Genomic DNA, 105,834 nt, shown 5'->3' on the forward strand with positions numbered 1-105,834 from the left:
GACTTTTTTGTTTTAGTCCTTTGGGCACACTTCAATATCTTTCTAATAACCGTACCATGCAATTACTTTCATAAATCTACTTCCAGCTCATGACATTTGCACAGCTTTCCAAAAAGGAGTTTATGAAAAATACCTACATATCTAGATGATTACCTGATTAACTCCACATAATCTCATCCTATGGATAGATGTAGCAATACAACATTGCCTTTTTAAAAAAAACAACAACAAAAAAACATTTCCCCTGCTTTGCATATGAAAACTCCTGTGTACTGCTGCAGAAATAACAGAGGTAACACTGCCTAAAGCAATTTGGAGTAGCTTGGAGTAGCAAATATAAAGTGGCAGTAACAGTCAAACATAATTCCACACAACTTTTGCAGGAGTCTAAATTTAATTTGCTTTACAGGACAGTTGGCCAAACAATGACATTTATCATAAAAATATCCTCTCCATTAAGTAAATCTCATTTTTCTTTCCAAAAGAAAATTCAGTATATACTCTGAGCATCCAGTAGCTCATTTTCAAGATCAGCCCACACAGATTTTTCTTAACAAAACAAAACAATCCAGCTTAAAAAAATGCAGACCAATGTAATGACACAGTCATATTGCTTTTGGCTATGTTAACTTTAAAAAACATGCCAATTTAGCTATCTTTCTTTAGGTTTTATTAGAAAAAAGCAGCAGATCAACATTACAATTCAGAGTCTAATCTAAATATGCACTTGACAATGAAGCACATCTGAATGTGGAGTGAAAAAGGATTCCAGAAAACCTTCAGTTTTGCCAATCTCCTGCTACCCAAATCATCTATCTTTTCTTCTGGCTTTCTGATGACTGAAATCAAATGAGGAACAAAAGATTTATTGCTATGAAAACAAAACCATAGTACAGTAGTATGAGTTCTGGGTGCTAAGCATATTCTGTCAAGTTAACTTAAGAATTTCAAAATGTACTTGAATCTTTTGTTTGGCCATGAAAGTCCATAAGCTGACTGACCCAAGTATAAACTGAAATGTCAGGTCTGGACAAAAAGAGTTAGACAGCATGTTAACCTCCAGTTTTCAGACAGTAATAAAAAGATACAATTCCAACAGCCAAGAAAATAAAATAAAAAAAAACGTTGATCTGACATTCAAGAGCTAAGTTTATTCTTACGCTCATTTTATTTGCACCCAAAATAATTTTAGACCCACCAGGAAAAAAAAATAGTATTTATGGACTATCACACAATTGAAAAAGAGAAACAATTGTGTTTTGACTTGGTTATTTTTCCCCCACTGAGGTATAAAATCTACATATAAATTTGATACTTCACTATAACAAATTGTACTTTTCGTAGTTCTGATTTAGTTTCCATTAAACCCTGTTTACTTTTTTCTTTTTAAACCACATAATTCTTATTTCATGTTATTGAATCCGTTTTCCAGCTCTCTGTTTATTTGTGGATCTACATTTAGTAGTCTGGTTACCACTACTAACCAGGAAAAAAAAAGTCTTGGAACTTTCTTCATCTCAACAGCACTTTCAGCAGAGCTTACTGATGTGCAAGCAAACTACAATGATATGCAGCTCTTCAGAAAGAATATTTCATTGATTATGTTTCCACTGTCCAAATGTTCTCTAAATTATTTGCTGGAAGAAACTCGTTCAATCCTGTAAACATCAGTGGGCGCAGTTTCACTAGTATGTGTGGTAGTTTCACATCCTTATACAGGAAGGCTGGTTCACAGCTACTGAAAAGCTGCAGGAGTTCTAACAGCTGATGAACTGTGGATTCTGCAGAGAAGTTTCCTTCTGTTGCTACTTAACAGTGTAGCCAAAATATTAGCCGAGGTAGCCCAGTCAATCCTTTCTTTTCTTCAGAACCTCTCAGAATATTTCTGGAAGGGTGACATTGCGAAGTAGCCACTGCTGAGAGCGGCTGCCATTGCAGTCTCTGATGCTGGGTACCTGGCTGTCCTCTTCGGTGGCTTTGTCCAGGCACTGGTTACTGTTCACATGCAACAGGGTTAATTTCTGGAAGGTAAAATAAAAAGAATTGAGTTCTACCTGGCAGAAGATAACCTTTTTATTAATAGCTGTTATAATTCTGTAAGCAAACAGGAACTAGACAAGACCCCCATGGTTACCAAGCCCAGATCCCCATTCTAAAGATTACGTAAATATGTTGTTCTGTACTGTGGATACTAAAACACTAAGTTTCACAAAAAACCAGAATGGTCTGAACCTTTTAAATGACATTGTTTCTTAAGCAATATCCACTATTCCATAAATAGTACCGTACTGCTGGGGATTTTCAAGGAGTTCGCAATTAAAGTCTGGTAAGATGTACAACTTTGATTACTAGTTATAACAGTAGTTTTCATGACATCAGAATGAATTCAATTCACATTGAACCCTTTTTTCTCAGTCAGGGACAAAACTGACCTCAAATTATGTTCTTTTAGAACTATGTTCCTTTTAAAAACACGTATACGTACAAGTGCACATGTACGTACAAAATGCATACAAAGATGCATACATATCTTTTCCAATATCTACTAATCTTACTCATGCAATCTTCCATACACCACTCCATCTACCTCAGCGCTGTTCTCATGGAAAAGAGGAGGTCTTCGGGAGTTGCATTTCCTGCTACTGTACTCTGAATACTTAGTGCATCAGTTTGTGTGTGGCACTGACTGGCATTAGTATCGGTGGTACTACTCTCTCTCAGCAGCACAGCCAGGACACTGAACTGACTGGAGAGTGATAAAAACATGCCCTATGTGCACAAGCAGCAAGATGTTTAAAAAAAGAGCAGTTCAGTGTGCTGCACTCATGCAGCAGCTGAAGAATGAAGGGACCTGGAACACATTTAAGCAGACATATGACTAACACACAACTTGCTTTTTTTTTTTGTCCCCCTTTAGTATAAACACCTCCTGAACAGAGGCAGAAGGAAAAAATATAGACAAATCACCCAACTATATGGGCATGTGTTCTTGCTAAGTATTCTCTAACTTATTTTTGTGCTTCATTAGCTAGCTTTCAGTAAAGTTCTGAAGAATATTTTATCAGTGGAAAATCTAGGTACAAAGAGAGAAAACACATACAGTCACATTTATGGCTAGGGTTAGGCACAGGAGAAGTTTCTTTTATGGGCTGCAGCAATCTTTGCAAGAGAGACTACTTGGTTCTTTCAGCTGAAGGATACATAGTTCTGTATTCTCTGCAGAATCTGACAAGCCTTGCTAGTTTAGTTTGGATCAAAATCTAACCTATAATCTAATAGATAAGTGTTAAAAAGCATTCCCCTCTTGAGACACAGAGTGGGAAAACAAACAAACCAAACAAACAAAAAACCCCACACCCTGACCTGGAACTCCTAGGAAATGCTAGTGATTTTTTATCTAGATACTATCTTCTCCTTCAAAAAACAAACAAACAAACAAAAAAGCACTTACTCTTGGGTGAATCACTGCATATAGTAAGTAATTTTACTCATCATATTTACTTAAGTCAGGTAAACTGACCACATCAAAAAAAAAAAGGAATGAATGGTTTCCAAGACTCAAATTTAAGCATTTCCATTAACATTTCTACCCAATCACAATACTGTAAAGAGCTTGCAGATCAAACCATTGATCAATGGCCAATGATTTCTAGATCTGGAGTTCAACATAAAAATTTCAAAATAAGTTTGAATGTTATGGAAAAGATTATGAAAATAAAGCTCTTTGAAGCATCTGTATCTTAAACATACCAAGATTAGAAAAGTAAAACTTTTCTTATAATTTCAGGATGCTGACTTTTTGGTTACAACAGTATTTCCTTTTAACCTTTTGAGACACAAGACATCAGATGCTGGAATTGAAGAAATAAAATTATTCCAGGTATCTACAGGACCAATAAGAGATAGTGCTTGCTAAGGATCTTGTGCCAGTCTCACCTTAACAGAATATTGCACTAGCAGACAGTCCTTCATAGGATCTGGAAGTGCACTGAAAATATTCTTCCCCCCCTTTTTTTTTTTTTTAAGGGCTCCCCAGAAAGTTACTAGGTAATTAAATCAATGCAGATGCTCATCAGGTGACCGTGAATTAATGACAGAGGGAACATAATCCTGACTTATTTCCTTGCTTATTCAATGGTCAAATAGTGGTCCCATGAAGGATTTTGTTGCTGTGTAGGCTCACATAAAAACACAAGTTATCTTATTTTAATATCACAAGTTATTAGAAGACTTACCACTGGGTCATATTCCCAAAGCTGATTTCCTTTTAGATGATGGCACTTGAGCATTGTTACTGGGCCATTAAGTTTGGAGACATCTAAACACAAATCATCTGTTCGAATTTCTTTGTTGGCAGTATATGAGAAAACCTAGACAGACAAAGAATGAGAGAAATTGAGAAAAAAAAAAGCATTCAACCAAAGAATTCCTGGGGACGGGACAGTGTAGGGGGTAGAAGTGTCTGGAGGCAGGGGGAAAGAAGTGAGGAGTGAGAGTTAAGGGGAATATTTGCACGCATTACTTCATTAATAACCACTGAACTTTTTCTTTTTTTCTTCAGCGTGTACAGAAATACTTTTTTTTTTTTTTTAGGGGTACAAACACTATAAGTTCTTCAAACAAAAGTGATGTTTTCAAACTGCAGACCGTTTCTTGCACAGGAACAGTATGATCCTCAACACAAGCAATCTGTGTATACTGGAAGAGTTAATCAAGAATTAACAAAATGAAAAAACAAATGTTAAAAAAAGTTGAGAGTCGGCACACAGCCATGCACATTAAAAACAACATTTCAGGAGGAGGCATGTTGTTTTGCTTTTGTTTAACTAACAATGCGAACCAGCAGGTCTAAACAGGAGATGGTTCCAGAGAATCTACAGGAGGTAAAGTATGGCTCACGGCAGTCTCCTCTCCTCATTTCATTTTTGACTTTGTAGTTTATCTAAAACATGTTGCAATCAGTCCTCGAAAACCTACAAATGAGAAATCAACAGATCTTCTCATGCAATCCCTCTTACAGGTATTTTCTTCAATAAGGTTTTCCTAAACTTTACTGCTTAAGTAAAATGTAATGATCACTACTGAAAGAACTGAAAAGATGTCTTGATGAGTAGCATTCCAAGTAATTCAATTCATTAATATCATTACAAAAAGTCACCTGATTTCCACCCATCCCATGGCAGTTAAAGATTCCAACTTTCTCATTTTCTTTTCTTGCCATGTTATCCAGACATTGGTTTGTCTCCACGTTTCTTATCTTGGATTGAAAAAGAGCACATCACAAAAAGCTGTTATTTTTAGAAAAGAACTAGGCCCATATCAAACCACACTGGCACCAACTCTCTCCTTTATACACACAGGGGTTATTTGAATGAATTGTAAAATATATGAATGGTACTACAATGAAAAAACACTATCTGAGGCTCACATTCCCAGGTAACTGTTCAAGCTACTAGGTTAAAGAATCATGTTTCTTTGCTTTCTTTTGGGGATCTTCCCATATTGTGGGCCCTTTTTCCACAAAGACTCAGCTGCAACAGAAGGGACACAATTCTGTCTCCGGACCCAAACTACCAGAAGTTTCAAAACACTCCCCTAGGCACAGTGGGTTTAATTCCCTTTGAAGTCAGGGGAGATTGGGATCAATTTCCTCACTTCTTGAGTTATAACCTTAATCCCTCTATTATTATACAGTAAACAGCATGAATATCGGTCTGCTGATATCCATACAGCAGCCTGAACGCCTGCCCTGTTTTGTTAAAAATGTTTCTCTTTTACAAACAAACACAGTATAAAATCACCCTACAAGAGGTGTGATATTTGGCTCAGCATGACTTGTAGTGGGGAGTAGGGCCTACTTATTTAGGACAGCATCATCTGTGCTACCTCTACAGTCATTGAAAATAAAGACAGACAGAAATGTCCAGCAAAGCTTAGGGATCACTGGAATTTGCTGGTGACTGAAGAAGATTCTGGGGGTAAAGTTCAGAGTAGCGTTTGTTTTGTTTTTTAAACAAAGTCCTTGCTTGATCTGGTCTAGTTTTGTTAAGCAAAACTCTTCTCTATGTAGAGAAATTTATACACAAAGTTATCCGTAACTATGAATTTCTGAAGGACTGTTTCTAAAGGCCTTTTATGTGAAATTTAGCACTGTACTAAAGAAGGGAAAACACTTCAATTACAGTATTGTATAACAAATTTTGTTTTTCTGTCTGAGAAGCCAGATGTATCATTTTACAGATGATGGGAATATATGTGCAAGTTACTTGAACTTTGCTGGAGGTTAACTTGTTTATACTATTCAGTTCAGAATACAAACAACTTGCTGTGCAACATACTTTTTACAAACAGTAGACAAATACATAGGGTAAAATCTTACCTCCCCCAGAGAAAAGTAATGGCGTGGAATTTGGGAATCAGGATAAACGTTCTCGAGGTACCAGGAGAAAGGCTTGCACTGGAGCTTGCGTCTCAGCCCAAGACGTGATGATATGTCCCCATAATCAACTTTAGTAACTCCTAGAGATAAAGAAAAAAACGTTGTATTTAATTATTACCAGTGAATTTGTATGCAATTCCATTTAATACAAAAGCGATTGGTATAATACATTGCTTGCAATCATGCCTATACTTTTTTTTTTTTAATAAGTATAGCATTATGCTTTTTATACTCACAGTGGACAAGTTAATCAGTACCCCTGACATCTTTCTCCTGATAACTATACAAAAGGTTGAATCACTCCATCTGTAGTACACATGACAACTTCTGAGCTATGGTTTGTGGAAGAATATGAATGCAACTGCTTACTAAGTTAGAGGAAAAGGCTGAAACTGTTACAATCACTAACACCATTCTATCCCCAATGCCAACTGGAGTGTATATGCACCGTGCAGCATATACAGCAATCTCCTTCAGTGGAGTAAGCAGAACTACGTTTTAATTTATTTCTGTAAGCCAGATACCACCTGCTGAACCCTTCATCATCCATCTAACTGCATAAAGAAACAGACAAAAAGCAGCCTTCACACAGGGAACTAAGCATTTAATAATTTAGTGTTTGTTCAATATAACTGCAGCAGTTGCAGGAACTGTGTTCACCATTAGGCCAGTTACATTTTTCTTGTGGTATTTTGCCTGCCTTCTTTTTCTCTTTTGTTCCTTATTTATCGAAGTGCTCTATTCTTCCTGTATCTTCCCACCCCTTTATGGTGGTTTTAGTTTCTTCGGAACATTAAGTTGTTCAAATCCCATCTGGAAATGGGATGTGAAAGGTATGCACAATCAGTAGGTATTTTTAATTCATTAGAATTAAGCACTGTTATTAATATTCCAATAACAGTAATTAAGGGTAGGATAATTTCCAGTTTTCAGGCACCACATTTTATTTGTATTTTCCATACTATACTTCAAATCACATAGGCCAAAGTAATACTTTACCACACACACACAAAACCCAAAAACCACTCAATTTAAATTCCCTCCACAGACAGCTCAGCTGGCCACTATAGCTAAAGACCTGCAGTTACATGCATTTTTCAGAAATCCCTGCACTCAGAGGATGATAAGTTACTTCTAAAATTGTTGACCTTTTGAAATTGAGTTTGAGATATTTTGAAGTTGGTATCCTGTGTTATTAAATAGAACTGCCAGTAGATGGTGTATTTCTACTCAATTAAGACAGATGACTGCATTACTTCAGCTGTTTGTAAATATCACTAAAATCATTTGTAATTTCAGTATTCTAGAAACAAACAATTCCGATTAGCATTTTTCTATATTTCTTTAAACTTTAGAGAAGACTTTTCTGACTTTTGAAAAACTATTCTGGGGAACTATACTAGTAAGTGAATAAAAGCAAACGAAAGCTTTTCTGTTTTAATAACATATTCAATAATGTGAATAAAAATAAATATACAAAAACAAAACAACACCAAAACAGTACCCTCTCTCACCAGAGCAAAGATTTACTGTACATCAAAAAGAATACTCTCTCAAGAAATGATAAAGAAAAGGCAGGCTGCCTTGCTGAACCAACCAGAGCTGAAGTACAGAGTCATGAAAGTGAAGCTGATGTATAAAACAGTTATCATGCCATCCTTGCAAGAACCTTATGGCATTCAAAACTCATTCATGAACAGAATTTGCTACACTGATTTTCACAAAAAGAAGAAATAGGTTTTGCCATTTTACTGAATGGCATAAGAATTGAAGTCTCAACCATATAGAATTAAATACCAAGTGACACTTAATGGTGTACAAATGTGTTACTTCTTAAAGTAGTTTTAAATGTCACCATGTAGAAGAAATGTGCCAGCTGATTTTCACTCCATTACACTGAAATAAAAGGTGTACATTATATCCATTTAACCACTTTTAGCATGACAGACCTGAAAAAACAAAACCCCTCTGAAGTCATGTCTGCTCCAAACCATATACTGGCACGCGGATTAGAGTTAGCATCAGCTTTGCAGCTGGACTGGATAGCAGAAAGAGCACAGTTTGCCTTAGTGGTGTTCTTTAAGAAGGCTAAGTTACTCTGTTTTCCAGGTAAGCAAGTCAGTCTCTTCACTGCTTCTGGTACCTTCTCTATAATCAAAAATGGCTAGAGTATCCCTAAAGGTTTGCACTACACTGTGAAGACACAGTTACTAATAGGTAACAGTTTGGGGTAGAAATAGAAGCAAACCAGGAAAACTGCAAAATAGAAATCACACAAACATTTAAAGACATTTCTGAAATATTTTCTGCACACAGTAATAAAAAATGATATATGCACTGAAGTCTTAGATATGTCTTCCAGTGTTTTTATACTTGGTTTTAAAGGTTCAGACAAAAAAAATGCAAACTCATATCAAATAATCCCAAAACCAGTCTTTTGTACAAATTTAAGATTCATCTCAGCACTTGCTGGTAATGTCACTGTTGAAGAAATCTGGTATGCAGTACCAGGCTACTCTGAACAGGAAAGACTATTACATATTACTGAGCAATCAGAACTCTTGGTTATACTTACACTTTTACTCAGAAGTAATCAAATTCTTTGATTTGACAAATGCATATTTCTCGCCCAAGCGGCCATTTTTGCAATTTGGCTACTAAGCATCAGAAGAAATGTTTAGAAGCTACTCACTCAATGCTATCACTATTTTCTGAAAAATTTATTCCTCTATTTTTGAGAGATAATTCTATACACTGGGAAGGAACCATTTCAAAATTAGTAAATTCTCCACTCTTTTCGCTGTAACAGTACAAATAGCCTACTGCTTTTACATGCAAATAATGTCTATCAGTAGAATACTCCTTCAGGAGTTTAATTATTAAATTATTATTTATTAGGCTTCCCAGTGGCCATGTTGCAATAGTTTTACTGTCCTCAAAATTTCAAAAGAGCTGAAGATTTGCTTGCCAAGTTCAATGTGGCAATATATTTATGCTAAACTGCTTTGAAAAACAAGAAGCATCATGTTTTCATCATGAGTATAAGCCACTCAATCATTTTTCAAAAGCACTGCATGAAAGCTGTTTCATCCAAAACCGGTCTTCTGTTAAAAAAATCATAGAACTTGTTTTTATTCAGTATTATGACACTTGATAAGTAATAATCATTAAAACCAATTCAAGCAGTTATGCATTTACATCTCCAGTTAATGCTATAATAGGGAATACTAGCTGAAAACAAGACCATATGGAATCTCTCCGTATGTATTTTGAAGATAGGTTTAGATACGTTGCAAGATCAACTACCATTGACTCAGTGCCTTCTCTGTCCTCCCCACCACCCAGAAACAGAAACGTTATCCTGGACTTACCATGCTTGGCTAGAGACAGGCTGATAAGTGATAAGAAATTAGGCTTACTGATCCAGTTCTCAGGATAACACACCTATGTCTGCCTAGATGGTTCTTGCTTAGATAATTCTACAGTGCTGTCTTTTCAGGCCTTCTACCTCTTCAATTCAGCTCCAGTGCAATCAAAGATAAGTTCTGGGTAAAACTTTTGATCAACAATAAAATTAATTTCCATACACACTAGACGAGGCTCTACCCAAGCTCATTAGAGCTGCTTTTTGGGATGCCTGGAGCGTACCAGCTGGGATAAGAGAGGCTGCTGAATGACAGCCATGCGCACTGGCCCAGGAACAGGAGGCTGCATGTAGGAGCTGCAACTCAGACTCACGTGCAGCACGAGGTTTAAAGCATCTATGCTTCACATTTAGATGGAAGATAGCAGAAAATGCCGCAACGGTCAGTTTACCATTAATTAGTAGTTATAAGGAGGTGCGGGGGAGGTAGCTGTGGTAAGCCAACCTCATGCTCTGCAGCTGCTGCTGCGGAAGGGGGCAGTTTCCCTTGCTCAGCTTCAGATTCCTGCTGCACTTCCTGTGCTGACACAGGTGCTAACTTAACCAGTAGAAAGCCAGCCCAGAGAATAAAACATCCTGAGGAGTTTATGTCAGCTGCTTTAACTTGCTAAATGAACAATCAACAAGTGAGGGGAGGACCCCATCATGACGGGCATGACGGGCAGGGTGCTCTCCTTGCAGCAAACTCTTAGATTGACACCACCTCACCTTGGCAATCCCGTCACAGTATCTTAGACTACAGAAGGAGAGGAAAGAGCTACACTAAAAATCGTAAAGAAGCAGCAAAGTCTGCAGAACAAGCTAACAGGAGCCAGACTATTCACCTGCGTGTGCTGGATTCCAGCAGGAAATGGTCTGGGAAACAGCACCCTGCTGAAACACACAACTGTGAGAAAAACTGTAGACTAATGCAGAAAGACTACAGCTAATGCCATTACCATCGTGGAGAACAGCTGTTGTGTGCAATGAGATAGGTTTGATTTTGGCTGAGCTGAACCTGCTGCAAAATTGTCCTGCCCAGCTTCCTGCTGTACCTATCTACTTCTAAGCAGAAAGACGGCTTCTAAAATGCATGAAAGCTTAAAAGAGACAAATAATTCCTACTAGGTTGTACTTATTAGAGGAAAAAAGGATTACAGGCTCACTTTTCAAGAGTGCAGCTTTCCATTTAACTACATTACATCAATAGTAAAAAGTCTCTTGAGTTCTTATCAGTCAAACAGTAAGCCATTTTTTTCAGACAATTCAGATTATATGAAGTGGGAAAAGCTACCTGAGAATCTTAGGTTTGCTTTCCCGGACCAATCCCTCTGCAGTTCACTATCTTAGGGGAGCAGAAGAGAAAGGATATAAAGGAGGAAACAAATTTCTTGTTAGCTTGGCTCAATGATGCCTGTCAGAGTATTAGTTCCTTCAAAATCCAGTTTTCTCATCCATGTCAACTAACGGGAAAAAACATGGATGCACGGACGATTGCCTGTTTTCCTTTCTCATCTGCACCCAGGCTTGCAAACCAGCATCAGCTTAAAAATTCTCACCTTGCTCTTTGCAAGAAGTTGTGACACTGTCACAGTAATACTGAAAGTACACACTGCACTAGTAAAGAGTTTCACAGGCTGCATACTGTAGTCTGCCAGAGGGTCGCTACACCATCATCCTGCAAGAACTAAACATTTAATTTTTACATTAGAAGGATGCTTGGAAAACCAGAACATGGCTAAGCGAGTCAATGCAGCAGAGATTCACCGAGTTGGCTCAGAAAGACGCACTGAAAATTTACAGTGATATTTGCTGTCAACAGGTAAAAATCAGCAGTTTGCACACCTCGTAAGCCTGGAGATACCAGAATGATAACAGTAAGGGATCTGGGGACTTCCCCAAATAATAATTCATTCTAAATAATACCTGCTGGCTCTAATGGTTCACATGGATTTGGAGGAAAGAATGAGCAGCACCGAGTATAATCTCTAAGTTCATTCTCAAACAATAAATATTAGAGATAAAAGAGAGCTAACTAGAGTACTAACCATTTTTTTTTCACAGCCCCCAGCAACAAGCCAGTTTCAGAATAACCTAACTTATTCAGGTTCTGTATGATCCTACAATTCTTAAAACACTTGGAAATTCTAGCATCAAACTTTAGTGCAGCAGTATGGATATGCGTACACAAATGAGACTGTGCGCCAGTTGGCAGGTGCAGATGCTCTAAGAACAGCTTAGAGCTCTTGGCAAGAAAACATCCATATCCACGAAACGTCCAGGCTATTAGCATACAACAACCTATGCAGACGTACATCTTTCTAAAGGAAAGAGAATGTACAGTGCAATTACAGCTAATTGCTGAAGTTACTTTCCCCTTTTCAACTTTTACTGATTTTCTAAGTGAAATTTTTACACTCCTTTTCTCCAAGAGGAGAATGCATTTATATTCCACAATACTGCAAACCCATGAAAGCAAGCCCTATCAAAACAGTAATTCTACAAAACGAAAACACTAACTTCCTTTTGTAGCTTATGCTTACCACATGAAATGGGAGCACTACAAAGGTTATATATATATATATATATATAAAGTAACACAGCCTTACCACTGCGTTGAGTAATTCAGGTTTGTTTTCAAGGGCTTATTTTTATAGTTAGGTGTTCCTAGCTGCTTAGTACATCCAAAAATCTAGCTTGACATGGATCCATAAAAGCAATCTTAGCCAAAAATAATTGCAGCTACTTATATACAACCTACCTCAATGATATATTTATACATGTGATGTTTGAACTCATAATGCTTCATTAATAAAAACAAAGGGCGGTAACCATAAGCTATTAAGCTTTTGATTTCACCTAAAAGGCTTTGAGTAGTACCAAGATTTTTTTTTTTTTCCTTTTTTAAATCTTACATGTCTTAAGTAATGTGTTCTCTTAAGAAAAAACAGTATAGAGAAGCATGGTCATTTGTTCTCACAAGTATTCTCAAAACCTGTAATCTAAATTTGATGTTGTTCAGACTCATGCTACATTGTATTATAGGTTTTAAATTTCAACACTTATGCAGGTTTAATAAGCAAGTCATAAGGGAATACTAGTTTTTAAAAGTACTTATTTGGAAAAGCAGATTCAGCATATAAAACTACTGCATAGTGTTTGAAGTTGAAAGTCTCTATATATCTCAAGTAGTTATGGGTGTCTGTTGCTCCCCAAAGTTTGTCTCTCGTTCGTTGGCTTTTTAAACAACAAAACAACCTGCAGTGGAAGGTAATAATTCAGTATTTCCCAGGCTTCCTTTCCTTTACTGAAAGTTTCTTTGCACAAAGTTTGAGTTTATGGGAAATTTGCTTTCATATATTACATTTTCATGTTTTGTTAACATCCATTTTTAAGAAACATCATAAATAACATCTCAGTCAAATATATCGGCAACTATCCTACACTCTGGATAGCGAAGTGCAAACACTACCAAGCCAAATGACGTTAAGTTTTGCCACTCCTGCTACAGCAATTCACTTAAATCATTTCTGATCGATTCAGCCTTGAATGCCTACAACACAGAAGCCAGAAGCCAAACACCAGCACATTATGAGATGCATTCGGATAGCTAGCTTTCAGCACTACAATTGAACTCTTTGACGTTCTACTGAGTTTTAATTCCCTTGCACAGGAAGCTCATTCATAAGTCATGTTCATATTTAAAAAAAAAGACTTCAAAGACTTCAGGGCACATCTCTGGTTAGGCTAACAAAATTATTTTTTAATTAAGGTCTTCCTTTTTGTACATCTTACATGAGCTTTGTCTTACAAACTTCAAAGCAATAACATTTTTATCTAAATGCTCATAATACTCATGTTCTTTCCCAGTAGTAATTCTTTTAAATTCTTAATAGATATTTCTCATAACCAAAGGCCTGCTCACCTGGGGAAATGATATAAAAAAAGTTTTTGAATTCATCCATCCAAACTTCTGCAAGCCGTCTGTTATTTTTGTTGATTATTTGCCCCGTACCTCCTGGAAAAGTGTATGGTGTTGCTTTTCTGAACACATGCCCAACATGTGAACAAGTTACAATTTCCAAAGTGCCACCACACTGCCAAATCTGAAAGCGAAAGAACAGTTACTGCATAGCTTCAAATGGATAAAAGATATATATTTAAAATTGTAATTATTTGCTTTTGTTCAAGTTGGAGAAACATTAGATAACATCTAAAACATACACATACTGCATGGAAGAGGAAAAATAAGTCTGTTTCCTGCTCCACAGGTAAGAATGCTTACAAGTGTGAGTAGGATAGCATAAGAAATAGTTTATCAGGCCTCACAGCATGGGATTACTTTAGAGAACTGGGCAAGCTGACAGCAAAGGAAGGAAAAGGCTCGCAAGAATCACAGGGAATAACAGGTAGTAATTTGTCCACACAGTCTACTATAAAATAGATTCTCCATGTAAAAAGAAGATACATTTTGAAAAATTTTACTTGGAAAGTATTTTCAGTTTTATTTTGGACCTCAGATTCAGAAATGGCAGATTCAGAAACTTGAATTTCTACAGAAGTGCCCATCTATATACTCTGAGATGACAAGTGAAACAAAAGGAAACAGTTCTATTTGGTAGCAATGAAAGTGAAACAACAGTGGTTAGGTCCACATCCAACTGAAAACATGAAATCATTAGGGTAGAGCACAACAAGAACAGAGAGTAACAGAGCTGCTCACATTTCACTGATGTGCTAAACATCACTGACAGCATTACTCTTAACTTATGCTCGCCAAGTGGATTTTCTAACTGAATTCCTTCTTAAAAAAGCCCACGTGTTTATTCAGGATGAACGCTCTGATTACATTTCTGTCATAAGCCTTTCAGCTACTCATCATACACTTTTCCTCACTAATAGGTACAGTTTCTGCACATCTCCACTGGAGAAACTTGACAGGAAGTATACTGCTAACTGCAAAAGGAGAGGATGCTGTTGCAGTCATCATATCTGTATTTTGCAGAACTCGAAATGTCCTGACTGTAATAAAACACTGAACAGAGATGAATTTTTACCTACCCTGAAAGAAATTTCTAAGTTTTCTCCACCCCAAATATCCATTCCAGCATCATATGTTCCGATTTCCTGAAAGTAATCTCTGTCTATTGAAAAAAGACCTCCTGCCATTGTTGGTGTCCTGAAAGAAAGACCAAAAAAAATAAGCATCAGTCACTATGAAGACATAATTAAATACATTTCACGCTTACACTGACGAAATGGCTTTTTATTTCTCCAGTTGGTAATTTGTTCCTTCTCAGTAGGTTTCTGTCCAAATGCAGTTACCATTGATGCATTTGCTAGCTCAAAATTTTCCAGAGAAGGAACAGCTACTGACAGTTGTTCTTGTTTTCTCACTTCAAGTTTGACTCTGTATAGAGAAACAGCCCCAGTAAGCTGCTACCGTTCCTGGAAAAGGAGACTTCTGCCTCCAGTGATGGTAACTCTCATAAAAGGGAAAAGTTTCTTACAGGCAATTTATACTTCTGTCAACTACTCTTGAAAAATTACAAAAGGCCGTGAAGTGGCCTGCTTGCTTTCACTATTATTGCTTAACACAAGAAAATTGTACAATCGGAGTTACAACCAGATTTTCTTTACAACTTCCTTATTGGTAGGAAGTAAAGCAAGACTGTGCTAGTTTCTCCTAACTAGCAACACCTAGTTTCTCACAGCAACACCTCCCAAATTCACTTGAAAAAAAAAATTAACAAACTACACATTCATCTGTTGATATAATTTTGTATTTCATGTCTACAAATTGTTTTTCCAACTTGTTTTTTTTTTTTTTTTTTAATGACCAACCGTTCTTCTGCAACACTTTAAGCTCCTCCTGGAAGAAATGTAAAATACAAGCTAGAGTGGTAACAGTCTTTTAACTAAAAACCTGTGTGTTTTTCCCCTAAAAAGGATGCCGGAAAAAAAATGCTCCTTTAAGCACCATCCTGAGAATGTGTTTAACTTCTTAACCCCTCAATTTCATAAATCTTCATAACGGAAAAACAAATAAACAATAATACTGAACACCACATCCTTACCTTTTTGGTTAGTATCTTTCTTTTCAGAAAGATAAGGCCAGAAAATGTAAATTTGCAATTGTTAAAAAGTACATATTACAGACAACTTATCTGTGTTTCTCATTATATTCGTTATAACATCTACATGATATGCTAGAATAAATTTGCCTCCCATCCATGCATTTTGAAGACATTAAGTTTATGTATGCACATAGAAATATATATATATACATGCAAAAAAAACGACATTCAAAATACTGTTTACTTCCTTAGAACAAAAAATAAAAATGAGGCATGCTTCAGTAAAAATCTGTGCATCATATAAAAACTAGCAAAGAGCTAGCAGCTAGCTGGTACCTGGCATAACACGCAGAAATTTTTCCACAGTGACATACTGCTAGCTTCCTTCCCTGCTTCCAGAAGTTACCAATAACTAACCCATGTAAAATAACCTTTATGCTATTTCTTCATACAGACCAAAATGATGCTACAACACAATTCATTAATTACTTATATACAAGATTAACCTAGAAAAGACGTGTGTAAACATCAGGTGAACATTTCACCCAATTTAATCATTACCTAACAGGAAGGGTTCGATCTCCTTTCCGTCGATCCATCTCTCTCTGAGGAACTGGATACCAACGAAAATTCAACTTCCAGTTGAACCCACCATAGGTCATATCAGAACCTGCCATATATTCAAAGGTGTCATCGCTAATTACGTCAATGATGGGACACACTACTGTTCTCCTAGAAAGAGGAAAGAACCAAATCTTATTAATTCAAGTGTCAGGAAAAAAAAGTTGTTTTCCATTTTTAACAGGTACAGTTTAAAATTTCAAATGCTATCTTTTAACTGTACTCAACAAATTGTTACCATGAAAGATAACAAGCTCTATCTTGCTAATTAGAAATAATGTCTTTTTCTGACCCAATTTTGGCACTAGCACTTTTTTTTTTTTAATAGTATTTGCATTATTATCAGTAATAAATAATCATCCTCCTGCAGACGGAGGATTTGATCACAGCATATCTCAATGTCACACAGCAACTGAATATAAAAGAGAAGAGGTTTTGTTTTCTATTTAAGTGCTCGAAGTAACATTTTGAAGTAACATTTTGAAATTAAGACTCTGACAGTAGCCCAGGGGAAGTACTCCAATAAACCATCAGGACTAAGAGATTATAGCCATCATTAACAAAGTATAGCTACTGCAGCAAAGTCAACAGGAAGAGGTTTTCTTGTTCACTGTCTTGACATCATTAAGGCATATACTCAGAGATGATAATTCTAATCATCTTAAAGACACTTAAGTAACTGTCCTCAAGCAGGCTTCCTCTCACAGAAAGCTCAGTAAAGATTCAGGGATTGAAACTAAGTTCAAAGGATTTATTTTGTTGGGTTATTTGCAAAAATTATAACACTTTACAGTGTCTGACAAAAATTTCTATTGATAACAACTTAAAGGCTACTGTTGTGTCTTTGCATGGTTCTGTACAGATTCATTAGCTGCAGCTTTGTCATAATGTAATGTGGTATCTCGTACCATTAAAATGTAAGTGACTTGCACCTCTAGCCACAAGAACAAAACAGATCTGTAACACTGCGCTTAGCAGCTAGCCTATTTAATATACTGCTTATTAACAGACTAGCCTGCAACTACAGCATTACTGCTCAGATATATGAATGTTTTATAAAGCAAATCAATTCTCTCTTTTTTTTTTGTTTTTGCTTTTAACTCTGAATACAGTTTCCATCACGCTAACATGGATGTAAGTGTTGTGAATATAGACTTTAGAAATACAGAGCTATGTTAGTGCAGTGTACTTCAGTGTGACTCCAGTAACTACTCTAACTTTGGAAAATACATCCTTGAAGACTGAGTCATATCATAGAAATCCACTCATTCACAAGTAATCCACAGCACAAATATATTACGAAATAAAGAAATCACACAGAGAAGCTGAAAACGGTAAAATTTGACAGTTCTTGTTTACGTTATTTATTTTTGAGATCAGGGTTCCTTTTCTTCCTTGAGGATATCTTCCCAATTTCATGAAGGAGGAGGCCAGGCAGAAGAGCTCAAATTCCTCTGCTCCTAACTCCAGTCTTACTCAGATCTCCCTGTGTTTAACACATTGTCCCATGCATTCTAAAATAGGTTTAATTTTAAATTATTTACTTTTTAAAAACTGTACTGACTTAACCTTTTATCCTTACACCAATGAGAAGTACAGGACTTACCTATCCCTTCAGAAAGTAGATACTTCCTTGTAGGCTACACTGTAATACTTAGAAACTTCTTAATAACCTTAAATAAGAACATGGACCAACAGATAATTACCTGTCAGCTTTGATCCTTGCCAGCAGAGGTTCAAGCCAGCCTACCGTACATTCACAATGAGCATCTAAGAAGGTGATGACCTGGCCTTTAGAAGCAGCAGCCCCCTTTAATCTGGCTCTGATCAATCCAGAACGCTGTTCCATTCGAATCACGTGAACAGGAACTTTTAATTTTTTCACATAACTCTCCAGTGGTCTTTTCAAGAAGTCTGCAAAGAATGATCAAATGCATGGAAACTGTCAGTTACAAAATACAGCTTTTGTGTTTGGTGAAGAGACTTGAATTAAAAGATAACTCCTCGCTTTTCTACCACTTTCCTCTTTTCTGAGCTAGTTTCCTCTGCTGCTTATTCTTCATTTCATACTATGCCCTTTTAGACCTCTGTGTTTCTCTTGCTAGAGAAGTTCTTCCTTCTCCTCTACCTTTCTTCATTAGGGAAACAAAAATGAAGAGTGTAGGATGCTTACATAGAAACTTGATGAGATAAGACAAGATTTTATTATAGAGTAGATATGACTCTTACTTTCAAAAACCTATGCATAAACATTCTTGGGCATATAATTATCTACCATGAAAGTAATGAGCTGACTAACTGAACAGAATGAATTAACTCCTACAGTAATGTAACTTACAGATAATTTCTTTGCAAGCAGAGTTTAAAACCTGACCAAATCCATTTTTCAATTCTGATTTCTCTACATTTGTCTGGATAAGATCTTTCTTATTAAGTTATCACTATAACACCTAAAACCAAAAATGGACATAATGAGCTACATGTAAAAATAATATCTGTATCACAAACAAACCTGTTTATTTGATGATCAAATTAATCAAAATACAATAGCCATAACTAATGACTACCAAATGCCTATAGACTCAAAATGAGTTGCAGTACAACAGATGACAACAAAATTTCCGATCACTTAGTACAGCCTTTGTCCATCACAAAAAATTAGAAGTAATACCAAATGAAGAACAAACAATTGAGAGTGAATGCAATTGACACAATTGATATTGTGTATATTTATATAAGCTTGTCACATAAGCTTGTGTAATAACATAGTACAGATTTGAAATCTGTAATAATAAAGGCAAAATAAATACTCTTATAAACACAGCTACAGAATGTATTACATGATACGCTCAAAGCACACAAGAGTTGTACAACAGTGCCCAGTCTGTAGTAGGATTTAATTTAAGAGTAAGTCCCTCATACAAGAAAATGTATGACACCAGAGGGAAAAAAGCATGGCATGAACTCTTAGTGGCTGTCTTGTAAATCTCAAGAGGCAGAGCTGACCTGAGGGTGATTACTATTCCTTACTATTGCTCTGGTTGAACGAGCTAATTCCCCCCTTTGCATTCTTGGACTGTCAGTAAAACCCACAGAAATAAGTTGTGACACATCTTGGAAGCTGAACTGTGCTAGAAGAGCCTAAGAGTTTGATAGATCTTAAATGTTTGTTTCCAGAGAAACTCAAAACAAGTTAATTTTTGTTGTGCATATTAGCACAGTCTCAAACAAATGGTTAGTAGTACAAACCAATTTTCTTGCCTGAAAATTTTGCAGGCCTTCTGGGGTTTAGCAGAGTTCATTTGGTTGACTAAGTCTGCAGCAAATATAGTCTCACCTGTTTACTACACAGCTTTCCAAAGTCACCAATTTAAAAGAACTAGCATTATGGTAATGTTTATAGCTTAATGTGTATGGCCTCCATGATTACACAGAATATAAAGGTGAAGCTTTTCTCTCTAAGCTAATCTCATCAAGTCACACGGATCTACATGTTCCTCTGCACATTTCAGGTGTAGTACTGAATATTTTAAAATAGTTTCAGCTTGAAGATGAATGAATATGAGCTGTGACATTGGTCCTTGAACACAGTTACATTAACAGAACAATGGTTACATTCTGCCAGGAGGAAGAGAGAGATTTCAGTAATACAACTGTTGTCAATCAAGAACAAGCATGAAAAAAAAAATGTTTTAATTACACCACTGACAGTCATGCTCAACACAATGCATATAAAAGTCTTCAGTCCTACCTACATTTTTTCTGTAGAGCAGAAGTATTTAATGCTTCTACTAATCCTTTCAAGTACTTTTCAAAAATTTATCTTTCAAAATCAATCAAGAAAATGTGTGAAGTGTACTAACAATGGCGGAGATCAGTTTAAGAACAGTCCTTGTCCCATTTTCACCCATGTCCACAGAAAGATTATGAACTAGCACCTTGTCCAAAGCAGTTCTGTTAATAAGACTACCCAGTTAAACTGGTAAGTTTCTTTTAAGGGAAGACTTCTTGTTTTTTGTTTGTTTTTCTTTTTTCCTTATCAAAAAAGTATTTAAAGTCTTTTAATGCACATAATGCAGTTTGGCCTACTAGAAATGCCAAAATTAAGTTTTAGAGATTATTTTCCATGCAAATCAAGTGGGTATATTTATATTAAATCCTATGTTAAACACTCAAATGAAAAGTTTTATGCATTATAGTGTCAGATGTTTGAAAGTGGCCTTTCAGTGCCAGCTGAGTGTCTAAGTAAGTTTTTAGCATTGCCTCACGCACTTTAGAGAGAGCAAGGCTCTGATAATTCTGATAAGACTTGCAAAAAAAAAAAAAAGGAAAAAAGCCTTCTACTTCCATAATAATAACAATTCATATATTTTCAGAGAAATAGCTTTCATTTAACTCTTTCTGCTGGTTATTCCTTTCATAAACTTTCAAATACATCCAGTAAAAGTCAAGTAAGCATGTAAGTTAAAAAATAAATGGACAATTCTATTACTGGGTCACACTTGCATTATTAGAAATGAAACATTAAGTTTCAAAGCATTTTTATTAAGCTGCAATAAAATACAGATTTACCATATATAACCATGCAAACACACATATAAGAAATGTGAATTGTTTAGGAAGACATTACTTTCAGAAATTTAGTTGTATATATATTGTTTTGACATGCATCTGTATAACTAACTTCTCTGGGTATATTCTGTCCTGAATTAATCTGCCTACCACACTTTGCCATTCGATGCTTGACCTAGTTTGAAGTACTGACTAATTCTGATTTCTTCCTTTAACCTTTTTTGTAAAGTAGTTAACAGATTAACATTTGAAAAGAAAACATGCAATTCTGATCAGTAACTAGAGAAGAAATGTTAGAGCCATGCCTTGTTTCTCCAAAGCTTTTCTTTGCAGTGTAAATAAGTGTGTGATATTATGCAAATTCACTCTTCTAAGAGCATGACACTGGCAGGTACAAAGTGTGCTTCAGGCAGACTGAATGCTTACTTTATTCCAATTAAATCCACTCTGATGCTGGAATTCAAAATACACTACTCAGGCTGAACATTTTATTTTTCTGGAAAAAAAAGTCTGCTGTTTTAATTCAACACAAACAGAATACTTAAGTAGCATATGCTAAAGCCTTCATATTTCCAGGCATCATACCCTTCAGTTCTGTTTAATGTAAAAGCACGTTTACTGGAAACATAAGTTTTTGGAAAACAAAGCATAAAAAAACAACTTTCAAGTAACTGATGAAAATGACTAGAAGTAAAAGATGCCTGAGTGATCACAGACTTCAAAACTAAATATAGGAACACATTCAATAACACCACCAAAAAGAAAGTCTGAAATGTTACGGCTTTCAGTTTAGAATGAAGCTACCTTAATTTTATTACCTACCTGAAACAAACCAGAAACAGAAAATATATCTTAAAAAAAACACACGCATTTTTAAGTGGACCATAATTTTGCTTCATAACGAAGACATAACTAGTCATATGATAAAACCATTTGATTTTATTTTTAAAAAGAAATTGAAGATTCAAAACATTAGAAATATTTCCCTACATTATTTGAATATTAGCTTATTCTATTTCTAGATCACATTGAAAGCCGACCTGTCACAGTTAATCATTAGCGGTGATCTGAATCACCTGCAAAGGACTCAGTAGACAAATGAAATAGAGTGGACTTGCAATAAGCTTTGTTTTTCTAGCAAAAAAAAAATAAGTATGCAAAAACTCATCAACCAAAACTGCTGCCTCTATTTCATTAAGGAGGCCTACACCTTTACAGTAACCTGATGTAGACACTTAGAATCCAAATATCTGCATCTGTTTTAAAAATAGGATTGTTCCCCAGGAACAACCAAGGGAGGTGAGTGAGCAGTTTCACACACATTAGAAGCAAAGAAATCTAGAACTTTTACATAAAGGTTGATTAACCACAAGAAATTGAAGGGTGTGGTTGCAAATTTCCCACAAATGAAAACAGTGGAAATTTGACCTTTCTAAAAGCAAAAGCTAATCACAACTCTCATCTCATCTGGAACACATTCATGGGGTACCTTGCCCTTTGCATGGGCATTCCTCTTCTTCCACCAGATTGCAGTTGCTTTTCAGGCCCCTGCTTCTTTCTCCAGATTGCATTGAAATTGGCTAAAGAGGTTCAAGTTAGTATCGGGTGAGAGACCAAGAGTGAGCGTGAAAGAGAAGAAAGGAACATGTGCTAATACAAGTGCAAACACAACCTGAGTGCATGAGCTCCTTAGGTAAACAGGTTCGACACAGCTCAGTTAACTGGTATGATCTTTCTTTGCTCAGCTCCACAACCAGTTGTACTCTAGAGCTACATGGTCTGGAATAGGTCAGTCAATATGCTAAGGCATCGTACATACATACATACATGCAACCAGAAGAAGCAGCTCATGCTTTCTACTATATCAGGTAAGAAGTGCCAAACTCCAGGCCATAAATTCTTCCTAATCTATTAAATTCTTCAGCTAAACATGCACAAAAACCCCTCATTAACTATTGCAATCCATGCACCATAATGCTACTTCGACCATATGACCTGCAATCCAGTGTCTCTTTTCATACATAGATCGTTTGGACACATGTTCAGACAGTCACCCATCTTCTTCTAAAGTTGGAATTAACATAATAACCAGAACATGGATTTTGCAGTATTGGAATCAGAAACATCAAGCTGAGATGTCAGCATGCTGGGTGCAAAACCCCTGTAAGTTCTCCAACTAAGGCAGGGGAATTATTGCTGATACAGGTAAGAGCCTATAGTTGCTGACTTTTCTAGGGGCCTAACAGCTTTCAACAAGGAAATATATTTGAAAATGATGACTTTAACATACCAATATAGAAATACTTTAGATTAGAAAGACATAATACCCTCTCATTCCCATATATAAACACAAGAAAACAATATCCCTCAAGTTACGCTTTATAATCCACACCGAGAAAAATCAATCAAGAAACAAAACAACTGTAAAACAAGATGAACTGTCAACTAATGTCTAGAATATTCTTTTTATTTCTACTATACTGGAATTTACAAAAATCATTGAAAAGCAAAATCTAAATGAAGCTATACTAAGAAAATCAGCTTCAAGTTTTGTCCATTAGTTTCGTTAACATATGTAAAGTTTTATTCTGTAGCATGCAGTTTTTCATAGTCAGTGCTCCAGATGAAAACTGGAATCTCTTACAGCATAGAAACTGAATTGCAGTTTCTCAGGAACTGAAAAATCAAGACTGATCACTCTGAGCACCAAGTTTGATGGTGGTACTGATAGTAAATCAGGGTACTGATAGTAAATCAGGGTACGTGTGAAGAATACGATTGTCTTTGCTATTATTCATTGGGTGTCTCAAGTTTTCAATGCCCTCCAGCCTTAGGAATGTGTTAAAAGTCCAAACGCAAAACATGAAAGCTGCAATGGGACAAACCCACTAGAAACCACAAACTCTACAATGTCAACAGAAAAGATAACAGATAGATAAATTTGTATTAGTTTTCAGAGCAGAATGACTCACCTATAACTGAGAATGGGCATTGCTTACCATCCCTCCACCCCCTCCCACCTCACTACAGTGTTTTGCTGAGCAGAGGTAAGCTCGTAGAAAGTCAGCTTCAATTTTTGAAGTAAAAGGAACTGCAAGCTACAATATCTGTAAGGTATCAACATTTGTCCTTACCTCTTTCGCTGGCATCATCGACGAGTACAATTTCTTCCAGCATGTGCCGCGGTGACCGGTTTATCACACTATGAACAGTTCGTAGAAGTGTGCTCCAAGCCTCATTGTGAAAAACAATGACAACACTTGTTGTGGGAAGGTTGTCTGCATACACCTTTGTTTTACACCTGTAAGCCAAAAAAAACCCACCATGTATTTTGTAAAGGTCAAGCCTTCAGTTAGAACAGCAAGGTTGAAGTTAACTTCTAAGTAACAACAATAACATTATATCAATTGCATGCAAAGTGTGACAAAGGAAGAAGTGGTACACAAATTAATATTTACACATTAAAAAACCCTTACATTTATGTATATACATTTATGTATTCCATCCTACCACTCAGAAAAGAGAACCTTCATACAATAACCGATACTGGAAATGAAAGGGATATCCATACTACTAACAGGCACAGATGACAGCAGAATATTTATTTCCACTACCTCTGTTTTGTGAAGAGTAGCATGTCCAAATGCTAATTCAGGCCACTAATTTAGGCCTGCATTCCCTCAGAGGTCAAGAGGGAAACTCTAGTACTATTACGGGGATAGAAGTGAAAAGGGAGAGAAATACATGAGATGAGAAATGGCAAACTTATGAAATAAAGAGTATATATTGAACAAAAACCAAGTGATTCATAACTAGAAGAGGTAAAGAACTGTTGACACACTTGATGTTTGGGAAAAGCCAAGAGTACACGCACGCTGCCTATAATACTGGTGACTGAAGTATATAACTTAATTTAATGGGTATATATATATTACACAAAGAGTGCTTTTTTCCCCTCCCTATCTTACACATGTTAAAAATGCTGTAAAGGTTGATCAAATTAAAGAATTATATTCACGTTGTAAAGTTAGTATGGGAGACCACAAGTTTAACTCTCCTAAAAGCATACACAGGACGTGCAAAACATACATACCCAAAACCCCACATGCAGTCAGTATTTTACACACTGCAACACTATTATAAGTGATATTTTCAGTATCTCATAGAAAAAAAAAAAAAAAACAATTTGAACATAAATGCTCTTAACAATTCTGCTCTACAAAATAACCACACCAATTTGTGTGTTCTTTGCACAGATCTCTTCTTCCTGCCTATTCAAAATCAGATGGACTCATAAGATGCAATGTTACTGACTCCTTTAAGATCCAAAGTTAGAGATGCATACAGACCTTGAACTGAAGGAGCAGCCTGTCAATACAGGATCACAGTATCAGCATCTATTCCCACCCTTTGGAAAAACCAGTGACACCATGAATGTCAGCCAAAAGCAAGCTCCCAACATTAATATTTTATTTGCTGGATAACTTCGTTAGCCAGAGAGCTCTAAGCAAGAGCAGCTTTCGTAACACACAGGCATTTCAGCTCTGAGGTACTGACAAAAACCCAATGTGAGCCAAGATCCCAGAAAAGATTAATAAGTCCAGGTGTAATTTTGAAAGTATCTGGAAGATCTTCTGTGGAATTACGTTTCCCTTCTGAGAATTGAAACAGCAATATCTTTGAAACAGCAACTGTCCTCAATATTATACTTGTCTACAATCACAGCCGAATTTAATTATTCATCACACTGAAGTGAGTGTCAAAATCTTTAGAGAAAGTGCTCTCACATCCCTGTGATTCTCAATTTAATTCATGTATTAAGAAAATTTGTGAAGTACTCCGACAGATAAAGTATTATTTCTTCAGTATCACTTGAGAAGTAAAATAGCTTTTGGCAAAGATGCTATGACTTTCAGATGAAAAATTCAATACATAGGACTATTTTATTTATTTTTTTGTCTTTTTCACTTGTTCAGCCAATTTTACTGCTCTAAAACCAAATCCTCAATATTTTATTCCTTCTGCAGCATTGTTCCCGAGACCAGAAAATTAAGTTTCCAAACGTAGACCTTCAGCCTCAGTAGAAATGCAATTCTGCCAGTTATTCCTGTAGTTTTTGACAAAATATTTGTAGCAAAGTTGAGAGAAATCTGTTGGCTGTTCTCTGTGAAAAAGCATAACAATGTCTCATTCAACAGGACTACCCTCCTGGGGTGGGCACAGGATCTACCATTGAAATACTAAATCTCAAATCTCCAGCCTTGCCTAATTTGGTTTTACAGAAGATTTTATTTTACTGAGCTCCAGACCAATGAATTCATATAATAGAAGCTAGCCAAGTGATGAGGCATTACCATGCTAATAAGCCGTTCCATCATTTTCAGAATAAATATATTGAAACATTTACGACCCATCCTTGAAGGGAAACCTTTTAGCACTAACAGGCCTGAAAGGTGTAGAGGAGGTTTACAAGAACACCCTCTCAGGCGTCCCCACTGCCTGAGAAGTGCAGAAGGCGAACATCCTCGCTTCCACAACAAGACGTCCCTATCCTCTGCCACAGAGATCAGCCCTTTCTAGGGTAACACTTTCAGAGTGACCTAGACTACTTTGTCTACCAATAGTTAAAAAGACTAGCACAGGTGGCAACACAAGCATGTTTCATAAAAAGTGGTTTGGAAGTTTTCGTTTGCTGTTCTAATAAACCATGCTTGGTTTAAAGCTATTTTGAGACGATTTATTAATACAAGCAGGATAAAGGAAAGAACAAATAGCGTGGCATCTGATTTTTAATACTTCTTTCTCCCGCCTTCCTATATATACGCTTTTTCTATATATTTGTACATATTTGTATGTATTCACAACAATTAAAACATGCTTTTAATTTTGAAAATATTGTCATACACTCCTTCCCTCTGGGGACATATTGCTGCAGAACATAAAACAGAAATAGAACAGTTGACACCTGTGATTAGAGCATTAGCCTTCCATGCAAAACTCACATCTTCTCCTTACTAACATTTAAATTAAGATTCCCTTTTGTCTCTCATTTGAAAACAAATTACCCCAGAAAGGGATTACTACAGATTTTAAAGTACAGCGTTAGTTTCAACCAACTGTTAAGCAACGTTACTAACCATCAAGGGTGTGACACATAGGGAACGAAATAAGGGAAATCTGAATTTTAATTCACTACTGATACATTACGTTCCTTTTGTCAGACCATTCCTCAAATGATTTTAAAATTGAGTGCATAATGTTAGGAAGGCATGCCATCTCCAGTAATTTAATGAAGAATTCAAACAGCAGCTGAGAATGCCTACTTCACATAAAACGCATCCTCCTTCCCTTAATCTATGGCATGCACCATGCAAGCTCCTGGCTAATGCAACTCCATACATTATTTAGGTTGTGGAAACTCCCTCAAAATACCAGATATTTTAAATGCTAGCAGTGACTTACTGCCCTATTACCCAAAACCACAAAAAGAGTAGGCCAGACTACTACAACATGATCAAGACAAAAATCCTGATTAATCTCATTTGTTGACATACACATTCCAATACTCAAAATAGTATATGTTCTTTATTCTACATCTAGTCTCTTTCTTAGAGGTGGAATCTTCAATTTCAGCTGCACAAGGTCTCATATTCCTCCCCAATGTTTGGTTTGTTGCTCTCATGTAATTAGGAAAAAGGGGAAAATTAATTAGGAAATGAAATGAGAATTATCCAAGGTCTTTAGTGTCCCCATCAAAATCTGATCTGAAAAAAAAAAAAGTTTACAAGCTACACTTTTGAAAGTTGTTTTTTACAAAGAAGCCACAGGACAATAACAGACGTGACTCAGCTCTGACCTCTGTAAGATGCCAATACACAAGCATTGTTCATTGAATTTCACATTTTTGCAATTTTGTGCCATATATTAGAATTCTTTGGTCTGGTCCCTTTTTACTTAGTTGGTTACCCGTAGGTCTTTATCCCCTCAAGAGCACAAAGCAGAGCAACAGGTCCAAACCTTTTATTAACTTGAAGTTTAACAGACTAAAATCAAAGGAAGGAGTACAGACCATAGTGTATGTGTATAACACTGCTAAAGAGCACCAATGACAGAGAAATAAAGGTTGTCCCTAACATCCTGTAGCATGATTTCAAAAATTTTAAACCCATTATGCAAGTTTTTATAGTGGAAGACCAAAAGCAACTATCAGTTGTGTTATTCTTCTCTATTGACACAACTTTTTGTGAAGGTGTTGAATCATACATAGAAGATTTATATTTTAGATAGGGAGAAGTATCTTAAAAAAAATTTAGGAAATTTTTATTCAGTAGATTTGTGTAAAGCGACTTGATAACAACCTGATACTATTCCAAATGCATCTGAAGAGATGCTGAATACACCTCTTTTCTCTTTCAGTTCAAGCTACAAATAGTCTGCAGGAGATATTACAAAAATAGCCTCAAAGTGACATCAATTTTATTTGGACAGAATTGCTTTTCTTTAGTTGTTAAATCTCAGAACTTAAAGGCTGTTTTGGCATAATCTTCCAAGGAAAAAAAAGAAGACAACTCCTATTAATTGAAATAAATTTCCCATTCCACCTGCTAAAAGAACTTTGGTCAAGGAGTAAGTGTCCATCATAACACTTTGAGAAGCTGTATAAACCAGGACTACAACTGAAGCTTCTACTTGATGGTTAAAAATAACAGCCAACAGAAGGACGTTTCTGTTAAAAAGTATTAATTGTACAAAGCTTTGGAAGATTTTTGTTTGTGTGTTTCAACTTTTCGTTCTATACTAACAGATATTTGGTATACAAGATCTACTGTTTGCTAACATCTAATCCATCCATTCAACAAAAACATCCTCTGAACTCTGAAAATTATGTGTGTGCTCCATGCCCACTTCTGTGGAATAAAAGATTAAGAAAAGAACAATGTAATTCTACCTTCAATTAAATGTAAAAAGGACTATTCAGAATAGTTGAAGACTTTATAATATGCAAGTTTTCCACAGTATCCAAGTAGCATTCATGATCCTGTCAAATTACAGACTGAAGCATCTCATTGTTACCAGCTCTGCTGGAGCTAGTACCACAGTACTTAGTGCCACCAGCAGCAGCACTGCAGCCATCTCAGTTTACAGAAGCTTGTTCTTTTATAGACCCTTTAAGTATTCATGGCTCAGGAAATTTGCTGAGCTGTTAAGTACTAAGGTGAACATCTTCATTTTGTGTTATCTACATCACCACAACCATTTACTCCCAACCCTAATTCACACCTAGCAGAACTGGAACTCTCTTCTTGGATGCCACTGAATAAATGAGGAAAACATACTTCACCACTGGGACGGAAGAAATCTACTAGAGGATCTTAAATTATCCTTCATTCACATTCCTCAGAAGATGAAATTCTTCTGATACCTATATCCAAGATGCTCTTTGCTCAATGCCTCTTTCATGTTACTCTTGGGACTTTCACTAATACTTCAAATATTATCTTAGCAATGCAACTCTGCAACCATCTCCTTACGTGATAATGCTTGGCATTTTATCAATACTATAGAATTGGACAATTTATCTAGAAATTATCCCTAAAACTCAAGATGGTGTTCTACATGTGCAATATTGTCATATCTCAAGAGACAAATATTTATGACATTAGCAATGATCTGCTTGCATACCCTTGAAAGTCATGCCAAATCTTTTCAGAAAGTAATACAATAAAAAGGAATTTAATATTCTAATTGAACTTATGTGTTTGTGTTTCATAGACTAAAGAATTGCAGCCAAAAAAAAGCTACAAACATGCTCTTTTAGGGAATCAGTTATGTACTACCATGATGTCTATGGATTAAGAGACAATGAGGAAAGCCTCCTTCAGAGACACAAAACATTATAGTTTTTGGTCATTTTCTAGACAGATGTCATACCTCTATTCTCATTAGAAATGCATGTTAAATACTATACATCAGATCTCTACCTCTTCTGACCTGCCAAGACATTATTCTCCACAGAAGAGCAAAGAGAGGGCAAATAGAATATTTTTTTAAAAAATTCGGAATTGTCAAAAGTTACCTGAAAACCAAGGATGTCACAGACTCAGACGCTACCCAAGCCCCTATTTTCTATATCCAGTATCGATTTTACGCCCAGATTTCACCAGCTTTCCAACAGAAAAAGACATGACCAATAAAATAACTTTCAGTGGGTCAGAAACGTTAACAGCAGTTAAAACACTTGTGCAATCTTTGTTTTCCAAACCCAGCACACACAACCCAGAGCATGCTGACGAAGGACAGAGATGGAACGCAAGCAAAAGTATCTGCTGCGCATTGAACAGACCCACTAGAGCTCAGAGCAGAGCTCTCATGTGCACTGTGCTAAGGCAATGCCAAAGCATTTCTGAAAGCTGCACTAGAAACAAAAGAGGGAATTAGGGGGAAATGTATTTAGTCATATTACAGACTGAGTCCAATCTTTTATCTGCATGCTACAAGTAAGAGTTATGAATAAAAACTGCTGTTTGAAATCAAGTGCATCTCTGAACTTAAATTTGACAAAGGAACAGAATCACACAATCATCTGAGTTGGAAAATACCTTCAAGATCACCAAGTCCAACCATCAACCTGGCCTACTAAGTCCTGTCACTAAACCATATCCCTTACTGACACATTCACGGATCCCTTAAATACCTCCAGGGATGGGGATTCCACCCTGTGCAGACCATTCCAAAGCCTGACCAAATGGTAAGCCTTACGGCAAAGGCCAAAATTTATATCCATCTTGTGCTGAAAATCACGTTAGAGCTAAGTTTTTGAGGAAATGCTACACAATACAGCCCCTAGAATAAATCTGTTTAATATTACTGGTGCAGTACGAAGAGCATAATCTTTAGTATTGAAATAAACTGGAATCTCTGGGAAGTAAACATCAGTATCCTTAGGCTTGAAAATACGCTTATTTTCTATTGAGGTTACCAAAGTTAATGACAGATCACTAGAGAAGAAAATATGAGTTCCTGTCATAAAACCCCAGGATTAAATTAATATCCAGCCCATCTTTGCTGCAGTGCTGTAAAAATATCAACGCTCAGTTGTTTATCTGTCCATTTGCCTTAAGTTATACTCTGCAACAAGTTAAGGTAACAAAGCTGAGGCACAGCTCTGCACAGTGCAAAGACTACCTGCTTAAATCACAGGTGAAAACAGGTTTGAAATAAGATTCAGCCTCACCCTGAGCTGCTGATACTGACCTACATTTCCAGCAGAGGATAACACCCCTGCAAGCAGAGGCAGCAGCAGGAGTGCCAAAACACTATGATCAAGAGTCATGTTTCTGGTAAACAATGACTTAGTCTTTCCTGAATATAAGTAGCAGCATCATGACATCACCAAAAACAAGGGCATTAATAAATCTGCTTCCAACAGAAATTTTACGAATACCCCAAGTCCCCAGACTGAAGACAACTCAGTTGGATAAAGGTCTAATCTTCACACAGAAGCAACACAGCCAGAAGGTTTAAAAGAAATACTTCTGAGAAGGAGGGAATCACTGCCTATCAGAATACACCACACCTCTTTTCAACACAGAGTTTGCATACAACCACAGTTTTAACTTGTGGCTGTACAAAGAGAAAGCACTGCAGACAGGTTTGCAACAAGTCTTCTCACTTCTGAAGAAAGCTGCTTCTTCCAATTAAATCAGAACAATTTTTTTTAAAATGAGATCTTAATTTCTATAATTCATATCACGACTCCAATTAGTCTTTCTTAATAGGTGCCTTGAATGCAGGCAAATCCCTTACTCTTATTTAAGCATTTCCATTCAGCCTGCTTAAGTGTCTGCCTTCAATAGTATTACATAATTTACCTGACATCAAGAGTATGAAATTTTCCTTTCTTCTGATTTCAAAGATTTGGATATAAGAAAGGTCGCATTATCTCATGATTCAAGTAGAAATCTTCTTTAGACCCTGGAAACAAAATCCAAAATGGTCCTTAAAACCATTGTGGTTACAGAATTCAAGCAGAAGTTCACAATAGAATTACCTGCAATTGACTATTTTTCTGATCTTGAAGTGACCACAGGAAAGTACTTTTTGAAATAAGAAAAAAAGAGTTCTGTCCTCAAAGACTGAAATTAAACCTTAAATTCTCTAGCCAAATTATTTTCTGTACTTAACCTATCCACTGGAATAAAGTTCACAATTTTAATCCAAAAATGGAAGACACCTGTATCTATGAATGAGATTGCTAGGCTTGTGTAGATATGCATGCACCTGCGTAAATGTGTGTGCATATGTGTATGCCTATAGATAAAAACAACAGCTTACACAATGCAAGCACATTTTTAGTTTTTTTTTTTTAAAAAAAAAAAAACTTTCTCTAAGAAAAAGATTTATAGGTAATTTATCCAAGTAACTCATTAAATCAATGTGAACATTTCCAAATGTTGATTCTGCACTAGGCCAGTAACAAACTAAAAGCAACACAAGAGCCAGATTAAAATTGTCCCTGCTTTGAAAGACAACTGTTATGTCTTTAATGCCTCACATGCTTTCAGAGTTTCAGCATCACTTTGCTGAAACTTACACAATTTTTCAACAGATCAGCAGACTGCCTTTGCAGATGCCAGGTAGATTAACAGTCCAAATTTCTAGCTTGTAACAAAACATAGGGCACGTTTCTGAAGTTTTCCACCACCTATCTTCACAACATTGCTCTTTTTGATTCCCTTTTATGTCACTATTACTGAGGTAAACAAATACCAAAAATTCACAAAGCGTATAATTTATGAGGCTATTTAAATCCCCATGACTTTATGGTGATTTTAATACACATTTTTAATTTTTTTCCCCTCCATGTTCCACCTAAAAAGGTGGAACTGTGGGCTGCAGCTAAAGCAGTAATCCCCCTTTTCACCATCACAGCTCTGTCCCATCCCCTTCTTTGCAAGGGGTCTGGCAACCGTACAGGGGCTGGGCGTGTTGCTGCAGTTTGCTGACCAACAAACACACATACACACACCCCTCCGCTGGAGTGCAGGCCTCCATTCAGTCAGTGCATTGTTAGGCCACACAATTGCTGGATCAGTATCAAGAGAAGCAGTGAGAAGACTTCGTTTGGCCACAGTCCACGTTTACACCAGATTATATAGAATATAAAGCTCCTCCCTTAGCTCTCCTCCTCAATTAAAAAAATTAAAAAAGAGCACACCTTCACAAGCCTCACATAGTCAATACTCAAGTGCTACCATTAAAAAAAACACATAAAACTTACAATATTTGAGTTCCAAGAGCATACTATTGCATGTATGCCTTTACTAGTTTTACCAGAAATAGGTGTAATCAAATAAACTACTTTCCTCACGCAATGATTGTGTAAGTTTAAGAACTTGTGTCCTACTATGAGTCAACTATCGTAACTTAAAGTATACAGCAAAGCCCTGTAGTCAGACCAATTCATGTTTTGAGAAGTTAAAAAACTGAACACTGGTATATTCTCAAATGTCTGTATCAGACTTCAAATTGACAAATTTTTAAAGCATATGTATGAAAACCAGATTGTAATCTCATAACTAAAAACATTATATTGCATCATATAATTAACAGGATCTGATGCACCCGAAAGCCTAGATCTATACAGTTCTTTCCAAGCAGAGAGATGAAGGACGAGAATTAGTTGTAAGAGTGACTTGCTCACAAATGAGCCCAGCATAATTGCTATGAACTCCACAACATTCATGCAAGTTAGATTTAGAAGAGCAGTTTTTAACTACAGTGGAAAAAAAGAGTCAACTTCCTCCAGTTTGTAAAAGTAAAGCTTGAAAGTAGGAACTGAGCAGGGTAGTTTGAGCAAAAACAGCCTTCAATTGTAACTTAGTGTCCTAGTTAAACATTAAGGTCTTAAGAGATCTGCATCTTATTTTTTTTTAAATAAATTACTGAAGCCAAAGTTTGTATGAATTGAAACTTGTTCACTCTTACCTTGAATTGAAACCTGTTCACACCTACAATCCACATAGGTCCATCTGACTAAAAGCTGATCATACACTAACACCATCTGTACCACTCAAAAACGAACACAACTATTTCCTGAGTACAGACAGTTTGAGAAAAGGACAGGTGAAAAATGAAACACAGGACTTGACTGAGGTGTAGTAAGATGCCTTAAACCTTAATTCCGGGAAAAAAAGCATACCAACTCCGGAGTAAAAGGACAAGTAAGATATTTTATCCCAAGTTTTACAGAACCTGCAGCCTTGGAAAAAGGGCACTAAGGTGCCCAAAGCCATCCACTCTTCCCTCCTTGCTGCTGGTCTGCCTGAGGAAGCCCATCATCTTTCCAAGAAATCTCATGCTACACAGTATGACACCCTCCTAGCACCACAATGTCATCTCCAGGGGGGACGAGAACTTAATGACACTACACGACATCGTTATGTCCTGCTCTGCCTCCATTGCTGCCAGCCTGGGCCACCTGCACCTGGAGAAGAAGGGAGTTTTATGGATGCTCATTTCTAGAGCAAAGAGGTCAGAATTGGGATAAAACTCTCAAGCCAGGGGACCCAAATGTCTCCATAAAAGCTTTATACAGTCCACAAACCTTCAAATAAACGACTACAGGCCTGAAAACCTCAACCTTAGAACACAGTACTCATTTTTCAGTTTACAAAGCAGCTTCAAAACCACCTCAAACAGAACTGAGACCAAAACCAAGTCACAGGACACACACTGCATGCATTTAACCACACCACTTTCCAGCCAGAACACCAAGCTAAAACACGCAGGCACAGCTGAACGCCTGCTTTAGTCATTGACACCTATTTTAGCTGTTGCCTCCCTAATCTTCAGCGAAACCAAGGCTAGGCTCCGGTGTTCCTCATCACCCATCATCTCACTCTTTGCTGTCATGTCAAGCCCACAGCTGCATAGTTTCCTGGCAAGTGTGAACCAACTCCCACTTTGATGACTGATTCAGACCAGAATAAGACATGCTTACAAGAAATATTCTATTAGCAACTTAAAACCAATCTGCCCACCCCAGCTGCTTGTTCCCCCACAACACCCCTCCAGAGGCTGTGGCCCTGCCAGTTATATCAGTTCGTTAAACTAACATGCGCCAGTGCAGAGTCATGGAAATATCCAGGTTAATAAAAAATGACTTTTCATTTACCTCCTGCCCCCTTAACCAAATCATTTAGTTGGGTCAATGAGAAGAATAAGTAGAATAATGTTTCCTCTCGCAGACATAAGACGACTACTGATTCAGGCATATCTCAATTATTTTATAATTTAATGATTTTATCTATGTGCCTCAGTAATTTGGGGCCAAATAGTAAAAGCAAATATCAACCTATTAACATGAGTGGGGCACAGCTCAGCAGAACACAGATTTTAATTTCTGTAGGCATCTGATACCGAAGAGTTCCCTTGAGCTGGCTAAGCGCCCAGAAGTTATTAAGACAGCCCACATTTTCTCTCTTCAAAATGTCTTTGCCAAAACACAAACCAGTTGCCCCCAGTGGGTCCTGCACAGAGATGAAACGATCAACACCCAGACGCAGAAGCGCAAGACAGAACATGGAGCCCATTTGGGTACGAGCTGCCTCAAGGCACCAGGGGACCAGACAGATATAGGTATATAGATACAAAAAACATGCTTGCCTTTGCACACAGTACAGAGGGGTTTGGCAGAACTAGAAATTAACGTAAATGCTAATGTAGATTTCTGCAGAAGGTGCTCTCTGGCTGATAGGTTAAGCTGCGCTCTGGCTGATAGGTTATGCCACTAAATACATGCAGTAAATTGGTCGTGGCACACCTAATTTCCCTAGCTTTTCATTGATTAACTGTTAGGCAATCCTTTACAGACTTCTGTATTTCAGAAGAACTGACATGGCCAGAGAATTATAGGACTTGAAATGGTCGCATCTTCCCCCCCCCACCACATTAAAGGAAGCAAGCCACAAAACCTGTGAAGAAAATTACATGAACAGCTCAATTTGAACATATCCCACTTTTTCAAAGCCTTGATTAAAAGTATTAATAACAGCTGTCCTGTAAGCACACAATGTGGCAAGGCATGGTTAGAAATTACACTCTTTCCTTCTCCCAAAACTCTCTCTCTATTAGTGGGGATAGAGACAGAACAAGTTACAGCAGAAGCAACTCCACCAACACAGCAGAAAGTATTTCTGACCATGTGAATATTTTGATTGAACAGATAAATACTTTTATAAGACAAATACTTTTATAAGACATACATATGACATTTGTGCATATTTATAGTTTTCTCAATTCTGAAAGTGGCTAGTGTTCTTGAAAAATAATATTACACACACACATGGATTAAGACGCCCTTGCATTGCAAACACAACGTTCTAAAATTTGCTCAAAAATTTTGCACACTCCCCAACTTCTTATCTAGCATGACCTTATAGAGTACGTGCTGAAAAGATCACAAAAGGAAGAGTTTTGAGGGACCGTTTTTCTGTCAAAAGCTACTAAAAATGCACATATCAAGTGAATATTAGCAATTTATGTAAACAGAAAAATACAGCTCTGTTCTGCGACCTTGCCTACTAAGATTCCACTCTCACACCCAAAGTACTGTAAAAGGGTAGGGTTTTTTTTTGACCATCCAAATGTAAAAGGTGAACAAATGACCAGGCAACATGACTAAGTTTATAATGCATATCTTACTGCAAAACACTGTAACTACAGAGATACAAACATAACAAAAAAAACACTTTTATAACTGAACTTTATTTTAAAACTGTAATTTGACTTCTCTGCAAAAGATTGAATGATGCTTATGTAATAAAATCATAATAGTTTATTAACAATTTCTCTTTCCATTTTTTGTTAATTCAAAGTCTAGACTTCAAAACTTACAATCAAGTCAATTTTTTTTAGATCCACGTGGAAGGAATTTGTTTTCTTAACTTTGTACTTACACTATAAAAATGGCAGAATATATATAAGCACGTTTTCGGATTGAATTGTGATAACAGAAGATGTTACTGAATTTTCTCTTTAATTCCACAGTAGTAATGAAAAAATTACCAATGTTTAACTTCTAAATTAACCAACTGTTCTAACTTTTATTTCCCCAAAGTTCTGTTAATTCCTTCTATTCTGTTCTTCCAGAAAAAAAAAACACACCATACTGAAGTCGCACCAAATTAGCATTCCAGCTGTGACAAAAATCTCCGAAGAAACTTATGATTTTCCTTGCAGCCAAAATCAGTTTAGAACGTTAACCAGAAGTTCTTAATCAGTACTAGTTACTGCTTCACAGAGAGTTACACATTTCTTTTCTGATAGTAGGTGTGATATAAGGCTCATACACCACATATGAAACTGCATGAACATCAAGAGAGATCCACTGGCAAGTTCCAACCAAGATTAGAGCAATAAAGTGACAAAAGAAATGGATATCACCCCCATAAATAAATAAATAAATAAATAAAATGTCAGTTTCAAAAGGAGAACCTGCAAGTTCATGCTTTGCATTCTTCCACTATACTGAGAAACAGACAATTGATGACCATAAAACCTGACCAATAATATAATTGAAAATCAATTGAAAAGTTAGATAAGTTCAAACTTAGGAAATCTTATTTAAAAATAGCTTAATTATTAAAATCATCAGTACTACCAGTAACTTGTATGCTACACAGAACCACGTTCATTACTATAGGTGAAGGTACATACAACACAGTTATTTATCACCCATTAAAAATGAAGATCAGTTACAGCTTCAAGTCACTCCCAATATCACCTTGCAAGGTAGGAAATGAAAAACAAATTAATCCAGCAGCTAGTTCTTGTGCATACAGAAGCAAGAGCTGAGCTTCTAAAGAAATGGAGTTTCTCTAGCATCTGATTTTTGCAGAAGACTACAGATGATTGATTGGGAAAATTTTATTTATGAGCTCTATTTATGTTGAGAGTTCCTTTCCTAACTAAGGCAGGTTGGAGGTGAGGGGAAGTCATCAGCTACACTGAGAGAGTATCCCCAGGAGAGTAAAAAAGTATTATTTTTATTTAAAACAAGGTTACAATTTTCTTTTTAATTACGCAAATAGCTTTGAAAGAATCACTATTTCAGATGCAAGATCAAAAATAAACCTGATGGATATGAGAAAACATTATAATGCAATCTAAATGAGACTTGCACATTTCATTAGGTAAGAAATGTTTAAAGTCTTTATTTCTCATCATCAGATCTTTTCAATTTCATATAATGCAGAATTTTAGTCTGCCTCATTAAAAGCAAAGCATGAATTTTTCAAATAAGTCATTTTTTTCCTTGAAACACCAAGTCTTAAATTAATCTGGTTGAAACGAAGTTAGTTTCTATTCCCTGAATGGGGTTCATACTTGTAATCAGATTCATACCTAAATAACACTGAAAAAACCTGGTCTCTGCTGTTCAAACTTATTTTGCAACTAAGTACCATACATACAGGAAATCCTCCTACTTTTCAATGTTAATATCTTACAGAACTGAAATCTTGGTTTGGATCACTTGTTTGCACCTTCTCCATTTAAGCAGAGTATATTTTTAACATAACATAAAGCACTTACCCTTCTAACCGGACATCAGGTAAAGATCTGTTGAGTGCAATCATTTCACTTGCCATTAAGTTAAATTGATTTATTTTAAACATTTCTTTCATTTTTTCTTGCTCCTCTTTTGGAATGACCACAGGCTTCCCCATCTCTCCAGGTCCTTCATGCGGTTTTTGTATGGGTTCTGGAACTAAAAACAAATAGAACACTGGTAGCTACTTTTATATTTCTTTACATTTTTTTTCCAAACCGTAGACTGTTCCTGTTTTGAAATGGAGTTCTAAAAACACCAGGTTTTGGAAGTGAAAACAAATCTTTGTACTTGGGAGTTTAACAGATGTAGTTAGATGCTACTCAGAAACCACAATTAATTTGAAAAAAAAAAAAGTAAGGGTTTATGCCAATCTATCAACATATTCTGGAACAACAGACATTTATGTAAGTAGGTGTTCAATCTTCAGAGTCTATAACACTTGACATGTTTAAAACATAGAAAATTTAATATCAAACATCTGACCAAGCTGGGAGAAAGGGAGGAGGAAAGGAAACCAAACTTTTGAAATAAGTTGTTTTATTGTTTTTGTTTGGTTTGTCTTTTTTTTTTTTTCCCAATTAAAAACAATCATCACAACCATTTAAAACAACTTTTGTTAATTTTTCTTTATAAGTATTCATTCACTTTTCTCCTGAACTAAAATACTTTAAATGTTCAAATACTGGATTTGAGAGGTATTACTACCTTACAAGTTAAGCACAAGCTTTAATTTAAAAAATAGTAAGTTAAAACCTAAACAGAAGAGCAGGAAATATTTTAAAAATTAAGTCACCCAAGCCATCAGTAATAGGCCTAGCTTGAAATTATCTTCAATTAGTTGCGAGGACAGCACACTAAAATTATACCTTATGCCAAGAGCAAACAAGCATGTAAAGGATAAAAATAAAGAAAATAAAGTAAAAGCCCAAGGCTTCCATCCTTGCTGAAACACTGAAGAACTGAAATATAAACATACTAATACTTAGAACATCTACATACACTAGTGAAACACGTTGCTGGTTTGCATTTAGCATTAATCAGTTACAGCCATAATGTGTTCCATATGAGAAATTTTCAAGTATCTTACGCAACTCCACTAAAGCAGTAGCATTTAGCAGAGAAAATCCTCTGACCACAATGGTGCTTTCTTTCTACCACGCTCCCTTTGACTGCGAGCTGAGCTATACAACACTGGAAGTTGCCAGACATCCAGTTGTACACTGAAAATTGATGGAATCATTATGTCCAAGTAGATCCTGAGCAGACTGGATTTAGGCATGTGCTTTAACCATGGTCTAACCTGAACAAGCAGTTTGTTTTGCCTTGTTACTTCTTAAGAAAGTACAGGTTTAACTTCATTGCTTCAAAAACATCTAAACTTGCTAATTTGCAATTGTATAAACTTTTAAATTAGAATTTATGCTTTCTTAGGTGGCAATTAAGATAAAATAATATACATTTAGGCAATTAGTTTGGATTAGGTTTATGTACTCAGCTTTTTATTATGTAAATATTAGGCAATTATGTTGTCATAATTGTATTTTTATTAACTCTACAGAACTTTATTTCCTGTTCAGATGAACCTATATACTGAGTGCTTACCATACCCTATTACCTTTTGTTTAATAATTTTAAGTATTGTTACATAAAAATATGTTTTAAAGTACCAACAGTATCTTTCAGCATTCTCAAGAGTGAATGTCTTATCATATTTGTGATTTAGAATAAAAAAAAAAAAATCTTGTTTCATTTACACTTCCACTTGTTTCTTAACTTTGACTAAACCAGCCCAACTGAACAGCTAGCTTAACTGAAGACTCTGATCTTTCACATCTGTAGATCTTGCTGTCAGATGCTAATTTAACACTTCAGTGACCTGGATCCAGGTGTACGAATCTCTCAAATTCTTCAGTTCGATTCTTAAGTTTCATTAGCAAATACATACAACTGGCTGACACATTTTACCTAAATTTTTTTGCCCTTTTCTTTCCCTGGAGAAAAAGCCAGCAGCTTGCTGTGCAAGCATGGAGATGACTTTCCAAGGAGAGCTAGCCATCGGCTCTCTCAGGTTTCTGCATTTACAGTCACCTGTTTTCTCACAAAAGCATGTAGTACGTATAAATACAAGCCAGCAACATTCTCCCACAGTGACTAACACAGGTATTGTTAAAAAAAAATATATCCAAACTGCAGGGCTCTTTTTTCAAGTTAACTATGAAAAAAGCCTTTCATTCGAAGGAATACAGGCCCATACTAATGGCATACTCCTAACAGACCATTAAGCTACAGTTACAAGTTTCAGCCATGATGGAGGGGATGAGCAAAGGCTTAAACCTACAACTAAGTCATCCCATCCTATTCCAGTCACAGATGCCCTCCTGGAGGAGCGAAGAAACTCCCAGTACACCCCAGACCCACCCCAGCTCCCCTTCCCCTCAGCATCTCCACGCGCCCCTCTTACAGCCTGCAAGGGCCCGTCCCCTTCGGGCTTCGCCTTTGGGGCCCTCATCCCCACATTTGCACCATTTCAACTACCAGCCCTTTGTGTCACCAGTCACGTAGACCACTACATGGTCTACACCCACCTTGCAGTTCCCCGTAATCATCTGCACTGACTTTCACAGACCTGCCAGTCAGCACCCCAGAGCCCAAGACAATACATCCAGCGACACTACAGACACGTTCTCAGTCGTCCTTTGACTCTGATAGACTGAGAAGGAAAGCAGGCAGGGCCCTCTCACTAATTTGCTCCAATAAAACTGGTCTTCTGGCCAGCAACAACTGCAGTTACTGACAAAAATACTCACATTCATTTACTGTTTCTTATTTTGAGCAGTTTGCAAAATATAACAGTGGTATACATACGACCCAGTATTAGACGCATCAGGTGAAGCTCATAATTTAAGATGCTAATATCTTATGCCATCAGTACCAAGGGGAAAAATTTTTCCTCAAAGACAACTTAGGGCATGTTTTTAAGTCTTATTCAGGAAAATAAACTCTTTCCATTTTCTGTATTAGAAACCTAAAGAAAACATCCTTCTAACTTCTTGAAAGCCTGAGCTGGCCAAAATTATCTTCAAAATCCCCTGCTCCTACTGAAATATTTAAGATTAAATTTTCCAACGAAGCAAGCATAGCTTAAAATAAACCTACACTCTCTTCAGAAGAACTTACTCATATGTTCTGTAGGTTCATTAAATGCCATGCAATTCTTCCACAAACTGCAAAAAGAAACTACGTCGTAGGCATAAACAACAAGACTATCAAATTCAGAACACTTCAGTAATTTATGCTGAATCAAGAAAACTAAATCCACTATGGAAATTAATACGATAAAAAAAATAGAGTGAGAAAATAGATTTTTATAAAAGTTTCACAGAAAAAAATAGTTCTAGTGTTATTCGAGGAGCTTCTAGGCACTCTAAGTGAGAATAATCCCCAAGACTCCAAGTCAGTAACCTACTGGAACAAATAAGAGTATCAAAGATCAAGCATGCAAGTAGGTAAAATAGAAGTGTCACAATATCAACTGCAACCACTATTTCCAGCAGACTTCTTTCTGCACATAACTTAGTAAAATTCAATTGTTAAAATAAAAAAAAAAAAAGAAAAATATACAAAACAATATCCTTTTTTTTTTTTTTTTAAACAAGCGAATCTAAGAAAATACAAAGATATGAAGAACTCTAACATACAAAAGTTAGGGAAAGGCTAGAATGAAGACTTTATTCAACTAAGTAAAATTAACATTGCATGGCAAAAGTCACAAAGCTAAACTTTAAAAATTGCAGATTTTCCCCTCATCTGACAGATTCCTTTTAATTCATTGGAAGAAAAACACGCTCTAAATAGAGAGAATTGTAAGATTCTCAGTGTTTCATCTGGTGCACACTGTTCAAACCTAGCTCAGAATTCACTGGATGTTTAACCTGAAGGCCAAGGTATCTAATTTTACTATTGATGTTGGAATACTTACTGGAAGACTTGAATTTATACTGTATACATATAGCCTCAATGTGTAAAGTCATCTGAACTTTCATCATCATCAATATCTCAAAAACAAGTGTGATGATATATACCAACTTCAACTGCTGTTGGTCAAGAGACAAAAAATCCTGTTTGCATGACAACTCTAAAGAACCCTGGTACAATTTTTATGCTTAGCATCACACAGAAACTGTGTGTGAATCCAAGATGTGGATCAGTTCCTTAAAAACACAGTATCAGTCTTATTCTCAAGAAAATTTCCCAACTTCCAAAAGCAATGACTGAGTTCTGACAAAGGACATGCTTTCTACGTAGCCCCAATTCATTTACTGAAAAAGAAATCCAAAAGATACAGTGTAAGCAATGAAAACTGAAGTCCCTTCTGCAAAAGCGGGACAAACTAAAACCTCTGAAATGTTTGCATGCAGTTGTGGAAACAACAGTTCAGCGTTACTAAGCACGGAAATTCTACATTCCTATACATTACTATTCTCTGCGGACATTTACCAGCCTCTTTTGAACACGGGGGAGCAGGGAGGAAGAACATTTCCTTAACATCTCCCTAACGTTATTCTGTAATAGAGAAACATTGTATTTAAAATATTTCAGAAAATTTCACAGGGAGGTCAAAGCTGTCCATACCAGACATCAACGGTGGAAAAAGCTTTTGTGTTAGAAAGCACTAATTAATCTTTAATACACTTGGCTGACTAGACTAAACATTCAGCATCACTGCATCAGTTCCTATAGCTGCAGTGAGACATACAGACATAGCCTTTCCAGTGGAAGAGAGACCATATTACAAATGCAGATGTTTCATAAATAAACTGGAGGTGGTAGCTGCCTGCAGTTCTAAATGCCTGTGCTAAGACATTGCAGAGGTTAATTCTGCCTGCACCAACCCTTTTACCCTACGTGATCAATGATGACATCCGTAAAACAAAGTTGGCAAGGTGAATGGCACTGGTATTCAAAAAAAAAAAAAAAAAAACAAAAAACACTCAGCTGGTACCTGAAAACTAAGAAGACAGGAACAAAACAGAAAGCTTATATGAAGAGCTTTAGTAGTGAGTAACACAGCTCACTTCCAAAAAAAAAAAAGCGATGTATGCACGTTTGTACATACATATATACACACACAACCTCCCCTCAGATTTGTCACTTTTACATCCACTTTTATTCTAGTTACGTAATAAATTCTTTTTCATTACAACCTAATTTGGTCAGAGGATCACTGTCCTTTATTACTACATTTACTGGCCATATTTTGTCTTTTCTGTGTGTTTTTGTTTTGTTCGTTTGCTTTTGAGGTGAGGAAGGTGATTTGTTTTATTGGTTTACCACCAAGTCTAGTGCAGTTAACAAGGCTTTGTTTCACTCGTAGAAATGCAGAACATGCTTTTTATTATGTTAACATTAGCTGGCATTTCTGAACTGCTTGTTGCTTAGTTTTTTTTTTTCATGTACCTTTTTGCTTAAAATTTTACATCTTAAGTAAGCACTTGAGTTTGCAATCTAAACCTGAGACAGAATGTGCTTGTTTCCCCAGTCATTAGAAAAACACTGAACATTCTGCAACACCTAAACGCTTATGATACTATATTGGTGAGACAAACATAAAATGTTTAAAATGAATGTAACAACCATATTTTAAAGATTACTTTGGCAGAAAACTTACCATCTCCAGCAGGCAGCCCTCGTTCTTTTTTCTCATCACATTTGTTGCATTCACTGAAGTAGAGCAAAAGGAACATATCCAGAAGGACCCAAACCAAAGAGGTGGCAAGGACCACCTTGCAATATGCAAATTTTTTCATGGCACTTTAAGTCAAATACAAAAATTAAAAAAAAAAAAGTATAAATAAAAATATCAACAGGTTGCTTTAATCCAGTTTGAGAGACCACGTTCTATATCTGGAAAGAAAAAAAAAAAAAAAGTAAGTCACAGAACATTACCTGAGGGCAGAAGCTAAAAGCAGAAGTTTAAACTACATTTTAAAGGTAACCTAAGTTAATTACCAAATGCTGTATGTATCAAAATGAATGCTTTGGGACAATGAAGGCAATAATACTCCAGTCTTTTACTATGGCAACACTCAGAGCACAAACCATTAAAATGAGTTTCCAAAACAAAATGCTCTGCTGAGTCACTGAAGAAGAGAGTAACCATCTAAAGAAAATTAAAAGGAACCCTCTGGACCCTTTAGAAATCTGAACAAGATGAATGAATGAAAACTAAGCACACCTTAGGAAGCAATGTACCAATCAGGGCTGAGCTAAAATCTCTGGTGCTTCCCTAATGTAGTACGTGCTGACTTTCTGTGCCCATAACTTGGAATGCTTGTCTACAAACGTCAGTATTTTACATACAGCCCAGTGGCACATTGCACCTTAACTGTAAAGACAAATGCTTTGCTTTCAGCAAACCAAAAATAAACCTCCTTTTTGGTAAAATGAACAGTAAACAAAGTGAAGAGAGTACCCACCAGCTGCTGTGTTCACTTACTAGATGTTCAAAGCTAAAGACTTCAGCTAGTAGTTTTGACAATTAAAATTACTTTAATGCTCAAGTATAGAACTGCTATGCATTTTTCAACACATATTAAAATTTTAGAATTCAACCTCTGAAATTGTTTTGTCCGATTTGAATTACAAAAATTGAATTTGAATTACCAAAACTGCTTATTTCCATAAGTGACTTTTCTGGGGGGAGAGGGGAGGAAAGTCAAGAACAACTTTATACATAATTTTATTAATGTAAGTGAATAAGTATGGGTTTTTTTTTTATTATGATTGTTTTTTTCAATCAATATTGTTATTGTTTTTTAAACCAAGAGGTTCCCCACCAGTGCTGAGATGTTTCAATATAAAGTACTCCCGAAGTTATTTCCACTGGGAATAATTTACTAGTTAAAACCTGAATTACAGATATTCTTAACTTGTGTAATAATAAACTGAAAAAAGTCTTCAAAAACAGACTAGAATTTAAGCTTATTGACATAAGCACATAGTTTCTCATATTCTTTCAGCATAAACTGAATAATTTATCATAAAGAAGAACTTTAAATGTAAGCCATAATCATGGAAAAACCGCACCAAAAAATCTGTATCAAGAATACCCTTCCTTTAGTATTTCATGATCATGACTTGGTTCCTGTTCCCACCCACCCCCACTTCTTCCTCAGGGTCAGTGCTATGATAACTTTGTTCTAAATCGTTTATATTCTCCTTTTATTGGCTGCAGACATATCCATGTCTACATCCATCCCTATACTCTTAAATGGCGTAAGTTTCAACGTCATAGCAATGTAGGAGCATCTAGTCTTTTGCAAGAGTACAAGGGCATATATCCCTTTTCTTCCCGCACAGATGTGCAAACACCAAGAAAGGGTTCTGTTTAAGATAATCTCAATTGTTTGGGATAATCTCAATTTACATCTATACAGTTTTGGTAATACTGGGATGACTACTTAACATGAACTGTGAAAGTGTCTTGATGATATAATAACTTGATGATAAATAGTAGATGAAATATATCACAATGTTTTGGTTATGTTAAGAAAAAAATACTATTTTTTTTTTTTGTAGATGCAAAGATGGGCCTAAACTCTGGATTACAGAGTTGCAGTATGAAGTTCTATAAAATCATCAGCATGATGATTAGCAGCAGTGAAATCAAGACTCTTATCTGTTAGTAAGAAAGCAGAAACCAAAAGATAAACCATTGTGCCATTATACAGTATCTGCCTTGTCATCTTGAGTGCTGTATGAACATCCAGTCTTGTGATATCGAAAAGAATATAGAAAAGACAAACAAGAAGAGCAAAAAGGCAATGACCACAAGAAACAGCTGTGTTGCAAGATGTAAGTGGAGAGACTAACATTCTTCCTGGCTGGAAAAGACATAAACCTAAACAGGTAACAGGTCTATAAAATCAAAAGCTGTATAGAGATGGTACATAGAGAAAACTGTTACCCATTTCTTTCAGTACAAGGAGGAGGAGGAGTCAGGTGAGTTTAGCAGCAAGAGGCTAAGAAACAAAAAGGCATGCAGTGGAACTCCCTGCAGCAGTTCCCTGCCAGTGCTGCAACTCTATTCACCAGCTATTAAGTACCAAGTCTTCATCCCTAGTTCAGGGGCTCTCTGACTTCAAATCACTGCACACTAGGAGACTATAGTGAGGAAATAACATTACAAGTTCCCCTGTTCTCTTCCCTAGACAAACACTATCAATCACTGTCAGAAACAAAATACTGTATATACAGACAAACCTGTCTGACGTGGCATGACTGTAGTTAAACTCTCCATGGGACAGGTTTCTTCCTTTGCTCTAATTGGGGACAACACAGAAATAGTCTGGAAGAATAATCAAGTTATACTATTACCCTACTTACACCTAAAGAAAACAAATGCTAATTAAACTAACTCTCTTTAAAGAAATTACATTCTTACAGTCTCAGACTATAAAAAGATATTAGGCTACAAAGGAAAAGTATAAAATGCGCAAGAGCACAGTGCTTATGGGTCCTCAATTTAGCGAGACACCAGGAGGAGGACTGTAATCTAGAATTTCTATCCGTAAAAGACCAACTGGATAAAGTGTCCTAAAGTGCATAAACTGGCATATCTGCCTCTAATGTGAGAAAAAAAAAATCCTTTGAGTCCAGTGAAACATCAAAAAGACACTCAGTTTAGTGGCAGCCCACGGGAGGGAAACTTCACAGAGTATACACAAATTGAATCATGGATCTCCCAGTCCGTTTGGACACGTGCCTCTTCAGTGGCACCAGATGGCAGGTATCTGAGAATGCTGAAGGAGCAGACTGAAGCATGACCTGGAGAAGCAGACTGTCAGGTGGGTGAACTGCAGGCTGGACCACCACGCTCTGTGGGTTTTGACCGGCAGTATGAAGTCCAGATGACAAACATTCACTACTGGTGTCCTTCAAGGATCAAAACTGGACCTAATACTGGTTAACGTCTTTACTCCAAGGCTGGGGGGCGGAACAGTGTCCCCTCAGCAAGGCCACTGGTGACACCCAGCAGGGTGTCCCGGTACCCTGGTGGGGTACCCTGGCAGAGAGCAACTTTAACACAGATCACCACTGCACCCTTACAGCAAAGGCAGCCAACTGCATCGATGGCTATTTTAAGCAAGAGTATAACTAGCAGGTTGGCAAAAGTGCGATCCTCCCCTCTGTTTGGCACGTGTGAGATGAAAGCTAAGTACTGTGCCCATCTGGGGCTCCCCAGGCAATACTGCAGTGTAATTTACCTGTCTTGTAAGTTTGGCAGTGAGCCATGGAGACTATTAGATGGGGTTAAATGATGTAGTAGAAGGTTGATAGAGTGAGTTTTCTTTTTTTATACTCCTAAAGGAGAAGACTAAAGCAGCTATTTAAAGGTTCTGAAGGTCTACAGCTACCTAGCAGGAGGATGCAGAGAAAATGAATGCAGACTTCGTGAAACTGGAGACAACGACCACAAGTTGGAACATGGGAAATACAGGAAAAGTCTTTTTCAAGGGAAAGGGAAGAGACCTGATCCCACTGGACCTGCTTTAAGCAGAAGGCTGGATGAGATAACCTCCAGTCAACCCTTCCAAACTCAATTATTCCATGATTCTAACAAGGTTAATCAGGGTCATAAAGGCATGAAAACCCCCAGAGAAGCAGGGTCCATAGCTTCTCCGCATAATGTTCCAGTGTTTGACTGACCTTGCGGTGAAACATTTTTCCTCTAGGACAATGTGGAACCTCCCTTGTTTTAGTTTATAATTACTGTCTCATTCCCCTGCCACACTCCTCAGAAAAGTCCTAGGCTGTGCCTTCCCAGCACCCTTCTAATACCTAAGAGAAGATTAAGTCCTCCTGAAATGAGCTCTTCTCCAGACTAAAAAAGCCCAATTCCCTCAAACTCTGCTCAGCACCCTCAGCCACTTCAGTCCAAGCCCCAGCCATCTCAGCGGCCTTTGCCTAAATCCCTTTATGTTAAGAACAGCTGGGGGAAGGGGAGGGTGGACACAGGATTTAAGATGTAGCTAGTGGAAAAAATTGTGCTATCATATGACAAAGTGGATTGAGGAACTGAAGTGGATTAAATATAATCTCCCCTCAGAATAGTTTTAACTTTCCTGAAGTTTTTAACTTTTTACTTTGTTGGGTTCACTATGCACTTTACACAGCAATTCTGTCAGGAAGTGACAGGGAAATGATTTACAAGCTTAATAACTTAAAATCATTCCTTTTGTCAAAAAATAAAGATAAAAAATGCTGGCTTAAACAATTTAAACAAATTACCACAGCAATAATACCAAACTGTTTAAGTTTAATAACTGCATTTGCTACTGTGTGATCCAATAAATGGAAGAATTTTGCAAAAGCAGGTATTTTTCCTCCCTTCAAAACACTGGATAATGTTCACATGAAGTACACTGTTTCACGTTACCACCTATTTTTTTTTACCAACACACTTGGCATGAGAGGAAATGCTTACTCTTTTCAGTATAATGACTGCTGCATAGTCATGTATTTTTAGCTTCAGACCATCTTCATTTTTGTTTATACTAGTGATCAGTCTTCAACACAACTCTTGGAAACACAGACTTGACAAAGGACTTCATTGCCATTATTGAACTAAATCAGGATTCTGCACTAGATGCAGAATCTAAGCCAAAACAAAGCTGATCTAAAGTTTGTATTCCAGATTTTCAGATATGAATAAACAGAAGTTGGCACAAAGTAAGGGCTCATCAAAATTGTGACATAATATTTGATATTTCAAATCAAATAAGGCATCAGTATCAGTTTAGACTACATGGAAAATGATTAACTGAAATAATTTTCCTTGTAAGATTGATAGCTACACAAAGCTGAATGTTCAGTTTCTCAGTATATTTAGTAATGTGGTAGAAAAGACTGACATACTCTAGGTAACATATAGTAGGCTTATGTACAGGTTTTTAAACAAAACTTAAAAAATGAACCAAGTGCAAATTGTCAGCATGATCATTGTCTAAAATCCCATGCATCTCAACTATTAATGAGGTCTACCCACTTGAGTGCATCTATATTTGGAAACAGAAGCGATGCCAACAAGAGACTCAGGTTTTAGAATTATTTTTCCTGTGCCAATACATTTTTCTTCTTTGTTACTGTTCCTTGCACAAAGCGTTAGTGTCAATACTATAAAAAGCAAAGGTAAAAAACATTCAGATCAAAGGGGCAGCCTGTCACCTGTGGAAAACAGGTGTATTTACATGAAGTGTCATCTTCACAGAAACATAAGTGAATCTGGTAAATTTAATCAGAAAAAAAAAAAAAAAAAAGATAGTGGATGCCAGAACTCCCTTCTGCTCATACAAAGAACTACTCATCATTGGGCTATACTCATTTGATGAATTTTGAAAGGTTTTAGTATTCAAGTCATCTGTTCTGTACAATTCAGCAACAGCAAGTTTTGAAGAAGTGATGAGAGAAAACAGATCATACTAGTCTGAGCAGTAAGAGAAAAATTCTTTAAAAACAAACCTACTCTTCAGAAAAGTCTGAGAAACGTAGGTCAGCATAAAATCAATTTGTTCTTGCTCTGTCTAGAAAGATTACACTTCATTCATCAGAAGTGAATTTTCAATTCAGAAGTCAATTTTTTGAATTAGCCATTTGCATAAAAAAATGTTTCTAAAACTGGCAGTGCTTGGACTGAAGGAAGAATAAAAAAGAAACATAGGTGTAGGCGATTACATTTTCGCCAAGAATGAACTTAATACACAAAGGCAGAAGTTACTATTTCAAAAAGGCTTTCCTACAAATAAATTAAAAGGCATTAATATGCTTATAAAAACAGATGCTCTCATGAGATGAAGATCCAGCTCATCACATAGAAAAGCGATGTCATAAATGGAGCAACAGATAATGCACTCAATCCACAGTTTTGTCAAAGTTTGGAACTAAGTCACTGTGCACTCGAACCAGGCCTCTAATTCTCCGAATTATCTAAATAGTCTTCACTTAACCTCTAAGCCTTATGATTAGTTCTAAAGGCTTCCAGAAATATATATATGGAAGTAACATTTCTAGCTTGAATAGAAAGTTTTCAAAACCAAGCTCTTTCAGTTACAAGAAAAATAATTTAAAAGACATAACTATTGTGGTAACTATTGTGGTACTTATCCTTTTTCAGAAACATCTTACCTACAATTATTTTCCTTCTGAAAAGAGTTTATGGTTTTGCAAATTAGAGTACTTAGCAGTTTCTCAGATAAGTTTGTAAGCAGCACTTATTATCTTGATTAAAGCTTCTCGGTATTTGAGAAATCAATCAAGCATTTGGTCAACACTTCCAAGTAGTTCACAGCACTATACAGATCCTCCTGATTCTCTTCCTAATCAGTGCTATTCAGATAAAAATACCATTTGCAGATTAGGAATAATATGGTATAGCCTAAATATTAATTATGCAAGAAATATAGCTTACCTCTATTTAAGAAAGATGCAATATGTGAAAATTAATTTCCAACAAGGGTAGGGAAATGGAAGTGATCAAACACCAAATAGAATAAGAACAACCGTGATTACCTAATCTAATAGAATTGGGATGGCCTCTGTAATCCCTTCTGCAGCATTCTGAAACAACCACTTCATGAAATTTTAAAGCGTGATAGCAAAAAAGTCTCATAGTACATGAATATAAGATATAATAACTAAATGACACAAAACAGGCATAAATGCAAGAACATTCAAAAGGACAGCAAGTCGTCTAGGCATACAGTTTATTAACATATAGTGTATATTAATACTGCATTAACAATTTTCTTTCTGAGAGTTATTTCTATTTAAGGTGAGGATGATGAGGATTAATACGGAAACTAACGTAGATAAGGTGATTGCAAGAAAAGCTTTAAAGGTTTATAAAAAGACTTAGGCTGATGAGAATGCTGCTCGGACAATCTGGGGACAAACTATTGAGTAACCTTGGTCCTAGATCTAGATGGACAATCTTGACACTGCTGTTAAAAATGATAAGTGATAAGGTAGGAAGACAGAGATGATCTTGTGAATTGGAGTAAATGAATCAAGATGACATTTAATAAAATGTGTGTAATAAAATAGCATGTATTTATGTATAAACCACAGTAACTCTGCTTTCAGCTGAAGTTTCAATAAAGGTAAGAGTCAAGAGTGACACTGTGAGCTGCCACTGTCACCTAGCCACATATAAAAGAGAAACAAGATTCTTGGATGTATCATGTAAACTATTCTCTTTCAATAAAAAAAAAAAATAAAAGGACAAACTTGACCAAACAAACAATGAAAAAAAAACACACCACTGTATAAGCACCAGTATTTTGAAAGGGAAGGGAAGGAGATTTATGAACTCAGTAAAGTAGATGTTTCGAAGTAGAACCCAGTGGCTCTATAAAAGACCACTGCAGGGGACTGGACACAGTGACCCAGGCAATTCTTTCCCCTCCCAGTCTTCCAGCCTGGAATTCATAGAACAATTATGAACATAAATAAAAAGGCCTGTATCAATTGCTGCCAGCAGCAAAGCAGATGCTGGATCTTTGTCACAAGGCTCTTCCATACCAATTGAGTGTTTGTGGGATGTTTTATTTTTTTCTTGGTCATTTAAAATGGAAAAAAACAGCACACTCGCACATAACCACACTCGTGGATTCCCCTAATACCAGATTCTCCCAACAGATGTTTTTTGAGAATAAAATAAAAGATTGTTTACAGAACTCCTCAAACTAAAGTCTTTGAAAGGCTTTCTTAAGTTACTTCTTTTCCCCATGCCAACAGTTATTTGTTAGACTGACTTCAAGAAAGCTCCATCTTGCTTACAGGAAGAAACTGCAATAGGCAAGGTTTCAAAGGACTGCATGAAGAATATTTTTATCAGATAAAAGTTCAAAACCAATTTATTCAACTTTTGGAGTTGTATTCTTTTCTACAACAAATTTTTCTACACCAGAAAAAGAAGAATAGACCCAATTGGGAGACAATATATTCCCTATCAGAACATCACTGTAAATATTACAAGAGCTCAAGAGGATTGCTAGAATTTGGAAATCAAGAATGCAATAAAAGTACAAAGACTACTGCTGTCATACGAACAGCTGAGATTCACTAGACTCCTATGATTTTAAAGTAGCTTTCAAATGACTGAGCCAACAATTGCTCTAATTTTTCTGTCTGCTCTCCAGGTTGAAGGAAAATTAACTAAAAATAGACAGATTTATTCAGGAACCCTTCAGACATTTCCATTCTCTCCTCAACTGCTTTGTGATTTAAAATGTACTTCTATTATGCCCAGTGAACAATCAGTATACATTACTTCATATGCCAATCCTACACAAAAAAATTTACACATATAAATCTTTTTACAGTACAGCTTCAAGCATCACGAGTACATAATTAGTCCAATTTAATTACAACACATAACAACTTGAATACAAAGATCTATAATACCTTGAAGCTAATAACAGTAACTTTTTGCACAGGCATTCAGCTATTAGGTATAATAGTACTGGCAGGTAAATTCAAACCACCATCATTCAAATCTTTTCCTTCCTAGGTTGAACACAGCCTGTCCTGACAGCTACAGAATAGGCAATCCTTTTAGGAAAGCAGATTTATAAGCCAATAGACAGTTGTTTCTTTTCCTGCAACAACCACAGCCTTAAATTGGGCTACTGACAGCTCAGATGCTAACAAAGAGAAAACATTCCTCGTCAGAGCCATAGCTACTTCACATGCACACTCTGGGAGGGCTACTGAGTGCGCTTGACTTAGAGTAACAACCAGCCAGAGAATACAGGCAGTATTTTCATCAGTGAGTACTGCAGGCAGCATGAAGACAATAAGTGATTCACGAGCGAAAAGCTTTTGTTATCAGCAGCAGCAAGTGAGGATTTTCATGTCAGCGCTAGGAACGCACAAAGCTCATAAATCCCTGACACACACCAGTCAATGCCTGAAGATGCATCAGTGAGATTTATCTACCTATCTGAGCCTTCTGCTCCCCTTTACCTAGTACTTGGCTTTTCCACTAAAGCAACACTCCTCCTGATCAGCATCTCAGAGCTATAAACTGACTCTAGCCTTTGAGAAATCCCTAAAGAGCTGCAGTGGATGGTATTCTAACCCCAAAACTGCAGAACTAGAAGAAGAAAATCCAGTTCCCATCAGCACAGGTGTCACAGGTGACCACCTCCATTTCCTCAAGAAAATTAGTCCCGTCACATGGGCTACAGACCTTGCAAGTTTACCATTAGTCAGGAGAAAGAATTATTTAAAACAAAGTAATTTTTTGTTTCACTATCAGAGACAAATGCAGGCTCCAAGGATCTTTGAAGAAAAAAAGCTTCACTATCCAAAATTGATATTACAAAGCTATAGTCTCACAATAGAAGGTAGAGATGAGGCCATTAGTATACTCAGCATTTGTTATCTGCTACAAAAGTTTTTAAACACCTCCATGTATTTTAGATCCTCAGACTTTTGACATGACGTAACAGAGCATGAAGGCTTCTAGCCGAAAAACGCATCCCTTGGCCTTACAAAGTGTGTGTTCACTAAGACCAAATGCATGCAAGCACTCAGGAATTTCTAAGAATCGAGAAGTCGAGTCACACATTCCAAAGTAACTATTTTAAATCATTTAACAGGTGCAAGATGAGCTATAAAGTAGAACTAGCTAGCTGACAGGACTTTTTTAAAGTTGAAATTCCTGCTTAAAAAGTGAGATTTTCTATTGAAAACAATCTTCTTTAAGAAATCACATGCACAAGATTAGACTACATAGCAGGAAAAAAACACAGAAAGCCGTTCCACATTCTCAATGCTCGTATCTTCCATTTTCCTTTACAATGTTTCTGCAGTCTGGAAAAATCAAATTTTATTCAAAATTTTTTTTTAAAGTTCTGCATTATAGCGTCAATCTGAAAATTCAGTTTTTACCAGCTGAGGCTGAGCTAAAGTGAATACTCTCCTCTTCAATAGATCACTCTTCATCCAGATGTGTCAAATACTCAACAATTTTCTGCAGATGATTTTCTTCAGTCTGCAGATGTCAACAGTTACAAATGTCAGGTAATATTCGCTTCTGAAGTATTTTGAGGAAATATACAGAGATTCTTCTCGACACTGACAAACACAAAGCAGGGTGTTATTTATTCTATATTCTGCTATTAAGATAGAAGTTATACGGGAAGAAAACTAAACACCTAACTCAGCTGTTAGCACTGAAGAATCACAAATTTCAAGGGAAAATTTTTGACTACTCTCAGGTCAGAAGAACTCACTGTCACCAAGGTAGCTATACATTTTTAAAAGATGGTCAAAGACCTAAGCGGACTATGAACAATCAAGTGAACAAATCTTTTACAAGACCTTGAAATCACCCTCGTGTGTTAAGAGAAAGTGTTAAATCTTACAAGACTAGTCTCAAATGTTTTAAAATATCCAGCCTCCATAAGGCTTACGATTATTTAGATATGTATCGAAAACAAAGCTAGAGTGGAATAAAATTGTTCATTAATTCTTCAAAAGCTTTTAAAGATAGTGTAAAATTACATTGGCAAATAGTCATTAAGGATGAATCACTAATGGCCAAGAATTTGAGTGAAAGAAAAGCAGAGTCAGCTGATTAGAAGAAAAGATTATCGAGGAGATTTCTGGAAAGATAGGGTAAAATGTAGAGAACAGAACCAAGCATCTTTATGTGACTAACTGTAGAAACCTCTAACCCTGAAAAGTTTCTATTGTAGATTAATAATCCCAAAGGGGAACCTGAAAAAATGCAAAATATACTTGAACATTTTCCCTCTGTATGCAGTATTTGTGGAAAATACACAAAAATCTGCAAGTGTTATAAAATACATGAAGATTTGCAAACAATACAGATAAAGAAAAATTGATGTTACACATAGGGTCAACAGTGTTCATCCTAGAGAAGCTAGATGAATTCTGCCTAGAGTAACTGCAGAACTTAGAAACAGTTCATATGCATGCAGATATCAAGTTAAGAAGTGATGAATAATATAGTGCAAGTGACTAGGCATCAGGATTTAAAGAATTAGGAGATATAATTTGCCAAAAAAACCAATCATTTAAAATACAGATTAGATTATTTTAAATAAAATGAAGAATGGTACAAAATTCAAATGTTTTGTTAACATTTTACTTCCCACCCTTTTAACAATGATGCCAGAGATACTCTAACAAAAAAAACCTACACATTTATGCCTAGAAAAACCACCAGAATTCTAACAAAAAGTAGCTCAGCAGTTTTGCCGGGCTGAACATTTTTTGAAATGTAGAGAAAACAGTTATCCATACAAAAGAAAAAATCTAAAGAAAAATTTTAAGTTTTTTTTTTTCTTTCTCTATAGAGAAAAGCTGATCAGACATGGAAAAAAAAAGACTATCATTGTCCAATTTCATGATAGATTCATGAAATCCTTGCAGTGTTTCTCACTAAGCCTGTTATCTTTTGCTACATCCACATGCAAATATAAATTCTACATAGAAAGCAATGGCTGTATTTATGCAGACAGGCCATACAGCTTTTAAGCATATATTAACACATGGAAATCAATTATCACATCATAAAGCTTTCCACTCAGCAGGTAACTTCTGCTGACAACAACTATTTTATACTTATTTTACAAGCACAGTAATGCACTAAGGATAAGATTCTTCTCATCTGCCCTTCCCTTTCCCTCTTATTCATAGTCGCTTTAATTTCTCCTAATTCTGTCCCAGACATCTCTGGCAACACACAGCATGATATTTCTCCGGATTAATTTCTTCATTTCCCCTGTCAACTCAAGAGGATGTGCACGTGGTATAAAAAAGAACAGCCACAAGATTTTCTTCAAGGACCCATGAAATTGTCCACAGAAAGTCTGTCTCTGAAGTAAGCAATCTTTGTATCTTGGGGTTCTACCTTGGATAGTTAAACAAGGCAGGAACTGTCAGATGAAAAGCAAAACAGGCAGACTGATAAAGCAGAAATCCTTTAAAATTTAGAAATCATTGAAGTTTGGGGACATTCACAACAAGTCTACTCTTCCTTTCCTTTCCCAAGCATTTTCTCCTTGGACATTCAAGCGAACTACCCCTAACTCTCAGGCAGGCAGCAGCTCTGACCAACGCTATTTCATGCAAGCTGACACTCTCCTTTCCCCACTGCTCTTCCACCTATATCTCCTAGGTTGCTATCATATATAAAAGTATGAAGATAACAGGCAAAGTAGAGTTCAGATGAAAAAGTGTCCTTCTGCTGCTGCCAGAACCAAGACTGTTTAACATGAGAAAGAGGAAGGGGGAATGGGAAGAAAGGAGTTTAGATGCCACCCATCTAAGAAATGTACAGCTGCTCATATGATTCAAAAAGCCCTAACCACACAGTATTCACCTATCCACTAAATACGCCTTTCTGTAAGGGTTTAAACAGATAATTTTAAATGATGGAAGCTCATAAATTACCAGCAGGCATAGCTTCCGTGTTCCCTTAAGTGGAAGGGAGAGAACTTGCTTTAGGCCAGGTCATATGCTAATGTTAATAAATCAACCAGTTTGTACATTAGTAGTCCCTACAAACATGAATATGTGAAGAGCCCAACAGAATAGCCACGAAGACTGACAGAAGCTTGATGGCAACTAAGAGGCAAATCTATGGCCAGCCAGCAGCGTCAAACCACTTTTAATGGGAATACAGAAACTACATAGAAAAAAAACTCAGACTAAGGAGGACAAGAAATCGAGCCTAGTAATTTCATCGTGAACTGCTTTGTCTTTCCTCCTCCATCCAACCTGACATATTAGATAACCTCAGGAAAAAAAATAAATTAAAAAAGTAGACAGCAAGATCTCATTTGCTGGTCTTTCCAGACAAACTAAATGCTGGCTACACTGAAGACTCTTCTTAGACATCTCCAATACCACAGTAAATATTTTAAACCTCTTTATATTCATTACAGCAGTATTTCCAAATAATTAATCAAAAATATCCACTAGCTAAACTTGATTTGCTGAAATTTAAAAACATGAAGGATTAACATTGAGAACAAGAGCATGCTGCATTTAAAAATCAGACAAGTATGACAAAAAAAACTGCATTTTTTCATTTTCAGAATGAACGTTCTTCTGTACTCTGGACACCCCATCATAAAAAGCATACCATTGTCGATGAGGGAAAATGTAACAAGAAAGAAAGAGGTCTACATCAAATGTGGATGCTATATTTAAATAAACTCTTGGGTAGCATGATTAGGTCATTGTAATCGCATTTGTGGAGGGAATTCCAGTTTGGAAATCCAAAGGTTAAGCAGATCCACTGAGCAGACTTTCCAACTTTTATTTCATCAAAAAACTACAAAAAAGTTAGCATTCAAGGTCACAATTGATCGAAATCAGTAGCATGGAAATGTTGAGTTTTAAAGAAAATAGCAAATCTGATTTGTTAACAGCTTCAAAAATATGGTTTTTTGTTGTTGTTGTTTTTAAACAGGAACAAACCCCTCATATTTCGAACTCCTTTGAGAGTTCAAAAGCTAGAAAAATTTGCTAGTGCAAAAAATTAATTTTGACTTAAATCCTGGAAAATATTTAAACAAAGCTATTTTCAGAGGCTTTGAAGAAGACTACATCTTCAGCATTCTGTAATAAATGTTTTTCTAGTATTTCTGGATTTTTTGTCTTAATTGCACAGAATTAGAGTGGCAGATTTACTCATGTTAAATTTTAAGACTTATTTCATGTAAGTTATTGCTACTCCATTTTTTCCTCTCATCACAGCATGCCCGCCAACAAAAACGTATGCAGCAACGCAACAAAGTCAATCAAGGAACTGATACAACAGGAGAATGACCAAAGAACGCAGACTGATTGAGTATCTCCCATCTGCAGCAATTTCTACCCATATCTGTTACCCAACTGAACACACCATTAGAGCCAACAGCCACAGAACAAGTGGCTAGGCTACAGGGAAAGAAATAGCAGTGGAGCTACAGCTCGAGACACCATAACCAATAAACCCAGAAATAAAAAATGTACTCTGCTTTTTATTTTTTTTATGCTATTTTTTTATTCTATGTAGCTACTAATATTCAACAGTACTAGGTAGTAACTTTGGACAGATTTTTCCCTCTCTTCTAAATTGATGCTTGTTCAAGGGATACTTCTTAAGCATTAAGAGCACATGTCGGATTATGGTATTTTGAAGTTGTCTGGAAAAGGATCCACTTAGACCTGAAACAGGACTTTTCCTTTTTGCCCCCACTGAACCTGAACTTCAGAGTTGGCCCAGATAAGTTCTTCAGGCTAAGTCTGTGAAAATTACCGTTATGAAAGACACTGACAGGTTAGCAGGAAGAAAAAAAAATCAAGGCGAAACAAATAAGCACAAAACGTTAATATCAAGGATAGCAAATGGAAGACATTTGAAGCACTAAATACAAGTCAGCTAGTTCATTTTTTCTGCCAAGGAAACAGAGCTGTCTTATCACAGTTTTGCCTGTTTGTTCTTTTAAACTTTGGTTCTTCATCTTGTTTCAATTGAGATTAAAAAAGCAGTAGCAAGAGGGAAATGCACACAGACAGAAGGATTGGCAGGAACGTAGCTGTTAAACGCTGCATCGGGCAGGCAGCAACTACACAGCTGTACTTTAATAAGTCATCTCTTGTACAACAAGGATGCTTTAAGGAAAACTGTGCTTATGTAGAAAAAAAACCACGATAACAAACAAACGAAAACAGGTTTAGTTGCCATTCACAGTGAAGCATGTTTCTGTTAGAAGCTACAGCACAGGAGTTCTATGTCTGGAGGACTGATCTGAATTCTGGCTCAGTGGCATAGATTGCTTTTCAAGATGATACCATACTGTGGGAGTAGAGTTTAGGAGAACTAAAAATGGGGTGCTTTACTCACTTGGACATGGAATTTTTCTCTACCAGCAGACAATTGCAGTAACTGATAAATTAGGGTTGTGCAAATATCTAAAAGGTTTAATGGATTCAGACAACTGAATGGGTCCACCAGGACCCTGAATGAACAGAACTAAGGAATATCGAACGGCAAATTAGCAGAATACATGCATTCTCTAAGTGCCTCCTTCACTCTAAGGTTCATCCAAAGCAGAAAAACCTGACCAAAGTATAAAAAAAATCCTGGATTACATTTTGCACTAACCTCCTCTGCAGGTTTACAGCCATCTGGATGGTCCACAAGCACTGGTGGTGAAATCCCACTGCATTGCTGTAGAGCACCCGTGGTAGGAACCATAGAGCAACAGACTGGTCTAGGCCATTCTGCCATGAACATAGAAGCCACAGAGGTCTTCAATCCACAATGTCTTAAGGCTGTCCTAAAAGAAGAACAGAAATTCAGATAAGTTCCAAATTCAATTCTGGCAAAGCTTGATGTGAAAGGCAAAGGTCAGGAAAGTTTCCCAACTATTTAAGACTTCAAAATCCAGAATACTGTGCAAGGGAGAAGGAGCCAAAAGATTGCTGCTAAAAAGAGCCTGTGAGGAAAACAACATATGCAGGGTAGAGTAGAGAGGTAGAACAAGTCATCAACATTTTGTAGCCTTTCAGATTATATGATTTGAGTAGGAGGACTGCCTGTCCTCCTAAATAAGCAGTTATCTATTTTTGAGTTCTATATATGTCGCCCTCTATCCAATCATGAGCACTTAGCACAACAAACTGGGAACTGTTCTCAATAAGGCTAGAAAACAGCCTCTTCATGGCACACATTCACATGAGCAGCTCTCTAGAAGATCATTCTTCTGGGCTACATTTTTTCATATATATTGTAGTTTACAGATGTATTTTCCTACATTCTTTCATCTCTCACCCGCAATTTAAACATTAGCATTCATAATGACAGCTTGGGGGGAAAGCGTTATTAAACTAACACAGACGTGATGCTTAAGAACTGATGATTTTTCAAATCTAAAAATGTGACACCTGAAAAATGATCTCTGAGGCTCTTCAAGTGTTAGCTGTTAAAATTTTAGCAATATAGCATGAAGCAATTCTTTCAAATCTCTTCCTTTACTTGGTTAATGCACCAACACCTGAAGGAAATTCTAAGCAGCTGAAAAGGAAACAAAACATCTTAACATATTTTTCAATTTTTAATACAAGCATAACTTGCCTACACTTAGGTAATACTAGCCATGTATTATGAGCTTATCTGTATTTGCTGTATTATATATGAACTTAGAAAAATAAACTTGAATAATTTAATATCTGTTTAAACTGATAATTTTCTGTATTCCCAGACCAGATGAAAAAACAGGTATAACAGAAAAAAAAATGAAGATGCTATAAGCACTATGATAACAGAACAGTGTGGATGAAATACATGGTAAGGAAAGACAAGATTGGCAGTGAAAGAAAAGATGTTTGTCAACTGCTTATTCCAAAACAAATTATTACTTTATCTGCCTCAATATAGGGATAACTATAATAGTTGACAGTTTCCTATTTTTTTGCATACCAAAGAAGAAAAGGCAGATGTATCAACTCATAATTTTTGCTGCATTTCAGAATAAATTACCACAATATTGGTGCTACTCCTATTCTATCTGCATGCATTAAGCAGTTCTACATTCACAGAAGTAGCTTGCAGTCCGAGTTTTAAAAGAACTGATTACGGATCTTCCAGAAGTAAAAAGAACATCAACAATCCTTTAAAAAAAAAATAAGAATAAGATTTCCAAGATGGCACAAGGCACACCCAACAGGACACCTAACATCAATAACAACTGGTACCTTTCTGAGAGCGTTTACTTTAAGAGATCATGACATAAATCCAAAGAGACTTAACCATCTTTGTTAAAGCAAATTAGTCACAGCCTTCAAGAAGGTTAAATACAAAGACTAGATTCTACATATCACTATAATATATACCCTGGTTTCAGCTACGTTAGAGTTAATTTTCCTCCTAGTAGCTGGTAGGGTGCTATGTTTTGGATTAGGATGAGAAGAGCGCTGATAACATGCTGATGTTTTAATTGTTGCAGGCCAAGGACTTTTCGGCTTCTCGCTCTGTCCTGCCAGCGAGCAGGCTGGGGGTGCAGCAGGAGCTGGGGGGGGACAGACCCAGGACAGCTGACCCAAACTGGCCAAAGGGGTATTCCATACCATCTGGCGTCATGCTAAACAATATATAGGGGTGGCTGGCCGGGGTGGGGGGGCCGGCTGCTCGGGAATAGGCTGGGCATCGGTCAGCGGGTGGTGAGCAATTGTATTGTGCATTATTTGTATGTACACATTATTAGTAGTAGTACTATTAACATTATTATTATTATTTTATTTTCTGTCCTAATAAACTGTCTCTATCTTAACCCACAGGTTTCATTTTCCTGATTCTCTCCCCCAACCCAGAGAGGGAGGGGGGAGGGTGAGCGAACAACTGTGTGGTGCTTAGCTGCCAGCTGGGTTAAACCACAACATATTGTGAACTTTTGTGTTGTATAAGTTAGCTTTTTTATATCATTTTTTTCAGTAAAACTTAGGTGCCTTACATAGGTGGAGAATATGATCCACTCTTAAAGATGGGGAAACTGGGAAGAGATATTAACTGCTGTCCGTTACGGGATAAGCAGTTGGCCATGCTGGGATCAAGTTTTCCCTCTGGTCAAAAGTTTTAACCTAAATATTTATCTGTATGTCTATCTGGTTAGATGAATATTTATCTTTTAGGGACATGGCTGATTTATACATTTCTTCAGAGGATCTTAAGATGACACGCTCTTTGTTCAGCGCTGTCCAGTATCAGCCCATCAGTAACTGGACAGAAACAGCTCTTACAAAACAAGCAAGCAAACAAGAAGCTAGCAATGAGAGCAGAACACACAAAGAATGGGTTGTGTTGTCATTACTAAGCACGGCACACCTACCAAGGCAAATGTTTGCCATTTTGCAGTGAACTTCCACGTGCTTAAAAGCTTGGTTTCCCTTGATCTTCCCCCGAGTTACAAAAATACCAGTTCAATCATTCCTTCCGCACATTATCTTTTCTAAATCTCCAGTCATTACCTATGGTCTCCTGAGGCAAATTAACTGTGCCTCCAACCTTCCTGAAGTACAACGGCCAAAAACTGATACAGCACTTTAACCTTACAATAAACTACAGAGCAGAAGATTCAACTATACACGTCCTACAAATTATACCGCTCTATATTCATGCTAATATACATACACACCTCTCCTCCTGAGCAACATTGTATTGTTAACACTCATTCAATTGTTAATCCATGGGTTGTTCTAGACTCGGGTAGATGATGGGGTGGCAGGAACTACTTCAGCAGTTGTTTCCCATCTTATACTTTTATGTTATTTTTACCTAAAACTGAAACAGTTCACTTAATCTACTAAACCACATTCTATTCTTTCAGGCCATCTTTCCAACACTCGAGATTCTTCTGAATTGTCATCTTGACTTCAGATGTACCCAAATTTATTCCCAAAGGCCAGTTCTCAAATTTAATTATCCAGTTCACACACAAGAACAATGAACTGAAAGAACTACACAAACCCCCACAGAAAATCCTTTCCCCCTCTGAAAGCGAACCACTGAGAAAGAACCCTGGCTACTGCTAACGATTTAACACACATCCTAAAATAGCTTTTTTTTTTTTTTTATCTAGGCCATGTTTCCTTAGCTTGCTCTGTAAGAGTATCACATGTGGCTTTCTCCAGTCCACAAGCTTCCTGTTGTAGAGGAAGTTAGATTGGTTTGATCATGTGTCTCTGAGACTCACAATAAGGCTTCCAAATTTGCTTCCCCAAACTGCACGTTCAAAGAGAAGACTGTCTTACCTGCCACTACGCCTCTTCCCTACGTTTCTGCTCTAGCTGGATTTTCCAATACATTCTGTCAAGAACAAAAATTAAGGCACAGTAGAACTAGCCGATGATTTTCTCATGGTTCAGGCTCAAAACAAAAGTAATCTCAGCCAGAAATGGGTAAAAAGAAACCAAGCTGAAGAAGCTGCACTGTGACTTTCCATTTCCTTGATGTAAAACCTAAGTAACCCAGAAAATAGTCAAAACCTATATGCACTGCTGATGTAGGCAGGCAAGTGGCTTAGGAGGCATGGATGTGAGAACATGCAAGTGAGCAAAAAGAATAAGGCATCTACTGCCACAGCAGTTACGAGTACTTACGCTAGGGTTACCCGTAAGCACCCATTTTTAATGCTCCGTACCATGTTACACTGCTACACGATTCAAACTGAAGACTTCTTTCTCTTCAAACTGTCCATACAAGCAGTCTACAGACTTAAAATGAAGTTTTTGGAGCTGGGATGTTAGAATTTGGAAAGATAGCATCCAAGCAGCTTCTGCTTGTAGGAAGTTCGCACATGAGGTCCAAGTATTTCACAGAATGAAAATTAGGTAAGGATGACTCATGGCAGCGATCTCCCTTACCAGTCATGTCTACTGCCCTGTTTTATACCCCATTACTACCAGCTAAACCTTCTGTCATCCCATGCACTAGACCCTCTGCAGAAAAGCTAGGGCACCCACTAGAAAGGGCACCCATCGTTGAAGAAAGGTTCTTTTGGGCAATGAAAATTGGCATGTCAGGGAATGCAATACTTGGAGCTTTTATTTAAGCCTCAACAAATTTCAGCCAGACGTTTCAATGTGCTGGCCTTATTCAGACAGCAGAAGCCACAGTGTTTGCAGACCACAACAAATAATTGTCTCCCATTCAAGCGTCTATACTAAACAGCCTCAATATTTGCATTGCTATTATTCAGAAAACATTAACCGTGCCAGAAGGAAGTTAATAACAGCAACAATCATGCAGAGCTACTTCTGCACAACGAGATGTCTGTTCCTAACTGTCACTCGTTATCCCACTTTCACCTCTCCCTAAACACAATATGCATCACAAAAAAAAAACCATAGTCACTCCATTATCTTTGCAGTCAGTACAGTCAATTTCTGTTTATTCAGTGACACTTCTCCTCCCCCTCCCCCAAAAAAAATTACACACACCTGCCATGAAGAATGTAACCAAGTCTGTTTTGTCAGCTTATTCTTCTACAAGCTCAGACCAGTGGCACAGCTCTGCACACAGTCAGAAATACTAGAGCAAGGGAGTGAAAAGGAAAGTATGAAAAGAGAAAAATTATTAGCCTGCGATGAAACTCCAGAGAGGGACCAGATTTATAACTCTGAGAAAATTGCATCTTCTACCTGTTGGTCTTGAAGTGACCAACAATACAAATAAAACCAGAATGTACAGCACAAACATCATAGTTTTGTTCCATAATTCTCTGTGGCTTTATCTTACACAGAAAGATGGCAAGGAAAATAATCAGCTGAATGAGCCTTTCTTAGTGAAGACAACACAAGCACTTATTTTGCATGCAGTTTGTCAGAAAAAAAGTTGAGATTCAGAGGCATCATTTAAATTACAATCAACAAATCATAAATACTGGTATGTGTTTAAGAGGTGTAAAGTACATACTGCTATCATGCTACCTCCCCCAAACTTGTAAGAGATTGTCAAGGTAACAGTCATTTTAATCGGGCTGATATCTGAAGCGTATGCCCTTGGCCATCCTCAGTAGGTTGGTCACCAAGAAAGCAAGAATTTGGGCAAGTACAGCCACACAGAGTGCGGCAGCGCTTTCCTCTCACAGGCCTCCTGCCTTCTTCTGTTGTCTGGGGACACTGACTCAAAGCAACACAAGCCAACCCACAGATTCTTCTTTAAGTAAATATTATTTTTTAGAAGTCAACTGTAAAATACTCCCCCATCCCCAATCAGGACCAGAGCAAAGCTCATTTTCACTCTGCTGAGAGTACTACGCTCCTGGAAAGCACAAGGGAAAGAAAAAAATGCCAGACAATCTACTGTTCTCAGCATTAAGGCATCTGCTATCACATTCACCATCATTACTAGCAAACCTCTTGGGAAATACTTTTTTCTTAACTACAACAGTACCTAATCAGAATCGCACAACTCTTAAAAGACAAAAGGTATCTTTCAAAACCTCACAACTGCTCTCCAAAAAACCCCGAATTATTTGCACGTCAGGAGAAGCGCTGCAGCCCATGAAGATGACGGAAGACTTCCTCAACTTTCAGGATACAAAAAGGCGAGCAAAGCAATGAGCATAACCAGTTTGTTTTGATAGCATTAACGTATATTAGCCTGAAGCAGGAGCCTGGAGCATCAATGGCCCCGGCCTGCCTGCTCTCAGTAGGACCATCAACAAAGAGCCGTGTGTTGACTGCCGGGAGCTGGCAGACACCCCCTGCACCTTTTCTTCAGCCACCAGGAAACACTACCCGCATTGTTCCGCCAGCATGCAAAACAACCAGCCCGGATTCATATGGAGGACGTGAGCCACAGAGCAAAACGCAACAGGCACCTCTCTGCCCCTCCAGCTGACAAAGCGGCCGCTAGGACGGGCAGGAGGAGTGAGGAAGTAAGATTTACAGTGCAACTGCAATAAGGGATAGTATTTACAGTACAACCACACACTTTGTTTTTTTGTTTGTTTTGGTGGTGGTGGTATTTTTGTTTGTTTGTTTTTAAGAGTCAGTAATTCAGTTTTTCAGTGATATTTCTATTGTAATGGGCTACTGAAAACTTAACTAAGCTGCGCTTACCTCCCCAGATCTCCGCCTCCTTACGCCATTCGGCAGCAGTCTCAGCGCTGGTCTTGTCCTCCGACTTGTGAGAGCTCAGGTGGGACTGGCAGCAGACAGCACACTTCTGGTATACCAGCCACGGACTGCACCTCGCTGGCAACTCTTTCACCACAAGAGTCACATGCGGCTCAGGAGGCACCAGATAAATACCATTTATGTAACAACCCAAGAAGTCCTCTTCCGGGAGGAAAAAAAAGAGCCGGTAAAGCCAGAATGGCAACGGCATTAAACCAAGCAGCAGCAACGAGGGAGAACCTCAACCCCTTCCTGCATGCCAACTGTATTAAAATCACTCACGGCTGACCTCGCAAGTGACCAGCAAAATTGCGTGTCCTGTGGTGATCAATGCTTTCTGCAACGCTCAGCAGAGCTTCAAGAAAGCCGTGTGCTCTATTCTCAGGTATAATAACCAACCAAATAATTTGTAACATCTTGTATTCTGATCTGATCCAAGTAAAAAACAAACAAAGCCAACAGAAAAAGCTTACAGGGATGTGGGAGAATAGTGCTGGGAAAAAAGTGTACTCCAGTTGTTGTCATACCCAAGTTCTCCATTTCCAGTGATGATTTTTTAAAATAGAACTAGAGAGAATGAGGTAACTACAAACATTTCCTGTTACGTCAGGGATGACCGGGGGGGATGCAAAATTACAGAAGTTCAACTATGTCGCAATATGCTGCTTAAAAGATCACAGCCTCAGCCTTCCACAGACCAAGAAGTAAGCTTGTAGGTGGCACCAGCAATAGGCAATTATGGGATAATGAAAGTACAGCAACTCTACCTTATCAGTAGGGAAAGGGAACTACAGAACTCTTCCACATCTAACCAAAAGCTTATTGTTCCAAAATCCACCCCCCATCCAATTTTAGTGTAGACTGCAGCACGCTAATGAAAGCAAAAAAGAGTGTGGGGGGGGACATACCTAAGCAAGATCCTAAGACTTAGCACTCACAACAATCAGCACTTGAGATAAATCAACTACTAATCTTGTACGAGCAAAAGTCAGATTCACACAATGCTTCTCAACATTTACAAAGGATCTCAATAACATAATATTTTCTCATGAAGATAATAAACGGAGTGCTAAGTGGTATAAAGTCCCCAATGTAAAGCCACTGCTCCACACATATAATTGTCTGCTTAGATGCTGAGAAATCATTTCCCCCAGCACACAGGCATAAAAGTCACTACTTTCTATTCAGCTCTGTACCTTAATTGCAAAAGAAATATTAATAGTAGAGAGTGCTCATTCTAAATTATATAATTTATGGCTGTATACAGAGCTAAGAAAGGCTGTTTACATATTTACTAACTTAGGAACTAAATCTAACCATAAAAAACTCATATATAAAATAGGAAGTATTCTCTTGCAAGATGTAATTAGCAGTTGTTAATCAAAGAGGGAAAGGAGAAAATAGTATTCTTGTCCACAAGCTTTTATGAAGCCCTAAATTATCACACATTGGAGCATTAATATTTCCATTACATACTGGGGGATGAGAGTCAGCTGTTTAAGAGGTGAACAAGCAGATCATAACTCCAAAGTCCAAAATAACATACTGTTTATTAGAAGGACTTTAACTCAAGAAACAGTAAGCTTACAGAACATAAAAGTAAACCTTAAAAAAATAAAACTTAGCACAGAACACAAAAATAATATCTAGAATCTCCACTACCAAAAAAAAAAAAAAAAAAAAAGTCTGGGTTGTGGATCCAGCTCTTTGAAAAGATTGATGCTTCAGTGAAACAATTTGTGGGAGGGAAATCCATGGGAGTGGAGAAGGAATGGTTTGCTGCCTTCTGTCAGATTTTAAAAATTTCAGTAGGACCGTCTGTCAGTGTCAACAGCAGTCTACATGCCCTAAAACAACAAACTGCTTAAGTGAGCATATGTCTTCATACACATAAATACTAACCCTCCCACAGAAACTCTAGTTTTGGATATCTTCATCTGTCTCCCAGCAAAGCTCTGCTGCCTGCAACGCGATCAGAAATTTGGCTGAGCTGACAAATGACTATCATTTCTCATTTGCAAGAGCAGGGAGATCACTTTAAAAATGCTCCTCCGTTCTTCCAAGCGCAGGCAGGCAGACAAACATTTTCTGGCTTCAGGTGAGATAATGGTCCCTATTTCAGGAAGTTGTGTTTATCACAAAGGAACACAGGAAGCGTTACGTTATCAAGTTTCAGAAACAATGGATTCACTTAGTAATACCAGTCCGAGCTTCTTTCTTGTCCTTTTCTATAAAATCAGTAGCAGGCAGTCGAAACAGAATACTTAGAGCTATTAACACTGTCATAATAAGGATGAGGAAACTGTAACAACAAAGCAATGAATTAGCTCTCCTACAAAAAAAGGAAGAAAAAAAAGCACTGCTGTTTTAACATAGCCTTTGGCAACACAGCAATGCAGGCTACAGCTTCCCAAAGCATACTGCAAATCTTAAGGTTTCTTCCTAGAAATACCCTATTTCACTTAACTTACTAGTTGCTGAGCCAGGCAGCCAGCTGTTTGCAGTGCATTTTTGTTTTACACACACAAACCCAAAAGATATTTCAGTATCCAGGAAGGAAGGCGTGCAGTTTATATACACATCATGCCTAAAATTAAATTTAAAAAAAAAAAAAAAGAAAAAAAGACTGAAAATCAGCAGTGCAGCCCAAGGAAAGCACTGTAACGTCCCGCAGTCCCTAAGCAGTTTTATATTATTCCCCACAATGCTTCCTCCTTTCTGAAAATGCCACCTCTGGATACAGGTGAAAGGTAGTTTAACATGGAAATGAACTGTAATACAGAAACACCTACCATCTCTGTCACCATACAGGCTTCAGGAAGGGAAAGAGTGGCCAGGTTCATTTCACTGTTCACTTGGAACGGGTTGCCCAGGGAGGTGGTGGAGTCACTCTCCCTGGGGGTGTTCAAGGAGACGTTGGACGTGGTGCTTAGGGACATGGTTTAGTGGGTGACATTGGTGGTAGGGGGATGGTTGGACCAGATGATCTTGGAGGGCTTTTCCAACCTGAATCTATAACACATCTTCAATTTTGAGATTTGCCATTGTTTTTTCACTAAATTTCAACACTTGTTACTTGGTAACTCTCTCTTTTCTCTAAATGCTTCTTTCTTCAGTTATTCTGTATCTGACCTCCATGTCGTTTCAGATGCTCTTCAGCAGCTGCTGTGGGCGAGGAAGGCTGTGAATTACATCCTAACAGCGTGAGGGAAGCATTATTAATCTGATACCAGGTAGACTGCTTCAGGGTCTGAGAAACTTCCCCTGTTGGCAATCTTCATCAACTATTTGACAACTTCAACCATTTAGCATTCTCCATAGCTGGAAAGATGTCAGTTTTATCAACACCCACTTCACCAAAACACCTGGGCTTGCTCAAGGGTAAGGAACGCTGTTGGTTTGAATGCTCTAGAAAGGGATTAAACAAGATCCTTCCATATAGAAGCCTGTCCTAGGGTACAGCAAATGTTAAGTTGTAGTGTGAATGCAGAATGTTTAAGTTTCAAATCAACCCCTAAAAATGAAGATACTAAAGCTAAAAGAACCAGCATCTCAGCTAGGATAGGTACTTGCTATTCTGTAAGGAAAGACAAGGACAGTGAGAACTACAACTTCTACAAAAATAAAATCTGAACGTTTTATTTGGTAAGTAGGTATGTTCTGCTACAGAACACTTCAGCTTCCAGAAAATAAGTTATAAACAAACTCTAAATAAAAAGATGAATTAAATATAATCCTTTCAGCAATACCCTTAAGTGCCTTTCATACTCATGGGAAAATGCCATACAGACTGGAAATTTCCATTCTGTTTTTCATACTATTTCAACAATATTCTGCTTATCAAGAATGAACACGGCAAATAAGATTGCGAAAGACTGGAATTCGGTGACATCTTCGGCACATGTATGAGATAGAAAGCTACAATTATTTAGAGAGCATGAACGTTTAACTTCTTACACAATTATCTTATCTGTCTGGTTGGGACTAACATGTAATTTTTTGCTAAGGAGACATCATCTCTTATCCAAATAGATCACCTCTCTCACCCATCTCCTCAAAGACTATTCCAACCTACCCCAGGGCTATAACGATGTGCCCCGTGCTGTAAATGAAAGCGGATGGTACGATCCCTGTACAACATTTTACTGTAGTATACAAGTTCCTCACATTTTTTGCAAAGATCGCACTGATATTTTCCTGAAAATCACAGTTCACCATCTTTGGCCAGAATTATATCAAATTCTCTAGCATTTAAAGTAATTACTTCAACTTTTTGTTGCATTTCCAGAAAGCACAAGCAAGCACTAAAAGGAAACTAAGTCCTCCAGCTAGTAAATTTTGGACTTTTGTCAGTGAGACCGGAGGGGTGAGAAAGGAGGTCAAACTGATTTTTTTCTACCTGACATTGACCACACAGGTTAATTATACCAGTCAAAACTTCCATCTGACAACAGGGAGATTCTCCCCACTGCCTACACATCTACAGTCTCTTAATAGTTTGGGGATTTGCAGATTCTTTTTTACTAATTAGTTTGCTACACAATGATAGCTGTTGCTATTTGACAAAACAGCTATTGACATACTATTTAGCCATTTAAGTACTTTTGGTATCCTCTAGAGCAGGAGATTTACATTTTATTTTCTTTCAGTTCTTCTGTTTCCTCCTCTGACTGGTTTTCTGTTGCCTACCTCCTGTTCAGTTCCAGTTGGAGCCCCCAGTGCATGCCTGTAGGCAAAGCATGGACTAGAGGAGACTCTCCAGTGCTGTTAGTAGCCGCAGTAAACTAAGACGGTGAAAAGGGGGATGTCATTGCTTCTTTCGCATTGCTCAGTGCAGTTGTCCAAGTAAGCCTGGAGATCACGGCTTTAGTCTCATCAGTGGGATCTTCTACCAGAATTTGTACTTCAAAGCTGTTCAGATGCTACCAAAGTCTGCAATTTTGATTCTCCCCAACCCAACCACTTTTAATCATTAAAAGATGCTTTACAGAATCACTTATGACACCCAGTCTCAATTTTCCTCAACCTCAAACTTTTATTCAAGGCACCTACCGGGGTTTTTTGAAATAGTTTTCAACAAAGCACTGTCCTTTTCTGTTTTTTAAAAAAAAAAAAAAAAAAGGGTTCTAACATTTGACCATTTACAGCTTGCACACTCACTGAAATAATCAAAAGCTGAGGAGGAGCCAACAGAACAGTATTTCAATATCCTGTGACCCTGTCATATACTTTACAAGGCTCTGAAAAGCATGTCAATGACCCACAAACACTACCAGAATGAAGGAAAGTTTGAATGTAACAGAATGTATTGTTACATATAATTTACACATCTTTGTTGATATAAAAAACAACCCCTGTTAGGTAAATCAACATATATACAGACTTCAGATACCATCAGTAACAAATGACTAATAACTAAAAAAAAAAAAAACACCTTAAGACAACCTATGCTTTTTCTTATGATTTGTTTATTTCATGGCTTGAAACTACCAACTCTTCTGATGATAATCTTTTTGATGACAAGGAAGTTATGTTATGTAGTATATGTAGAAATAGCAGAGAATTCAGGTAAAAACAGAAAATAAGGGTAAGAACACGTAAAATATGCCCACTCTTATATTAACATTGGATTTCTCAATATCAAAGAAGCCCTTAAAAATCACATCATTTAGCTGCGTACTTTCAGGAAAGTGAGAGAACATTATAAACTGTTAAACTATTATTTGTAATATGGGATGGTAAGTGTTCCCTAATAGTTTCTGGGACACTGATGTGCAGAACATTCACCCATCAGAGAAACTAGGTCATAATTAAATGTCTAATAATTGAAATTAAAGAAAGTCTGAGCAGTTTCTTTATTCATTTTCTCATGCCTCCTTTCTGTGCAAGTAGCTCCCACAGATAAAAAGTAAATCTCAGTTCTCCTAATGCTGTAAGGTATCCAGTTTAATTTTAATGAAGGAAATACTAATACAAAGACGGTGAATTGAGCTTCAAACATTTCTTTTCCTCATGGTATTCAGAAAGTAAATAATCTAGGTTATCACAATCCCTAACTGCATCACCTTATGTTCACGTACGAACAGTACATTAATCTTCTCTTCATCTTGCTGCAGTCTGCTTTCCTGCCTTTTTTTTTCCCCCCTCTCAAAAGAACAGGAGATAGTGTACCCACCAAATAGCCACATTATACACCAATTACCTCTTCAAAGAGCAAGTTCTAAACTATTCCCATTAAAAAATGTATGTCTTCAGTAAATTCAGGTTTAAAGGTTCATACGCAAACTGTGGAAGCTTTGTGTTGGGGAGAAGAAACAGGACCAACTATTCATTAAAGCAAGCAAAGCGGGTTAACTTGTAGCACTGTGATCTTCTAAAAAAGTTCACTGTAGCAACAGCTGGCTGGCCCTTTTTGAAAAAATAATTTAAAAGGACCAGCTGCAAAACGAGCAGCAGCACCCTGAAAAGTATCTTATGGAATGCTGATGCTTAGAAATAAATTAGTCTATCCACACGCAGCTCTTGCTAAAACAAGCTATCCTGCCTTGTTAAACGCAGAATTAGTGACCTGATCTCCCACAGGCTGTAGCCACCAGCGATAACCTCTGCGCCTTGATGCTGGCCCCTGTGAGCTCTTCCTCTATTCCTCAGCTCCCCAAACCTCCGTTCCCCACGTGATGCTATCATCTCTCTCATGTGGCACTTAATTACCAGCTCAGCAGGAGATACCACATGCTATGGTTTGTTCCAAGGTTTACGTGTGCCATCTGGTCAGTCAAAACAAAACAATACAAAACAAAATTGGTGAACTTGCAGACCAGAAAAGAACAGGCAACTGTTGAGCTCACCCTACGGCCTCTATAGAGTGTGTGAAATGTGGTTTTCTTCTGCTGAAGCACCAATTTTCTTCAAACCTCTGGTAACTTAATATTTTAGTCAGATAACATGACTAAAAGCACCCTAACAAATTGGAGGTGAAGGGACAGCCCATGGGGAAAGAGTGATAGAGGACAAAAGGTGAACAGAGCAGGAGATCAAACTCTATCAAATGGCTTTGGCACAAGAGGAGCTGCCATTTTAATGCTGTGCTGGGCCAAGCATTCAAGTAAAAACAGCATTTGCTTTTACAACAAGGAGTACCACAGAGCTTGAAGTTACCATATCTGACATGCGATGAGAAAACAGAAGAATTGCAGGCAACGAGCAGAAGTCCAGACAATGCTTGTACAGAGCTAGGGAAATGCCCTTTCCATCACTTGAGGGCTGTGTATTTGATCCATTTAGATATGCCAAAGCACGTGCCTTCACGTTTTTCCAAACATCCTTTAAAACTCTGTGTATTGAAGTTTTTTTTCTGCAATTCTCTCTCCTGAAAGTACCAAGGCACTTTCTCCAGAAACCTTTATTTACAGCAGATAAACATTTTCAGGCACACAGTTTTAAGATTGTCAGAAGCCTCTTTATATTTATTTTCCTAACCTATATGCAGTTGACTCCCTAAATTTTGAGTTTTTTCAGTAGTGTTCTTCTATAAGCATGCAAACTTTTATTTATAAATACTTCATTCCCCCTCTCCCTTGGAGCAAATATCCCTTTTGGAAAAGGAAGATAATTATTCAACAACTATTATATGCTTAAGACTGGCTGAACTTTCTCGTTCTTGTGCCTCAGAGTGACTGCTCAGCCCACAACAAGTTTCATGATGCCAAAGCAGTAGTCGTAGTTGATTTCAATTTACTTCAAGTGATACTGGTCATCACTTTTCCCTTAAGTGAGTATTGGCTTCCTCTCCTGGCATATCTTTGTTTATCTTTTATGTAATGGCTTAATACATTGTTAAGACACAAAAGAACTCATTAAGTCATTCAAAATACATTGAAATATCTCCAGTAAATTAAATAATGTCAAGAGCTCATATACAAAGGAAAATATAAGGCATTTTCTGAATACTCTCCAAGGATGACCAGTATAGTAAAATGGACAGTCTCCATAACTTGACTTTAAGGTAATTTTCTTTCTTTCTCCCCACTGAAAATCTCAAGTCAGTCTAAAAAAGCAATGATTTTTCCAAAAAAGAGGATGAGCTCAGTTTCAGATAGACAGGTCTAAGATGCGTAAAGCTAGATTAAAAAAAAAAACCACTATTTTTATTATTTTGACTTCTTTCAGATACATTTCTCTGCTGCCAATCTTGAATCCACATCTTTCTGAATAAAAACTAGTGATACGCCCAACCACACGCTAGAGACCCACACAAATGGAAGAAGTGCAGAAATAACAACTTAGCTTAGCATGCTACAACAGTAATTGATAAGAGCTGTTTTAAACTACCAACTAGCCAGCACGGGTTACAAATGTTGGACACAGCAGCCAGCAGTCTCTTAGAATAACAAGAAATTGTTCTCGTTTCTGCTCCATAGAAATAGATTGCACAGCTCATCCCTGCAAACGGAAGTGGTAGTGAATCATAATTTCATTAGCCTCCACAACAAAAGATGGTTTGATTATAAGAAATTAGGCATCAAATATATTTACAGCCTCGATGTTGCAAATTCAGCTCTGAAGATCCCAAGGTCAAACATTTGATTTAGAAATCAGTGCCTGACTCGCATGCTATTGAAGTCTGGGCTCTTCTGCATGGAAGTGGCAATACAGAAAGCCCGTTCGTTTAAATAAACATCCCATTGTGGTTTCTTTGTTTAAAAACACCAGTAATCCAAACTAGTGGATTAGTGAAGACTAGTGACTGCAGCTCAGTGCTGTTCATTAACTCTAGCGCAAATAACATGAGGTATGCTGCAAAAAATAAAAGGCATTGTTTTCCTGGCAGAAGTTGAGATGTTTTACGACATTTTCTACAAAGAGGAAAATGTGGTTAAAACAAAAGTCTCTAGATGTCTTTCAAATACACATAACATTCATGAAACGTAGAGAAACCATTGTTTCAGCCCTGAGTTCTTACTGTGTTTGGAAAAGCACAATTTGGGGAGAAAAGGAATAGTCATGAAAGTCTAACACTGTGTAAGAAAGCTTTGATATAATCCAGAGCAAGAAAATTACATATTATTGTACTTCTGTGAATCAGATCACAGCTGAGACTGGGACAATTGGTTTCTCTCACACAGCAGATTTCAAGCATTAACTGGTTGCAGCAAAGTGATTAGTTTTCCTGGACATGGGAAGACAAAATAGAGGATGTGATTTGACAACTCTGCAAAATTCAAAATGAACTAAAAGAAAGAAGCATTATGGGGCTGCTTTCTAAAAAGACTTAACAAATTTTCTGCAGTAGTCTGTTGGCGCTGCTGGACAGTCTCAGTACAAATTCTGCCTCATTCTTTAAACTAACATTTTTCTGCAAGTATTTCAACTAGAAACATACAAATGATTTTAGAATTGATAAAATATTAATGCAGTTCCTAGCAACTCAATGAATCTATTCACAGCCGAACATCAAACACAGATTTTAGAGCATGTAAAACCCATAATGAACACTAGTTTTTCTAACGCCATATGACCAATGCTCCTTCAGCTCTCAGCCCATCAGAATTACTCCGAAGGCTAGACTGCCAGCCATTTACTTTGGGACTTTGCTCAGTCAAAACAGTCCTGAAGTGGATCTATACTCTTTGAAAATATTTTAGCCCAGCATTCATAAAATCACTGATGTCACATGTTAAAACTAATTGGAAGCTGGGAAAAAGGAAAAAAAAAAAAAAAAAGCATTCTGATGAGTGTGCTGTATAATATATCAGCAGCTATTCCGTTCTGTCGTGCTTTAGCATGGGGCTTGAGCTCTTACAATGAATCAAGAATTCCTGCACATCCTTTCTACCACATTATTCTCCCTATTCACTCCAGCACCCAAATAAACCACAGCAGAAGTTGAAGAAGAGACCACGGAGCAGCTTGGAGTTGTTTTCCTCAGCTATCTTACATCACACTTCCAAAATGTTATCAGCCAACAGCCTGTTCTTTAAAGAGGCCACAGACTTAGAATGAAGCTGAGCAAATGCAAACTTAACATAGTGTGCTTTTCTATTCCATCTGTAACCCTTTTTACACATAAAATGATAACATAGAAAGTACTTAACACCAGAGTAAGGTGTAAGTTGTGATAAGAACCTAAAGGTTTGGTAAAGTTTGGAGAAGGAAATAAAGAATATACCATTTTAGCCTGCATTAAGGCTCCTGAAGGTAGCACTGTCCCTTTCTACTCCCTAAAGTTACCCAACTGCATGTCTTTGTCCTTCGCACACTGTTTCCAAGACTTTCACTTCAGGAAATTTTCCACAAAATCAAATGGTCAGAAGTGTCAGTCTGACAAAGGACTTCAACTTTATAGCCTTTCTTTGCGGGCAAAGAGCTTTCAGTGGCAGTTCCATTTTTCCTCAAAATGTTTATTTCAAATAAATGTACTTTAACTGTAGTACCTCTGCTGCACTTTATGGAGCTTAGTATTTTTTAGTGTGGACATGTACACATTGTACTATCTCCACAATTTGAAAGCTGAAAATAAAAGAGGTTTACTGAACTATTAAAAATACAGGTACTTAAATTAGTAAACTTCTGATCTGTGAGCCCTTAAGAAAAAAGTGCAAGAGTATATTGGAAAAGGTATGAACAAAGACAACAGTTTCCATCAGGTTTGTTTTTTTAGCTTTTTTAGCTATTCTAAGAGTATCTATTATTCCAAATACTTCTTTGGTACAGAACTGTTGTGGTATGCAGCCTTCAGCCATTTTCAGAGATAAAGATAGTAGATACTCACTTCACTCACATGATACTATAGACATTAGAGTTTGAAGCCACTAAATTGTCTTTTAAAAAAAAAGTTCTGTGGAAGTGTGCCCTTAATATCTTTACAACAGTCACTAACTCACAAACTCGACGTGCAAAGTCGCGTTGCAGTCAGCACAAATTGCAGTAATTTCTTGCAGAAGTACTGTCTGGAGACAGAAGTCAAAGCTGAGCTTTGCGCTTAGAATTAGCATTCAGCTTCTGCATTTGAGAAGTGTATCAATCCCAATTACTCTGAGTACATAATGAACAGAAAATTAAATAAATCCATTAGCTTAATTTTAACCTAAATGAGTCCTTAAAGATGCTTAAAAAATGCCTCTATACTGAATGCTCGCTCTTTGATGTATTTAACGCAGAAGTGTCATGAGCAGGATATGGACATAAGATCCCAGGTTGTTCTGAATGCTAAATTATTCATAATGGCAATCAAACTCTCGAACATCAGAGTGAAAGCACAACTCTGACCAATCACAACTAATTTGCACTTGAACCCTCTCAAGATTCAGAAGTATATCGTACTTGTAAAAAGAAAAAAAAACCACCACACACCATTAGCTAGCAAAGCCAAGAAATGACCAGATGAGATTGCATCAGCTTGTCATACACTTTTGGCAGGGGTGGGAGACAGCTTTCTGCTCAGTCTTAGTCATTGCCCATCCTGGCCACTATGGGTATACTCATTTCAGAATCCTTCGTGGAGACATCTGATTAAGACCAGTAATAGATACCTCTTTCCCTTTATATTGGTCCGTGGTCCTTTGATTAATTTTTCATTCTGCTTTTCAGTCAGCCCCTGCGCTCATGAGTGCTTCCAAACCTCTCTTTACCTGCTGGCACTCAATTCCAACCTGTTACCAATATTCTCCTCCCCAGTTTGCTCCCCACAGGACCTTCCATAAAACCTAAACCTCGCTTCCCGCTCCCTGCGAGAACCCTGGTATTAACACACCCTTTCTAATTCTCTGTGTAATTCTGGTTGTCATTTACAGCCTGCACTAAGGTATTGCTAGCATGCGTACAATCTTAGATGGCATGAAGAAAGATAAGATAATGAAGACCTGTGGCTGTAGAAAAGTAAACAGACTTGGATTCAAATTCTGCGGGCTCTGCTGGCCTCAACCATGTTGTGCCTGTAAAATGAGGCTAGTATTCCTGTCTCTTGTAGAAGTACTTAATACGAGGTATTTATGCACTGTGATATTATCATAACTCCTGCAGCTGACGGGAAGCACCAGCTGAAGCTCAGGAGTCTTTTCTGATGCAGCACAAAAAGAATCAAAGACCACGACACAGCCTCTCGCTTGCCTGTAACAAGTTTTCCACAGGGAACTCGGATGCTGCGTATCATCCCGATTCAGTTGTTCCACGTAACTGTGATGACAAACTTTGTCGTGTGACTTCAGTTGCAATTCGGGAACTGTTGGAACTTAGCATGAAAATAGCACCGCATCCTGTTACAAAGGAATACTGAGTAAGTTTTCCAACACAGTGAAGTTTCTGAAAGTTGATGACAGCATGGCACAGGAAAACATGGGAAAGCACTTCCCTCCTTACCTAGGGATGAGTTTCCCAGCAGCCGTACATCAGCTGATCCTACACTCTGAACTTCCACCGCAGCAGACTGTCTGCTGCTGCTTTATCTGCTCTTCACTGACCGTAACTTCTCACGGAGGAATAAGCACTGGCTCGAGGAGCATCAGATTAGGCAGGACAGCAGTCTGCAACACAGATAGCGCTCAAAACCCCTACCTGTGTATATCTTCAAAGTGCTGGAAGAGAGCTGATAGCAAAGGAAGAATACACAAGCTGAAACTATCAGTGAGAGTTGGAGTGGTCATTAAACTCGAATTTCAGTGAAAGAGCACCATCATAGAGCTCTGACTATTCAGGATAACTTTCAGTTCCCCAGAAATAAAGCGAAACACTCTACTACCAAAATCAAATACCTTGGCAAAAAGAGAAAAGTTTTGAAGCCACTTCACAGTCACGTTCCATACCTACCACTTAAAGGCAGCAGAGAAAGAAAGACAATTATTTTAATGCTTCAAAATAAAGCTCTGGATAACAGGAGAAATGGTGGCAGGTGACACCAGGAGACCACCTGTGGAGATCGCCTTGCCTAGGGTGCCTTTTCTTAACCAGCCAGGTCAAATCTCCCTGCGCGCTTGCTTTCAGTGACACCTGAGGTTATCAGCTAAACGCAGCTTCTTACGTTGCTCAGCTCCACGGGCCCTTCAAACAAAGGCACAAGAAACCAAAGTCGCGTTTCCCATAAGAAGGTAGGAACTGCCGCTCAGTAATCTGCAGAGCTTTAGAGAATTCAAGTTCCTTCTCCTTGGCGGATTACGCCTCGAGGAGCTGGGAGTTAGCAGAGCAGCGCACACGCAAGATATTTATGCAGTGTTCAAAGTCGCAAGCTTCTAATTCAACTGAAAGTAAATGCCCCTTAAGAATATCCGTATTTCATGGCGCAAAAACGTATTTAAGCAATCAAGAAGTGAATAATAGAACAGTTAGCCAGCTCTTTAATACATTAGCTAAAAGTATATCAATTCCATTGATTTTTATGATGGGCTGATTTCACATAATGGACTAAGCTTGCTAGAAAGACTGTAAAAGGGGGAAAATGCTTTGCTAGAATTAGTGGAAGATGGCGTCAAAATGCTTTTAAGACACGCATACAGTTAAAACATTTTATTTGGGGATGTTAAATTTAGAATACTACTGTCAAGAACAGATTTGGTGCTCAAGTCGAGTAAGAGCCACGATCACAACTCTGCAGAGATAAAGCAAAATATCATGGAGATCTGGAAATTAAGTTTTATTTTTATTCTTTTATTCCTAGCTAAGAAGCAGAAAGCTTGGACTACGAGCACATCGCCAAAGCTCAGCACAGCAAAAGGTTAACAGGATGCTTCAAGGATCCATAAAGCAAGCTGCACGTAAAGGCAGTTATTAATGACCTGAGAAGTTAAAAACGTTAACAGTTATGGGAGCTCAAGCAAGTACAGAAGAACAAAAATGTAACTAACTGGGAGCTAATCAACCACAATGTACAAGCAACACGGCAGCAGATAAAACTCAGTGGTAATAAACACAGAAGAAGTGGCCCTGAAAATTGAAGACGGAATAACCAGTACGGTCAGCAACTTATAAATTAAGTAGACCTAGCATAAACAAGAGGATTATAAGCATCCCTATGGAACTCAGGGAAGACCTGTGCTCGATACGAGAGCGTAGCTGTTGGAAATGAAAAACATCAGGATTCAAGAGGAGCTAGCAAGTGTTGGCAAAACTGGATGATCTTCATAAAAGTAGCGGGTCATTCTTAGTCAGTGTCTCAAAAAGGCAGCTCTAGTTTTAGATTGTGTGGCTGAAGAAACTTTTATGAAGAGATTAGAAATTAATACTGGTAATATAAAGAATAACGAAGCAAGACATGAAAATATATGTAGTTATTAGCAGACCAAGCAACAAACAGACCAGAAATAATTCACACCTCAAAAACGAAGAGGCAGTTCATAGCTATGCTTCTGGGATACATAATGCTTAAGTTTCCAAAGTCATTTCCACAGTGTGCCTTTGTAACCCAGAATCTGCCAGCAGGGAAAGGCCAGTAAGGCACGAGGAGCATCAAGCAAGGATTCACCTCCGCTGCTGTCAAGTATCGGCGTAAGGCCCTACCACAACAGAAGCTCCAGATTTCAGTTCATAGTTTAACACAAATAAAAAAACCTCAGGAATTCTTTTTCAAAGCAAATGGCTTATAAGCATCAAAAAGCCCCATGCTCAGAAGCACCACTCCAGGTGGTAGAAGGTGTTTTCACATAACCTACACCCCCCAAAAAGTGCCTTCAGTTTGTAGGCAACACTGAAAGAAACAGGCTGGGGATGGCAGCAGAACCAAGACCATAACGTTTTGGTCCGGTGAATCAAACTTCTGTCCCAGGTGGATATTCTGGGACTTACCACGTGCACTTGAGATCTCTAAAAATATAAAATGCAAGATCTTGCAAGAATTTCTTGTCTCTTGAACTAAACTTAATTTAAATTACATTCAAACGAGTTAAGTGTTTGGAAGTATCCTATTTTTAGGCGAGTGTCCCTGGAGCTACTTTTTGTTCTCAGCCCAAAGATAAACACCACGCTATTTCTGTGACAGAAGAAAGAAAAATATTTCACAAGTTTACAGCTAACGTGCAGTTTTACCAACACGTACGCAACAAAGAAAGGACAGCACCAGAGACGAGGAAGGAAGTTCTTCCAACAAGAAGACAGCAGGGTACTATTTTACCAAGGCAGCAGTTTGGCACTGAAATTCATGCTAAAGTACCTCTGTTCTTTCCCCATATAGCTTATTCCTGAACGTGCTTTAACAAACCCAGCCTGCGATGGCTGAAGGCAGGGAGAAGGGGGGAGCTAAATGTTTGTACAGAAGCAGCACAGTACCACCTCGGTACCACCGGGTAGGCAATGGCTGTCACATGGTGCTTTTAAAACATTTCCATGACTTTCACTAACGTTTTTGAACTGGCATGTTCCAAATTAAGGAATAAGGCATCTTCGTTCACAGAGCCACAATTGTGAAAAGCCAGACAGCATCCAATAACAGCCCTGGTGTCATCGTTATCACCTTGATCTCAAGGGTGACTTGTCTGCGGTGTCCTTGCCAGGTGCCAGCTGTATCATCTCCTGAAGATGATCACACCGCACAAGCTCCCTATCGACAATCATTTGAGAGAGATTTCTCTCTGACGTGCTTTCACGTTTCACCGACAAGGTAAGCCTGACGAAACGCAGCGAATTCGGCGCTAACAATACCACTTCAGGAAGGGCACGGACGAAATTCCAAGTCACGGAAAGCGACGAAGCTGGCACCAGAAAGCGAAATGCTTTCTCCAGTATAAGCAGCCCTTTGTATTTAGGAGAAAGGCGAGTCCTGAGGTGTTCCAGGCGTGCAGAGAGGCATGGTCTCCTCTGCCGTTGCAGCGGAGCTAAGTTGAGGGCAGCAGCGTACAGAAATGCACGGTTCGGTTGCATAGTTTTGGTCTGCACAGCTGTCGGCTACGTTCATTTACAGTTCGCGCAGCGCCAACACCGCTTATATAAACAGAAGATGCTGGTTCACTCCCGCTCCTCGCCATAAAAGTTATTTCTCTCGGCAGCTGCCGCTCGAAAACCCGTTTGCGTTTCAGTACCCGCACTCCCCAAGTTCACAGACCGACAGGTTCTGGGGACCGCTGGGGCCGAGCACGAGCTACAACCCCCTCGGTCGCGGTTAATAACGAGGGGGAGGGAGGCAGAGAGGCGCTGGTGCTCTCCGGGCGGGGAAGGAGGCACGACCCCCCCGCCAGCACGGCTCGAGCCGCGAGAAAACAAAGTTCCCCGGCACCGAGAACCGGAGCTCATCCCAAATCCTCTTCGGCTTTCTGAGCCGCGAGGGACGGGGAGCAGCCCGGCACGGGGAACAGCCCCCGGGGACCCCCCGGAGCTCGCGTGCCGGGGCCGCCCCCAGCTGCCCGGGGCAGGCGTGGGGATGCGGGAACCGGAGGGAACCGGAGGGAACCGGGGGGCTTTTAGGGGGGCACTCACCTCGGCTCGCCAGCCACACGGAGGGAGGGACGCGGGGCCCCGCCGCTGCCGCGCCTGTCACCGGCCGGCCGGCGCGGGGCGAGCCCTGCGGGCAGCAGCGGCAGCGGCGGCGACAACGGCGGCGGCGGCGGCGGGGGGGGGGGCCGAGCCGCGGCCGCCGCCTGGCAGCGGGTTGAGGCGCGGCCGCTGGCGCCGCCGCCGCCGTGGCGCAGCCGGGCCGGGGCTGGGGCTGGGGCCGGGGCTGCCGCCCGCTACGGCCGCCCGGCGCCTCCGCTCGCCGCCCTGCGCCGCCGCCGCCACCGCCGCCTCGGCCCCGCTCTTCCTGCGGCGCGGTCACACGGAGCCCGGCGGAGAAGAAGAAGAAGAAGCAGGAGCAGCCGCCGCCGCTTCCTCCTCGTCCTCCCTCAGCGCCCCGGAGCCGGCAGCTGCGGTCCCCCGGCGGCGCCCGCTCCGCATCCCCCAAGCCCTCCGCGCAGCAGCAGCGGCGGCGGTGCCCGAGCCGCCCGAGCCCCGCTCAGCGCCGCGCCTCCATCACCGGCGCGGGGGCGGCGGCGGCAGGGAAGGGGGCGGCCGCCGGCAGGGGAAGGGGGCGGCCGGCGGGAGGAGCCCGCCCGGACCCGCTCCGCCCCGCCGCCGGGCCCGGATGTGGCGGCGGGAGCGCGGCGCCTCACGGCCGTCACGGGGACCTGAGGCGCCGGGCCCCGTGTGGCGGCCCCTCGGGAGGGAGTTCCTGCAGTGCCGCTGGGAAACGGCTGCGGAAACGGCAGCAATAAAAATATCTTGGCGCTGGAATTGCGTGGGGTGTTTGGTCTTAAATGGGGCTTTTCAAGGTTCGTAGGTCAAAGTTTGTGTGCCCTCGTTGGAAAGGCTAACGAGCAGAGTTTCGGCTGGGTCTCCTCCACAAGCAAAGCTCCATCTCTGAGATAACACATCCTTAAAGACTTTTACAGAACCCAGAAACCACGCTGTGCTCTTCATGAACAAATCTAACCCTATGTTTTAGGTACAATTTAAAGCTAGAAAGGGAAAAAGCGAAGGTGTGCAGGCAAACAAATAGTTGAGTGCTGAACACTGTCGTGCTGCTGCCACAGTCCTGCAGGGAACTGGATGGGTGCCTCCACTGGTTTCTCCCCTTTGGGATCCTTCTCTTCAGCCGCTGACCAGTTCTCATCCTTTATCCAACACGCGTTTGCAGAAGCCACCACGCATACAGGATTTTTTATGTCTAACCGTAAGATTTTTTACTGACTCTCCTTGCATATATGCTACTTGCTCTCGCCACCCCTGAAAATACCTTAAGCCTTTATAAAGGCACTCAGACTTTCCAGGCACCCGTCTAGGATACTTTTTCTCCAAGACAAAACCAGTGACACAATTCTTCCGTGTCTCCAACAAAGGAGCGGCTAGGTTGGTAGGCAGAGACCATGTAGGATCCTGCTCCTCCATACGTTTTGATGCACGGCATTTGGTCAGCCAGGTATTTTCCTGTCTGAGCGTGAAGGCAGCCATCCCAGACCCCCGTGCACAGCAGCATGACCACAGCCGACACCAGCTCCCTGTTCCCCAGCCATGGCCTCACTGGGGAGAGACAGACACAGACGGTGGGTTCCTGAGGAGGGGAAATGTCTTGCCCAGATAAGCTGGGTGTTACACCAGGAGCGGCTTTGCCAAACATTGACTGAAGCAGTTTGAACATTTGTGGGAAGATAAAGTGTGTTTTGACAAATGCTTGAACCTGTAGTCAGGTGACAGAGGAAACACGCATGTAAAAAATACCGAGCGGGACAAAGAGGCTTTCTTCACGCCGGCCCTGGCCCAGCGCAGCGCTCACACGTGTGCTCGCCTCTGACGAACCGATCGGCTTCCATCTGCGCTTAAACAAGCGGCGTGTTGGCACAGAGCTGCGCAACTCAGCTGACACATCCATTAGGGACTGTGTATTATGACAGGCCGCTTCCCGGGGAGAGGTAATGCACACCCGTGCAAGAACGGTAGAGCTGCCTTCATTTAGCATTTATAGGCTGAGGAATGAGCCTGCGTGTGTTTATACACAGCCGGATAATATAAGAAGTATCAGGCTTTCCTATGCCAAAACTGCGTGTTTCCAATTTACGCTCACAGTTTTAGCAAGAATGATTTATTGTATGCAAGCAGTTTACCATATGCAAGCAGCTTAACACTTGTTCCTTGATGGCTGCTGATGCCGTAGGATGTAGCCCAAATCCCTCTGGTGGAATGTCTTTATGCCACCTCGATTATCTGTGCTATTGCACTGCGACCAAGTCTAGGAAACTCCCTTAGCAAAAATGTTATCAATTTCACAAAAAGAAAAAGTCAGTGCGAGACCTCTAGATACAGCCAAAGACACTTTGAGAAATGAAATGAATTCACTAAACCATGTAGATGAAAAGATGTAATTTTGGAGTAAGTGTACATTCAAAAATGCAGTCTATAATTTAAGGACTAGGTTTATGGCTTTTGTATTAAGAGAAGTGCATTGAGATTCAGGTTTATGGATTGTGGAGCACTAGTAAATCAACTCTGTCAAATTATTATTGGAGGGATCTTTTCATATATGTACAAATTCAAGTCATAAGAACAAATAAACAGATTTTAAAAATCTTTGTGCTGTTTTGTAATTATAGTCAGTGCTATCCTTCTGATTTCATGAGACACAAATTATTCTGGGTAACATACATACTGCACAATGCCTGGGGAGGAAAAAATAAATTAGATTTTTCTCGCTTTGGTTTCGTGTTTGTTGAGTCAGCTTAAGGCCGAGCTGTGCCACTCCTCTCGTGTGCCCAGAAGACCGCAAAAGACCAGGGACAAACAGCTTGCACGCTGCAGAGGGAAACCTGCCTGCAGCTGCAGAAAGGTGAACTGAAGGGGACAAAATGGCCCATGAGCTTTCCAAGGAAAGTCCCAGAGCCGCCAGGTTGAGGGCAGATGAGGAACTCAAGGTCAGGCTACCTACAAGGAAAACGGAGATGGCTGGGGCTGGATCCCACCGACAGGGTACATGTAACTGGAATTCACATCAATAGCGTGGCTGAGTGTCATGATGACAACTCCTGGCTGCTGCCATCGTGACAGGACTGGGATTAAAAGGTGCCTCAGCTGAAGCTGGTCACTGTGTCAGGGTTTGGCAATTTGCTGCCTCAGAATCTGAAGCAGCATTCCATTTGAGCTGAATGCAGGCAAGTGACCAAAATTGCCACAATGGAGGTCATTTTGCACTTATTCAGTGTTTAAGTGGTGTTCTTAAAAGAAAACCTTAGAAATAAAAAGTATATTTACATACCAGATACAATCACCTCTGGAAAAAATATGTAAATACTGTCTTCACGTCAACTTTGGGGAAGTGTTTGTCCCTCTAGAACTAATTGCCAATGAAGAAACTGGTGTTTATTGTTCAGTTTGTTACAAAGAGGGTCATAAACTAACTTTATTATAGCAAACATTGTACTGTATTTGCATTATTTCCATCAGATTGTCTTTGTTTTACAAGCTGTCTGCAATAGCTGTTCTTGGAAGGTCTCCAACAAAGCATTCTCTTTGGGGCTACTAACTGCAAATAAGATTAAAGCTTAATATGTCTGGTAATCAGTTTTCTTTTAAAGCAATTTGATTTCTCATGGTCAGCTGGGATCCCCTGTATCCTCTTCTCTTCTATTTTTTCAACTTGCTGCTCTCAATAACCCAAAAAACATTTGCCAACACAAGTACTTTCACTACTTTTCCTGAACTGAAGTGCCATCTGAGAGGTAGTCATACACGTCTTCCACTCCAGAATCCAAGACTATTAAACTCCACTTCTTTTTTTTCTCCTCCAGCCCAGACAAGAAGAAAGTGTTTTATGTCCTCCGTTTCTTCCAATGACATACAATGAATAAAAATGGGTAAAGGTCATGTGCTCAAACCTAGCAGACATGAGCAGGTAATCTCTCTACTCCTCACCTGTACCACCGATTTGCTCCAACAGAGCTGCAGCTGTACTGGGTGAATTTTTCTTGACAGTAATGAAAATCCTCCTTTGGATGAATGGCAAGTAAGAAAAAGAGAAAACCACGAGAACCAGATCCCACCCCTAAGGCTGCTCTGATCTCACTTCACTTGTAAGGGTGGGAGGCAGGAATGGTTGGGATCTGTTCTGGTTCCCCAGAGAAGGTGGTAGAGCACCTTGTCATTTCTCAGAGTACAAGGATGCCAGCACACTCACCTCCCATAGATGCTCCCCAAGCCCAAGAGTGCACTGCTCTTTTCTGCTTTGCTCCAGTTCTTTGGAAAAGAGAGAGGGAGAACTGGTCTCCTTCGCCCTGTTCCTTTCCCAGTATCGGACTGGAACTAGGACACTGTTCAAGACGTGGGGAGAAAGCTAAGGAGAGAAAAACAGTGAGACTGGACTGGGTAAGCTTAGCCCTTTGGATATCCTGCCAGTTTGACAAGGTGGTAATTACTGAACTATGTACTATGTCCAAACAGACCAGTCACATTGTGCTGCTGCCATCTAAGCTCTCTATTGTACCAGAGAAAAATGGTCGGGAGTTGCAGGACACCATGAACCGTTAAGGAAGGCGTCTGGTAAAAGAGGATGCTGTTGGTGACTCTTGAACTTTCTTTTTTTTTTTTTTTTCCCCCAATATTCCTAAAATCTCTCGACTGATACTATTCTTTTCCTATTTGACCTACTGAAGCAAACCACTGGAGTCCACCATTTTCAGTGTGTTAGTTCCTCATCGTGAGTTAGTTTCTCAAATCCTAGTCCTCAATCTTTACTTTTGTTAATTCTCCTATTGAAAACAAGCTTTAGGACAACATCAGAGCATTGGTGAATTTGTCAGTTTAGTCATCAGAGATCCAGCAGGACTTAAACCAAGTTTGACAAAGAACAAGGTTGCTTCCAAATAGAAACATTTCACAGACTAAACAGCAATATTCAAAATGTTTTATACCTGAAAAAAAAAAAAAAAAACAACTTTAAAAAAGTGCTTCCGTCTCCATCTACATTAAACCTGGAGCATATGCTTACAGGTTTTTACATAGCCTGCTGTTATTCTTTATGTCATAATTTGTTTTGATACTTCTAAGATTGTGTTACAGGAAAAAAAAAAAAAAAAGAAGAGTGCTGTGTTTCTAGGATATTTCTGGCACAACAATGAAATGTTTCAATATATTACAAAATATTTAATCCAATGTGAATATCCACAAATACAAAATGTGGGTATTTAGACCACAAAACAACTATTACATTTCAGTCAAACGTACATGTGACCCGAAGGTCTGGGGATTTATCACAAACAGCTCTAGCCTTCACAAAGAGAAAGGATTGGTCCTACGCTGGAAGAAATATGAATGAGCTTTCTTCCAAGAAAAATAGAGGCGGCCTGAGGGCAACATAAAGGTATAGTAAACCTCTAAAAGATGAAGTCCCTATTTTATTTTTATCAGGGTAGCTTTACGCTATGGATAAACAAAGACGAGATATAATTTTATGTAGCCATTAGAAAGTTTATAAGCCCGGTTAAAGCAACTTTTCTCAAGCAGTCTTAAAAACAACAGTAAAACCAGCAAATAATATGTTGCTTGATACTCTGTTGAGTCTACATAATAGTAAGACCTGTCTAATAACATTCGTTCTTCCTGCAGATGGGATCCCAGTGTTCCTATTTCAGCAGGATGTTTTTGTCACTGGCTTGAAAAACAGTGAGTGATTAAAGCAAGAGCAGATACTAAATGTTTTCACATCAGAGCCCGTCACAGATTTATCTCCCAACTGGTTCCATCTATCTTTCATTATTTTCCAGCACTGTTAACACAGTGGGTCAGCGATACTGTTTTTTGCCAAACGTGAAACAGGGCAATTTTGTGGGGGGTGCCGGAGGCCACTTTGAAAACAGTTGCTTGAAAGAGATGGGGACCATCTGAAAAAGGACTGCAAAAGTGACAGTCACAGGCTCCAACCTTGTATCCGGTTGGTGTCTGCAATAAATAGGCTCGTATGCAGAAGAGCAAAGGAGGGGAAGTGAGCTTCCCACAGACAGGTCTGCAAAACGAAGGTGCTGTCTTCTCCACACACCGTAGATTAACCACAATAAAAAAGGCTGAATTCATCAGTGTAGAGACACGCTGCATCACTAAGTTATGCTTTCGGTGACAACTGAATAGACCATTTGCCTTCAGCAAGTTCCTATCAGAGGCAATGAGTGGAACTTAATAAACAGTTGTGTTAGAAAAAGCACTATTTCTTATATATATGGCTTGTGAAGCACAAGCAGCAGAAGAAAGCAGCAACATTTCTTTTTCAGTTACAAGCTTCAGAAGAAATTGCTGGCAGATGAAGGAAGTGGATTGATGTGGTAAAAACACACTACTTACCCACTTACTTCTCAGGTGGAACAAGCCCTTAATAAGTACCTGGTAGGTTTTCCCATTAGTCTGGCATTCCTACAGCAAAGCATGCATCACTTAGCATTTCCACATATTATTTCCAGGCAAAGGACTGCACCCATAAGCTAGATTCCAGTTTTATTGCCCAATTAAGGTTTTAAAATGGTCAACGCCCACTGCAACTCAATGACTTAATCATATTTACCACTTACCTAAATGACATTACAAATGAGTTTCGCCTGCATGAATGGCTGGCCTGGGTCAGACCAAAGGTCCTTCTAGCCTCATATCCTATCCACAGCCCTAGCAGTGGGCGCCCAGGGAGAGATTACAGGGGCCAGGACAAACACAGGGTGGCACCTCCCCTGCTTCCAGCTGAACTTTGGGTTGGTTTCTCTTTCCAGTACAGAGGTGATTTGTGGTTCACTTCTCTTCTATGAGGTCTGCAGAGGCAGTAATCCCATAGACCATTCTCAGCTGGGCCTCCAGGTAGGCATGTGTTTAATAGGAACGCACTGGCCATAACTGCTGCAGATGAGCTCTGTAGGCACACAGGCTGCTGGCAAAAGCAAAAGACAAGCGTCACCGCTATGTCTTAATTCAGTTCCTCCCTTATGGTCCCATCCAGACTATATGGATTCATTGACTTTCCCTAGGGTTTTTATTTCTGGAACCAGCTGGATGATGTGTGCGGGGTCTAATAATTTATCTGAAGTAGAAAGAGGCTTTTCCGTAAAACCAAGGAGTAATCCATTGGGCAGACTTCTTGTTCACAATTTTCAAGTACTATGAGATCATCTAACGTTCTTACAGCTCTGCTCTTATTCTTAAACCCTTCTACACCCCAATCTCAAAGTATAGGCAAGCATAAAATCCTTTACCCACCCATCATGTATTTGGGTAATAAGGGGAGTCTAACAAGTTTTTGCTCGTCTTGCTGTGCCGCAAGGATCTCTGCTGTTTGTACATTCGCTGCTTCCCTTCCAGGGATGCGCTGGTTTTAGACAAAGTGGATAAAAATCGCTCCATCTGGAACAGTTTTAACGCTTGCTGTCCGATTCCTAAATCCCGCACCAGAACTGAGTGCACCGTGGCCGAGCATGAGGCCAACATGGAGGGATTAGAGGCAAAAAATCCAGCACCTCAAGGCAGCACTCGGCAGCTGCCGCTTCAGCCCTGGAGCTACAGCAGCTGCCGCAGCCAGAGCAGCACTGCTTGGAGGGACAAAACAAGCAAGGGCTGCCTGAGCTGTCGAGCCGCTTCTCCCTTGCCACCTTGTGACTTGCCTGCACTTTTTTTTTTAACCCTTCCTTTATGCCGTGCAGATAGTTCTGCCTGGGTGGTAACGTTGTGGATCCAGGAGAAAACCTTTCTTCCCTCTTACACAGCCACAGCAACGTCCCCTCCATTTCCCCCAGCTCCCTTTGTTGCTAAATTAAAGATAAGCCGCGTTATTTTTTGGATATTTGCTCAGAGGTCCTCGCACAGGTGGACCGTACAGAGAGATTATTTCATCAAATGTAGCAAGCAAAGAGACTGTGCAAGCAGTGAGCTATACCCTTAGGAGCAGATGAGAAAAAGCTGGAGCGTATACTCTAGGACAAGCACGGCAGCATTTAAAGTAAATGCATGTATTTAATTTGATACGAATCTATTTTCATACCTTTCTTTTCCTCCAGCCCGCTCTAAAAAAAGGCTTAACTCTCCAGAGTGCCATTTCTGAGATGGTTTCCCATCATGCAAAAGGGAAAAGCCTACGAGCTTCTCGGTGTACGCGAGCAGCAGATGTGTGTGAGCAAAGAGCTGGGTAAGTCGGTATTTCCAGGGAGCTTAGATAAAGTGCTTAATGCAGCACCCAAACACCACGAGCCCCGCTGGGGCCTTGAAGCTCTGGCGAGGAGCCAATGGGGAAACATCAGATGCAGGGCAGGAGTGTGCCCTTCCCCTTGGAAGGGGGACCCGTGGGTCTGACCGAGCCAGCACGGGGCGCGTGGCGGCGTGCCTGGGAGGCAGCGGTACCCCTGGGACACAGAGAGCCTTCAGCTGCCCTCTGCTGAACCCCGGGCATTGCCTCTCTGCGAATCGCTTCCCTCGGGGTCGAAGGCTAAGCACAGTGTCAGCATTTCCAAACTACTGTTTTGGAGTTGCACCTAAACAAAGTGGTGCTCTTCCTCTGATTGCCTGAATGTGCACAAGGTCTCAGCATCACTCAGCACTGGAAGCGCTGGCACCTAGCTGAGCACTTGACTGAGTGCAGTCCCTTTCTCGTTAGGCACATGGCTACACACACACCAGGGCCAGGAGATGCCACGCTGAACCCTTCCCAAACTTCACACGCCCCTGCAATGGAAGTAAAGCTTTTGGGGAAGCAAAGCAAGGCAGTGACAAAAGTGCCCACAGGACCCAAGGCCTTACCTCCTGTCCCTGTGCTTCGCTGTTAAACCACGCTCCGATTTAGTTTCACATCTCACTTGTCAGTCACTGTTTAACAGGAAAAATCACTTTACAATTTGAGATATCCATCTCTGGACAAAGAGAAGGCTCGGTGAAAACCTATTTCTTCTAAGATACACTCTTGCCTTGCGGAGTAAGTGTTAAATCTCTCTGGCTGCAGGACTGTCTGTGGTCTGCTCAGCTACCCTTTCAGCGTATGACATCATCCCTGCACACGCACAGCCCAGAATACAGTAAATTATGCCCCCTGAAAATTGCTTTCATTACTCTCAGATGGTTAAACATCACCTAATGGCAGATTGGTAACTGATGGTTGTTGTCAAACTGATTTGCATGCTGATTTCTTTTGTTACACGCTGAGATCTCTTACCTTTTGTGTCTGCAATACTACTAAAGGTGTAAATATTTTAGGATGCAGACAGTAAATCCTGCTGGCCTATTTTTTTTTCTCTAAATCTGTATTTATTTACTCTTAAAAAGAGCTGCTTCTTTTATATTGCAAACAATATTTATTCACACACTGTTACACATCCTCTGGTATTACCTCAGCTGCAAAATACAATTTTCCACTCAACCTTTGATGTGGGACTTCAGCCTCGTGTGCAGCCAACTTCTGCAAACAGCCACCCTCTCTGCCTTTGCAAAGGAGTGACCTTTTAAAGTTGCCTGGTTTTATTCAATTCGGTATCGCCACCCCATCTAGCTGAAGCCTATCGGTGTGATCTGAGGTCTCTGAAAGCAGAAGGTTTAATCAGAGCCCCCCATTCAGTCTTCAGGAGTATTCATCAGAAAGACAATGCAGGCTTAAAATTGATTTCTTGCAGGACCCCTGGGTGGCTGCTGTAAAGAATAAGGAGATGGCATCGCTACGCGTCCCATGAGGAGAATCACTTTAACCTGAAGGACGCTGGAGTTCCCTAAAGCTGAGCGGTCATGAAAGCTATTACCTGAAAACACAGGCAGTGTTTTGCTGCTTTTTCTTCTTTTTTCCCTGGGTTTTGGAGTTGTTCTCAGTTCCAACAGAAAAGCGAGCACCTGTAGCTTGCTGCTGTCTACTCAGCTAAGCAAATATTATACTTTGGTTATGGTAGACAAGGCCCTTAATCTGAATAGGGCTGTCTGTAATGAATCAAATAACCTCCAGGGCATTTCTCTTTCACAGTTATTTACTTCCATACAGACTGTGCTTTTTAAGGCATAAAGCACAGCACTTCTTCTAATGTGCAAAGAGCAGCGAGCTCCTGTTCACATATCCGAACAGAGGAGGAAATGCCTCGCTTTCTAAGTTTCTTCTGGCTATGCTGTCAACCAATCACAGTTCGTATTTTTACTAAATAAGCAGCTTTTCCTTCCCTAACGGGGCCAATATATATTTTCGCTTGGGCTCACACTTCTCACGGTTGCTCACCTTGCTCATCCCAAACAACAGCTCCTGATGTTCTGAATTGCACATTTATTAGGGTTGTTGTTCTAGAGGCACTTCCCTGGAAGTTTGGTTATATTTTTAGATGAATACAGATACAGAGGTGAAGAAAGGAAATGTACAAAACTGATTATTTTTCTATTTGAAAACTAGTTTTCCTGCTGTTCTAGACAGATGGAGAGGAAAAAGATGGTACTTAATGAGGTGGGACATACTGTACTTCTTGACAGCACTGCTGAGCCAGAATACATTTTTTTTAACATGAAAACCAATGCAGTAGATAACGTGCCTTTCAAACACTGTTTTAAAGTGAAAACCAATGCACAAATCAACTCATCTCACCTTATTTTCTCATTGCAATAATAGACTAGCTTGGGTTTATTGGCTACGTTTGTATTTATTACTGCTATCTCTTCCTCCTATCTCCTACCCCTTTCTTTTTTTTTCTAAGAAGAGAAAATAATCAGAGGGTGAGATGCTAGCAGAGTAGCCCTCAAGATAAAAATACCTAAAAAAGCATGCACCATTTCCCAGGGATTCTTCCCAAGCGTGCTGCTAAAGCGATATGGTCGCGCAGTGTCGGCCCCACGCTGAGCTCTGGGCAGTGTGGGTCATCGTTTTACACCACCAGAATAGAAATGCAGTTCTGACTAAATCACTGTACTTACAAAGTTTACAAACTCTCTTCTGGCAAGGTTAAATCGTCCTCTGCCCTAAAACTATACATTGAAACCATCTGGGAAGAAAAAAATGATGTTTCAGTTATCTGGAAATGAGATTTTGCTTCAAGTATATAGAAGTTAATAAATATACAGTCAGACTTCACCAATTCTACCGACCAAATCCGACCTGCAGGAAGCTCATTGTAGGAATGGGATTTGGGAAGCATGCGGAAGACAAGGCTGATCCAAAGCTGGTGAAGTTAGTTGGAAGAAAGCCATTGACTTGAACGGATTTCAGGGGACCCCAGCGGGAAACGGTCGGATACCTTTGGTCATCACCACTGGAGCTAACAAAAGCTGCATTTCTGTGCATTTACTTTCAACACAAGCCAGAGTTACCTCGACTGTTGGTGTTCATCAGCAGGTTGGAGTACTTACTATCCACGGTCCACAGTCCTTCCTCTCTCTAAACTCCCCATGGCTGTAAGACTTTTTCCAAATCAGACGAGCCCTGCAGCAGCACTCGAAAAAGTAGCTTTTGAAATTTCACAGAGCCAACTCCGATTATTCAAACATAATTTTGGAATAATTCTAATTTAACTGTTGTCTTTTGCCACATGGATTTTGAGCCTACGTGTTTGAATTATCATTTTCAAGCCAAAACCTGAAAGCATTTGACTGTAAGTAACAGTAGATGTTAATGTAAGAGCTAATGGAGATTGCGCTTACCACTGAATAAGGCAGAAAGGAAAATAAAAGCCCCAAAGAATTTACCATCTAAGGGATCATTAAATTCAGTGGGACTACTTCCAAGATTAAATGAACACTTCTGGGCTTAGTATTTGTGAGATCAGGTTCATTTTGCAGCCATAAGATACAAAATTGCCCCTTGAGACTGGGAGAATAATACCACCTAACAGGAGGCATGTACCCAGCTGTATTGTAGCAATAGCGAAACTTTAATGGTAGCAGGAGAGCCCTCTTGATTGCTTTGTGTGTACTCACTCACACACCTATAAAAATGTATATAGGATTTTTTTTTTAAAATATATATATATGTTTGTGCAAGTATATATGTGACTTCCAATTAAATAAATACACATTAAAATCCCTTTCTCTCTATCAAAATTCCCTCTTGCCAAACTATGGTACAGTTTTAAACAGCTAGTGCTTTATGAAAACGGGAAAATTGACGTTGACTATTGCTTCAGGATTAGGTGGGTTAACAGTCTGGCTAGATATTTAAACCTAAAAATTGCAAGGTAACGTACAATCTGCAGGAAACCCCCTACATCTCAACACGCTGCTCAAACTAGCTTGATATTGATACTGAGCTCCTATCAGGTAGGGTTTTTGTTTGTTTGTTTTTGGTTGTTTTAACACTAAACTGAGATTCATGCAAACATTCCTCAAATAGGATGAAGCTATTACACCTTTTAAGTAGGAGATTGAAAACTGCCTACACGCCTACAAAATCATCATTGCTCCACCAGTTAAAATTACATCCCGTATTGCTCTCATTTAATCAAAAGCCAATCTTCTTAAGTTATTAAAAAGAACTGGCTTCTTGACATTAGCTAATACCAACATTAAACAAACAACGACAAAAATAGCTCAACAAAATTTAAGACAAGTGTGAAAAGCAATAATATTTTAATATAACTGGAGTAGACTCCTTTGTCAAAGAAATAAAAAGAAAAAAAAATGGCAATTTTCAACAAGCATTGGCAGGGTGCACATTAAGAAAATCACTTAAGATTTCATCATGGTAAAAGTAAGATAGCATCAATATTTTAGATTTTGTAACATCTGTTTACAGTCAAGATTATTTTATTTGAAGCACTATAAATTGGCAATTGTTTATCTACAGTAATGGACTCAATTACTGCTTCCCCAGATTATGCAATGAGCATATTCAGTAACTGAGATAATTAAGCAATAAACATATACTTTGAGCTACAGCAAAGCCTCGCCAGCATTAATTCTGCCAAATCAGAAGACACGCACACATTGCAATGTCATTTATTTGCACTTCATTTTCCAGTACTTTGTCCTTCACTATTCACTTCTGTAATGCTAATGTCGTATAGCTTTGAAAATAATTAAAATTATGGCCTGACCAGATGCAGTTTGAAGAAAATAGTCTGTGACCTTCAGCACGACACAGAAACACATACACGTCAGCCTAGGTTATGCAGCACCAGAGAAACCACCCTCTGCAAACTTGCACACAAATCATAATCAAAATTTTGACAGACATGTTCGATTACACAAAGATGTGTGCAGTACAGGCTTACATTACAGAGATTTAATTTAAAAAAAAAAAAAAAGTCTCCCTCAAACCTCAGTTTAAAAAACGTCATCTGTCCCCAGCCCTTAAAGCTGCCTGGGAATATTCTTTCTTTCTTTCCATTATTTTTTCATGCCTTTTTTTTTTTTTTTTGAAGGCCAGACACTTAAATTGCTGATGGTTGCCTTTGAAGGCCTAAACCTCCTCAACTTTACCAAAATCCGTGGGAGAACAAAACTGCTCCACGCAATCAAACTCGCAGGATCTGACATCTCTCAGCACCCGCTAATTGGGAGAGACAGAATGCCACTGTGGATTAATGCACATTCTTTCACTTTGAACACCTGAGCTGAATCTAATCTGCACAAAAGTGACTAAAATTCAATCTAATCTGACAGTGGTGAAATTATTAGGTATAATTATATGCATTCCCAGATCCTTAGGTGGAGGAGACAGATTCCTTAGATCCTTTCAGGAGAGGAATTTAAATGATTTGTAGGGCTTTTTTTTGTTTGTTTTCTTTAATCAAAATAGTAAAGAAAACATTTGCTTACAATCATAAAAGATGAAAGGTGATAAAGACAATATCTTGTGTTCATATCAGCACTTAGTATTTGCAACAGGAAGCAACACACCCCCATGCCAGAAGTGTGGTAGAGGAAGGAAGGAATTGGGGGAAGGGAAAAACCTTGAGAAGTACTCAGATGCACCATTTTTAATTACACAACACCGTGCATTACATTTTTAGTGATGGGCTCTTCTTCATTAAAGGAGCAGAGATCTTAGCCTGCTCACACGATGAAATCACTTGCAAGACTCCCTATTTGCAAAGGGCTGCATATATCCACCTAATCAGGGAAGTGAATGCAGACCTTTTGCCAAACGCAGAGCAGCTGACGTGACCAGGAGAGCATAATTCTGACTTGCAGCTACTTTTTCTCTTTGCTCTCACTCAATTTTGCTGAGCTGTACTCAACTACAAATTAGGAGATGAAAAAGGCACGGCAACAGGCTGACACAACCTACTTTTTTGGTCAATAATCTCAGCAATAAAACACTAAACAGTGCTGCAAAAGAATCTAGTTTGCTTAAATACTAATCATGCCTATTGAAAAGTTTCAAATGCATTTGCAAATACGTTTACTCTCTGACATGACTTACTCAACAGTACATTGTTAACAATGTTCTTCATCAAAATCTTTCTTCAAGCAGGAAAATGCTTTCTTTCAGTATTCCAAAAAGGAAGACACAGATGATGAAATCATTGTATTCTGAACATCAAAAAGCACAGCAAATCTGTGGGTTAGAACTAGAAAGGTATTACTGTGATTAAATTAAAATAAAATGTGTTTGGTGAAAGAAATAGAGTTTCTCATGTGAAAGAGAATCATTGTTTGCTCCTGCAGTTGTATTTTTTGAAGATGCCCACAAGTATGTGGACAGTGGAGATCCAACTGATACAGTATATATAGATTTCCAGAAGGCTTAAAGAAACTAAGCAGCTGCCAAAAAATAAGGAAGGCTCTCACACAGATAGATAACTTGTCAAAATAAATAAATAAATAAATAAATATATATATATATATTTAAATTATACAGATGGGTGCAAGAGTTAGGAAAGTAAATATTACCCACAGAGATCTGTGCTGGGACTTACGCTGCTCATTGTGTCCATAAACAAGAAAGGGCAACAAAAGTTGCTTATGCTACTTCATTATTTAGGGTAGTGGAGGTGAGGGCTTGTAAAGAGGAACTGCATACAGACCTTACGTGACTTAGTAATTAGGCAAGAGGAAATTCGATGTAGATAAGCATTAAAAGATACACAGCAGAACAAAGCTGTCCAAATTTCAAAAATACAGTGAGTTGACCAGTACTACCCTGGTAGAGAGACCTTGAGGTCATGACAGACAGATTATAGAAACATAAACTTAAGTGTTCAACAGCAGTAAAAAAGAAAAACAATTATTGGAAAAGGAATTGACAATACAACAGAGAACATTGCTTTGCAACCTATGGGGTGCCTGCATCTTAAACACTGTATGCAGTTTGTGTCCTCCATCCCTGAAGATAAGGTAGAGCTGGAAACGATCCAAGCAGAGCAACAAGGAGAGACCAAGTACCATCTTCCATGTAAGAAATAGCTAAGAAAGCTACAACTCTTGAGTCTAGAAAGAGAAAATATTTAAGACTGAATGGCAAGGGTGGGTCTCTCCAAAAAACAGCAACCAAAAAGCATCGGATTAAGCTAGAAGGGAGTCAGGTTCAAAACAAGGAGAAAGAGGTGGGTCCTCACGAGATTCAGCTGCAAGAACTTCTGGTTGTAGGATGCTGTGACTTATTCAAGGGGCACCAGGCAAATTCACAGAATCTACCAAGAGCTACTTAGTACACAGAAATCATCTGCAGCTCTCCGACAGCCTGAGCCACAGGTGGATGAGGGCTGGGAGAAAACCGCGAAGCAGCATCCTGTGTAGTTGCCCTGTTCACAGCCTTCCCCGCACATCTGCTTTCAGCTCCCGCTGAGGATGGCGTATTGAGTTAAACAGCCTGACCCCTACAGCCAGCCTCACATTTTCTTCTTTGTGGGAAAGCACATGCTTTTACGGGTGAGGGCGGAATTGACAGAATCACAGAAAACAGAGCTGGAAAAATTCTTGAGAGGTCATCTAATCAACTTGCCTGTCTCTTGGCAGAATTGGTTGCGCTTGATCTTTTGTGGCAGATGTCTCACCTGTTTTTCAAAGCTTTCAAAAGCGAGCTATTCTGCTGCGAAGTTGGCCTCCTCTGAGAAAAAAGCTCTTTGGAATATAACCCACGCTGCAAAGTTAATCCCTTTATTTCTTCATCATTGCAGGCATGGAAAGAGATGGCCCCGAGGAGGGCAAGACAGCCGGTGAAAGGCCTGGAAGGCCTGTCCTGTGAGGGAGGCTGAGGGCACCTGGGTTGTCTCGTCTGGAGAAGAGGAGGCTGAGAGGTGGCCCTGTGGCTCTCTGCAGCATCCTGAGGAGGGGACGTGCAGAGGGCAGTGCCGGTCCCTGCTCCTGGTCACGGATGGCAGGGCACAGGGAACGGCACAAAGCTGGGCCAGGGGACGGTCAGACCGGGCATCAGGGAAATGTCCCCACCAGGAGGTGGTGAAACACTGGCACGGGCTCCTGGCGAGGCAGCTGATGCCCCAGGCCTGGCAGTGTTGTAGGTGTTTGGACGATGCCCTCATGGATGTGCTTTAACTGCTGGTGAGCCCTGAAGTGGTCAGGCGGTTGGACTCGATGACCTTTGTAGGCCCCTTCCAACTGGATTGTTCTCTTCTCCTTTTCCTACCAAAATCTGGAAAGAAAATCCGAGCCCTCTCACAGTGCAGCAAACCACTCATTGAAAGACAATGAGTAAATCAATAAAAAAGCAAATAACAAAATTCCTCTACTCACTTGACTCCCTTACAGAATGTAACAGAACAGATTCTTCTAGTGGGTCATTACCAGTAAAAATAGCGTGTAGATTATGGCTAGTCTTGAAAGAACAGCCTATATTGCTTAGTAAAACCCTCTATGATGGGTACAGAGAACAGTTTACTCCCTCCTTTTCTGCAGAAATCTCCTCCAGCCACCTTTTCACTCCTCACGCCACACACACAACTTGAATTCTCAACCACTCCTCACAGACTGTGCTTCCTACACCTCAGATCATCCCATCCCTCGCTTCAAGAAAGACACGGAAGGTTGAGAGAGAGTCCAGAAGTGTAATGCCCAAAGCAAGACACAGCATTCAAATCGAGCCTAAGCAAAGCTTTGACAAGCGAAAGGATTACAGCCTGTGCCTTGCAGGCTCCCTGTCGCGCGCCTCAAGGCGCTGCGACGCCGGCGATTCACATTCTGCTCAGAGCGCATCCAGGCTCTGCGGCGCCTTCTGCTGCAACTCTTATCCTCCCGCTTTCACCCAGCCCATGATTTATGTAGTGCTCATCGTTGTCAGTTTTTTTCTTTTTTTTTCTTTCTTTTTTTTTTTTCCCCCAAAAAAGAGAGATGACCTTTTTAGGAATTTCACAAAAACGACACTGATGCCAAGCAGTACAAATGTGCTTCTCTTAGTGACCTCACACACGGACCCTGCAGACTTCCCAGTACCATCAAACTGGGCTCTTAAACCACTGACTGTAAAATAAAGTATGAACTTGTGCTTATCAAAACAAACAAACAAACAAACAAAACCAACAAACCAAACCGAACAACAACAAAAAAATATCCCACCTTTTCCCTAAATTCTAACCTCATCTTCCAGCTACAGCCTTCTCTAGGCTTGGTATCATCCGCAAATTTAGAGATTTTATTTATTTATTTATTTATTTTCAATCTATCCTGTCCCCTGCTTTGCACAGTAGCACTCAGCAGAGTCTCACAGAGCTTAGTGGAGACCCTGGGTACAGTCCCAGTAGTTTTGCACACCCATGAGATCAGCTTTTTCTAGCACTTGAATTCATAGTTTGCATTTGAAGAAAAAAAAAAATTGAGACTGGCAACCAACCACCAAAACAAGATGTTATCAAGCAGATGCCATCTTCCTCTTTTGTTCTTTTTTTGCTTGTTTTGTTGTTTTTTTTTTGTTTGTTTTGTTTGTTTGTTTTGTTTTTTTTTTGGGGGGGGGGATTACAAAAATATTGGTAAGTGAACAAAGCAAATAACATTCACAGATTGCCCACTAACACTTACTGTTGGCAATATTAACTTATTTAAATTTATATCCTAATAGCAATAAAAGTACCACAGCCTTACTATACAAGCAAATGCAATGTTATACTATATAACTAGAAGTGCTAGGACAGTGGAAGACTTGCTCTAACAAACAGAGACGTGTGAACTAATTCCTGTGAACAATTTATTCAGAGACACCAACTCCTGCTCTGCTAATGAATTCCAGAGGACGTTTATATTGCTGTGAATTTATCCTTTATTTAAAATTATTAATAAATTAGTTATATGACCATACTCAGTCTCCAGATTGCTTGCAAACCATTTTCCATCCCATCAAGATCTTATGTTCGTAAATCAGGTTACTCAGCTAATCCACATTTTCTTCAGTCCACAAACCTGCAGCGGTTTCAAGGTGGCTACTGCATTAAAGATTATGCAGATGAGCATCATGACACTTCTATCTTTCTCAGCTGCGTATTTCAGAAATCACGAGCTTGTTCACATGCACAGCTACAGAAAACCCTCATCGTGATTCCTGAATGCAAACTAAGTAAGGAAATTCTTAAGCAATTTTCACTTTCAAAAAGAAAAGATTAAATCTAACTGGATAAATCATTTCATAAATCCTTTGAGACAGTGGGTAAATACACTAAACATTGCATAATAAATAATTACCTGGGATACACAGGGTACAGGGTTCCAGTAAGTACACAATGCAAAGCTTCCTCATTTCACAGCCTTAAGCAAACAGAACAATGTTTCAACTCAAAATCAAACACTACGTCATCTTTTTTTTCTTTTTTTTTTTTCCACTTTCTTACCATAGTGAAGGCTGCACTTAACCTAACCTCTTGGTTTAGATGTCTCTTGTCTACATAAAATTTTGGTTAAGCCTGCCAGACCTAGCACAGATACAATTTTTGGTCAGAAGTCCACACTTCAGGTAACACCACTGTTGTTACCACAAGTGTGCTGCTAACATAGCTCTGCCAAGCTACAAGCAACAATTTCAGATGAAGTGCAACTCAAATCTATCCAGAACAGCATTTTGAGCCGTCTCTTACTGCTCGTTTCTGATATGTCAAATTCATCAAATTTTAAAATAAACTCAGAGAAGGAGAAGATACTAGGAAAATGGCACAAAAGGCATTTCTAAAGAACCTGTTTCTCTTTTTGTGTTACTAAGAATACAGAAATGGCTTTTTCAAAGCTTCTAACAGGAAGATTGCATTGAATGTTAGATATTTGATGTGCACAGTAAAAAGGCCTTTAATATTACAAAAGTAGTCTCCTTAATCCAAGGTTCAAATGCCTATTTTAAAGGCATTCAGCATTATATTTAAACAAAGCTAGTGCAGTGCCTGCAGCTGCAAATTGCAGGGAACAAATGCAAATTACAAGAGTTCACACTGCAGGCTCTGAAAAGTCATCAAAGCCTCCAAGTACTTTTAAAGAATAACGTACAAAATGCCACAAGACCTCACAAGCTACCCTGCAGGAATCCATCGCTTTTTACCTGATGGAGCGGTGAAGCTAAGAACTTCAATCCTTTCTTTATCCAGAACCTCTATAAAAATGCAAATAGCACCCAGCAGACATATGTGCAATTAAGAGAAAAAAAAAATAAAGTTTATGTTAAAAATTTTAATGAAACTTAACTATTTTTAAAGAGTTAGGAGCTTGGAAGTCATAGCACAAATTGCATCTGGGCAGTGCCACTGAAGATGGATAAATTAACAGCAAAGTTGTCTGACACCATTGCCAGGAAATGTTAATGGTAAGAAGTAACTATCATCACCAGATGTTTCTCAACTGCCACAACTTCTTACAGTGAATTCAACTTTAAGTAATACCTACCGTCTAGCAAAAAGTTATCCCTATTTTGTAGATACAAAAACACATGCAGGAAGAGGTTATACATGAATTTTTACTACCTTCATTTTAATTCAACAGATTACGTACATTCACTAGCACCATTAAGAACCTTATTAATTTTATAAAGTGTAGTACACTTTATAAAATAAAATAATGTGAGATAAAAGGGTGAATGATAAAATAATGTGAGATAAAAGGGTGAATGACTGAAGCCACAGAAGATTTCATTCAAAGCCCTCATTTTTCTAGTAGTAGAGAAGTAAGACCAGTCAGAACGTTGCAAGCCAAGCAACCAGGTGGGATATAAATTAAGAACTGAAGAAATATTGATTTCAAAGCTTGGAATAGAATAAAGAAACAGTTGTGGAAGCTGGCCTATTCCTTTTGATAGAGCAGAAGGGTACCAATGCAAGTGGCTCTCAGGCAGGCTGTGTTTTCCCCATGGCTTCTGCCTATGGATCTTCATCAGGTGTCTCCACACCTCAGGTACACGCTACCAACGTTCATAACCACAGCTCAGGTCACTCCTTGCTGCCCTTGGGGCTGAGGGCAGCAGTTTGTGTCCACAGCAAAGCCACCACATGGCAGTGACCTCCTGACAGTCCCCTGCAACTCTCCTCTCCGACACCAAACAGCCTGTGCAGGGGGCAGACAGCAGCTGCCAGGGGCCTCTCTCACTCCCCATTTATTTTTCTTGCCCCTCAAACACCCTCTACTTCTGGGCTGCCCCAACTCACATTGAAGATCCTTCTGCAGGTTTTCTGAAAGTTTTTTTCTCTCATCACTTTCTCCTTTCCACTAAAAAGAAGATAGTAAGTTGCCCAGTCCTGATGCACCACCATCCTTCATGTGCCTCAACAGCTTCACACAGGAGGTATTCCCTCTGTTAGTGGTGAATTTTCATCAAGTCGAAGGGTGTGGGGGAAAACAAAAAAAAAAAAAACAAAAAAAAAAAAGGAAAAAAAACCCACCTCCCAACCTTGGGATACAAGCCTGAAAGTTTCTTCCCTCATTCAGAAGGCTCTGGAGTCCTCATGCATTTCTTCTCACTTGTTATTGAGAAACGCACAAGGAACCTTTCCAGTTCACTGAGACTATTACTAACAGGCAGGTGGGGACTGCTCACATCAAAGAGCATGCAGGGATATTGCTGAGCTGTATTTAATTTTCTTATTAGCAAGGCAGTAAATAAAAAAGATAGACCTTGCAGTACGAGCGCGGGAGATGGTGTTCACCTTGAGCCAGGTTCAAAACGAGCAGCAGGAAGAGCCTCGTTTCACTCAGCCAAGCCAGCGACTGCAATTTGCACTTCTTCAGGCGAGCACTGGTCTTCAGGACAACACAGCTACCCACTGATGCATGCGATAGCAGCACAGCCAGGTACACATTGCACTTAATCACCAAAACAGCATCTCTTCATCTTCTGTGGGGCCAGGTATGGCAGGAACTCAGCCTCACAATTTCAGAGCCCTCCTGGTATCCCTAATTCCCTCCCTCATCCCCTGCGGACCCTCTCAATGTTGACGTTGCCGTTACTGCTATTTTCCAATGAGTTGTAGGCCTTCTGGGATTTCGCAGCGTTTGGATCCTTGTAACATTGCATTGTACTCAGTATTTCTGAAATACCCATGGGCCTTCTGATTTTGCTGTTAGTAAATCAATTGATAAAATGGGTACAGATAAGAAAATGCCTGGCTGTATACTATTTAAAAACGTTCACAGATGCAGCATGTTAATCCTCTGCATGATTCACATGCAACATCTGCTCCATGATGCTCAAGAGCATCAGAGATGTTCCTCTCCATAAAAGCACTCCTGTGATAAGGTATGCCCTCTTAAAAAGGGCATGCCTGGGAGCTGAGCATGGGAAGAGATGGGACCCAGCCATGGGAATGGAAAAAGGCTGACCAAGACGAGACCAACACTTTGAGCAGACAGCAGAGCAGGTTTGGCTTTGTCAGGGGATACAGCTCCTGGGCAATTCCCAGTGCCTCTGCTAACTTCAAACCCAGGTCACCATCTTGAGCACGTGATAGGTGTCTGTCACTTGGAGAGGGAAGAAATGCAAACGGTGTAGCACCTAAAGTGATCCCCAGCAATAATGGCAAATGCAGTGATATCTACCAGTCTGCCCTAAATGCTGCTGGCAGCCTGCATGCTCAGGAAGACAGCTATGGTTGGGAAGGAGAAGATGGGACTTGGATGTATTTGCAGAGCCTTGCTTACGCTCCTGGAAAGCAAATACTGTCCTGCTTTTCTGTTGTATACACAGGTGCCTGGAGCACAGCCTGGAAGACCGGGCCTTTGTCCTCAACTCTCTTGCTAGCCACCTTCAGAGCTTTTGTTTTACACAGCGTGGCCTGGCACCCCTACTGTGACCAAGCTCAGTCCTCATTATGGCACCGTCTAAAAACGTGACCTAATTTTTATGCTTGAGTGTCAACTTCTTGGACCTCTGCCTCTCCACAAGGCATGTATTGGGTCACAATCTCACACAGCTGCAGCTAAAAGACGAATGGTCAGGCATTGCGTAGAGGTAGCTAAAAAAAACATGGTAATGCATTGACCAGTATGTTGAATGCAGGTGCATGCAAGCATGAAGAGGCTAAAAACAATTTTATCAGCTATCAAGTATCTTGAGAGCTGTCTGCAACCCCACTATTGCCACCAACCAGTTTTCTGTAGGGTACTGAATAGCACAGAGTAGGGGAGCTGTCTAAGCACTTGGGGACACAGTCCGAAGCTCTGCAAATCTATTCTGATACGTCACTCCAGTGCAAAGTCACTGCAGGTTCCAAAGGCAAGGAAAAATTGCTGGACTGAGTCACCAGCCACGTCAGAGCAGGGTGTTGCGCTGCGTGCCTACCTACCTGAAAGCAGACAAATTTGTAACAGGATGAATTACCCCAAAAGACATCCACTGTCAGCTATCTGTAGAGTCATAAGCTGAAAAATTTAATGGGAACCATAATTACCTGCAACTTGTCTGTAATGATTATACAGTTAATGTGTGGACAGCAACATGGATCACTTATCAGGAGGCTCCTTGGAGCTCATGATCCTCAGCTGAAGGAAACAATTAAAGCCAGCTGCCTGTTTTATCGCGGTGACTGATGTAAAAAGCTGACACATCCTCACGACTCAGTAACCCTCCTCTCTTTCTAAAAGCGTTATGTGCAACTTTGACTCGTTCGGGGTAGACTTGTGACAGAAACCACCTGCA

General features: G+C 39.0%; 1 protein-coding gene across 4 annotated transcripts; it reads right to left on the reverse strand.

Moving 5' to 3' along the window:
- Positions 1–375: 375 nt before the first annotated feature.
- GALNT1 (polypeptide N-acetylgalactosaminyltransferase 1) lies at positions 376–83,376 on the reverse strand. Of its 4 annotated transcripts, none has more exons than XM_066992614.1 (13): positions 82,827–83,376; positions 59,917–60,086; positions 44,395–44,630; positions 38,708–38,882; positions 24,247–24,413; positions 18,247–18,454; positions 16,481–16,651; positions 14,904–15,021; positions 13,768–13,948; positions 6,380–6,519; positions 5,159–5,257; positions 4,236–4,370; positions 376–2,021 (listed from the first exon to the last, which is right to left on the reverse strand). In XM_066992614.1, exons 3-13 carry the CDS (start codon positions 44,531–44,533, stop codon positions 1,875–1,877), a joined length of 1,680 nt encoding a protein of 559 aa, XP_066848715.1. In that variant the 5' UTR covers positions 44,534–44,630; positions 59,917–60,086; positions 82,827–83,376; the 3' UTR covers positions 376–1,874. The 4 variants fall into 4 exon arrangements, with proteins under 4 accessions (XP_066848715.1, XP_066848714.1, XP_066848716.1 ...); XM_066992613.1 differs by having other exon boundaries at positions 59,917–60,091; XM_066992615.1 differs by lacking the exon at positions 59,917–60,086.
- Between the last annotated feature and the right edge of the window lie 22,458 nt (positions 83,377–105,834).

The sequence above is a fragment of the Anser cygnoides genome, chromosome 2 (genome assembly GCF_040182565.1).
Source record: "Anser cygnoides isolate HZ-2024a breed goose chromosome 2, Taihu_goose_T2T_genome, whole genome shotgun sequence".
Lineage (NCBI taxonomy): Eukaryota > Metazoa > Chordata > Aves > Anseriformes > Anatidae > Anser > Anser cygnoides.

Bases quoted from the DNA above. Each gene is read 5' to 3' on its own strand.
- GALNT1 (XM_066992615.1), bottom strand. From the start codon at position 44,533: ATGAAAAAATTTGCATATTGCAAGGTGGTCCTTGCCACCTCTTTGGTT. The intron at 16,652-18,246 runs GTAATTATCTGT...TCCTCTTTCTAG, and splicing joins GCAAGGATCAAAGCTGACAG to GAGAACAGTAGTGTGTCCCA. The intron at 5,258-6,379 runs GTAAGATTTTAC...TTTCAATCCAAG, and splicing joins ATTACTTTTCTCTGGGGGAG to ATAAGAAACGTGGAGACAAA.